The following is a 106388-nucleotide window of genomic DNA, read 5'->3' on the forward strand; positions in this document are numbered from 1 at the left end:
ATTGCACAATATTGCACTTGCTGTTGTACTTAATGCAACAGCATGAATATTTATTTCCCTCATCCAGCACCCATCAGTCTTATCATGAGATTTTGGCGGCAAAAAAACCCCTGCACCATCTTGGTGCAAAGTCCAGGAAAGCGCCTCAGAATTTAAAGCGCCCTTGTCGCCACTTCGACCTTGCAATAAACATTGATATTTGTCTGCAAATGTGATGCCAGTTGGTGCCCCAACATTGCATGGTTGATGTTCAAATAATGCATTTGAGGGTCAATCCATTCCCTCTCCCGCAATGCTAGATCACCCACATTTGGTCAACTGCTGTGACCAATTTTCTAATCTCACACAGTGGAGTGCTCAGAGTAACTGCTAAACACAACGTGCTGGGGGGGTGCTCAGTGGGTCAGGCAGCTTCTGTGGAGAAGGGGTGGAGAATGTGGACAAAAGGCACTGCAAATGCTGGCCGACAACAAAGAAAAGGGCACAAAGTGATGTAGTAACTCAGCGGGTCAGGCAACATCTACAATACAATACAACACAATACCATTCATTTGTCATGTGAGGTTCAAACGAAATTTGGTTTCTGCAGTCATACAAGAAAAGAACCAAGACAGTGAATCTCCTCCTCACTGTGATGGAAGGCAAAGTCTTGTCTCTCCCCTGCTCTCCATTCTTCTCCCGATGTCAAAGTCAAAGCCCCCGGCGGGCGCTAGCAAGTCAGCGGCCTCTCTGGAGCAAAGATCTTATGCTCTGGAGAACATGGATTGGTGATGGTTTTGTCTGAAGAAGAGTCCTGGCGCAAAATGTCATCTATCCATGTTCTGAGAAAGACAAGGTGAGGTGGGAGGGGGACCTGGAAGAAAGGAGGACAGGACAAAAGGCTGGCTATAGATGGAGCAACAAAGAACTGCAGATGCTGGTTTACACCAAAGATAGACACACGGTGTTGGAGTAACTCTGGGTCAGGCAGCATCTCTGGAGAAAAAGGATGGATGACATTGTGTGTTAGGACCTTCAGACTCTGCACAGATGCTGCCTAACCCGCTGAGTTACTCCAGCACCTGGTATTTTTTTCTGTTGAAACAATGGGCAGACTGATCAGTCCACAGAAATGTTCCGACCCAAAACATTGCCTGTCCATTCCCTTCACTGATGATGCCTGACCTGCTGGGTTCCTCCAACAATTGTGTTTTGTTCAAGATTCCAGCATGTACATTTCTTTGGTGCTCAGAGTATGTGTTTAACTGGGCTAGCAACATTGAATTGTGGAGTTTCCACAATATTTGATGGGCCTTTAATTTAAAGATACAGCATGGAAACAGGCCCCTCATCCCACGCTGACCATCTATCACCCTTTCACACTAGTTCTATGCTATCCCACTTTCGTATCCACTCCCTACACACCATGGGCAATTTACAGGTGCCAATTAACATAGAAACATAGAAAATAGGTGCAGGAGTAGGCCATTCAGCCCTTCGAGCCTGCACCGCCATTCAATATTATTATCGCTGATCATCCAACTCAGTATCCTGTACCTGCCTTCTCTCCATACTCCCTGATCCATTTAGCCACAAGAGCCACATCTAACTCTTAAATATAGCCAATGAACTGGCCTCAACTACCTTCTGAAGAAGGGTTTCGGCCAGAAACATTGCCTTTTTCCTTCGCTCCATAGATGCTGCTGCACCCGCTGAGTTTCTCCAGCTTTTTTGTGTACCTTTGGCCTCAACTACCTGAAGCAAACCCACATGGTCACAGGGAGAACTTGCAAACTCTACCAAGACTGTTCCCGAGGTCAGGATCGAACCCGAGCCTCTGGCGCTGTGAGGCGTCGGCTCTACCTCCTGTGCCACCATGTCGACCCTTTGTTATAGAAAGCTAAAATCTGCAGATGCTGTAAATCAGAAGTAAAGACAGAAGCACTCAGTGGGTCAGGTGGCAGTCACGGTGGCGCAGCGGTAGAGTTGCTGCCAAAATGCAGCGCCGGAGAACCGGGTTGGAGACCGGCGTGGGTTTTCATCGAGATCTTCGGTTTCCTCCCACATTCCAAAGACGTATAGGTTTGTAGGTCAATTGGCTTGATAAAAATGTAAAAATTGTCTGGTATAAAATTGTCCAACTTCCAGTATAGTCCCTGGTGGACTCTTCGGAAGGTACAAGGTGGCATCTACACAGAGAGAAATAATGCTTCAGAAAGATGACCTATATTTATAATTGGTTCCTCTGTCCGACACTCCATGGTCTGGTGACTTAAAACCCAAGTGTACACACATTAACAAACACAGCGTTCCTTTTGAACAAACAAGCTTTTCAATGTATATCGGTACACATGACAATATAAACCAATACCATTGCAGGTAGACAAAAAAGCTGGAAAAACTCAGCGGGTGAGGCAGCATCTATGGAGCGAAGGAATAGGCGACGTTTCGGGTCGAGACCCTTACATGTTGACTCCTATTTCCTCAACGCATTAAAGTATTCACTTTTCAGAACCCTCTTGAGCTGCCAGACCTTTACAGCCGGTCCTCCCTAAATCTCTTTCCTCTAAGTTACCCTGTGAAAATTGATAACAAGATATTGATTCTACCCTATTCTATTACGCCCTTTTGTGGCACAATGCCAAATTGTGTGGATAATCTCTTGTAGAGTATTTAAGATTGTTTCCCTATGATAAGAAATACTGTATAAATGTGTAACGTTTAATACATTTGGCCACTTCTTGGAATGATGGAACGGTTTTCACTTTGACAAATCCATTGTATTAATGCTAAAGTATTGAAAAAAAAAATAGAAAATCAAAATCAAATTCATCTCTACAAATGCTTTGTAATAAGTTGCAAAGCTTCTGGGATCCACAGTAAATTTTATCTAATGGTTTAATTTATTGTCAGTTAAAAAACTTTTTGTTGCGTACTATCCAGTCAGTGGAAAGACAATATATCTTCCCACTGACTGTTTAGCACACAAGAAGGTTTTTCACTGTACCTCGTATTATAATCCACAGTGTACAGATACAGGATGAAAGCCAAATGTAGACTTTAATCACTAAACAAATGGGAATTTATTCAAGTAATTGTTGGTAATTAAATACATGAATTCTACTCACTAAGCTTTACATAATTGCATGCTAATCAATCGATAAGTGAACCTTGGAAATTAATTGAGAAACAGTTAATGTTTCAGGTCAACGACCCTTCATCAGAATTGTTCTGCTGAATGCTTCCTGCATAAATTATAAATGAAAGATCTGCAGGTGGTGGAAATTTGAAATATAAACAGAGTGAAAGAAGTAGTCGATAGATCAGGCAACATCTGCGGAGTATATTAACATTTCAGGTAAACGAGGAATGCAGTTTAGTTTAGAGATACAGCATGGAAACAGGCCCTTTGGCCCAACTTGCCCACACCGACCAACATGCTCCGTCGACACTGGTCCCGCCTGCCAACTATTGGTCTATATTCCCTCTAATCCTACCCTATCCTACACCTGTCAAAATGTGTACTAAACGTTTGGATAGTCCCTGCCTCAACCTCCGGCAGCTTGTTCCATACACCCACCACCCTCTTTTAAAACAAAGTCACCCCTCAGTTTCACATTAAATCTTTCCCCCTCACCTTAAACCTATGTCCTCTGGTTAGCAATTCCCCAACTCTGGGCAAAAGACATGGTGCGCTTACCTGATCTATTCCCCTCATGATTTTGTACACCACTATAAGATCACCCCTCATCCCACTGCACTCCAAGGTATACAGCCCTAGCCTACACAACGTAACCCTATAGCTCAGTCCTTCGAATCCTGGCAATATCCTGGTAAATCTCTGAATCCTTTCAAACTTGACAACATCTTTCCAATAACATGGTGACCAAAACTGAACACTATATCGTAATGTAACTTCACTAACGTCTTATGTAACCTGACCTCCCAACTTCTATATTCAATACTCTTACTGATGAAGGCCAATGTGCCAAAAGCCTTCTTGACTGCCCTTTCCACCTGTGACGTCACCTTCAAGGAACTATGTACCTGCAAGTTCTAGATCCCCCTGCTCCACAACACTCACCTGAACCCTACCATTCACTGCGTAAGTCCTGACCATGTTAGACTTCTCAAAATCCAGCACCTCACTTTTCTCTGTGTTAAATTCAAATTAAATATAAACAGAGTATTTTGAAATTTCAGTTTAGATGCATCAATCCCACAACTAATTCAATTACTTTAAGATGACATTACCATTGCCTTTTTTTCAGGAAAAATAAACATGAGGATACCAATCTGAAATGTTGCCTGTTCATTTCCCTCCACAGAGTCAACCTAATCCATTGAGTTCCTCTAGCACTTTATGTTTTGCTCAAGATTCCTGCATCTGCAGTCTCTTGGACTCGTATTTTAGTCGTTTGGTTGTTATGTTCCGATCAATTTGTGCCCTTTTATTGATGGCCATCATTTTTCACTTTTTTAACCCGCAGTGGTAAAATAAATCGAGAAAAATTCAAGCATGCTTGGTTTTTAAGGATTGACAGCTGTATTACTCATGCGTTTGTTAGAAAAATCTCCATGATCTTCTGTACTCTGTATACACACATTTTTGCTGTTCACACTCTGACTCTGTCTTGTTATTTAAGTTTGCAGATGACACATCTGTGGCAGGTCTTATTACCAATAACATCGAAACCGTTTACCGTAGTGAAGTAGAGGAGCTAGTAAGGTGGTGTGAGAACAACCACCTCATACTTAACATCTCAAAAACTAAGGAGCTGGTTGTTGATTTCAGAAAGAAGGCCACCCCCCTCCTCCCTCTCTTCATCAATGGAGAGGTGGTTGAGAGGGTCACCTCCTTTAAGTTCCTCGGGACCACCATACATCAATCTCTATCATGGGAGCTCAACACCAGTCTCATAATCAGTAAGTGCCACCAGCGACTCTACTTCCTGCGGCAGCTCAAAAAATTCAGGGTCAGTCGACCAGCCATGACCCACTTCTATAGGTCTACCATAGAAAGCATACTCACATTCTCCATGCTTGTCTGGTATGGTCACACAACCTCGCAGGATAAGATTCGGCTGGAGAGAATAGTGCGCCGAGCTTCTAAGATCATCGGTTGCAGCAGACTTCCCTCAGTGACATCACTTTACTCAACAAGACTCACCAGAAAGGCCAAAAAAATCATAGCAGACCACTTTCACCCCGCACATTACCTCTTTAATCTCCTCCCATCAGGAAGGAGATATAGAAGCATTAAAAGTAAAACATCTCGCTTCAGAGACAGCACCTACCTCCAAGCCATCAGATATTTGAATTTGCACTAATCACTCTGCACTTTCTTTTGCACTTGTACTTACGCTTAACATGACGCTGCTGGGTACTGTCCTTCCTGTATATATTGTCCTTCGTACGGTATTGTCTGTATTATTTATTGTGGTGTATGTGGTGGTTGTATTGTACTGTATTGTATCTGTCTGAGAGCGAACCAAGACACATTCCTATCAACTTGTTGACATGGCAATAAACTTCTTGAATCTTGAATCTTCAGAGACTAGAGTCTTTCTTTAGACAGACAATAATAAATAAGTCAATGTGGTCATGTCATATAAACTCTGTTGGAAGATACAAATAGTATTATTCTCACCTCGTGTGAATGGATCCAATGTACTCTTTGACAGGGGGGCAGAAACTTAATTGAACAGGTTTGTGCCCAGTACAAATCATCTGCACAAGACAAGAATACAGTTTTGCCATCAGGCATAAATCGGTAAACAGGGCACTTGCAAGCTGGCTAGATAATGTAACTGCACACTTACATGTTGAACTGCAGGGGTCTGCTACAGCTGAAATAAATAATGGAACTCTGGAACAGATGTACATAAGATCGAGTGATATCTTAAATCAGATGCGATTGCCAAATATTAATTCAGTTTTGATAACAATCAGATTGAACACTACTCAGGACTCCCCGATGTTGCAGTGGCCAGACCCCGACAACAGGCCTGATTCGCCTGCCGTGCAACTGGGAACCTTGCCTGAAGTCCGAAACCCGTCTCCTGCTCGTCCCTGAAGACTGAGAAGCGGAGGGTGGAGGCAGTCAATGACGGCGGCGGATGTTGGATAATGGGGCCGGTGAGAAGAACCAGGACCTTACCTTCCACCCCCTCAAGGTCGGCTGGAGGCGGAGCCCCCCCGACCGGGGCACGAGGGCTGAAGGTGACCGGGCGAGGAGAGGGACGACAGTTCTTAGGATTAATCTGATGGAGGCGACAGTTGCAACGGGCCTCTTTCCCTGATGAAGCTACAGCGACAGCGAAACTGGAGAATTGTCGTCCAGTCGGGAAGAGTTCGGCAAGCGGACTCCGCGAGCTGAAGCAAAAAGAACCAAAGACGAAGCGTTAGATACTGAGAGAGCAGCTCTTCTGCAAGTACCACCTGCCCTTGGGCAGTGGTCAACTGGCCAGATAAGGCAGGAGGAGGAATGGGAATTGAGTTGGAAGATGGCGGATTGTGATCATCCGACCATTGACAGGATGAATGATGTCGGTGGGAAAAATGCATCTCTATTTCCCTTCTATTAATATTATGGTAATTTATCTAAGTTTTGCCCCGCCGGATAAAGGCTGCCGAGAACAAGGGGGCATTGACGGGCCCGGCAGCCAAAGAGTACAAAGACCTGTCGGCTGCCGAGAATGAAGACCCAACGGTCAGGAGCGGCGGGGAAGCTCTGAAGACTGGAGAGTCAAGGGGGGCAGCAACAAACACGAGGAGTGGACCGGTCGGAGAGGGACCGGGGTATTATCTCCATTGCCTTCGAGGACGACTGTAGGAGGTGCCTCCCCACCCCGTGAACATAGAGATGGTCGGCAGCAGAGGAGAGACTGGTTGGGTCGGGCTTATCTGGATTGGGGGCGCTCCAGGATTTCAAACACATGGACTGGACTTTGCACTTTGGACTATTTCTGTTTTCTGTTTTCTTTTCGTTTTACGTTAAGTGGAGTCAAAATTGTGGCAACTGCATTTGTTGTTGTGCAAAATAATTTGATTGTGCTGTACATAGGTGATGACAAAGAACCATTGAACCATTTATGGCCAACTGCAGCTGGGACTGTGAACTGGTGCCAAAACCTGGCGTATCTTGCGTATGGTCTCACTGGGCTGTTTCTGTAGATTCTGTACTTAATCTGGGATTGTATAGACAATAGGTGCAGGTATAGGCCCTTCGAGCCAGCACCGCCATACAATATGATCATGGCTGATCATCCACAATCAGTACCCCGTTCCTGCCTTCTCCCCATATCCCTTGACTCCTCTATCTTTAAGAGCTCTGTCTAGTTCTCTCTTGAAAGCATCCAGAGAACCGGCCTCTACCATAAATATGTGTATATGGGTGATTACGTAAATAAGGGTACCTACCTGTGACATGTGTGGCTAAATTTGAAAGTTATTAAATCATAATGAAAGGTAGACAAAAATGCTGGAGAAACTCAGCGGGTGAGGCAGCACCTATGGAGTGAAGGATTAGGTGACGTTTCGTGTTGAGACCCTTCTTCAGACGGTAGCATTTTTGTCTACCTTCAATTTTTCCAGCATCTGCAGTTCTTTCTTCAACAAATCATAATGAAATATCACAGCATTAAAAATGGGCCTATCTATGATCCTTTTATAATAATAATAAATTTATTTATAAAGCGCTTTAAACAACCGCAGTTGCCACAAAGTGCTGTACATGAGAACGTTTGAGCTAATTTGTGATCAAAATTTGACCAAAATTGAATACTTGCAAAATTTGAAAAAAAACAAATATACATAAATGAGAAAGAATTTTATTTTTAAATTTTATTTAACCTTTATTTAACCAGGAGAAGTCTCATTGAGATTAAAAATCTCTTTTACAAGAGAGTCCTGGCCAAGACAGGCAGCAGCACAGTTCCACAGTTAGACAATAATTTAAAAACAACAGAGAACATATAAATAGTCACAGTCAGAACATCATCAAACAAAGCATGTACAGACAGAAGAGCCCGCTTCAACATCATTAAGAAGGGATTTAAATCTGTTTATAGAAACCAGCTCCTTAAGTTTCAGTTTATTCTGCAGCTGGTTCCATGCGAAGGGAGCAGCATAACTAAATGCCCTTTTCCCCAGTTCAGTACGGACTTTAGGTACAGTTAGTAAGAACAAGTCGTAATATCGTAACCTTTCATCGAATTCGATGTTAATTTACCCAAAATGTGCCCGGGAACAAGAGCATCTATGTACACAGGAACATACTTTACACGAGACATGGCGTTACCTGGAACCTGATCATTTTCTTCGATTCACTTCTCTACAGTACACACACATTACAACGACATAGCAACAAGCAATGAAAGTTTCATGGAATCTTATAGCCCTGTCCCACGGTACGAGTTCATTTCAAGAGCTCTCCCGAGTTAAAAAAAAATCAAACTCGTGGTAAGCAGAGAATGAACGTAGCGGGTACGTCGGAGCTCGGGGACGTCCCTTAGCGCTAACGGCAGGTACTCGGGAAGACTCGCTAACAGCAGGTAAGCACAGGAAGACTCGTGAAGATTTTTCAACATGATGAAAAATATCCACGAGGGCCCCAAATACCGACGAGCGGCCATTACCGTAAATCTCAGAGTTCGAATCAGGGCAAACTCGGGAGAGCTCTTGGAATGAACTCGTACCGTGGGACAGGGGTTTAAACAAATTAATAAAAATTATAGTAAACAAGCAACATTCACTAAAAAAGAACTAAAAAGTGCAGAAAAATGTTGGCTTACCAATGAGAACACGCAAGAACAGTGACTACGGCGTTATTCAGAGCATAACGTATCCACAACGTGACCAATTGGACAAAGTCAAAGTCAAATTTATTCCTCACATGCATCCGAAGGTGCAGTGAAATGAATTTGCCAGCAGCGATTCACTTTTTAAAAAAAACCACACAATACACAATAGAATTTAACACAAACATCCACCACAGCATTCTTCACTGTGGTGGAAGGCAACAAGGACACTGTCTCTTATACTGATTTCTAAGCGCCCATACAAAATATCGGCACGTAACCCACCACGAGGCACCTCATGATCATCATTACAATCGCGTTTGGATTTTATTTTTTATTTTTATTTTTTAAAATCGCGACGAGTGCATAAAAATAATTTATAGCATTGACGACGTCAAACAACGGGACTACAGAATGAGACGTCGATAAAATACGTGAGCAAACTAGATTTTTATTTCATGATTTTAAGTTTTATTCATTATTAAGTATTTCAATGGAAAGCTTAAACAAGAAATATAAACAAAAGAAACAATAAATATAAAAACGGTTACTCTGCATTTAAATCACACATTTCACATGTGACCAAAGGGGCGCCGCTATTTACGTAGTGCTGCAAAAACCTGGGGCATCTGAAAACCATCTCATCGGGTGAAAAAAAAAAGAAAAATTCTAAGCATAAGGCAGACAAAAATGCTGGAGAAACTCAGCGGGTGAGGCAACATCTATGGAGCGAAGGAATAGGTGACGATTCGGGTCGAGACCCTTCTTCAGACTGATGTGTGGGGGGGGGGGGGGGGGGCGGGAAGAAGAAAGGAAGACAGTGGGCTGTGGGAGAGCTGAGAAGGGGAGGGGAAGAAGGGAGAAAGCAAGGACTACCTGAAATTGAAGAAGTCAATGTTCATACCTCTGGGGTGTAAACTACCCAAGCAAAATATTAGGTGCTGCTCCTCCAATTTTGCAGTGGGACTCACTCTGGCCATGGAGGAGACCCAGGACAGAAAGGTCGTATACGGAATGGGAGGGGGGAGTTGAAGAGCTGAGACACATGGAGATCTGGTTCGTTAATGCGAACTGAGTGAAGCGATCGCCAAGCCTGCGCTTGTTCTCACCGATGTAGGGCAGTTGACACCTAGAGCAGCGGATGCAATAGATGAGGTTGGAGGAGGTGCTTAAAAAAAAATCATACGCATAATCAGAATTTGGCTTATGTGGAGTTATTTAATTGCAAACTTAATATAATCTTTATGGTATAAATTAGCCTAATCATTTGATGAAATCCTGCTTGGAAAAATGTCACAAAAAAAGGCAAGAAAACACATCTGAGATTTTCCCCATAAAACACACAGGGACACGTCCGATATTTTTCTTTGTAAAAACAGATTTATTTATTTTTGCTTCATCTCATTATTTTGGCTCTACACCATGATCTATACTACTTAAAGTACAGGATATAAAACAATGGGAATATTACATTAAAAAAGAGGAAAATAACCAGGAAGTTTAGATACATTCATTTTCACTGAGTGCTGTATTTATGGGACCACCCATCTGGCAATAATTCTACTGATCTGTATACAAAAAAGGAATTTCACTATACCTTGGTACACAGAATAATAAAGAAACATTGACCAATCTGCTCGTTGACATCTCATCTTTTATCATAAATGTGATTCTTTCACTCATCATACTGCAAGATATGCCACAGAAACTTATGAAATCCTCTCCAATAGTATCTTCTGGTGCAGGGCACTGGGTGCATGCGAACACCACCATCTCCAGATTCCCCTCAGTCACACACTTGGTATGGCACTTTATTTGTCACGTGTACCGAGGTACAGTGAAATACATTTTTGTATACAGTTCAGTTCAAGTATCACTAGACATAAGCACTTGGATACATCTTAGATAAGCATCTCAGCTGCAGTGCAAGTGTACAGCAATAGTACAACGAGACAGTAGACAGCGTCGCCAGTTTGGTGCCATGTTCACACATCATCGTTGGGGCAAAGTCCTGACTATTCCCCACATAACATCACTGAGAGAATTGAAGGCAAGTCATCGTCATCTTATGGGAAATTGTGGAGTGAATGGGAATGGAAAAATATTTTTTTAGAAAGTAGTGCTGGAACATAAAACACACGTTAATAGGACGGGGCCCACCATCAATTTTCCTGCACCTCCTTTAATCCCGACAAATTTACGATAGTGCACTTGAAATCCCCCCCTGGAATTGCCACCGAAAATGTGGCGCCTAAACTGGGTGAGGCAGCCGATCTCATTAGGACTTCTGTGCCGAGCAGTGGATTACATTTGCCCCCTGCGGCCGGGGCTCTGGAACTCTTGTCCCGCTGAGGCCAGCAAATCCGTTCCCATTGCCGACTTTGCGGGCCGGTATCTCGGTTCCTTGGCGGACCGTTCCGGTACCGTTGGATTCCTCTCAGAGGCTGCGACTTCTGTTGGTCGGGCAACACTTATAATCCGGAAAGGCTCTGAAACCAATGGTGTCAAAAAAAATTGATGGTGGACCCGTATGTAACCTGAATTGAAAATTGCATTTAAATTTTTTTTCATTCTAAAAATAAAAATGGAATCAAAGAACACCGAGTGTGACACTGTTGAATGCACTGACACTATGTAGGAGAACAGAGAAGGTTCACCAGACTGATTCCTGGGATGTCAGGACTGTCTTATGACGAAAGACTGGATAGACTTGGTTTATACTCTCTAGAATTTAGGAGATTGAGAGGGGATCTTATAGAAACTTATAAAATTCTTAAGGGGTTGGACAGGCTAGATGCAGGAAGATTGCTCCCGATGTTGGGGAAGTCCAGGACAAGGGGTCACAGCTTAAGGATAAGGGGGAAATCCTTTAAAACCGAGATGAGAAGAACTTTTTTCACACAGAGAGTGGTGAATCTCTGGAACTCTCTGCCACAGAGGGTAGTCGAGGCCAGTTCATTGGCTATGTTTAAGAAGGAGTTAGATGTGGCCCTTGTGGCTAAGGGGATCAGAGGGTATGGAGAGAAGGCAGGTACGGGATACTGAGTTGGATGATCAGCCATGATCATATTGAATGGCGGTGCAGGCTCGAAGGGCCGAATGGCCTACTCCTACACCTAATTTCTATGTTTCTATGTTTCTAGAATGCTTTTTACATGGGTTTTGTTTTGTATATTTATCTATTATGAATACATTTTATTTCTGAAATTAAATAAAACTCGAATTGAAGAACAACATTTTATTTAAAGAGCAAGGAACAGACATGATAGATTAAATAAAAATGCTCTATTGAATACTCTTTTAACGTACACTTGAGATCTACATTGATGGCTTTCCCACAGCTGTGTAATTTAGCTCACTGCAATATTATATCGCCATTTAAATTAAAAAAATGATCAAAGGAATAATAAAAAAGTAAGCATGGATCGAAACGCGCTTGCTCACTCCTTTGTAGCAAATACAATCATGTTCATACTTATGTTACCAGACTGAAACGTATATCTTCTTGAAAGTTTTGTTTTTAAAAGAAAACATCAGAACTCAAGAGAAACCATGATTCCAGCACTTTTATGAACTGATTCTGGAACAATACGGCTTTTTTTTAATGTGTATGCAACATATTCATAAACTGTCTTACCCATTTTGATAGTGCATTCACACACTGGGCTTCATTCCAAGATAAGCTTTCAATTTTGTAACTGTTCATTGTGGCCATCAGCCTTGCAGCAATTTAACAGGACAGACGACCAACAAATGGTCGCAACTTGTCAACACTTCAAGCAATTAAAAGATGAAATAGCATTCTCCACAGTTGCTGCCTTTTACTTCATTCTTAAAAGATAACTGATATTAATTTATAACCGTTATAGTAAAGCACCAAATCCATTTTTAAATGTTGTAATCGTACCAAAAATGTACCTTCATCTGAAGTATCTTCCAAATTTCTTCTCTTACCCAGTAATCTCTTCCAATGACAAAACTCAGGACGTGTTTATTTCAGGAATCTGGCTCTGTGCATGCAAAAAGGCATAGTCTGCCCAACGTAGCTATCTGAGAGTGATTAAGGCCCCACTACTAGGGATGTTGACCCAGGAGATATCACCGATATGGGATTACTTACTCTTCCAATGAATTTGGCAGACTTTGCAGAAACATTGATGTTTTTCCACTGCCTTGAGGATAGGTTGTCCAGATCTCGAAAGCACTTTGGAGGGAGATTACTGCTGCCGAATAGACCACAAATTTGGTATCAAGTCCGAGGTCTTGGTTTTGGTTTTTCCTATTTCTAGTTCTCCATTGATTAGAGGTCACATTGGGCTTTGAAACCAACGATAAATTTCACCATCAATGCAGACACAAGAAACTGCAGATGCTGGAATCTTGTGCAAAGCACTGAAGTGCTGGAGTAACTCGGCAGGTTAGGCAGCATCTGTAGAGGGAATGGACAGACAATGTTTCGAGTCAGGACCCTTCTTCAGAGTATAGTTAGGTGGAGAAAGCTGGAAAATGGAAGACACAGTTGGGAAGGGAGCGGATGGGGAGTTGATCGGCAGATGGGTGAAATGACAAAGGCTAGATGTGAAAAGGTGGCAAAATTGTGTCAGATAAGAAGGTAGGAGTGAAATGTGGAGCTGGAAAAAGGGGATATGGGTGAAAGTGTTCAGTGGGGAGGGGAAAGAGGGGAGAGAAAAGGGAATATAGGTGCAGGCGATGAGCATATGGAGGAGGGGACATGAGCAGGGTGGCTAGGGGGAGGTGGAGGGTACGAGAAATGTACCCACCATCACCCTCCCCCAAGCCGGCCATTTCACTTTCACATTCATCCTCCCTCTGGCTTTATATTTCACTCCCTCCTCTTCTCCTTATCTGAGAAACTTGTCTCCTATTTTGCATCCGTGTCATCATCGAGTCATATGGTTCGAACAGTGTTAAATTTGATTTAAACCACACAGCCAGACTATCTGCCTACTTCCTCTGTCATCAACTAAATCAGCTTCTTAGTTCATGTTACACCCAGACCCGTCACCTCTAAACTGGACGCAACCTCTTACACCGGCCAGGCTTCCATTCAAAACCCGAAACCCATGGCTTGTGTTCACAATTGCACAAATTTCCATTCCTGCTGGGTTTAAAAAAAAAAAAAAAAACTGGCCTAACATTAAATCCCAGAAAATTAAAGTCTTAGTTTAAAACTTTTCATCTTTGCTAATCCTTGCAGGACCTCAACTCCTCCCCATGTCAAATAGCCACTACCTTTACAAAACTGAGGTATTGTACCCTGTACATCTGGCCTCCAGCACGTCGATTTACTCAAAGCCCTTGAATTCACATTGTAAAATCAAAGGTCCCGCTTCTTCTGCAGTTGTATAGGGCTCTGGTGAGACCACATCTGGAGTATTGTGTAGTTTTGGTCTCCTAATTTGAGGAAGGACATCCTTGTGATTGAGGCAGTGCGGCGTAGGTTCACGAGATTGATCCCTGGGATGGCGGGACTGTCATATGAGGAAAGATTGAAAAGACTAGGCTTGTATTCACTGGAGTTTAGAAGGATGAGGGGGTGGATCTTATAGAAACATATAAAATTATAAAAGGACTGGACAAGCTAGATGCAGGAAAAATGTTCCCAATGTTGGGCGAGTCCAGAACCAGGGGCCACAGTCTTAGAATAAAGGGGAGGTCATTTAAGACTGAGGTCAGAAAAAACCTTTTCACCCAGAGAGTTGTGAATTTATGGAATTACCTGCCACAGAGGGCAGTGGAGGCCAAATCACTGGATGGATTTAAGAGAGAGTTAGATAGAGCTCTAGGGGCTAGTGGAGTCAAGGGATATGGGGAGAAGGCAGGCATGGGTTATTGATTTGGACCGATCAGCCATGATCACAATGAATGGCGGTGCTGGCTCGTAGGACCGAATGGCCTCCTCCTGCACCTATTTTCTATGTTTCTATGTCTCATCTTCGAAATGTGTTCCTTTTGCAGCCAAGTACCAAATCTAATGCTCCAAGGAAGTATTTTGGCACGTTAATGCTGCTGCATAAATATGAATGATTAAAATGCATCGATATTTCCTTGCAATTCATTTTTGCATACTGCACTTTCTTTCAAAGGAGAATAGCTAGTTTAATTACGGCTTATTAATTAATTTTAAGTTCAATCAAAATCTGCAACTCTTCCCCTGAAAGTTCATAAATTTGAATTAGAATATTTAAAATAAATTTTTATTTTCGTACATATATTACATGTATTTGTCACATACAATGTAAAATCGCTACAAACATTTGACACATTTTCTTTGCTTTAAATTCAGTTATCAAAAAATAGGAAGACATTAATACATTTTTGGTCATATAAACGAGCAGTGCTCATGCAGTTTGAGATAAAGTCAGAAGCATTTCATCACTGACAAAGTCCTGAACAACACTATTACCTTGCAACCCCAGCATCGGCCTTTACAGTAACAGTGTTTATGATAAAAAGGGAAAGCTTGAATCAAAGTTTATCTATTGTTTGTCAAGCTGGAAGAGTTACATTCATGTTCAAATCACAAGGTGACCATAAACTGCAATGCTCTGTAACAAACTCCCCAGAGTAACAAACTATATTAGGCAAAATGAGGACGGCTTGTGTTTGCCAACCTTATCAAGGCAAATGCTACTCTAATATGACGCCATTGTTCAGTGCACTCCAAAAAAATAATGCTACACAGTCTGACCTCATCAATCTTTTCACACCTACAATAACCCATCTTTAAAGGAATTCATCATTTCAAATGAAGCATAGCTACAAAACAACCAATAGCTTTTAATCCACGTCACTATTTTGTCACTCTACCCATTTTTTTCTATTATACCCGCTACAAATGTTGACAGACCTATTTCCAAAGATTAGTTTTGCAGCAATATTTTACTAGGAAATTGAAAATAATTTTACAGAGTATCTCAAATTGTGCCTTTGATTACTAAAATAATTCTTAAATGTCACCAAAGACTGCAGACGTCAGGGGATATTGTACAATTGACGTACAACAGATCTTTTAGTATTACCTCTCTCTCTCACTTAAGTTTGGGAAGGGCTGGGAGAGGGAGAGAAGTCTCAGTGAATAATGCACATTTTGGCTGAATAATGTGCATGCAAGTGGGAATGTCAAAGATCACAAATTAATAAGCAATCCTTTTAAATACCGAAGTGCAAGGTCATCCCACAAATACCACAACATTTTATTCAAAATACTTAATGGGAGAGCATAAAAGGCATGATGGAAAACATCAGCAGCATTGAATTGTCCAAATTCACTAATACCAACTCACGCTCATATAGCTCGGTCTTTAACAATATATTCAGACTCTGAATTTTTTTTTTTAAATTTGCAGATTTTCTGAAATGTCCAAACAATATCTATCCTTTGGAATTATGGTGCAAAGCGAAATTTCAGTGCTCTCTATCTTTCAGTGCTGTTTATAAGATGATATACCGATTTCCACCGATACTGATGCCACCAGGCAGACCAGTACAATTAGTCACACTTCCTAACAATTGAAAAATCACATTTTAAGTGCATTGGGTAATTACATTGAGATAAGCTGCCATAAACCATGGGATTGAGATGCTTCTTGCTTGAAGCAGCACTGGCATTTATAATTATACAAAAATGAATCCAGCTCAGTTGCAAACAAACACGCCTCAGAGAAAGTGAACAGATTTGAAAGTGACTCAATGTGCAGGATTTTACCATGTCCATCACGTAGTTAAAGGAAACCAGTTTTCTAACCACTATTGGACTATATGAAAAATGGACTCAATTAAATGTATTGCCTCATTACACAGTGGTAATAAAAGCTGGTGATAACATTTTAATCAAGTGGCTTGATTAAATCAAGATTTATCAAGTTTCCATGCCGCATATCAGATGTATATCTGCAAAGTCTTGTCCTATTTTAGTTAAAGTAACACATGAAGGTGTGGAAACATGAAACACTCAATCTGTACTGTAGGAAATGGGGATAGTAGAGAATGTTCATTTGCTTTGTACAAAATCCCAGAGGTATTGGCACAATTATATTGATTTGCATAATGTGAATAGCCATTCACCATTTAAACGCAAAACCTTTTAGCAGTTTTTTTTTTCTCTTTCCCGAACATGGATCGATCACCGAAGGCAGGAGTTCAAACCATAATTAAAATTTTCTAACAGGAGCAATTCTTTCATTAATAATACCGTCTGAGACAATACCTTTGGCAATGCCTGCCGGTGATGCAAACAAGAATTATTCCAATTTTACATCTAAAATAATGTCAACAGGAAACTTTGAACTGAACATCTGGTAGAATTAGTCCACTAAGCAACTCAAAACTCATGTCAAGTCAGTAAAAAAAGTAGTCGGCGTTATGTTGGTTGAATGTTCAGAACTCCTTTGGTAACAAAGAGCAAACCAACTGCACTGGGAGTCTTGCAAGTAACAAATCCTCACTGATGTCGGACATGGATAGATTTTTCAACAGCACCCAGAATTCCAATGTTTTTCACTGGTCGGCACATTCTTAAGTTCAATGTAGTCCCCTTGGCTCTGTGTCAGAGTTCCCAAATTTGACATCAAGCACTTTACCAATAGACTGCAACACCAAATGGAATTTCACGTTATTGTTAAAAGTCACACTCACATCAACATAATAGCATGCAAACTTATGTTTGATTTAGTTTAGAGGTACAGCACAGAAAGAGGCCCTTCGCTCCCCCCACCCCCGAGTCTTCGCCAACCAGTTATCCCAGGACACTAGCACTATTCTACACACACTTGGGATGATTCAGTTTTTACCGAAGCCAATTAATCTACAAACCTGTATGTCTTATGGAATATGGGAGGAAACCCGAGCATCCCGGAGAAATGCCACGTGGTGAAAGGGAGAGCATACAAACACCACACGGACAGCGCCCGTAGTCAGGATTGAACCTCTATAAGATCCCCCATCATCCTCCTGCGCTCCATGTAATAGAGACCCATCCCACTCAACCTCTCCCTATAGCTCACACCCGCTAGTCCTGGCAACATCCTCGTAAATCCTTTCTGAACCCTTTCAAGCATGACAATATCTTTCCTATAACACGGTGCCCAGAACTCTACGCAATATTCTAAATGCGGTCTCACCAACGTCTTATACAACTGCAACATGACCTCCCAACTTCTATACTCAATCCTCTGACTGATGAAGGCCAAAATGCCAAAAGCCTTTTTGACCACCTTATCTACCTGCAACTCGACCTTCAAGGAACCATGCACCTGTACTCCTAGATCCCTCTGCTCTACAACACTACCCAGAGGCCTACCACTCATCAGTTAGAGTGCAGTCCTGACCTCCCATCTACCTCATTGGGGACTTTTGAACTATCTTTAATCGGACTTTAATGTTATTTCTTGCTCTAAATGTTGTACCCATTATCCATTACCTGTACACTGTGGAAGGCTTGATGGGATCCATATATAGTCTTTCTTCGACTGGGATAGCATGCAACCAAAAGCTTTTCACTGTATACGTGACAATAACAAACTAAACTAAATTACCTCATGGCTTGAGCAACATTCTTGTTTTGTTTCACGGAAGTTTCAAACCAACCGACAAAATGGTTCTCTTTACTGAAGATATTTATCTCATTTCTGGTGATGGCCCATTCTGATAGGTCACACTGTTTCGAAGAGGAAACAAAAATAAGTTCCATATACAAATTCCATATAAAATACAAATTCAATATACAATTCCATATAAAATTGCACCCAGAGGAATTACATATAAAATAGGGCGGCACGGTGGTGCAGCGGTAGAGTTGCTGCCTCACAGCGCCAGGAGACCCGGGTTCGATCCCAACTACGGAGTTTGTACATTCTCCCTGTGGACCGCGTGGGTTTCCTCAGAGATCTTCGGTTTCCTCCCACACTAGTAGGTTAATTTGCATGGTGTGAATGTGAAATTGTCCCTAGTGTGTGTAGGATACTGTTAATGTGCGGGGATCGTTGGTTGCTGCGGACTCGGTGGGCCGAAGGGCCTGTTTCCGCGCTGTATCTCTAAACTAAACAAAAACTGCAGTTTTGTGCATTTTTAAACACACATAATGACTATAATTCATGTGTAAAATAACTATCGTCAAAGGGAAAAGTAGTCAAGAACAAAGTGACGGTTTAATTTGCTGATGGTTAAAATACCTATATACAGAGACTGGGAAGGGACAAGTGTAATAAATTCAGTCCCAAAAGTCAAAACCAAAACTCAATTTACCCTGCCTGCAAATCTAAATGCAATTTGACTTTGCTGTATATTTAAAAACCTACCCTGGAAACATTTAAATTGTTGGCAATTTCAGTGCTTATGCTATTTACAATATTAGTCAATGATGAGGAGTTCCTCTCAGTGCAGGTAGCGCCATCTGCTGGTTAATTTTTCACAAACCTTCTGCAAACCATCATTGGATTCTTGCCTAGAACACAAAGTGCTGGAGTAGGGCACCGCAACTGCTGCTGCCTCACAGCGCTGGAGTCCCCAGTTCAATCCTGACCTTGGTTGCTGTCTATGTGAAGTTCGCAGGTTCTCCCTGTAGCCGTGTGGGTTTCCTCTGGGATCTGCTGTTTCCTCCCACATCCCAAATACGCGAGGGTTTGTAGGTTAATTGCCCCCTAGTGTGTAGGGAGTGGATGCGAAAGTGGGATAACATAGAACTAGGGTGGACGGGTGATCAATGGTCAGCATGAATTCTGTGGGCCAATGAGCCAGTTTCCATGCTGTATCGCTAAACCAAACTAACGCAGTGAGTCAGGCAGCATCTCTGATGTACATGAATAGGCGATGTTTTGGGTGGGGACTCTTGTGTTATCATGGCTACTCTCCTTGCGCTGATGTCCACACCATATCTGCCCGTCCAGATAAGGTTGGAGACCTTCTCCCAAACTTCTGAGTGCTGCGCCACTGCTCGGAGGAGCATTACATGAACATAGAAACATAGAAAATAGGTGCAGGAGTAGGCCATTCGGCCCTTCGAGCCTGCACCACCATTCAATATGATCATGGCAGATCAACCATCTCAGTATCCTGTACCAGCCTTCTCTCCATACCCTCTGATCCCTTAGCCACAAGGGCCATATCTAACTCCCTCTTAAATATAGCCAATGAACTGGCCTCAACTACTTTCTGTGGCAGAGAATTCCACAGATTCACCACTCTCTGGGTGACATTTTTTTTTATCATCTCTAAAAGATTTCCCCCTTATCCTTAAACTGTGACCCCTTGTTCTGGACTTCCCCAACATCGGGAACAATCTTCCTGCATCTAGCCTGTCCAACTCCTTAAGAATTTTGTAAGTTTCATTAAGATCCCCCCTCAATCTTCTAGATTCTAGCGAGTACAAGCCGAGTCTATCCAGTCTTTCTTCATATGAAAGTCCTGCCATCCCAGGAATCAGTCTGGTGAACCTTCTGAACAATATATCCCTTTGCCATCTGATAGTTGAGCGAAGAATCCCATTCTCACTTCAACCTAAAACTAACAAGCGATGAACTTGAATTTCATCACTGAGAGCAAAGGGGTCTCCAATACTGTTAGTTAGCAAAGTATACAGGGTGCAACAAAACAGTCTATTAAACCATTTTATTTAGGATGTGAGTGCCTTGTGCGGCAAATGAGCATAAAAACAAGTGCTGGAGTAACTCAGCGGGTCAGACAGCATCTCTGGAGAAAAAGATGGGTGATGTACCAGGTCAGTTCCCTTCTGCAGACAAATTCTAAAAGCAGTTGGTTGATTAGAATAAACCATAAAACTAAATATGGAGCAGAATTAGAGGCAGGACCAAAAGGGACTCACTAAAACATTGTTTAACAAGATAACTCTGATTCCAGCATGTTGCATAAGTTTCCATCTGTTACTCGGTTACTGATAAAGCTTTTAAGAAGGAACTGCAGATGCTGGAAAATCGAAGGTACACAAAAATGCTGGAGAAACTCAGCGGGTGCAGCAGCATCTATGGAGCGAAGGAAATAGGCAACGTTTCGGGCCGAAACGTTGCCTATTTCCTTCATTCCATAGATGCTGCTGCACCCGCTGAGTTTCTCCAGCATTTTTGTCTACCTACTGATAAAGCTTGTTGCTTTGTCAAGTATATCTTTGTTAATTTATTTCAAAAATCCAATCGAAAATTTCTGATGTCTAAATAGCTTCAAGAGCAGTTGACCAGATCAATCACATCAAATAAAACACTCAGCTGAGTGCAGGAATGAATGGAAATGAATGTGCAAGAAAGTGATGAAGGTTAATTAGAAACACAAATCTGTACACATTGGAAAAGGTGCCATTGAAAATGTTTTAATGTTGAACCTGGATGATTGCCAAAAGCAGACTAATGGCTCTTGGGTGAATAATCTCCAATTAAAGGATAAGAAAACCACTCATGATATTATAGTTCAGCATTTAAACAACACTTTCTTTTAACATTATACGGTGGTGCAGTGGTGCAGCAGTTGAGCTGCTGCCATACAGCGCCAGAGAACCGGGTTCAATCCTGACCACGGGTGTTGTCTGTACAGGGTATGTACATTTTCCCTGTGACCGCGTGGATATTCTCAGGGTACGCCGGCTTCCTCTCATACTCCAAAGTCTGACAGGCTTGTAGGCTAATTGGCTTTGATAATATTGTAAATTGTCCCTGATGGTAGTAGTCGACGCGGACTCAGTGAGCCCAAGGGCCTATTTCCACATTGTTTCTCTAAAGTCTAAAGTTGAATGATTGTGGCAGAACATGACACAGATTCTTTAAATTGAAATACACACATTAACAGGTTATTTAATATTTAATTTAAAGTGGTGGTTTCCACACAATCCCATTGGGGGACAGAGGGTGGTTCCAAAGATTCTAGGGGATTCATGAGGATTTAATAAGTAATTTAGTTAGAAAGTAAAAAAAAAAAAGATGAAACACTTTCAACAGTGTTAACTCCCCCAGCCAAAGGGCTGCTGCATAGTTTGCAGAGCATAAATCATCTAAAAAGCTTGCAGAGCACTGTTTTAAAGGCCTGGAGAACAAGCAGAAAGCTCAAGCTTTAATGAACAAGACATCAATGTTCTCTCTGCTCTGACATTTGTGGAATATCCTATTTTAGTTTAGAGATACAGCACGGAAACAGGCCCTTCGGCCCACCAAGTCTGTGCCGATCAATGATCCCCGCACACTAACACCATCCTACACATGCTACGGACAACTTACACTTTGACCGAAGTCAATTAACCTACAAACCTGTACATCTTTGGAGTGTGGGAGGAAACCGGAGCACCCGGAGAAAACCCACTCAGGTTACGGGGAGAACGTACAAACTCCGTACAGACAAGCACCCATAGTCAGGAACAAACCCGGGTCTCTGGCACCCTTGCATCCTATCTGATGGTAGAACTTAAAAATCAACTGTATCTGATTTAGGAGTAGTATGCTCAGATGTAACAAGTGCTCTATAGTGTACGGAAGATGGATTCTACTATTCTACTAAGTATTCTACTATGATTCTACTAAGTATAATAACAGAAATCTGAGAGAAATTTGACTTTTTGTATGCATGATTGTTGAATCTTTGCTACTGTCAGCATGACAGTGCAGATCGGGGAGATATCGAGACAGGACAAATGAAAGGAAGGATGTTATGATTTCATTAATACTCATTGCAAGAAAAACAATTACTGATTGCATTTTAGTCCAAATTGTTTGCAAGCCTCTTTAATGTCAACATAGTTTATATTACTTAATCATAAGATCAGAACATTTGTGTAGCTACACTATTAGGAACAAAATAACTCACAACCACCACCACCACAGATGTTTAGACTGATGAGATATTTTTTATAATTTTACTTTATATTTACAACACGAAGGTTAGAAGAGCACAATGGGGCAGCGGTAGAGTTGCTGCCTTTCAGCACCAGAGATCTGGTTCGATCCTGACTATCGGTGCTGTCTGTATGGAGTTTGCATGTTCTCCCTGTGACCGTGTGTGTTTTCTCCGGGTGCTCCGGTTTCCTCCCACACTCCAAAGACGTGCAGCTTTGTAGGTTAATTGGCTTTGATAACATTGTCCATATTGCGTAGGATAGTGTTAGTGTACGGGGTGATCGCTGGTTGCCCCGGACTCAGTGGGCCAAAGGGCCTGTGTCTACGCTGTATGTCTAAAGTCTAAAGTAAAGTCTAAAGCTAAGCACACTTGGCTACAGGGTTATTATGCATGAGAATGGTCAATATAAATCTTCTAAAGATACAAATGCGGCAGCAAATACTTCAGATCACCTTATTTGCCAAGAGAACACATGGCACTGGGCTTCCGTCCACCAAAGCAATTTTGCTGTCTAAATCGTGCTTCCACTTGAGGCAGCTGTGGAAGGTTGTTATATCCGTCACATCGAACATGATGATGCACGCCCCAGCATCTCTGTAATATAACCTAGTCATCGACGTAAATCGCTCTTGCCCTAAGAACACATTAATTATTTATTCACTGAACAGTTTATTTACAATCGTCTCTACATCTACAAAATTGATGACAGAATTTTACCCGGTGATGATTCAGTTGATAAAAAAAATGCAGGAAATTTATGTACTCATTTTTTTTGCACCAATCCACTTCTAAGAACGTGCTTAGGCACAATTTTATGGTAGGATTAGAGAACCTCTACAACTCATCCATTCTGTTACTAATTGTAATGGATACCAAATTGGAAAAATATTCAGTTGTCAAATATTAAACCTTTATCGACCTAGAGATAAAATGTTCAAGAAGGAACTGCAGATGCTGGAAAATCGAAGGTAGACAAAGATGCTGGAGAAACTCAGCGGGTGCGGCAGAAGGATTTTGGCCCGAAACGTTGCCTATATCTTTCGCTAGATAGATGCTGCTGCACCCGCTGAGTTTCTCCAGCATTTTTGTCTACCTTAGAGGGTGGAGGATACAAGGAATGAACTGCCAGAGGAGGTATTGTTTAAGAAAGATCTGCAGATGCTGGTAAATCGAAGGTAGCCACAAAATGCTAGAGTAATTCAGCGGGGGAGGCAGCATCTATGGAGAGAAGCAATTGCCGATGTTTCGGGTCGAGACTCTTCTTCTGCCAGAGGAGGCAGATGAGGCAGGTACAATAAGCATTTAAAAGACTCTTGCACAGGTACATGGATAGGAGAGGTTTAGAGAGATGTGAGCCAAATGCAGGCAAATGGGACCAGCTTAGATGGGGAAGAATGGTTGGGATTGAGATGTTGGACCAAAGGACCTCTTTCCACATTGTATAACTCTAGACTATTAATCCGTTACCCTATTTCACAGAGAGGCTTTTCAGTCGGGGTAGAATTATTTTTCCTTGCCACAACATTCAGAGTGAAATTCTACAATTCAATTTTTCAATTATGTTATCCATGCTGCAGAGCAGAATTGTTTAATTATTATTTTTTTTAATAGCCCTGCTCGCTCAATAATGCTTAATTAATAGTCTTTCTTCCATCATGACTGATGACTACAAAACATCCAGTTCCATTTGGAATTTCCCAATTAATGAATGTTTCCACGCTGTATCACTCTATGACTCTATAATGGAGGCATGCAGCAAGACCTGGACATCATTTAAGTTGGCTGAAAAATGAAAAGTAAAATTTGCACTATACAAATGTCAAATATTAACCATCTCCAATAACATAATTCACAGCAAGTCTCCTTGGGATTCAGTGGCATAACCATGTAGCTTCAAGGTTTCAGTGGGTCACCTAATAAATGCGGGCTGATTACATACATTAGGGTAAATGAACAGGTCAAAGGCTGACTGTACTGTAGTAACTTGCCTCAACTTCCCAAACCTTTCCATCATGCACATGGCAGAAATTGGGAAAGTTGTGGAATATCATCCAAATTCAGTGCAGTTCATAAGTGATAGGAGCAGAATTTATGCCATATGGCCCATGAAGTTTACTCCGCCATTCAATCATGGCTAAAGGGCCTGTCCCACTATACGAGGTAATTCAAAAGTTCTCCCGAGTTTCCCCTGATTCGAACTCGGAGAATTACGGTAATAGCTGCTCGTAGGTACTCAGGGTTCTCGTGGACATTTTTCAACACGTTGAAAAAACTTCACGAGCTTACCGCGTTTCCCGAGTACTTGCCGTTAGCGTTACGAGCCGCTAAGAGACGTCATGAGCTCCGACGTACCCGCTACGTACATTCTACGTACTTACCACGAGTTTGTTTTTTTTTAAATTCGGGAGAGCTCTTGGGTAAACTCGTATAGTGGGACAGGCTCTTAATCTATCTTCTCCTCTTAACCCCATTCTCCTGCCTTCTCCTCATAACCCCCGACGCCTGTACTAATCAAGAATAAATCTATATCTGCCTTAAAAATACCCAATTACTTGGTCTCCACAGCCTTCTGTGGCAATGAGTCCCACAATTGCAACAATCGAGGTTCTCACCATCAACACCAAAGCAGCTGGCCGAGTGGAACCCCATCGACTATTCTTCATGCATCATGTGATTGGCAGGGATGGTGGAAAGTTCCATTGTAGCATTGGCAAGAAAGTTGATGAGGATTTGAGGGGAAAGAATCCCACTTCTCTGCAGCCACAATTTTTTTCCTGTCAACATCCTCACCAACTTTCTTTCCAATGCTACAATTGAAAATATGGGTCAGATGACTATCCACGTCAAGACCAGCAGGCCTTTTTGAAGTTGGGTCCCGACCTGAAACATCACCTATCTATCTTCTCCAGAGATGTTACCTGACCTGCCTAGCATTTTTGTGTCCTTTGGCCTTTTTGAGAACTCCACTTTATCAATTATTACCCTATGCAGAATCTCAAGTACATCTTTTGCAGAGGCTCCAGCAGTCTCTCATCTTCCCTGCTGAAGAATGATATACAAAATGATATACAGTACCAGACTTGGCTCCATCTCCTTTTGTGGTCTCTGACTAATTCCAATTCCTCCCCTACATCACATTTCCTATTCACGTGCCCACTAAATATTTTTAGATATCCTTTTTGTGCGTGTTACCAGCCTTCTCGCATGATCCCTAGTATTTCCTTCTTTTAACTTCTCAGAACTTCCTGTAATCAGATGTTTTTTTCTGTCTTGTTACGATCCTGTCATGTGAATCTGTCATATATTCTTTCTTCTCTGCTTCATTTTACTTGTTTATTTTTTTTTTAATCCAAGTTGTTCCAGCTTTAATTTCCATAACTTACTCTCTAATGGGAATGCACCCACATTGTAGCTGAATCTTTAAAGATGTCGTTATTCACGTAGAGATTTTATTCCATCCCAATTTACTGAAGCCGGATCATCCGATTGAAATGAGTACTTCTCCAGTTGATTAGTCTTACCTTGGAGTGTTCCTGTTTAAGAAAGAACTGCAGGTGCTGGAATAATCTAAGGTAGACAAAAATACTGGAGAAACTCAGCGGGTGAGGCAGTATGCTACCTTGGAGTGTTCCTTATCCATTTCCACATCTATTTGGAACCTCACGATATGACATAAATCAAGTACAAGGATCATGGGGTGGCACAGAGGCGCAGCGGTAGAGCTACTGCCTTACTGCACCAGAGATCAGAGTTCGATCCTGACTACGGGTGTTGTCTGTACAGAGTTTGTACGCACTCCCTGTGACAGTCTGCGTTTTCTCCGGTTTCCTCCCACACTCCGAAGACGTACAGGTTTCTAGGTTAATTGGCTTCAGTGAAGATAGTAAATTGTCCCCAGTGTGTAGGATAGTGCTAGTGTGCAGATAATGCTGGTCGGCACGGACTCGGTGGGTCGAAAGGTCTGTTTTCATGCTGTATCTCTGAACTGAACACACATTGATAATGCATGCACTTAACTTGGTTCATTTCTCAGAATAGAATTCAGGGATGCCACCATTTCTTTGGGCCACAAATGCTTTAATCAAGTTGTTCTACATGTTCTTCAGAAATCCCTTCCCCTCTTAGTTCCTCATGCATGCTATCCCAGTTTTTATTTGAATCGTTAAAGTAATTTATTTACACTACTCTATGGCTTCATATGTTTTCCATAAGTGAAGAGTTGAGAACAATTGCCCTTCTATAATTAAAATTAATCTAAACTCAGCAATATGGGAGACAGAATAGGTCTGATACAGGACCTCACAATAGAGGTAAAAAATTCCATGACAAAGGTTAACTATACATCTAAAAGGGAATTATTCGTTAATTAAAAGAAACGACTTTAAATGTTTGACGTCAGTGAAAATTGCTTGTAATATTGTATATTTTACACAAATTCCAGGCAGCTGGCCTGCATGGAACTTCCATTAAATAAATACAAACTTCAAAAAAGTACTCCTTTTAAGTTTTATTTGTTTTTTTAACATTAATTTGAAACCAAATATAATTGCCACTGAGAGCAGCTATGCAAGGATACCAGCAGGTGACTTGTTTCACTTGGTATATCTCCTCAAAACAATTTCCAAAATAAATTGTGGGATATTCAATGTGCACGATTTTATAAAGAGCATAACCTATTGACATACTAAAGCGTAACTCAGCGGGACTGCAGAAGTCACAATCAGAAGAAGGGTCTTGAACCTCAACGTCACCCATTCCTTCTCTCCAGAGATGCTGCCTGTCCCACTGAGTTACTCCAGCATTTTGTGTCCATCTTCGGTGTAAACCAGCATCTGAAGTTCCTTCCCACACATTATTGACATAGTAACATTCGATCAGGAAATCATTTCCATATGTAATAATTGAGTAACAACAACCCATTTGAAATATTTCTGGTTCAGAAACTGAAGTTGGCACTTACCTGCTATGTCCCAAAGCTGAAGCCGAACGGCCTCCGTGTCAGACCACTGTAAAGTTTTCAGAGCAAAGTCCACTGAAATCAATGAACAAAGTATAGTTATCAGTGTTTGTGAAGAGAAAACAAAAGATCTTTACAACAACATTCAATGATTTAGCCAGGATAAAATTAGGATTGCATCTGAACATCATTAGTTATTGTCTATTGAACAACAAAACACTCAGCCGAGAGAATTATTGATCCCCAATGAAGATCTTCCTCGAATCAGATATTTGTTGGCAATGCATTTTGCAAAATAATGCAGGATGTTGGAAATCTGAAAGTAAAACAAAGTGCAGGATATCTTCAGGTCAGGCAGCATCTGTGAAGATCGATGACCTATCAACCGACAGCTCCTTGGATAAAGGAAATAATCCACATTTTCCAGGGACTCTGGGTGTATCTTTATTGTCAGAGGGCAGTGCCAAACAATGGCAGTTTGATAGAGACCTTACTTTGCAGAAGTGCACGGTCTACCCTCAAGTCAACAGGCAAATAATGGGCTGAAGCTCAGAATAAATGTAAAGCCTGTTCACACCGGCAGTAGGGCGCTTGGAAATTTTAATCGATTCACTTTTCAGGATGCAGGCACCACTGGCAAGGCAGTATATGTGACCTATATTTAGTTCCCCCCCCCCCCTCCCCTCCCCCTCCCCAAATATCATGGTTTGCTGGATCACTTCAGATGGGTCTGAAGTCACAGAGGCCAGACCAGGCAAGAATTGCAGATGTCCTCTCTCAAAGTAGGTTAGAAAACCAGTCGTGTATTCTGATAACTTTCTAGCCATAGTGTTTAAGAAGGAACTGCAGATGCTGGAAAATCGAAGGTAGACAAAAGTGCTGGAGAAACTCAGCGGGTGCAGCAGCATCTATGGAGCGAAGGAAATAGGCAATGTTTCGGGCCGAAACGTTGCCCATTTCCTTCGCTCCATAGATGCTGCTGCACCCGTTGAGTTTCTCCAGCACTTTTGTCTAACTTTGTAGCCATCACTGCAGACTGTTGAAATTCGAGATTATAAAGCAAATGTAAATTTCATCATCGGATTTAAACTTCGAAAGTTCTCTGTGTTATTCCAGGGTTCTAGATTACTACTGTGGGGCGGCACGGTGGCGCAGCGATAGAGTTGCTGCCTTCTTCTTAGGCCCCCTTCGGTCATGGGCCTCAAGACCCATCTCTTCACCGCTGCCTATCCTTAGCCCCACGTCCCCCTCCCTTTTCATCTGTGCACTAATTGCCTCATATTGTGTTTTGAATTGTATTCTGTCTTTACTTTGTGTACTAGTCATGTCTCTACTATTTATTTCATTCCCCTTACATGTTTTTCGTCTACCTGCTACATTTTTGTAAGGTGTCCTTGAGACTCTTGAAAGGCGCCCATAAATAAAATGTATTATTATTATTATTATTAAATGTATTTCCACACGAGAAATTGCGCATGGGAAATGATGGGGTGGATTTCTCTCTTTAGCAGACAGACAGACAGACAGATGGAGATAAATTGACTGGGTAAAACAAGGGAGATATTAAAGATAGACACAAAATGCTGGAGTAGCTCAGCGGGACAGGCATCATCTCTGGAGAGAAGGAATGGGTGACATTTTGGGTCGAGACACTTCTTCAGACCCGAAACATTACCCATTCCTTCTCTCAGAGGTGCTGCCTGTCCTGCTGAGTTATTCCAGCATTTTGTGTCTATCGTCGGTGTAAACTGGCATCCGCAGTTCCTTCCTACACGAGGGAGATATTGATGCAGGATGCTGATGTACACAACAGGAGCCTGCTTCATTCTTCTCCATTAAAGATACGCTAACCTTACCAAAATGCTTGGCATTGCCCATGCTTTGCTTGGAAAGACAAGATAAAATCTACTAATTTATCTATTAAAAGATGAAAGATTAAATAGAAAGATTCCAATGTAAAGTTTCAGATTCATCATGTACCTCAGAAAATACTATGAATCGCAGAGCATGCAAAAATGTCAGAGTAGAGATATTTTACAGCATTGTTCAGGCAATACCAGTGCAATCTACTGCTGATTTTACCAGGTATTATCATTGATAATTCCAGGGCGGCACAGTAGTAGAGCTGCTATCTCACAGTGCCAGAGATTCGGGTTCGATCTGGACCTCGGGTGCTGTCCATGTGGAGTTTGCATGTTCTCCCTGTAACTGTGTGGGTTTCCTCCCGGTGCTCCGGTTTCATCCCACATCCCCAAAGACGTGCGGGTTTGTAGGTTAATTGGCTCTGTACATCGCCCCTAGGGTGTAAGGAGTGGATGAGAAAGTGGGCCTAGTGTAGAATTAGTGTGAAGACAGACACAAAAAGCTGGAGTAACTCAGTGGGTCAGACAGCATCTCTGGAGAAAAGGAATAGGTGACGTTTCGGGTTGAGACCCATCCGGGTGGCGCCGTACAATGGCAGCCTCGCCAACAGCTTGTCTCGTCCTTTTCTATCTTTGTTGTTTTTAGTATGTTGTTAACTGTATGTTAATTGTATCTTTAGCTTTGTATTATGTAGTGGGAAACTTACTGGTTGTGGGAAACTTCTTTTAAATCTCTTTCCTCGACGGAGATGCGATTTTTTCCCCCCGTGTCGTATCTCCATTCACATTTCAGCCTAACATCGAGGAGCAGGCGGCCTCTTGCTGGATCGACTTTGGCAGCACCAACCGTGGGAGCCCGCGGACTTAACATCGTGGAGCTGGCGGTCCCTTTGTCAGGGATCGACCTCGGGAGCTCCAACTGCGGGAGCTTGTGGACTTAACATCGTGGAGCTCGCGGTCCCTTGGTTAGGGGCCGACTTCGGGAGCTCCAAGCCGCAGGAACATCAGGAGCTCCAAACCGCACGAGCTTCGATCGCCCCGATGCGGGAGCTTTGATCGCCCCGACTACGGATTGTTTGACTGTCCCGTCCGCGGGAGAACAAGGAGGAAAGAAGATAAGACATCATTGCCTTCCATTACAGTGAGGTATATGGGCGAGCTGCTGTGGTGGATGTTTATGTTAACTTTTAGGTAAGTGTGTGTCTTGTTGCTTTTTTTCTGGAATGTCTGTATGGCAAATCTAATTGCACTGTACCTTAAATGGTAAACGCGACAACAAAGGACCATTGAACCATTGATCTTAGTCTGAAGACCAGTATCTGCAGTTCCTTCCTACACAGAATTAGTGTGAGCAGGTGATCAATGGTCGGCATGGACTCAGTGTGTCGAAGGACTCGTGTAATATCACTAAACTTTAAATGCTGTTAAAAGTTTTTCCCTTAAATTAAGGAGCAACAATTAAATTTATTATAGGTCAATTCATTATAGCATTTTCATTATAAGTAACTAATGTGCCCATATTTCACATTTAAAGGAGAGCATAAAGACCCTGAGGTTTTCAGTTTCAAAATGCCTCATGTCACTACAATACATGGTCAATATTTTGGTTCATGAACAATAATTCTAGATTGAGTTTAAATAAAGCAAACTAATTATTCAAGAAGCTCTTATGTGGGGCCCTGATCCTTGTTGAACAAAGGTTTCAGCAGAATAAAATTTAAGTAAGCATACTCATCACACATATAATTCTGCTGTTCATGAGAAACAGTACATTTTTATTTGAAAACATATTAATTCCACCGTGGTGGATTATTAGCTGAAGCAGCTTCTGATTTTGTTACTCACTGGACATCCTTGGCAATGAACCCACTCATTTCAAATCAGTTTTACTGTTTTTTTCAAATGTTAAGGTTTTACCCTTTAATTGTAACCAGTCATTTTTATTAGACTTTACAAATCTCATTGTTGCCTTAACCACATCCTCAATCATTGCAACAACTTGGTGTAGTCCATTTTGCTGCCCCACCCCTACCGTAATTGTTGTTCCATACGCTGATACCTTTTATATGCTTATAACTGAATTACATCTCCTATGACAACAAACATTCCAGACAATTACAGTCTCATGGGGGCTCATTAATATTTCCCTACACTTCCTGCAAACCTTATTCCCATTGGTACTTGGAAAACAATGTACAGCTTAAATTAATATTTGAACATTTCCTTTTGCACAGCTCCTCGCCCACATTTTCACAAGTACGGTCATTAGTGCTTTAATTTCAATCACCAGCTGAAACACATATTGTTTCCTTTTAATACACTAAATTATCACAGAAAATGCACCCAAACTTACCGGCACTGATTCTAGACTATACTGCAATATAAATGGTATCATTTACTCCTCCACTTGCCAAGCAAACGATCTGATAATCCCAAAACTGACACTGCTTTAAATTAATAATGGCAATAATGTTTGATATGCTGATGAGGGTTAAAGTAGTGGAGAAATGTTTAAATGTTTTCCTGCTAATATTATAAGGAGTGCAGTGCACAATGAAATCTCAATTTTCGGCAAAAACTCATACTCATTTGGTTTTCACACACTGCATTGAAACCGGCTATTCAGCCCAACCTGAAAGTAACAACACAAATAGATAGTATGGCAACGGCATATCAGTCGGGGCATTGAGTAAAAATGTCAGGAAGTCATGTTGCAGCATTGTAGAACTTTGGTTCGGCTGCTTTTGGGAGTATTGTGTGCTGTTCTGGTCGCCCAATTACAGAAAGGATGGGGAGAGATTGGAGAGGGTGCAGAAGAGGTTTACCAAAAATGCTGCCTGGATTAGAAGGTATATGAGGGGAGGATGGACAAACTGGGATTGTTTTCTCTGGAATGTCAGATGTTAAGGGCAGATCTGATAGAACTGTAAAAATATTACAATAGGCATAGATATGGCAGACAATCATAACATTTTCCCTGGTTGGAAATGTCAAATACTAGAGAGCACAGCAGGGGCGGCACGGTGGAGCAGCGGCAGAGTTGCTGCCTTACAGCGCTTGTAGCACCAGAGACCCGGGTTCAATCCTGACTCCGGGTGCTGACTGTACGGAGTTTGTACGTTCTCCCCGTGACCGCGTGGGTTTTCTCCGAGATCTTTGGTTTCCTCCCACACTTCAAAGACATACAGGTTTGTAGGTTAATTGGCATGGTGTATGTGCAAATTGTCCCTAGTGTGTTTAGGATAGTGTTAATGTGCTGGTCGGCGCAGACTTGATGGGCCGAAGGGCATGTTTCCGCGCTGTATATCTCAACTAAACTAAAGCAAAGGCTTAAGGTGAGAGGGGCAAAGTTTAAAGGAGATGTGGGACAAATTTTATTAATAAAACAAAGATGCTTGGAATGTGTGGTCAGATATGATATGAGTGTTCAAGAGACTTACATCCGTAAGTGGCGGCGCTGTGAAACGGCTGCGGCTCGCCTGCAGTCTGTCTGTTTTTACTTTTTTGTTGTTGTTTTTTTTGTCTAGTTCAGTTAAACCTTTGGTTATTAGGTGGTGTTATGTGTGTGGGGGGGGCTGAAACAGGGCTTTCTGTCTCTCCCTTCGGGGGAATGCGACTTTTTTGTCGTATCCCCCTTCTCTTCCCCCGCCTGAGCTGAGGCCCAATGGCGGAGCTGGCGGCCTCCAACCTGCGACCGACCACGAGGCTCTGGAGGTAGAGCCAGCCAGGACTTACCAACGCGAGGCTGGCCGTCTTCAAGCTGCGTCAACGTTCGGGCAGCGGCACGACTCGGCGCTCTGGTGAGGGCGGACGGCGCGGGGCTGAGACACTCCTGTGTGGGCGGCCCGGCTACCGGCTGGAAGGCGCTCTCCTGTGGGCAGCCCGGCTCTCGGCTGGAATGCGCTCCCATGTGGGCGGCGCGATGCGGGGCTGAGACACTCCCGTGTGGGCGGCCCGGTGCGGGGCTGAGACGCTCCCGTGTGGGCGGCCCGGTGCGGGGCGGAGACGGTGCTCCGGTGGCTGAGGCGGCGTTATGGCGGCGGCGACCTGAATCCGGGGCTCGGCCGCGGGCCAGTGGACGACATCGTCGGGAGCTCGCGGGTCACAGGCTGGTGCCTGTTTTCCGGAGCTCCCGTGGCAACAGCTGCGTCCGCTGGACTGGAGGGCGGCAGCTTCGACCACCCCCGGGCCGCGGAGCTTGAACCGCGGGACTGACTTACCATCGCCCGGTGGGGTATCGCCTCAGCGCAGAGGGAGAATAGGAGGGAAGAGACAGTAACTCTGAGACATTTGCCTCCATCACAGTGAGGAGGTGCTTGGTGAACTCACTGTGGTGGATGTTAATTTGTGTTTATTGTGTGTTGTTATTATTACATGTATGGCTGCTGGCAACAACATTTCGTTCAGACCAAAAGGTCTGAATGACAAATAAAGGATTCAATTCAATTCAATTCAATTTTAAATAGGCACATGGATATGTTCTATGAATGTGGATATGGAAGGATATGGATCACATGCTGACAGAGGAGATAAATTAACTTGAGATCAAGTACAACATGGACATTGTGGGCTAAAGGGCTTGTTCCTGTGCTGTACCGTTCTATGTTCTAACATCTCCGCCAGTGATCACTCCTCCTCATTAATTCCGGTCTATAGCCCTCTCTGCTGCAGCATTTCAAGTAAGAATTTCATTGTTCTATCTGGGACATGTGACAATAAAACACTCTTGACTACTAATCTGGACAAATACTGTCAGGACCCAGTCTGAACCACTCTCCCAGGCAATGTATTCCAAGTATGTATTACTCTCTGGGCGAAGAAGCTCTCCTTTCAAATCTCTTCCGCCTGACCGTAAACCTCATGTCTTCTAGTTTCATCTGATACAAGGAGAGATATCCTGCAGTCTATCCTATCTATTGCCCTCAATTTTATATACCTCAATCCTGTCACTTAACCTCCTCTGCTCCGAGACAGACCTAGCTCCTCTAGTCTCTCCTTATAATTAAACTACTCTATTCCAGGCAATATCCTGCTGGTGTGCATCTCAGGGTCAAGTTATGAAGTGCAGCACGAGAAGTTTAAACTAAAATGTTTTTTCATTAGTGAAGCACAGGAAATTGTTTCACAAAGCAGAGACTTGTACACAAGATTTATTTGGATGATAAGGGCACAAGACAGCCAATGCTGCTTTAATTGAATTGAATTGAATTGAATACCTTTATTGTCATTCAGACCTTACGGTCTGAACAAAATTTCGTGCCTGCAGTCATACATACAATCATACAATAATAAACAACACTAAACACAAATTAACACCACCACAGTGTATCCTCCAAGCACCTCCTCACTGTGGTGGAGGCAAAAATATTAGGGCTGCAGTCTCTTCCCTCCTCTTCTCCCTCTGCGCTGAGGCGATTCCCCACCGGGCGATGGCACAAACAGTCCCGCGGCTCACCGAACCCCGCAAATGGGCCGGCTCAAACACCGCGGCCCGGGGTGGTCGAAGCTGCCGCCCTCCAGTCCAGCGTACGCAGCCGCTGACCCGCGGCTGAACCCAGGACTCAGGTCATAGCCGCCAGAACGCCGTCCCAGCCACCGGAGCACCGTTCCAGCCCCGAGCCGGATCACCCTCACGTGAGTGCCGTTCCTCCCTCGAGCTGGGCCGCTCCGACGGGAGCGCCATTCCACCTCGAGCTGGGCCGCTCCGACGGGAGCGCCATTCCCCCTCGAGCTGGGCCGCTTCGACGGGAGCGCCATTCCACCCTCGGGCTGGGCCGCTCCGACGGGAGCGCCACAGCCCACACGGGAGAGTCTCAGCCCCTCGCCAGGCCGCCCTCACGGGAGCGTCACAGCCCCTCACGGGGGCGCCGTTCCAGCCCCGAGCTGGACCGCCCTCACGGGAGCGAGCCCAGGGCAAGTCCTGACAGGCTGCCTCCGGAGTCTCGAGGTCGCCAGCTCCGCCATTGGGCCTCAGCGCAGACGGAGGCAGAGAAGGGGGATACGACAAAAAAGTCGCATTCCCCCGAAGGGAGAGACAGCAAGCCCTGTTTCAACCCCCAACCCCCCCCCCCCCCCCCCCATAAACACAACCTAAAAACCAAAAACGTAACTAGACAAAACAACAAAAAAACAACACAAAAAAGTAAAGACAAACAGACTGCAGGCGAGCCGCAGCCGTTCACCAGCGCCGCCACTTCCGGAGCTCCTGTTCTTGTAATTTTTCTAAGATGACTGTGAACTATTCAAGAATAATTATGTTCAACTCTATACTCACAATATACACTCCATACAAAGGATACACAAGGTTAACTAGATAATTGTTAATTTTGCTCCATTCCTACTGACCCAGCAATAACCCGAGGAAAGGTCCAGGACATGAGGATGTAATAGCATCTTAAAACGTTTAAGAAACATTTAGACAGGTACATGTATAGGACAGGTTTAGATGAATATGGGCCAAATGCAGACAGGTGGGACGGGGCATGTTGGACGGTGGGGGCAAGTTGGGCCGAAGGGCCTGTTTCCATGCTGTATGACTGGTTCTATAACTCCTCTTGTCTGTTTCTTTTTGCTATTAATCCACATAAAGCAGTAACTTAGAAGGCACAAGAACGGATCCTTTAGCCCACAATGTCTGTGCAGAACATGATACCAAGACCAACTCTTATCTGCCTCCACATAATCCATATGCATATCCATGTGTCTTTCCAAAGTTTGTTAAATTATACATTCATCTCTACCTCAACTTCGTCCCCCAGCAGCATGTTCCAGGCAGTCACCACCCTCTGTGTAGATGCTGCCATATGTCCATAGATGCTGCCTCACCAGCTGAGTTTCTCCAGCATTTTTGTCAACCTTAGATATTTCCAGCAAATGCTGTTCTTTCTTGAACAACCCTCGGTGTAAAAATAACTTGCCCACCCCCACATCTTTAAGCTTTGCCCCTCTCAGCTTATTGCTCTGCCCCCTAGTATTTGAATTTTCAATGGTGGGGAAAAAGGTTCTGACAATAAGCAATCTACATATCCGCAAATCATTTGGATGCGGGAATAAACTGGAGGGCCCTGAAGAAGCCATGGAGAAAATTGCAGACAGCAATCCACCCAACCTCTGACATTAATTGAGCGAGCGTCCCCCAAGCTGAGAGGCAGCAACACAGGCATTAATTCCAAACAAAAAACACTTTCAACTTTTCCCTCCCTTTTCATACAATTATCAATCCAGCAAGATAAATCTATCTTCACCCCACCTCCCACTGCAGATCTCGATCAGCTCAAAAAGGTTACTTTTAACTCCCACAGCAAACTGGTATCCCCAAAGAGATATTGTTCCTCCATCTATGAGATTAGATCTATATCAACTCAATGAAAGACACTGTACGGATGTGCATGACTTGAGAGTTATACAAGTATACACCTCCACTTACCTCCCACGGTGGACTTGTAATGCTTGCTGAAGCTGTCGTTGGTGTAACGATGCACAAGGGAGGTCTTGCCCACCGCACTGTCACCGATCACAAGCACCTTGAACAGGTAGTCCTTGGCCATGATGGTCTGGGGAGTGAACGACAGAGGCTCAGGCTCAATGAGGGAGGCAGACACTGAGGGGCAGGGAGGAAGAGAGGGAAGGAGGGAGGTTATGTAGGTTGGCTGCCGAGGAGGGAGGCTCAAGGATGGAGGGAGATTGGTGCACAGAGGAGGGTGGGCGACTTGCTGAGGGGGGTGGGGTGAATGGAGGGGCAGAGAAGAGAGGGATGGAGCTTTACCGAGCAAGGGAGGTTCACCGAGGCAGGAAGGACCGAGGGGGAGAGGGGAGAGGGGGATTCACTGAGGAAGGAGGGTCACTCGCTGAGGGAGGGAGGAGGGACAGGTGGAGAGGGTACAGAGAACACCCAGTGAGGGGTGAGGGAGTGAGGGAAGGGAAAGCGAGATACTTGCTGAGGAAAGGATGATGGAGGGAAGACAGAGGAAGACACACTGGGGGTAAAAAGACAGTTGCCGAGGGACGAAGACTCACTGAGGGAGATTGGCCGAGGGAGGGAGGACAGAAGTAGGAGGGGAGACTCGTTGAGGGGTGGAGGGAGATCCGCTGAGGGACGAGGACTGACTGAGGGAAGGAGGGAGACTGGCTGAGGGAGGGGAAAAAGGAGGGAAGGAGGAGGGTGACCCTCGGAGGGAGAAGAACTCACTGAGGGAGGAGAGACGGGCTGAGGGCGACCCTCGGTGTGAGGGAGACTGGCTGAGGTAGGAGGTGTCAGTCTCGGCCCCGTGTTCGCCGCCCTCCCGCCCTCCCGCCGGGTCACATGACGCCCCCCAGCGGCAATGCACCCTGGTAGTTGTAGTCCGTCCGGACCTGCGCGGCCTAACCCCCCCCCGCCACACACACACGTGACCGGTGCACCACGGGAGTTGTAGTCCGTCGCTGCGCGGCCTAACCCCCCCCACACACACACACACGTGACCGGTGCACCACGGGAGTTGTAGTCCGTCGCTGCGCGGCCTAACCCCCCCCCACACACACGCGTGACCGGTGCACCACGGGAGTTGTAGTCCGACCCTGCGCGGCCTAAACCCCCCCCACACACACGTGACCGGTGCACCACGGGAGTTGTAGTCCGACTCTGCGCGGCCTAACCCCCCCCACACACACACACACGTGACCGGTGCACCACGGGAGTTGTAGTCCCGCCCATATCATCCCCGCCCGACCAAAGCGGGACCATTGACTACACCTCCCAGAATGCAGCTCCCTCGCACAGTGCGCCCCCTGCCTCTCATTGCTGAGGTGACCTGTTGTCTTGTCCAACACATTTCATTGTGTACCCTTGACCCTGTGTTAACCTGCAGATGACAAAGAAAACTGAACTGAACTGATGATCTCCAGAGATGCCGCCTTTTCCCGCTGAGTTGCTCCAGCTTTTTGTGTCTGTCTATCTTCGGTTTAGAAACATAGAAACATAGACAATAGGTGCAGGAGTAGAGGCCATTCGGCCCTTCGAGCCTGCACCACCATTCAATATGATCATGGCTGATCATCCAACTCAGTATCCCGTACCTGCCTTCTCTCCATACCCCCTGATCCCTTTAGCCACAAGGGCCACATCTAACTCCCTCTTAAATATAGCCAATGAACTGGCCTCAACTACCTTCTGTGGCAGAGAATTCCAGAGATTCACCACTCTCTGTGTGAAAAATGTTTTCCTCATCTCGGTCCTAAAAGATTTCCCCTTTATCCTTAAACTGTGACCCCTTTTCCTGGACTTCCCCAACATCGGGAACAATCTTCCTGCATCTAGTCTGTCCAACCCCTTAAGAATTTTGTAAGTTTCTATAAGATCCCCCCTCAATCTTCTAAATTCTAGTGAGTACAAGCCAAGTCTATCCAGTCTTTCTTCATATGAAAGTCCTGACATCCCAGGAATCAGTCTGGTGTCTGCCAGCCAGTTCTCTATCCACATCAATACTGAACAATACTGAATACTTGAACAAACATCTGCAGTTCCTTTTTACACTGTTAATGAATTCCACAGATTCACCACCCTTATGTATCTATACACTGTATACAATGGCTCGATTGTAGTCATGTATTGTCTTTATGCTGACTGGCTAGCACGCCACAAAAGCTTTTCACACACTGTACCTCGGTACACGTGACAATAAACCAAACTGAACTCTGACTAAAATTCCTCATCTCCTTCCCAAAGGAACGTCCTTTTATTCTGAGGCTGTGGCCTTTTGTCCTAGACTCTCCCACTTGTGGAAACATCCTCTCCACATCCACTCTATCCACCCTTTCACTATTCGGTAAGTTTCAATTAGGCCCCACCCTCCTCTTGGGAGAGTGAAGGATGACTTGCTATCACCCCTATTGCAATGGGTTCTGCGGTGGTTGATAAGACCAATATGAGAACCACAAGCTGCCGCAGTTGGGGCAGGAGATGGCTGATGGGTGGAATGGGAAGTTGCGTACTTTATGTGGTAGTCTATTACTTAGGTCTGGTTTCTGTGTGCTCCCAATGCCTGCATTCAAGGCTCTCAAAACCATCCCAATGCTCGTTCTCCACTTTGATGACAAGGGCCAGAGATTCCCAGGTGTCTATGAAGGTGGTGCATTTCTTCAAGGCTTTAAGCACACCCTTGAATTTTATCTTTCGTCTGGTTAGCAATCCCTTCTCACGTCTACTCTTGGTTGTGCAACAGGTTGTACAACAAGGTGCGCAGGAGGGAAATGCAGATGCTGGTTATACGCTGAAGAGAGGCACGAAATTCTGGAGTAACTCAGTGGGACAGGTAGCATCTCTGGAGAGGAGGAATAGGTGACGTTTTGTGTCAGTCCCCTCCGTCACCTTGTTGTACAGCAATGGGCTCTGTGTGGAATGAGGGTAGACGAAAGTGCTGGAGAAACTCAGGGGGTGAGTCAGCATCTATGGAGCGAAGGAAATAGGCAACGTTTCGGGCTGAAACCCTTCTTCAATTTCAGACTGAAGAAGGATTTCAGCCCGAAACGTTGCCTATTTCCTTCGCTCCATAGATGCTGCTGCACCCGCTGAGTTTCTCCAACACTTTTGTCTACCTTTGATTTTCCAGCATCAGCAGTTCCTTCTTAAACCCTGTGTGGAATGATTTTCTCCTGGGATATTGCCTCATCCTCTCTTTATATAATTCTACAAATGTTAATCAAACTGTAGTATCACTTCAGGTCAGCTCTTCCCTCTGAAAGAGGAACCAGGCATGTGAACTGGCTAGACCATGGAAACTCCCAAATAGCAGAATAGGAGAATATTTGTGGAAATCCCATTCTGGAGATTGATCCCGGTGAAGTATTATGGGTTGCCAAAAGAGCAGATGTTCCAAAAATTGAAAATTCAGTAGCTCACAGGTTGGTAACAGTATGAAATTATTTTGGTCAATGATTAGATTTTGCCTGAGGCAAATCTAATTGCAACATCATATTTGGCAAGGATACAATGGGCCTGTTTCCCTGTCATACGTCTCCATTTTCACTGGCATTAGAAGAGTAGGTAATAGTTTTTTTCCCCCTGAGCTTGTTCCAGGCTCCACACCAGACGCACTGCATTCTCGCAACCACTCAAAAAGCAAAGGATCGCAGATGCTGGAAATCTGAACAAAAGATACAAATTGCTGGAAATTTGTATTTACTGGCAGGTCACGCTGTGATGAAACATGAAAAACATCAAGCAACTTAAAGATGAAAGTACACAAAAATGCTGGAGAAACTCAGCGGGTGCAGCAGCATCTATGGAGCGAAGGAAATAGGCAACGTTTCGGGCCGAAACGTTGCCTATTTCCTTCCCTCCATAGATGCTGCTGCACCCGCTGAGTTTCTCCAGCACTTTTGTCTACCTTCGATTTTCCAGCATCTGCAGTTCCTTCTTAAAAACTTAAAGATGAACACTGTTCCCCTGGTAGAGCTGCTGCCTCACTGTGCAAGGTCGGCTGCAGTCAAGTCAAGTTTATTTGTCACATACACATACAAGATATGCAGTGAAATGAAAGTGGCAATGCCTGCGGATTGTGCAAAAACAAAACAGAACAGAACCAGTATTTACATTTCAGAAGAAAAAAAAAGACACAACAGTAAATTAGTCCCTGGTACACAAAATTGCTGGGGAAACTCAGCGGGTGCAGCAGCATCTATGGAGCGAAGGAAATAGGCGACGTTTCGGGCCGAAACCCTTCTTCAGACTGATGGGGGGTGGGGGGGGGGAGAACGAAGGAAAAGGGGAGGAGGAGGAGGAGCCCGAGGGCGGGCGGATGGGAGGGTGGGAGGAGACAGCTAGAGGGTTAAGGAAGGGGAGGAGACAGCAAGGGCTAGCAAAATTGGGAGAATTCAATGTTAATGCCATACGGACGCAAGGTCCCCAGACGGAATATGAGGTGCTGTTCCTCCAATTTCCGCTGTTGCTCACTCTGGCAATGGAGGAGACCCAGGACAGAGAGGTCGGATTGGGAATGGGAGGGGGAGTTGAAGTGCTGAGCCACCGGGAGTTCAGGTAGGTTATTGCGGACTGAGCGGAGGTGTTCGGCGAAACGATCGCCCAACCTACGCTTGGTCTCCCCGATGTAAATCAGCTGACATCTAGAGCAGCGGATGCAGTAGATGAGGTTGGAGGAGATACAGGTGAACCTTTGTCGCACCTGGAACGACTGCTTGGGTCCTTGAATGGAGTCGAGGGGGGAGGTGAAGGGACAGGTGTTGCATTTCTTGCGGTTGCAACGGAAAGTGCCCGGAGAGGGGGTGGTGCGGGAGGGAAGGGAAGAATTGACGAGGGAGTTGCGGAGGGAGCGGTCTTTGCGGAAGGCAGACATGGGGGGAGATGGGAAGATGTGGCGAGTGGTGGGGTCACGTTGGAGGTGGCGGAAATGGCGGAGGATTATGTGTTGTATTTGCCGGCTGGTGGGGTGAAAGGTGAGGACCAGAGGGACTCTGCCCTTGTTGCGAGTGCGGGGATGGGGAGAGAGAGCAGTGTTACGGGGTATGGATGAGACCCTGGTGTGAGCCTCATCTATGGTGGCGGAGGGGAATCCCCGTTCCCTGAAGAACGAGGACATTTCCGATGCCCTGGTATGGAATGTCTCATCCTGGGAACAGATGCGGCGTAGGCGGAGGAATTGGGAGTAGGGGATGGAGTCTTTACAGGGGGCAGGGTGGGAAGATGTGTAGTCCAGATAGCCATGTGAGTCAGTGGGTTTGTAATGTATGTCGGTCAGGAGTCTGTCCCCTGTGATGGAGATGGTGAGGTCAAGGAATGGTAGGGAAGTGTCGGAAATCGTCCAGGTGTATTGGAGTGCCGGATGGAAGTTGGTGGTGAAGTGGATGAAGTCAGTCAGTTGTGTGTAGGTGCAGGAGGTGGCCCCAAAGCAGTCGTCAATGTAACGGAGGTAGAGGTCGGGGATGGGGCCCTGGTACGTCTCGAACAAGGATTGTTCAACGTACCCGACAAAGAGGCAGGCGTCGCTGGGGCCCATGCGTGTGCCCATAGCTACGCCTTGTGTTTGGAGGAAATGGGAGGAGAGTGTCAGTGGCCGGGTATAGGTTGCTCCTCTGGTCGAGGAAGAACCGGAGGGCTCCGAGGCCATCCTGGTGGGGGATGGAGGTGTAGAGTAAATTAGTCCCTGGTGTGATAAGAGTTTACGGTCCTAATGGCCTGTGGGAAGAAACTCCGTCTCATCCTCTCTGTTTTGACAGCGTGACAGCGGAGGCGCTTGCCTGACCGTAGCAGCTGGAACAGTCCGTTGCTGGGGTGGTAGGGGTGCTAGGAGGTACCCCAGTGACACCGAGGCAGTTGGGTGGGTGAGGAGAGGGACGTGGGTTGGCTGGCTGAGCCTGTCAAGGGCGATGGAATAGGCCCTGCAGTAGCCTGGGGCTCAGCTGGATTGGGAGCCGCTGCAGTACATTGAGCATGAGGACTGGTCTTTGGACATTTTGTAAACTGGTGCAAGTGTTATTGATGCAAAAATAATTTTACTGTTCAGTGGACACATGACAATAAAGCACCATTGAACCAAAAGACCAGGTTTGAACCTGACCTCCGGTGCTGTCCGTGTGGAGTTTGCATGACTTTGCATGGGTTTTCTCTGGGTGCTCCAGTTTCTTCCCACATCTCAAACGTGGGTGAATTTGTAGGCGAGTTTGTTGGCTTCTGTATGTTGAGACGTGGGTGAGTTTGTACGTTAATTGGCTTCTGTAAATGGCCCTAGTGTGTCGAGAGTAGATGTGAAAGTGATAATAACATAGAACGAGTGTGAATGGGTGATCGATGGTTAGTGCGGACTCGGTGATCCAAAAGGCCAGTTTCCAATCTGTATCTTTAAACTTAAGCTTTCTCCATAGATGCCCCCTGGTCTGCTGAGTACTTCCAGCATTCCTGTCTTTATCTCAGCTGCATGAAGATAGAAGTAACCTTGAAAGACACAAAGTGCTGGAGTAACTCAGCTGGTCAGGCAGCATCTCTGGAGGACATGGATGGGCAGCGTTTTGGGTCAGGACCTTTCTTCAGACATAAAGCATTGCCTACACATATCCTCAAGAGAATTTGCCTGACTCGCTGAGTTACTCCAGCACGTTGTGTCTTTTTTTTTTGTGAAGCAGAATCTTGAGTACGAAGGAACTGCAGATGCTGGTTTAAACCGAAGATAGACATCTGACCCGCTGAGTTACTCCAGGGCTTGTGTCCATCTACATAATATTGAGTGTTGTTTAATTTCTGACCATTTAAAAATGTTTCCTTATTCACTTTTCATATGAACCTTTTTTTTTCACTTCCTCTCTAAGAAGTTGACTCCTTGCCAGGGTACTTTCCGCACACTCTCGTCTGGTTATGCTTCAGATGTTACCCTTGCCTCATGGTATCCACAGCTGTGTTTGTGGGAAGCCGTGTAAGGGATAGATGATCAAAGTCTTATCTTGTCCAAAACAGACACAGCATGCTGGAGTAACTCAGCAGGTCAGGCAGCATCTCTGGAGAACATGCTCTCTGGAGTAACATGCATTCATCTCTGGAATAACAAGCTGAGTTACTCCAGTACTTTTTTTGGTATAGACCCAGCATCTGCAGTTCCTTGTATCTTCTTTTCCTGTCTGTCACGTTTCATAGACCATAGAACAATATTTGTGCCAAACATGATGCCAAGTTAAACTGATCTTATCATCATCTATATCTCTATTCCATGCCCTTCATTTAAAAGCCTTTAAAAGATTGGAAACAGTTAGTTTACAGCATCTTCAAAGTATAGAACGTTCCAGATTTAATTATAAACTTAAATTTTAAACAATTATCAATCAGATGACAGGCAGCCTGAAATAAACCGTCTTGGGAAGAGTTCTCAACACAAGACATCACCTATCCATGTTCTTCAGAGATGCTGCCTGACCCTCTGAGTTATTCCAGCACTTTGAGTCCTTTTTTGAAACAAACCAAGTTGGGGCTACAAAACATATCACAGCGCCAGAAACCCGGGTTCGATCTCGATCACGGTTGCAGTCTGTACGGAGTTTGCATGTTCTCCCTGTGACCTGCGTGGGTTTTCACCGGGTGCTCCGGTTTCCTTCCACACTCCAAAGACGTACAGGTTTGTAGGGTGATTGGCGTGGTATAAAATGTAAATTGTCCCTAGTGTGAGTAGGATAATGTTAGTGTACGGGGATCGCTGGTCGGTGAGCCGAGGGGCCTGTTTCCTCGCTGTAGCTCTAAACTAAAGTTAAACACAGCAATTTCGACGCCAGAAACATTGTACCAAACGGGAAAACGACAAAGAGAAAATAATAGAGGCAAATGAATCAAAGGGAGTTTGTCATTGTATGACATTTTATTTTAGCAAATACAGAGACCCCAGGATGTTCACAACATCTTGGCAATTTAGAATATAAATATTCATTTTAGACATAATGTGCAGGAAATCGGGGGCAGAAAACGGAACAGAACAGGGTGAGTCCGGACAAATAGCCGTTCACAGTACAAGAATGAGGTTAGGATAAAACACGTCTGGCCTTAATACAAATATTGTTATTAGGATGCACTTTTTTTTTTTGCATTTTAGATCACATTCCACAATAAAAAAATTATAATAAGTGCACATTGAAATCCCTACAACTGATCAGTTAAATGCTGATAAACTTGAGTTAATATTAAAACCCACTCCACAATTGCACAGACTTCATTTCAGTCTGGGTGCTTCAACGCTGTTGAGGCAGCAAATTCAACGCAGCCGTCGTGATTTTCTTATCTTCGGCTTGAGAAGCCACGGACAGTAAGAGTGAAGGGCCTGTCCCACTTACGTGATTTTTTTCGGCGGCTTGCCGGCACCCGTCATGGTCGCGGCGGGTCGCCGAAAATTTCCAACATGTTGAAAATCCAGTGGCGACCAGAAAAAAGGTACGGCTCTTTGGGTGACATACAGGTGTCACGTGTCAACATGTCGCGGGGGTGACGCCTGTACGGCCGTGAGTAGTCGCCCAAAGAGTCGTACCTTTTTCTGATCGGCGCTGGATTTTCAACATGTTGAACATTTTCGGCAAACCTGCTGCAACCATGACGGGTGCCGGCAAGTCGCCGAAAACAAAATCGTGTAAGTGGGACAGGCCCTTTCGGCTGGTACCTTGCTCCTCTGATATAGCAGTCACAAAGCCAAGGAGAGCAAAATACCCTAAAATAACTCGTAAAATATATTTCTGGTCTTGCCAAATGAAAATAATTAAAATCCTTCATAAAAATCATTTAATCTAGAATGTGCATTTCCACATAGAGATTCAAATTATTTAATACAAATTCATTAACAGTTATCAAAATATTTATATACGCTACAGGTCGCTCCTTTTAAGTTCGAGCAACTAACAGTGCTCTTTAGGAAGGAGATACTGTAGCCACCATTTTATTTCTATAATTTGTTATTTAGATATGTGAAATGTGCAAATTTCAGTACAATTAATGTGTTCAGAAAATAAGAAAGTGTTACTGTGGTTTAATATATTTGACCATTTAGTATGAACAGTCCAAATCAAATGGGAATTATGTGAAATGTATGAGCATCAAAACATTGGTTGCAATGATCCAAACTATGGCAAGCTAGCTGAAAGAAATTGCCTGGCACATTCCTTCAAATTAAAAAAAGACACAAAGTGCTGGAGTAACCAGCGGTTCAGGCAGTAAATCTGTGGAGAGTGTGGATATGTGACTTTTCGGATCGGGACCTTTCGGGATTGTGATTAAGGGCCCTGACCCGAAACGCCACAGGTCCACATTCTCCTGTGATGCTGCCTGACCTGCTGAGTTACTCCAGCACTTTTAGTGTCTTTCCCTGGTAAACCAACATTTGCAGTTCCTGGTTTCTACAATCTGGTCTTGGCATCTTGTTCACCACAGACATTTCAGGTCGGAATCCTTTTACTGGTTGAGTTACTCCAGCAGTTTGTGCCTTTTTTTTTGTCGTTGTAAACCAGCATCTACAGTTCCACGTTTCCACCCTTCTGGAATATTCCTACCATGAGCTCAAGTAGGGTCTGTATCCAAGCTATGGTCTCAGCAATTGGGCAATGTGTTTATCAGTTCAAGGGGAGTGGATACTCAGTGAGAAATATATCCACACAGAGGACTGAGGACCTGCATTAGAAGCTCATGGATGGGATTGTAAGCTACAAGTCAGGTCAGTAACTCAGCGGGTCAGGCAGCATCTGCGGAAGGAAGGGAAAGACGACGTTTCGGGTTGGGGCCCTTAATCAGAAGGAGGGTCTGAAGAAGTGTGCCCACTTGAAACGTCACCTATCCATTCCCTCCGCAGATGCTGCCTGACCCGCTGTGTTACTCCAGCATGTTGGCTTTTTCACTCAAGATTCCAGCATCTGCAGTTCCTTGCGTCTCTTTCTCTCTCTGCACCTCGCAGCCTGACAAATGTTTCCAGCAGACAAAATGGACAAGAAGGAACTGCAGATGCTGGTTTACACGATGGACACAAAATGCTGGAGTAACTCAGGCAGCGTCTCTGGAGAAAAGAGAAAAGGAATGGGTGACGTTTTGGGTCGCGTCTGAAGAAGGGTTCCGACTCAAAACGTCACCTTGCACCGTATGTTTACAATTTCCTTTGCAATAATCTTTGGGAGCTACAATAAAAAAAGTGCAATATAGAAAGGTGTCCAAAGGGACTCCAGTTGTACTCCCGCTAAATCTATACGTTTCATCAGAGACCGAGATATCGGGATGCATCACAGCTTGGTTTGGGAACGGCTCCGTCCAAGACTGTAAGGAAAGGAACGCAGTTTGCAGCCCAGTGGTATGAATATTGATTTCTCTCACTCGGGTAGCCCCGGCATTCCCTCTCTCTATATCCGTCCCCCGCCCAAGTCGCACCAGCTTCTCATTTTCACCCAACAAACAGCTACCAATGACCAGTTTCCTTTATCATCGTCACTTTTTTGCATATCTTTCATTCATTGGTCTTTATCTCTCCACATCTATATCTCCCCTGATTTCCCTTATCCCTAGCCAGTCTGAAGAAGGGTCTCGACCCGAAACATCACCCATTCCTTCTCTCCGGAGATGCTGCCTGTCCCGCTGAGTTACATCCAGCTTTTTGTGTCTATCTTCCCTTCCATTGACACAATTTATACCTCACGCTGCCTCAGCAAGGCCAGCAGCATAATCAAGGACGAGTCGCACCCTGGCCACTCTCTCTTCTCCCCTCTCCCATCGGGCAAAATGGTACAGAAGTGTGAAACTGCACACCTCCAGACTCAGGGACAGGTTCTTCCCAGCCATTGTCAGGCAACTGAACCATCCTACTGCAACCAGAGAGCGGTCCTGAGCTACTATCTATCTCATCCGGGACCCTCGGACTATCCGTTCCCGAAGATTGTTCCCGATGTTGGGGAAGTCCAGAACAAGGGGTCACAGTTTAAGGATAAGGGGGAAGTCTTTTAGGACCGAGATGAGAAAAACATTTTTCACACAGAGAGTGGTGAATCTGTGGAATTCTCTGCCACAGAAAGTAGTTGAGACCACAGTTCATTGGCTATATTTAAGAGGGAGTTAGATGTGGCCCTTGTGGCTAATGGGATCAGGGGGTATGGAGAGAAGGCAGGTACAGGATACTGAGTTGGATGATCAGCCATGATCATATTGAATGGCGGTGCAGGCTCGAAGGGCCGAACGGCCTACTCCTGCACCTATTTTCTATGTTTCTATTTTTCGTCAGGCATTACTGGCTTTACCTTGCACTAAACGTTATTCCCTTATCATGTATCCGTACACTGTCAATGGCTTGATTGTAATCATGTATGATCTTTCCCCTGGCTGGTTAGCAACTAAAGCTTTTCACTGTACCTCGGTACACATGACATACACTAAACTGCTTTACAATCTTAACCGTCTCTGATGAAGCATACTTTTTGCTAACTCTAGACTCCCATGAAGAAACATCTGCCCTTGCAGGTTCAATGATCAATAGCGTTCAATCTACTATCACTGGCAAAGAATATGGTTAACTAATGGTTTCAGTTCCTTTCGAAAGCGACAGTCAGTTTGTGGTACAATGTTTTGTGATAAACATGCCTGTGTGAAAGAAAGTCTAAGAGCTTAGACAGTTTAAGGAGTTTTCTTAAAAGAAAAAGCAGCACTTCGGTCCTTCCTGGTGACAATGTGTTGCGAAACTCTAAGGGAGAGACACATTGAAACTAAATGCGTAGGAAGGAACTGCAGATGCTGGTTTACACCGAAGATAAGACACAAGATGTTGGAGTAACTCAGCGGGACAGGCAGCATCTCTGGATAGAAGGCTCTGAAGAAGGGTCTTGGCCCAAAATGTCACTCATTCCTTCTATCCAGAGATACTGCCTGTCCCGCTGAGTTCCTCCAGCATTTTGTGTCTGTACACATTGAGACCAGTTTGCTGCTGGGTTGAAATTTCAGAAGATCCACGAACCTTGTACAATAACCATCTCAACCTGGGTTAACAGAAAGGTGTACGACACAAATTGGCACTTATGATAAACAGCTGTCAAGTGAAGCAACAATTATTTTCCATGAGCAACTGGCAGCCACATCTGGCTTCAGACAGATGTTCCTGTGTTACTGGGCACTTTTTGGTTTAATGCCAAAATGTTCAGGATAAAATGTATATAGTCCTAAAATTCTACAATGAGACTAGATTAGAGAGTCTAGCCCAGCCAAAGGCATTAAGTGACTTTAAGAGAAATAAGTCTTTGGCGACTGCATTTACCACCACTGTTTGGAGTTGAATTCGCTTTCCTTCACTCAAAGCCTTGCCCTAATTTACCAGCCCACAGCAGTCGATGGCTTTCTACTCTGACAGAGAGAGAGAGAGAGAGAGAGAGCGAGAGAGAGAGCGCGCGCCAAGGTCCAAAGTGAAGCAGGTGCACAGAAGAATTTTCCATTCACGCTGCTACAAATTCCTACATCAGATATCGATTCCAAACCATGATTCTAGTGTTACCTACGTCAAATTGATCGATTGAAAAATACAGCACGGAAACAGGCCCTTCGGCCCACCCACTGATCGCCCGTTCACACTAGTTCTACGTTATCCCACTTTCGCATCCACTCCCCAACACACTTGGGGGGCAATTTACAGAGGGGCCAATTAACCTACAAACCCGCACGTCTTTGGGACGTGGGAGGAAACGGGAGCACCCGGAGGAAACCCACGCAGCCATGGGGAGAACGCACAAAAACGGGCAGCCCCCGAGGTCAGGATCGAACCCGGGTCTCTGGCGCCGTGAGGCTGCGGCTATACCAGCTTCGCCACCGTGCCGCCCTGTGGGTGCCTGAAACACGCTGGCGGGGGTGGGGGTGGGTGGAGGAAGATACGACAGTGATGGTCAGGAACGAACCCGGGTCTCTGGCGCTGCTAGGCAGCGGGTCTGCCCACTGTGCCGCACCCATCTGGTAGGTTCTCACAAAACAAGAGGCAAGGAAAAAAAAAATTAAGGATATAGGCATTAATCTGTATATCTATATCTAAATCTATAGATATAAATGATACATTAAAGAATCTCACAGTATAGTTGATGCACAATGCTGATCATGCTTCGTGAATTCATTATTGTCCCGTCCATTAAAGAAAAAGCTTCTAACAGACTTTCTACCCCGTTCCCCCTGATCACCCCCCCCATCGATTTTCAACGGAGACACAGTGGGTTCCCTTCGGAAGATTGTTCGGTGCACTCCAGTAAAGAAAAACCCACCGTGTACTTCAAGTCCAAATAACAGGTTACATCTCCTCGCACAATAAAACATATTATCCACCGTTAATTTGAATTAGCAGCTTCCAGTTCTGAAGACAATGTCCAGTTTACCTTGCTGCAGGGTCCAGTTCCAGCGCAGCAGGGAATCCATTGCGATATCTCTTGATCAAGTAGTGTTTGCAGTTTCTTTAGGTATCTCTGGCGGTGGCTGCAATGGGGCTGCAGGTGAAGCAGCCTCCGCTGTGTAAAGTTTCATCAAACGCTATCTTCATTGAATTGCACTTAAAAAAAATTCTAATCCCCCGCCCCCTCCTCTCTACATCTTTTTTTTTAGAGGGGGTAAAATAAGAGGGAGGCCTTCATTTTTTTTCTTCCTTAATCGCCGACGTCAGCATCTCGATCTCCGATCAACCAGAGGACGTGGAAGCTGAGGGCGAGGAATCCTGTCCCCAGCAAGTCTCCCAGTGCAGTCAGGTAAGGAATGGAGAAGTTATCCGGGTCCATGCCTCGTCCCCACATCCAGTGGATCATCCAGTCAGCAACGTACAGCAGGATCAGTACCTGTGTGAGGACAAAAGAATGGAATGCTGTGGCTTTACAAGGCACCGGTCAGACTGCACTTGGGAGTATTGTGAAGATGGACACAAAATGCTGGAGTATACTCAAGTACTGGAGAAACTCAGCAGGTGCAGCAGTATCTATGGAGCGAAGGAAATAGGCAACGTTTCTGGCCGAATCCCTTAGGGGTTCGGCCCGAAACGTTACCTATTTCCTATTTCCTTCGCCCTAGCTTTCGGCCCGAAACGTCGCCTATTTCCTTCGCTCCACAGATGCTGCTGCGCCCGCTGAGTTTCTCCAGCACTTTTGTCTACCTTCGATTTTCCAGCATCTGCAGTTCCTTCTTAAACGCTGAAGTAGACTCAGCGGGTGAGAGGCAGCATCTCAGGAGAAAAGGAATCGGTGACGTTTTGGGTCAAGATCCTTCATCAGATTACGGTCTGGAGAAGGTTCTCGACCCGAAACGTCACCTATTCTGGTTACGGGTGCCAGGGGTTATGGGGAGAGTGGGGTTCAGAGGGAAAGATAGATCGGCCATGATTGAGTGGTGGAGTAGACACGAGGGGCCAAATGGCCTAATTCAGCTCCAATAACAAAGAATAAAATCGCACAACAAAGGACACAGAGTGCCCAAGCGATCACAGGGGGATCGTGCCAACTCCACACAGACAGCACCCGTGGTCAATAGACAATAGGTGCATGAGTAGGCCATTCGGCCCTTCGAGCCATTCAATGTGATCAGGGCCAGTGTGGGTCTCTGGCTCCCTCTGTGCCGCTGTGCTGTCTTACTTGCATTGTGTTCCAAGTAGTCCAGGAACCCAAAGTACAATCAAACTATCATAGAACCGAATTTTAATAACTCACAACCCAACAGTCTACAGTTGGGTTGTTTGAGGTAACATTAACAGTCCAAATCAGACTCTAATTTGAAGGAAGCCCCGAGGCATTTCAAATGTAAATAATGAACGTACTTGCAGTAGAGCAGCCATCATATAGAAGGTTATAAATATTGGCGTGAGTGTAGTGTGTCCCCCTTGCATGGAGTTGATGATGTACAGAAAGACCAGGTGCCCAGGAACGACGAGAAGAAACAAGACTCGCGATGACCTGGAATTCAAATCTGCGAACGAAAGAAAGAAACAAACCCTTACTCTCTCCAGCTGGCAGTGAGCACAATTCACCATGACGCCTTCATAAAACTAATCGCTGATCAGACTGCGGTAGAGAGTGCAGGGGATAAATTATTGGAGAACGATCTACAAGGTTGGACCAGAGTCAGGGGTTCGAATCCCATTTTGTGGGCGGCATGGCAGCGCAGGGGCCTCCCAGCTCCAGATTTGATCCTGACCAGGGGTGCTGTCTGTACGGAGTTTGTACGTTCTCCCTGGGACCGTGTGAGTTTTCTCCGGGTGCTCCGGTTTCCTCCCACACTCCACAAACTCGCAGGTTTGTAGGTTAATTGGCTTCGGTAGAGAATGTAAATTGTCCCTAGTGTGTGTAGGATAGTGTTAGTGTACGGGGATCACTAGTTGGCATGGACTCAGTGGGCCGAAGGGCCTGTTACCTCAGTTTATCTCTAAAGTAAAGGAAGATGAGATGAAAATGCCAAACGGAAAGATGGATACATTGCTACAAAAGCCATCATTCGGGTAGGAATTTTATGGCTAATCTAATGAGAACACTACAGTGTGGAGAAATATAATCTTCACTCTGCATTTTCCCCCTTTGCACGTTCTCCCTGTGACCGCGTTGGTTTCCTCCGGATGCTCCGATTTCCTCCCACAACCCAAAGACGTGCGGGTTTGTAGGTTAATTGGCCCTCTGTAAGTTACCCCCGGCGTGTAGCGAGTGGATACCAAAGAGCTAGAGTTACTGTGGTCAGGATCGAACCTGGGTCTCCGGCGCTGTGAGGCAGCAACTCTGCCAGCGTGCCGCACATTATGAAGGGAGGATTTCTATGGAGGACGCAAAACTATTCACCATTGTCACTTTGTTAAACTAACGGCCATTTTGGGATTTCCCAAAGTTCAACAAGGAAATCCCAAAGTTGCTGTTGCTGCTGCTCCAGTCTGTGATGGGGCCATTACACTGTCACTATTAGTCATGCTTCTCCCCTTGTTCCTCACAGCTCCGAACGGTTCCTCCAGGACCTCTGACCACAGGTCCAGCAACTAACTAACCATTTAAAAATCGTGTATGCATATGTGTACAAAAATATACATTAAAAAAATAAGTGTGCCCCTATCTATAAAAACACACACACACACATGTGCATACACGCATATAAATGCACTGTATATATACAAATATGCGTGTATACACACACACAAATATATATGTGTTATATATACACTTGTATACACAAATGTGTATATACATACACACACATAAATATAAATGCATATAAAATATGTATACACACACATATATACACACACATATATAAATATACATATATTATATATACATATATGTACCCACACACATAAAACAGACAAATAAATAAACAATACGTAGACAAAAATGCTGGAGAAACTCAGCGGGTGAGGCAGCGTCTATGGAGCGAAGGACGTTTCGGGTCGAGACCCTTAAGGGTGAGGCAGCATCTATGGAGCGAAGGAATAGGTGACGTTTCAGGTCGAGACCCTTCCGGGTCTCCAGCATTTTTGTCTACCTTCGATTATTCCAGCATCTGCAGTTCTTTCTTAAATAAATAAACGATAATAGTGTAAACTCAAAAAGAATGTCCTCAGGTCTGGAAGTTTGGAGGTTGTGGTGTTTAATAGCCTGACGGTTGTGGGGAAGAAGGTGGGCGTTACAGCTTTCAGGCCGGTCTACAGTTACGCCGAGGGGTTCTCACCGGGGCTGCAGAAGGTCCGGCAGGGACTGGGGCAGGTCTTGTGCATGTCCCCCGGCGTGGCACCCGGCACGGCAGACAGGTGGAGGTAGGTCGAGATCCTGCTGGCCTGCACTGCCACCAGGTTGCCGCCAACACCTGCGGAGAAACGGCAAGAGAGGCCACACGTCAAACGCAGCACGGCGACACGTTCCCACTCGCCCCGCAACACCTGCTTCATCAAAAGCTTCAGTCATTCAAACACTTCATCAAGCTTTGACACAACTCAAGGAACCTTTAAAAATATAACACACTTTGTAGATAGCGTAGTCTACACAATAGCGCAGTGGTAGAGTTGGGATAATTGGGACACAGCTACCAGCCTTGGAGGGCATCTACCATACACTGCTGGAGAAACTCAGCGGGTGAGGCAGCACCTATGGAGCGAAGGTATAGGTGACGTTTTGGGTCGAGAACCTTCCTCAGGAAGGCCGTCAGCATAATAATAATAATAATGGATGGGATTTATATAGCGCCTTTCTAATACTCAAGGCGCTTTACATCGCATTATTCATTCACTCCTCAGTCACACTCGGTGGTGGTAAGCTACTTCTGTAGCCACAGCTGCCCTGGGGCAGACTGACGGAAGCGTGGCTGCCAATCTGCGCCTACGGCCCCTCCGACCACCACCAATCACTCACACACATTCACACACAGGCAAAGGTGGGTGAAGTGTCTTGCCCAAGGACACAACGACAGTATGCACTCCAAGCGGGATTCGAACCGGCTACCTACCGGTTGCCAGCCGAACACTTAGCCCAATGTGCCATCTGTCGTCCCGTTTAGTAAACCTGCCCTATCCGTATACCCATCCAAACGTTTCGATAGTTCCTGCCTCAATTACCTCCTGCGGCAGCTTGTTCCATACACCCGCCACCCCTTGTGTAAAACGCCATGAGCATCTACAAAGACTCCTCACACCCTTGCAATAGTCTGTTCGAACTCCTACCTTCCGGCAGACGTTACAAGGCCTTCTACGCCCGCACCTCCAGACTTAGGAACAGCTTCATCCCCAGAGCTAAAGCTGCTCTGAACTGGCCCTGCTGAGTGCCCCCCCCCCCCACCCCCACATGAACCGTCTCCCTCGGATGGTCACGTCACACATCGACCCGGCACAGACCTATTTGCACTTTAGGCTGGTTTACTGGGTTTTTTTAATCTTGTTTCCCTGGGTGTATAAATTTTTAGTTAATTAAGTTATTACATCGGACGGAAGCTGCATACCAAATCCCGTTGTACCTCTGTGCAATGACAATAAAATATATTATTATTATTATTGCTGCTTTACAGAGACAGACAGGGTTCAATCCTGACTACCGGCGCTGTCTTTATATTCTCTCCCTGGGAACACGTGGGTTTTCTCCGGGTGCTCCGGTTTCCGACCACATTCCGTTACTGTGCGGATTTGTAGGTTCATTGGCTTCTGTAAATTGTCCCGAGTGTACAGGTGATCCTCTTTGATCTCTAGTTTAGTTTCTATTTAGTGATCCAATGTGAAAATAGCCCTTTGGCTGACCAGCTGGGCCTATTTCTACATCAGATTTCTCGTTTTCACACCTTAGGTAGACACAAAATGATGGAGTGACTCAGCGGATCAGTCAGCATGCCTGGATAGTAGGAAAGGGTGATATTTGGGGTTGAGACCCTTCTTTAGACCGAGTGTCAGGGGAGATAGGAAAGGGTAAGGTGTGAAAATGAGATATCAAAGAGGATAATCAATGGATGGTAGAATGGATGGTACACAAAAATGCTGGAGAAACTCAGCGGGTGCAGCAGCATCTATGGAGCGAAGGAAATAGGCAACGTTTTGGGCCGAAACGTTGCCTATTTCCTTCGCTCCATAGATGCTGCTGCACCCGCTGAGTTTCTCCAGCATTTTTGTGTACCTTCGATTTTCCAGCATCTGCAGTTCCTTCTTAAACACTGTAGAATGGATAATTGTTAGCTGAGGGGAAGCTTTAAGGGACAGGAGCATCAGTGGAAAGGAACATAGAAACATAGTGCAAAAAAATTCAAGCCAGCACCACCATTGAATATCATCACGGCTGATCATCTAAGATCAGTACCCCGTTCTTGCCTTTAGCCGTAAGAGCTAGATCTAACTCTCTCTTGAAAACACCCAGGGAAAGAACAGGTGATGTATCAGGTCGGGACCCTTCTTCCGACGGGAGAAAGGTCCCCGATCCGAAACGTCACCTATCCGTGTCCTCCACAGATGCTGCCAGACCCGCTGATATGCTCAGTAGGAGTAGGAGTAAACGGGTCCTTTTCACAATGGCGGGCAGTGACTAGTGGGGTACCGCAAGGCTCAGTGCTGGGACCCCAGCTATTTACAATATATATTAATGATCTGGATGAGGGAATTGAAGGCAATATCTCCAAGTTTGCAGATGACACTAAGCTGGGGGGCAGTGTTAGCTGTGAGGAGGATGCTAGGAGACTGCAAAGTGACTTGGATAGGCTGGGTGAGTGGGCAAATGTTTGGCAGATGCAGTATAATGTGGATAAATGTGAGGTTATCCATTTTGGTGGCAAAAACAGGAAAGCAGACTATTATCTAAATGGTGGCCGACTAGGAAAAGGGGAGATGCAGCGAGACCTGGTTGTCATGGTACACCAGTCATTGAAAGTAGGCATGCAGGTGCAGCAGGCAGTGAAGAAAACGAATGGTATGTTAGCTTTCATAGCAAAAGGATTTGAGTATAGGAGCAGGGAGGTTCTACTGCAGTTGTACAGGGTCTTGGTGAGACCACACCTGGAGTATTGCGTACAGTTTTGGTCTCCAAATCTGAGGAAGGACATTATTGCCAGAGTGCAGAGAAGGTTCACCAGACTGATTCCTGGGATGTCAGGACTGTCTTATGAAGAAAGACTGGATAGACTTGGTTTATACTCTCTAGAATTTAGGAGATTGAGAGGGGATCTTATAGAAACTTACAAAATTCTTAAGGGGTTGGACAGGCTAGATGCAGGAAGATTGTTCCCGATGTTGGGGAAGTCCAGGGCAAGGGGTCGGGTCACAGCTTAAGGATAAGGGGGAAATCCTTTAAAACCGAGATGAGAAAAACTTTTTTCACACAGAGAGTGGTGAATCTCTGGAACTCTCTGCCACAGAGGGGCCAGTTCATTGGCTATATTTAAGAGGGAGTTAGATGTGGCCCTTGTGGCTAAGGGGATCAGGGGGTATGGAGAGAAGGCAGGGATGGGATACTGAGTTGGATGATCAGCCATGATCATATTGAATGGCAGTGCAGGCTCGAAGGGCCGAATGGCCTACTCCTGCACCTAATTTCTATGTTTCTATGCTCCAGCACTTTGTGTTTTGCTGAATGGGAAAAAGATGTCTAGACTCGATGGCAGCAGTGAGCAGCATTCAGTACTGCTGCCATCTAGTCAATTCAGGTCAGGTTGGGGGGAGATCCCCCCCGCCACGGGTACCATGTAATCCCGTGCTCCTGCTCCATGGTCGGATAGTCGGTGACTAAACCGTCTCCCCCACCTGGTTTGCCAGGTGAGGAGGGGGCTGTGGACCCCCAGCAGGAGCAAAAAAAAAAAAAAAAAGACCTGTCAAAGGGCGGATGAGCTCCTGGTGAGCCAACGGCCATCCACTTCAGTAGAAGTTGCGATCACTGTTGTACACGGCATTGTAAGGAACGATGATAAAGCACACACTGGAGGACAGAGATGTGTGGTGCGTCCGTCACCGTTCCCGTCGGAAACCAGCGCCACTGCGCCGCTGATGTTTTCAACTATGATGAATGAATGCTTCAGACTGATTGTGCATTCGATAGTTTTTAGCACCACCCACCCTAAGCCTCAGAGTGCACGCGTTATAAGATAAATAAATATACTTGCCATTGATAACTGGGGTGAAAACAGCAATCCCTGCAAAGTTTGGATCAGACACCGTTTTGTCCAAGATCAGCCCACCGACGCTGCAAGATAATGACAGTACAGAGTTACAAACACATATAGAAGAAGCCCGCGTGTCGGAAGGATGCTGGTCTACACCGAAGATAGACACATACTGCTGGAGAAGCTCAGCGGCACAGGCAGCATCTCCGATTCAGATTCAAACCTTATTGTCATTGTGCAGTGTACAAGTATAGAGACAACGAAATGCAGTTCGCATCTCACCCAGAAGTGGGAACACAGAATAATGGAACAGTAAAATAGATATGTATATACAGTAGCAGTAATGTAATGTTCAGGGGGGGGGAGATCAGTCACTGGGGGAAGAAGGGGGGGGGGGTGACTGGCAATCACCAAGGTGCAAGTTAAGTAGGGTAACAGCCGCAGGGAAGAAGCTGTTCTTGAACCTGCTGGTCCAGCAACGGAGAGTCCTGTAGCACCTCCCAGATGGGAGGAGGGTAAACAGTCTGTGGTTGGGGTGAGAGCAGTCCTTGACGACGCTCTGGAGAGAAGGAACGGGTGACGTTTCAGGTCGAGAACCTTCTTCAGACTAAACAAGGGTCTTGCCCGAAACGTCATCCGTTCCTTCTCTCCAGCGATGCTGCCTGTCCGGCTGAGTTACTCCAGCATTTTGTGTCTGTCTTCTTTCCATATAAAAGACTAGTATGTTCAGCATCCCTTACGAGACGATGGAACGAGCTGCCAGAAGGAGTGGCGAGGCAGACGTTTGGATGAGTACATGGACAGGTAAACGGGTTTCAAAGGTTACGGGGAGAAGGCAGGAGAGTGGGATTGAGAAGGAAAAAGTAGATCCACCAGCCACCACCTCTGGCAGCACGCTCCAAGCACTCAACACTCTCTGTGCAAAAAAACCCCCAACTTGCCCCACACATCTCCTTGAACGTTTGCCTCTCTCACACTAAAGCTATGCCCTGTGATAATAAATATAGATTTGACAAAGCTACACATGTGACAATATCGACTCCGACTACTTTTGAATGGATATAAAACAGATCTTATTGTATGGTTTTGATGAAAAGCGGGGGAGCTCCCCCTAGTGTCCAACGTAATATTTATTCCTCAATGAAGATCACTGTCAAAATATTTGGTTATTATTGCCTTGCTATGTGCAATTTAGTTGCTGTGATTTCACAACTAACTACACTATAGGTTGTGTTTAAGAAAGAATCGAAGGTAGACAACAATGCTGGAGAAACTCAGCGGGTAGTAACGTGTGGGCGGCAGGGTGGCGCAGTGTGTAGAGTAGCCGCCTCACAGCGCCAGAGACCCACCCAGGTTCAATCCTGACTACGGGTGTTGTCTGCACAGAGTTTGTACGCTCTCCCCAATGACCGTGTGGGTTTTCTCCGGGTGCTCCGGTTTCCTCCCACGCCCCAAAGTTGCACAGGTTTGCAGGTTAATTGACTTCTGTAAAAATTGTAAATTGTCCCGAGTGTGTAGGATAGTGCTAGTGTGCGGGGTGATCGCTGGTCGGCACGGACTCGGTGGGCCGAAGGGCCTGTGTCTGCTGTAAAGTCCAAAGTATAATTTCGAAAAAAAGTGTGGGAGGTCCATTAGTGCCCCGGGCAATATTTATTCCTCACTCAAAATGACTAATCAAAATATTGGGTTATTATCACATTGCTATGTATATATTGGTTGCTGATTCACTATTATAAAAAAATGATTACACCACAGGGCAGTAATTAATTGCCCGCAAAGTGCTCAGTACGTGAGACATCGTGCTTAAGTATAGTATGACTTAATTGGATTGCATGTCTCTATGTACATATCTCTATAAAGTACAGTTGACTGTAGACAGTGGTACAAGCCAGGAGCAAAAAGTGTTTTATGGTCATATCTCCTAAAATGAAGCAATGAAATCCTTACTTGCAGCAGCACAATAGGTATCCACACACAGTACAGGCCCACCACAGATTTTCCACAAACTGGTGGTCTCCTTTGATCTGGACAATATGATGAGAGCACACTTATAATCCCTATCAGTCCCCCTGAAGAAGTGCCGCCTCGGCTGGGCGCGGCAGTCGATCGCGACCTCATCGGGATTTCCACGGCCGATCTGCGGGTGGAATCTGCCCCCCTGCGGCCGGGGCTCTGGAACTCTGGCCCGGCCAGAGCCGGCAGATCCGTTCCCATAGCCGACTTCTGAGGCAGACTTTGCGGGCCGGTGTCTTGGCTACCTGGCGGCCTAGGCGGAACGTTCCGGTACCGTTGGGACTCCTCTCGGAGGCCGTGACCTCTGTTGGCCCGGCAAAGTGGATAATCCAGAAAGGAGTCAGTAGACAATAGACGCAGGAGTAGGCCATTCGGCCCTTCGAGCCAGCACCGCCATTCAATGTGATCATGGCTGATCATCCCCAATCAGTGCCCCGTTCCTGCTTTCTCCCCCATATCCCCTGACTCTGCTATCTTTAAGAGCCCTATCTAGCTCTCTCTTGAAAGCATCCAGTGAACCGGCCTCCACCGCCCTCTGAGGCAGAGAATTCCACAGACTCACCACTCTGTGAGAAAAAATGTTTCCTCGTCTCCGTTCTAAATGGCTTACTCCTTATTCTTAAACTGTGGCCCCTGGTTCTGGACTCCCCCAACATCAGGAACATGTTTCCTGCCTCTAGCGTGTCCAAGCCCTTAACAATCTTATATGTTTCAATGAGATACCCTCTCATCCTTCTAAACTCCAGAAGGAGTCAGAAGGAACTGCAGATGCTGGTTTATATTGAAGATAGACACAAATAGCTGGAGTAACTCAGCAGGTCAGGCAGCACCTCTGGAGAAAAGGAATGGGTGACGTTTCGGGTCGAGACCCTTCTTCAGACTGAAGTATTCCTTTCCTCCAGAGATGCTCCCTGACCCGTTGAGTTACTAGTCCTTTTGTATCTAACTTTGAAAGGCTCTGGAACTAAGGGTGCCGGAGAATCGGTGCGGGACCTGTACTCAGCAGACACCTTAATAAACACCGGAAAGTTCAACAAAGGTTTCAAAATCTACCAGTAGTGTAACTGTGAAGCCAGCAGGGGGCGCAAAGCTGGGCTGGTCATACCTGCTGATGGTCATGGCAATGATGACAGGCTCCCAGCCAGAGTACAAGACCTCTCGTGTAGCCGGGTTCTTCTTGGATATGATGATCCACAGGGGGGCCAGCACCACGAAGAAGGCGCAGACGAGCGGGTTGATGTAGGGGTGAGCCTCTGCAATCACACAAACCATTCAACCGTGTCAAACGCAGGGGGGAACATTCCCGACAGCGGGACAACCAACAACCACATATCCGAGGAAGGGCGAACATAGACACAAAAAGCCGGAGTAACTCAGCGGGACAGGCAGCATCTCTGGAGAGAAGGAATAGGTGGCGTTTCGGGTCGAGACCCTTCTTCAGTGCTGGCGTTGGAGAGGGTCCAGAGGAGGTTTACGAGAATAATTGGGTTATCATATGATGAGCGTTTGAAGGTACTGGGCCTCTACTCTCTGGAGTTTAGAAGGATGAGCAAGGGGGGGGGGGGGGGGGGGAGAGGAAACCTCATTGAACCTTACGGTTCAATGGGCGGTCACGGTGGCGCAGCGGTAGAGTTGCTGGTTTATATTGGAGACCCGGGTTCGATCCTGACTACGGGTGCTGTCTGTACGGAGTTTGTACGTTCTCCCCGCGGATTTTCTCCGAGATCCTCGGTTTCCTCCCACACTCCAAAGACGTGCAGGTTTGTAGGTTGATTGGCTTGGTAAATGTACAAATTGTCCCTAGCATGTGTGGGATAGTGTTAGTGTGCAGGGATCGCTGGTCGGCGCGGACTCGGTGGGCCGAAGGGCCGGTTTCTGCGCTGTATCTCTAAACTAGACTAACCTTACTGAATAGTGAAAGGCCTGGATATAGTGAATTTGAAGAGGATATTTCCACTAGTGGGAGAGGCCAGAATAAAAGAACAAACCTTTAGAAAGGAGATGAGGAGGAATTTCTTTAGTCAGAAGGTGATGCCTCTAAATGTGTCCTATCCATGAACCAGTCTAAATGTTTCTTAAATGTTTAGTTCAGTTCAGTTCTGGTTAGTTTATTGTCTCGTGTACCGAAGTGCAGTGAAAAGCTTTTGTTGCGTGCTATCCAGTCAGCAGAAAGACAATACATGATTACAATCAAGCCATCTACAGTGTATAGATACAAGATAAGGGGATAACGCTTAGTGCAAGGTAAAGCCGGCAAAGACCGATCAAGGATAGTCGGAGGTAGATAAAAATGGTGGAGAAACCCAGCGGGTGAGGTAGCATCTATGTAGCGAAGGAATAGGCGACGTTTCGGGTCGAGATGCTGGAAAAATCAAAGGTAGACAAAAATGACCCGAAACGTCACCTGGAGTAACTCAAGGGTTTGGGCAGCATCGCTGGAGAACACGAACAGGTAACGTTTCGGCATTTGGGGACCCTCCTTCAGACTCTGAGGTAACAGCCAGGTAGATTGCGGCAAAAGTAAACAGCATTGCAGTTTTCCAGTACAACTTACTCAACTGTATGTAGAGACCCCAGCTGATTCCAGCGAGAAGTGCCAGGGTGATGAGATCGCCCAGACTAGCAGCAATGGGGGTGGCAACGTTATCAGGGTTTATGCCAATCTTCCTGGAGCCAATAATGACACCGACCATGATCACCCCTGCAGGAGGAAACCACAACATTCATGTTTGTGAAAAATTAACACAAGCCGGGAAACATGACTTCACTGGGAATTTCTAACCAAATGCCCCTGGACTGAACACTCCGCCACAGCCGCTAATTGTTCACAAGTGATAGGAGCAGAATTACGCCATTCGGCCCATCAGGTCTACTCCGCCATTCAAACATGACTGATCTATCTCACCCCGCCTAACCCCATTCTCCTGCCTTCTCCCCATCACCACTGACACCCGTACTGATCACGAATCTATCTATCTCTGCCTCTTCTAACCCACTATTCTACCTCCAGGTCCCAAAGGTCGGCCGACTTGGGCTACTGACTATCCAGCGGTCTAGGTTTAGACTCAGGGGTGACCGTGCTTTTGCGGTTGCAGCACCTAGACTGTGGAACAGCATCCCCCTTCCCATCAGAACTGCCCCCTCCATCGACTCTTTTAAGTCGAGACTCCAAACCTATTTCTACTCCCTAGCGTTTTTGAGCCCCTCGGAGGGGGCGGTGTAAACAGTTTATGTATGTATTGTTCGGTCTGTCTACCGTTGTATGTAGTACATTAGCACCTGAACTGATGTACAGCACTTTGGTCAACGTGAGTTGTTTTTAAATGTGCTATACAAATAAAATTGATTGATTGATTAAAAATATCCACTGACTTGGCCTCCACAGCCGTCTGTGGCAAAGAATTCCATGGATTCACCACCTCTGACTAAAGACATTTTTGCTACTGAGCAAAGGACACGGTTATCAGGGAGATTTGTTGCCGTTTCACCACTAGCGCTGGGCACATTGGTCCAGTTGCCAATGACCTCGCTACCAGTGGCAGAAACTGTTACGTGTTGACCGGGATAAAAACATTTTACAGTAATTTACTAACTGCCTTCGGACGTGGTATCTCACCGTGATTTACAAACAATGGCTGCAGCCATTCAACCTGTGTAAGTCCCGCGTCACCGTTCGCCGTTCCCAATCTACCCGCCAACCCGTGACGTTCCTGGCCGGCAGGGATGCGCATGAGATGCCGACACACACGCACATCAGTGACCGTTCAGGACGGTTCACATAGTCTCTCTTCAGCAGCTTCAGTAGTCACCACCAAGCGAGCCAAGCATACAAACATAGAAAATAGGTGCAGGAGTAGGCCATTCGGCCCTTCGAGCCTGCACCGCCATTCAATATGATCATGGCTGATCATCCAACTCTGTATCCTGTACCTGCCTTCTCTCCATACCCCCTGATACCTTTAGCCACAAGGGCCACATCTAACTCCCTCTTAAATATAGCCAATGAACTGGCCTCAACTACCTTCTGTGGCAGAGAATTCCACAGATTCACCACTCTCTGTGTGAAAAATGTTTTTTCATCTCGGTCCTAAAAGATTTCCACCTTATCCTTAAACTGTGACCCCTTGTTCTGGACTTCACCAACATCGGGAACAATCTTCCTGCATCTAGCCTGTCCAACCCCTTAAGAATTTTGTACGTTTCTATAAGATCCCCCCTCAATCTTCTAAATTCTAGCGAGTACAAGCCGAGTCTATCCAGTCTTTCTTCATATGAAAGTCCTGACATCCCAGGAATCAGTCTGGTGAACCTTCTCTGTACTCCCTCTATGGCAAGAATGTCTTTCCTCAGATTAGGAGACCAAAACTGTACGCAATACTCCAGATGTGTTTGGGATTCCGGTACAGAACTAGTGATTGTTATTGATGAGGACGTAAAGCAACTGGGCGTCACAGCGCCAGAGACCCGGTTTCAATGCTGACCATGGCTGCAGTCTGTACGGAGTTTGTGCGTTCTCCCTGCGACTGTCTGGATTTTCTCCGGGTGCTCCGGTTTCCACCCACTCACCAAAGACGTACAGGTTTGTAGGTTAATTGGCTTCGGTGAAATTGTAAATTGTCCCTAGTATGTAGGATAATGCCAGTGTATGGGGATCGCTGGTCGGCGCGGACTCAGTGGGTCGAAGGGCCTGTTTCCGTGCTGTATCTTTAAACTAAACTAAACATGAAGCAACAATACTGATAGAAGTTTACAAAGCCATGAGAGGCATTGACAAGGTAGACAGTCAGAGCGGTCAAACCATGGAATTCTTGTGTCAAGTTAATCTTGCCCAGGGTGGTGAATCTGTGGGATTCATTGCCACAGAAGGCAGTGGAGGCCAAGCCAATGGTTATTTTAAAGGCGGCGATTGACAAATTCTTGATTAGTACGGGTGTCAGGGGTTATGGTGGAAAAGGCAGGAGAATGGGGTTGAGAGGGAAAGATAAGTCAGCCATGATTGAATGGTGGAGCAGACTTGATGGGTCGAATGGCCTAATTCTGCTCCTATAACTTATGAACAAAGAATAAAATTGCACAACAAAGGGCACAAAGTGCCCACGTGGTCACAGGGAGATCGTACAAACTCCGTGGTCAAGATCGAACCCTGGTCCCTGCACCCGATGGGCCGAATGGCCTTATTCTGTTCCGAGATCTTATGAGACCAACACGGAGAGTACTGGAAGAAATGCTAGGGTTCAGCTAGGTGCCACCTTACCCAATATGAGGGAAGCTATAAACGCCGTGGCCATGCTGCTGGCACACAGAAGGACAGCGTGCTCCAGTTGGAAATGGCCCTCGGGAATCCAACCAAACACGACAGCAGCCACCGACGCCAGGAATCCAACCACGGTGGCCTGGACCTACAGGAAGAGAGCAAGAACCAGTGAGTTGTTTACTTTGTTATCATGTGTGCCCAGGTACAGTGAAGAGCGTTTGTTCCACGCTAACCAGTCAGCGGAAAGACAATGCACAGTGGTCAAGTCAAGTCAAGTTTATTCGTCACATACACATACGAGATGTGCAGTGAAATGAAAAGTGGCAATGCTCGCGAATTGTGCAAAAAACAAACCAGCAAACTACAAACAGAATATTCACATGTACCCTCGATATTCCAGCATCTGCAGTTCCTTCTTGATTCACATATTACATATTTGTGGGAGGGAGGGAAGAAAAGGAAATAAACAGCAATTTTAAAAAGACACCAGTAAAATGGCACAGTAAAGTTAGCCCCTGGAGAGATAGGAGTTTACAGTCCTAATGGCCTCTGGTAAACACAAGGAACTGCAGATGCTCGTTTACAAAAAGAGACACAAAGTGCTGGAGTAAGACAGCGGGTTAGGCAGCATCTCTGGAAGGAATGGAAAGACTCTTCTTCAGGCAGATTGAAGGTGGGAGAGGGGGGGGTGGGAAAAAGCTGGAAATGAAAGGTGGGAGAAGGAACTGCAGATGTTGGCTTACACCGAAGATACAAAATTGCCGGAGTAACTCAGCGGGTCAGGCAGCATCTCTGGTGAAAAGGAATAGGTGACGTCTCCTGAGACATCACCTACTCCCGCTGAGTTACTCCAGCATTTTGTGGCTGTCTTCTGTGCCACAGAGGAGCTGTGTTTACAGGAAGCTTTACATTCTGGGTTTGCAAACTCACGCCTGCATCAAGACCACGTGGCCAAGCATTTTTGTTTTTGTTCTCGACAGAAGGCCGGAACAGAACGCCCTGATGGTTTTTGGCAACAACAGAGAGAGTACCCGACCACGGAACTGGATTCCAAAAACAAACCTAACAAAATAGCCATTTGCACAACCACATCCTGGCAATTATGGACAGAAACTGATATTTTTCCAACCGTTTGTGTGAAAAATAATTATGGACTCCAAGTCTACCGAAAATACAGATTCTGCACTTGAATTATCTGAACCCGATGATCTTATTGAACATACTCCAGAAACGTAGAGGATTATACTGAATTTCTTCTCCGTAGATTGTCACCTTGTCGTGGTGGAGAAGCTTGGGTGGTCCTGAGATCCTGAGAGCGATGCCGTCTGGAGCTACGCTCCTGGTAGGGCCACCCATGGCGGTAAGGTCGAGGGGGAGGTCTCTGACAAAGAGCAATCCAACCAAGACCTCAACGGTGGAACAGGCGGAGGACGATGGCTGACCTTAGTGGAGCGTCACAACGGCTGGGAAGGCGGATGAAGGCTGCGGCAGAAAAGGGTCTCCGGTCGTCTTGGACTCCATGCCACTGGATCCTGACCCAGATCTGTCAAGGACCGTGGGGTGGCTGTCTGTGCACCAGTCTCCCCACGTTTAGAGATTTAAACTTTAGAGATATAGCACAGAAACAGGCCCTTCGCCCCGTACACTGGCACGATCCGACGCACTAGGGACAGATGATAATTTACAGAAGCCAATTAACTTACAAACCCGCAGGTCTTTGAGATGTGGGAGGAAAGTGGAGCACCCGGAGGAAGCCCACATGGTCGTAGGGAGAACATGCAAACTCCACCCAGACAGCACCTGTAGTCAGGATCGAATCTGGATCTCTGGTGCTGTAAGGTAAAGCACTGGGGCGGCACAGCTGGTAGAGTTGTTGCCTTACAGCACTTACGGCACTTACTACAGGTACTTGTCAGTACGGAATTTGTACTGAGAACTTTGGTTTCCGTCCACACTCCAAAGACGTACAGGTTTGTAGGTTAATTGGCTCGGTGTAAATGCAAAAAAATGTTCCTCGTGTAGGATGGTGTTAATGTGCGGGGATCGCTGGTCAGTGCGGACTCGTTGGGCCGAAAGGCCTGTTTCTGCGCTGTATCTCTAAACTACACTAAAAGCAATGATTCCTTTTTTTGGACGAGTTAAGTGGATCGGCAATACTGCCTCTTCAAGACCTGCATGTTATTGTCCCATGCCGATTATAGAGGAGATGCCTCCAGGGGAGACTCACCTGAATCAGAGCCAGGTTCCCTGTGATCATCGTCCACTGCTCTGCTGCCGAATCCATCTGCCCGATGTTAGCCTGGTAAAGAAACAAGCAAACACAAATATTTAAAGCAAATCAAAAGACAACACAACAGATTTCACACCAGCATAAACCGCCACTGAATTACCCAGAAAACAAATATCACTTTGATATCACTTTTACGTTTGGGGATGGTAGGAGAAAGGGGACTGAAGGATTGTAACGCAACAGGAACTTTGTGTAGATAGACACAAAGTGCTGGTGTAACGGGCCAGGCAACAGCTGTGGAGAACATCGATAGATGATGTTTCGGATCGAGAACCTTCTTCAGACCGAAGGGGGTCCCGACCTGAAACATCACCTATTCATGACCTCCAGAGATGCTGCCTGTCCCACCGAGTTACTCCAGTGCTTTTGTGTCCTTTTGACATTTGGAGAGGTACATGGATTGGAAAGGTTTAGAGGGATTTAGAGGTTTAGTGGGATATGGGCCAAATGTGGGCAGGTGGGACTATTCTACATAGTTGGTCTGCACCCGTTGGTCGGCATGGGAAAGTTGGGCCGAATGGTCTGTTTCCATGCTGTATAAATATATGACGTGGAGACACAACAGGTTTAAACGAAGCAAATGTCCTACAGAATCCACTCTCTCCGCAAGCAATCTGTTCATATCAAAGTATAGAGTCTATGACCATAATGTGTAGGAAGGAACTGCAGATGCGGGTTGACACCAAAAATAGACACAAAATGCTGGAGTAACTCAGCGGGTCAGGCAGCATCTCTGGAGAAAAGGAATAGGTGACGTATATTGGGACAAAGACCCTTCTTCAGACTGGAGTCTACGGAAGGGTCTTGACCCGAAATGTCACCTATTACATTTCTCCAGAGTTGCTGCCCGACCTCTCTGTGGCTGTAATGTTGGTCAAAGCCAAGCTGCTGACGTCACCCAGTATCAGGTCAAGAACACACACACACGCCAAAAACAAAAGGTCAAAATAAACACTAGCCTCTGCTGCAAGAACAACATATTGAGAAAGCAGGGTGAAAGATCAGGGGCGAGGCACGGCTGAAGTGACACAAGTTACTTGTTTAATGAAGGGTAATTTGCGGGATATGGGCGTTGCCAGCAAGACCAGTCATGGAGTTCCTACCCGGGCAGGCCTGGATAACGGAGCTGCAGCAGCCTGGGGCTTACCTGGATCAGGTACTTCCAGCATGGACTTTGGACGGTTTCTTTATTATTTGCAAACGGTGCCAAAATAGGGCGAGTGCGCATTTGTGGGTTGTGCAGGAGAATTTCACTGTGGAAGCTTCAAGGGACTGTTCCACTTTGCGGTTTTTTTCGGCGACTGCGAGCATCAGTGACTGACGCCCATAGTCGCCGTGAAAACCGTCAAGCTGTACGACATACACGCTAACGTATGGTGACCTGCGGGTGATGCCGGGCTAGGGTCAGGGCTAGGGTTAACCGGGCATCACCCGCAGGACCGCATACATCAGCGTGTGACAGGGCGCTATTTAGTTTAGAGATACCTGAGGTGGAAAGTTGCCACGGTTTGCAGAGAGCCCATGTGGGAGAAACTAACGCAGACATCTGTGCTGTAGCAGGTCACACTGACCGCAGAGCTCTCCCACACGTGTACCCTTGTTGTGTACACTCGTTGTGTACACATAGAGATCCTGTGAGACTGCGTGCTGGCATTCAGTGCGCATTCAGATGTGGCGCAGTCATTGTAACTATTCCTCGCGGCGACAAGGCGACACAACAATAAGGCAAATAAGGAATGCTGCATGCAACTATTTGCATAGTTGCTTTGGGTGGCTTTAATGTAAATAGGTTAAAGAAAAAGCATTTGACAGACCTTCCTATTCAACGCAAAAGTGTACTAATATCTTTGATATGCAAACTATTGCCTTAATTTGAATGTTTGGGTCATTTTGACATGAAACAAAATGAGGTACCGGGTGAAAGGCAGCGACATGTCCCTGGCTTTGCTCAGAGTATGCATTAGTTGCTTTGGACAGAAACCTTAAAGCTCTGCCCTCGAGTCTTTAGTTTAGTTTAGTTTAGAGATGCAGCACGGAAACAGGCCCTTCGGCCGACCGGGTCTGCGCCGACCAGCGATCCCCGCACATTAACACCCACTGTGGACAATTTTTGCATTTACCAAGCCAATTAACCTACAAACCTGTACGTTTTGGGGAATGTGGGAGGAAACCGAAGATCTTGGAGAAAACCCACGCAGGTCACGGGGAGAATATACAAACTCCGTTGGGATCGAACCCGGGTCTCCGGCGCTGCATTCGCTGTAAGGCAGCAACTCTACCGCTGCACCACCGTGCCTGCCCGTGAAATTATTTGACATTTCCACCCTGTGGAAAAAGGTTCCGTGTCTACCCTATCCATGCCCCTCATCATTTTATATACTTGTATCATGTCTCCCTCTGGTGATCCAGAGAAAACAATCAAGTTTGACCAGCTCTCCGTATAGCTAAGACCCTCTAATTGTAATCGCAAAGGTAGACACAAATTGCTAAAGTAATTCAGCAGGTCAGGCAGCATCTCTGGAGAAAAGGAATAGATGGTGTTTCAGTTCAGGACCTTTCTTCAGACTGGAGAAGGGTCCTGACCCGAAACGTCACCCATCCTTTTTCCCCCAGAGATACTGCCTGACCTACTGAGTAACCCCACCACCACCACCACCCTTGCATAAATACACTAAGGTGAAGATGAACAAGAAGGTTGCACAGCGGTCGAGTTGCTATCCTGCAGCGCCAGAGACCCGGGTTTGCTCCTGACTACGGGCGCTTGTCTGTACATAGTTTTCAAAAGGGAACTGCAGATGCTGGAATATCGAAGGTACACAAAATTGCTGGAGGAACTCAGCGGGTGCAGCAGCATCTATGGAGCGAAGGAAATAGGCGGCCCGAAACGTCGCCTATTTCCTTCGCTCCATAGATGCTGCTGCACCCGCTGAGTTCCTCCAGCAATTTTGTGTACCTTCTGTACATAGTTTGTTCGTTCTCCCCGTGACCTGCATGGATTTTCTCCAGGATCTCCGGTTTCATTCCCACACCCCAGGTTTGTAGGTTAATTGGCTTCCGGTAAAAAATAGTAAACTGTCCCCTGGTGCGTGTAAGACAGTGATGGTATGCGGGGATCGCTGGTTGGTGCAGACTTGGTGGTCCGAAGGGCCTGTTTCCGTGCTGTATCTCTAAAATAAACTAAAACAAGGTTGCATAAGGTTAGGCTACTCACCGCGGTGGAGAGTCTGGAAGCCAGGGTCATTTCCAAGTTACCCTTGAGGCCGAGCAGAGCTGGGACGAGGATGAAAACCTCAGTCACCTCTTTAAATACACTCCAGTGCTGTAAGGGAAAAGAGAGGGTTGTTTATGCATTGGGTTATAGTTCATTACTGGCACAGAGACATCACGTTAGCCTGATGTACCATTCTACAGTTTTTTTCTCCCTTTTTACTCCCGCCCACAATATTTAATATGTAAAAGAATATGTGATTCTGTTCCATTCTGTTTGTAGTTTGTTTGTTTGTTTTTTGCACAAAGTCCGCGAGCATTGCCACTTTTCATTTCACTGCACATCTCGTACGTGTATGTGACAAATAACCTTGACTTGATGCGATGGGTAATTCCTCAGCATCAACAGTTCTTCAGTTTTAGGATTGTTCAAGAAGGAACTGCAGATGCTGGAAAAATCGAAGGTAGACAAAAATGCTGGAGAAACTCAGCGGGTGAGGCAGCATCTATGGAGCGAAGGAATAGGTGACGTTTCGGGTGACCCGAAACGTCACCTATTCCTTCGCTCCATAGATGCTGCCTCACCCGCTGAGTTTCTCCAGCATTTTTGTCTCCCTTCAGTTTTAGGATGAATTATTATACACTAAACGCAGGTAGCACCTCGCGGTCCATTTAAAGTACGATCCACAAGAGACAGACGGTGCTTTTTAATAACCTTCTGAGAATGGATTCTACTTAGAAACATTGAAACTTAGAACGTAGGTGCAGAAGGATGCCATTTGGCCCTTCGAGCCAGCACCGCCGTTCATCGTGATCGTGGCTGATCGTCCCCAATCAACAACCCAGTGCCTGCCTTCTCCCCATATCCCTTGACTCCACTAGCCCCTAGAGCTCCATCTAACTCTCTCTTAAATCCATCCAGTGATTTGGCCTCCACTGGGCGGGGTGGAAGATTGCGACCTTCGCGTGGTCCGCCCTGTTTCGACTAATGCAATCAACTCGACATGCACAAAAGGAAGATCAAATAGAACAAGTTGTCCAACAACTTTAGGCTGTGCACGCCACACGAAAGATGAAGAAGAAGAAGCCTCCACTGGGCGAAATCTTCACTTGGCATGTGTAGGAAGGAACTGCAGATGCTGGTTCACACCGAAGATAGACACAGAATGCTGGAGTAACTCAGCGGGTCAGGCAGCATCTCTGGAGAGAAGGAATAAGCTACGTTTCGGGTCGAGACCCTTCTTCAGACTGGTGAGGAGATTTTGCAGTGGAACAGATGAATTGTGTGTGAAGGAACAGCATGTACTGATCGGATGTTATCGCAGCAGTGAAGCAGGCCTGCAGCCGCACATGGCTGCCAGCGTTCCCCCGGGTCCCTCTTGGCTCTCTTGTTGGGGTGCAGATACAAAGCTTAGGGTGGCGCAGCGGTAGAGTTACTGCCTCAATTCGCCGGAGACCCAGGTTCCATCCTGACTATGGGTGCTGTCAGTAGGGAGTTTGTATGTTCTCCCTGTGACCGCATGGGTTTCCTCTGGGTGCTCTGGTTTCCTCCCACACTCCAAAGACCTGCAGGTTTGTACGTTAATTGGCTTCTGTAAATTGCCCCGAGTGTGTAGAAGGACAGGGTACAGGTGATCGTCGATCGGCACGGACAACGTTTCCACGCTGTATCTCTAAACTAAACTAAGCTTGTTTCTGTGCAGTGGGAAACATGACTTGCGGGGATAGCCGTCCTATTTAAAGAGTAATAATCTCAAATTCAATTACTCTGACAGCTGTTTAGAAAGATCTACCCAAGTCAGCCTTGTGCATCTTATTTCATTCTGCTGGCAACGAACCAAAGACATCCGAGGAAATCGAGCGCTAGTGTTTGCAGCGGCAGGGTTGTGCGTTAGTAGGGGAGGCTGCAGGGAGCGGTGGATTCAGCCTGTTCCATCACGGGCACAGCCCTCCCCACCATCAAAAGCCTCAAGGAGGTGTCACCTACACTCCAGCGTGGGTTTTCTCCGGGTGCTCCAGTTTCCTCCCACACTCCAAAGACAAACAGGTTGGTAGGCAAATTGGCTTGGTAAAAATAGTAAATTGTCCCTGGGGTGTAGGATCATGTTGGTGTACGGGGATCGCTGGTGGGCGCGGACTCGGTGGGCCGAAGGGCCTGTTTCCGCACCAAATCTCTAAAAACTTATGTTGTTTGTAGTTCCACAGACAACCACTTGGTTGAGTGGTTCCCCAATGCCAATCTCTCACTCAACGTCAACTAACTCAAGGAACTAGTGGTGGACTCCAGGCAGGGAAATACAGGAGACCACGTGCCAGTTTTCATTCAGTAGCAACGAGGAACTGCAGATGCTGGTTTACCAAAGAAAGACACAAAATGCTGGAGTAACTCAGCAGGTCAGGCAGCACCTCTGGAGAACATGGACAGGTGACATTTCAGATCGGATCCTTCTTCCGATAGATTGTAGGGTCCCGACCTGAAATGTCACCCATCTATGTTCTCCAGGGATGCTGCCTGACCTGCTGAGTTACTGCAACATATTGTGCCTTTCCCTCCCGTCCTTTCCCATCCCAGAAGCTGTCCCAATGATTTTTTTTTTGAATTTGTGATTGTATCTTTCTTCACCACCTCCTCACTCCCTGTTGGATTGCAACCTTGTCGTGGTCGGGGAGCTTGTGTGTCTCAGTGACCCCTAGAGCTACACCAGCGGGAGATTCGTCTCCTGTTAGGGTCTCCCATGCTGGACAGGTCGAAGGGTAGAGGCGAGACGAAGAGCGATCCACTGGTCCTCCAGGTTGGGGGTTGAGCACAGGGCTAACAACCCTGTCTCGTAAAACAAATCTGTTACGGAAACAGCAACTGAAGGAATCGACACTACTGGGTGGAGGACCTTCGTTGCTGCCCTACATGCCAGGAGGCAGAATAGGCAGTTACTAAGTAAGTCACCACTTCCTCTAGCAGTTCGAACTAAAGAACCACCAATCTTCGTGTCAAAAATCATAACTGTGACCTCCTTAAACCGTCTTTCCGCGTCACCCGAAACCTGTGCCCTTTGGTTCTTGACCCCATAACTTCTGAAAGTTTGAAAGATTCAGCCCATCGATCCACGCCGACCATCGATCACCCGTTCACACTACTTCTATGTTGTCCCACATTCCCACTCGCAACCCCTTGAGAGCAATTTATAGGCCGATTAATCTCCAAACCCACACGTCTTTGGGATATGGGAGGAAACTGGGCATTAAACAAGAATAAAACAAGATCCTCCAGCATTTTGTGTCTATCTTCGGTATAAAACAAGATGGGATTGTTCTAAGGGCTAGTCGAGGCTCAATGGGTCGAATGGCAATCAAGGAAAGATGAAATATAATATACACTGAGCTTCAGAGTTTCTCCTCTATGTACATATCACGCAAGGACTGCCGCTGACAACATACTCCACTTAACGTCACCTACAATTGATATCGACATAAAGGAACAAAGGGCCACCAGTAACATCTGTTACACAAAGTGAACCGCTTGATGCTGTCACACAACCTGCTATCCGAGATCTCATCTGAGCAAGGGAAGCCCATTCAGCTCAAAGCCCAGTTTCACCAACTCACACCTCAGTGCAGGGAATGGATCTTGGCGGACATGGAGCAGTCCACCCCGCTCACTCCTTCCTCTCCCCGCTCCCACCCGGCAGAAGGTACAGAAGCTTGAAAGCGCACACCACAAAATTCCGGAACAGCTTCTTCCCCTCTGTTATCAGGCTGCTGAACGGTCCTTCCATAAGCCAGGGTGCTGTCCGATTCACCTGGACATTGGGCTTTTGTCTAGGGAACTGTTGCGCTACAATGCTGAGAACTATCACAGCGCCAGAGACCCGGCTACAATCCTAACATCAGGTGCTGTCTGCGCACATTCTCCTTGCGACTGTGTGGATTTCCTCTGGTTGCGTCAGTTTCCTCCGACATCCCTAAGACGTGCAAGTTAAATGGCTCCTGTAAATTGTCCCTAGTGTGTAGAATGGAATTAGTGTGATAATCTGGGTGATAGGTGGTCAGCACGGTCTCGAGGGGCTGAAGGGCCCGTTTCCACACTGTATCTCTACACTAATCTATATTCTGCACTGTATCTTCCCCTTTGCTCTACCTATTGTACTTGAGTTTAGTTTGATTGTTTTTCTACATTAATACTATACATAAATACAAAGAACTGGTTTACAAAACAAAAGGACACAAAGTACTGGAGTAATTCAACGGGTCAGGAAGTGCCTCTGGAGGACATGGAAGGCAATGTTTTGGGTCAGGACCCTTCTTCAGACTGAGTGATAGGTGGATACAGGTGAGGGGGGATTTGATAGGCAGATGTGTGGACAAACAAAAGTGTTCCTAAGCACCTGATACTCTTGTTCGTCCTGGTCAGACCGTTGAATGTTAAGCTCAGGAAGACAAAATCAGATCGAAAGCTGGCTCTGTCACATGATTTTCTTCACCTTTCTTCCATTTAGTTTCGCTTAGAGATGGTGTGGAAACAGGCCCTTCGGCCCACAGAGTCCGTACCAGCCAGCAATCGCCCCAAACACCAGCACTGCCCGACACAATAGGGACAATTTTACATTTATTCCAAGCCAAACCTGTATGTCTTTGGGAGTGTGAGAGGAAACCGGAGCACCCGGGGACAACCCACACGATCATAGGGAGAACGTACAAACTCCGTACAGACAAGCACCCGTAGTCAGGATCAAACCCGGGCCTCTGGTGTTGAGGCCGCTGCGCCACCGTGCCACCCTAAGCATTTCCAAAACAGGAAAAACATATCAATTATGATTCCCATTGGCGGTGCGACTCACCCGTTGCAGCGGCCCCTACAGCCTGTCTGTTTTTAAAAAATTTTTGTCTAGTTAAATGTAGTGTTGGTGTTTTTTTAATACTAGTTTTAAATGTGTATATGTGGGGGGCGGGGGGGGGGGGGGGAAACCGTTTAAAATCTCTTCCGTCCGGAAGACCCGACCTTTTCCCTGTCGGGTCTCCGTTGTCGTTGGGGCCTAGCACCGTGGAGCGGCCTCCAACCTGAACGACCCGGGGGCTCAGGAGGCTGCGGAGCTGCGGACTACTCACCATCGTGGGGCTGGCCGGCCTCGGAGCGCGGGGAGCGGTGGTGGCTCGCTGCTGCGATTCGACTCCTGGGGCTCGGAGGCTCCAGCAACGCAGCCGCAGGTCCGGTGGACCGGGACATCGGGAGCTCGCGGGTCCGGGGGGAGAGAGAGACCGCTTCCTGGAGCTCCCGCAACGCGACTTCTCCAGCCCGTGTCGCGGGGTTGGAACGACCTGGAGCGGGGTCGTACATCGCCCAGCACGGCTTCATGGCCGTGGGACATTCCAGCGCCCGCCGGGGGCTCCAACTTTGTGACATTTAGACCGGGAGCGGGGCCCTGAATCGCCCGGCATGGCCTAAAATGGCCGTGGGACTTATCATCGCCCGCCTGGGGCTTGGACATCGGGAGAGACATGGAGAACAGGGGAGAGAAAAGACTTTGCCTTCCATCACAGTGGGTCCACTGTGATGGATGTTTGTGTGAATTAAATTGTGTGTATGTCTAGGAAATTGTCTTTGTTTGTATGGCTGTGGAAACAGAATTTCATTTGAGCCTGACTGAGGCTCAAATGACAATAAATTGTATTGTATTGTTGTTGTTGTATTGTGCACCAGGTATGTATGTGCCACACGATACAGCACACCCAGCCACGTTGGGCAATGCCCGAGCAAAGCAACCATTAGATGCCAGGGAGGAAACGCAGAGACCAGCATTCCTATAGCGTCCTTCATAACTCTTCCATTATGTCTGGGTTGGGCAGGCTTAGACTTTATTCCGAGCGCAGGAGGATGAGGGGTGATCTTATAGAGGTGTTTAAGATAACAAGGGGAACAGATATGGTAGATGCACAGAATCATTTACCCATAATAAGGAAATCAAGAACCAGAGGGTTAAACCATTGGTTTAAGGTGAGAGGGGAAAGATTTAATAGGAACCCAAGGGACATTTTTTTTTCTCCCACTCAGAGTGTGGTGAGTGTATGGAACAAGCTGCCAGAGGAGGTAGTTGAGGCAGGTACTATAACAACATTTAAAAGACATTTGGATAGGAAAGTACCCAAAGATCCTTCTGTACATCAATGCAGTGTTGCTACTATCAGGGAGTTATGGACTTGGTCCACAAGATTTCTCTGTACATCAATGCTGTTGAGGGTCTTGCCATTAGTCATAGTCCAATCAATTGAGCTCACATATTTTGGGCACTGCCATGCTCCTGAGAATTAGAGGACAGCACAGCACCGCAGCAGTAGAGTTGATGCCTTGCAGGGCCAGAGACCCGGGCTCGACCCTGACTATAGGTGCTGCATGTTTGTACGTTCTCCATGTGGCCACGTGGCTTTTCCCTGGGTGCTCCGGTTTCCTCCCACACTCCAAAGACATACAGGTTTCTTACCCGTACCCTTTTATAAAGTTATTAAGGGTCTTACCCTCAATAACTTTTCGTTTTGACTCCTCCCATTTCCTCCAAATACAAGGCGTAGCTATGGGCACGTGCATGGGCCCTAGCTATGCTTGCCTCTTTGCAGGGTACGTCGAACAATCCTTGTTCGAGGCGAACCGTGGCCCTATCGCCAAACTCTACCTCCGCTACATCGACGACTGCATTGGTGCTGCCACCTGCACCCACACACAACTCACTGACTTCATCCATTTAACCACTAACTCCCATCCGGCACTCAAATGTCCAGCATTTTTGTCCACCTTCGATTTTCCAGCATCTGCAGTTCCTTCTTAAACATACAGGTTTGTAGGTTATTGGCTCCATTCAGACTGCCACTGTAGTTGGGATCGAACCCGGGTCACTGGTGCTGTCAAGCACCACTGTAAAGCACCTCTAATTACTATTAGAAGACACAAAATGCTGGAGTAATCAGTGGGACAGGCAGCATTTCTGGAGGAAATAGGCAACGTTTCAGGCCGAAACCCTTCGGGTTTCAGCCCAAAACGTTGCCTATTTCCTTCGCTCCATAGATGCTGCTGCACCCGCAGAGTTTCTCCAGCATTTTTGTGTATCTTCGATTTTCCAGCATCTTCAGTTCCTTCTTAAACAGCATTTCTGGAGAGAAGGAATGGGTGACGTTGAGGTTCGAGACCCTTCTTCTGACTGAGACTGCTGCAGTCCCGCTGAGTTACTCTTTAGTGTGTCAACAGGTTTTGCTTTTTATAAAATTGTGCACATTGAATATCCCACAATTTATTTTGGAAATAGTTCGAGGCCTTTCAGATTCTGGTCCCGCTGAGTTACTCCAGCATTTTGTGTCCATCTTCGATTTAAACCAGCATGCGCAGTTCCTTCCGGCACATTTTGTCTATTTATTATTATGCGTTTATAGCCTGCAAGGCTGCAGCAAGAAAAACTTTTGTTCTGTTGCTGGTGTATATGACAACTATACATGCTCAAGACTAGTTCTATTTTACGTGCTGCACTTTACTCTGCTACAGTACCTTTCTAGGGGGGGATGACATTCTACTTTTCCCACCCTCACCCTCACGGCTTGGATCACCGCGACTAACGCGGGTGGTTCCCACTGCAACTGTCCACACTCAGCTGTTGGAACAGGAGTCAGTCCTGGGCAGACTTCCCCTGCCAACGGTGCGGCACATTCGGAGAGATTTGGCAGACCGCCACCAGACTTACCGCATGCTGCGGACTGCGAGCCAGAAATGAAAGGTTCGAAAAGAAACAACACAAAAACACGAACAAGAACAACAAAAAACGCAGATGCTGCAAAGCCGAAATAAAACCCAGAGGGAAGTGGACAGAGGAGGTTTCCGAAGGTAGACAAAAATGCTGGAGAAACTCAGCGGGTGCAGCAGCATCTATGGAGCGAAGGAAATGGGCAACGTTTCGGGACGAAACGTTGCCTATTTCCTTCACTCCATAGATGCTGCTGCACCCGCTGAGTTTCTCCAGCATTTTTGTGTACCTTCGATTTTCCAGCATCTGCAGTTTCTTCTTAAACAGAGGAGGTTTCCGGTTGGGACCCTTCTTCAGACCGATGGAATAGAGCAGAGAACAGTTGATGAGAGTTAAAGTGGCAGAAACAGTGGGGCAACAACCAGCAAGTGATCGGTGCACACACGTGGGACTGCAGGGAAAAAAAAGACATTGCTGATGTAACTCAGTGGGTCATGCAGCATCTCTGGAGAACATAAGTGGATAAAACCAAGAGAGGAATAGATCGGGTAGAGACTCTTGCTCAGAGTAGGTGAATCGAGGACCAGAAGATATACGTTTAAGGTGAAGGGGAAAAGATTTAATAGGAATTTGAGGGGTAACTTTTTCACACAAAGGGTGGTGGGTGTATGGAACAAGCTGCCAGAGGAGGTAGTTGAGGCTGGGACTATCCTATCGTTTAAGAAACAGTTAGACAAGTACATGGATAGGACAGGTTTGGAGGGATATGGGCCAAATGCAAGCAGGTGGGACTAGTGTAGCTGGGACATGTTGGCCAATGTGGGCAAGTTGTGCCGAAGGGTCCCCAGTGTGTAGGATAGTGTTAGTGTGCAGGGATCGCTGGGCGCCTCGGACTTAGTGGGCCGCAGGGCCCGTTTCCACGCTGTATCTCTAAACTAAACTTTCTACGAGCCTTCTCCCCTTTACTGCATTAGTCTTTAGAATGGTCCCGACCCGAAATGTCGCCTGTCCATTTCTTCCTACAGATGGCCCTTCAGCCCTCCAAGTCCGCGCCGACCGGAGACCCCCGCACATTAACACTATCCTACGCGCTGGCGAGAATATACATTTCTACCAATCCAATTAACCTACAAACCTGTACATCTTTGGAGTGTGGGAAGAAACGGAAGATCTCAGAGAAAACCCAGGCATGTCACAGGGAGAACGTACAATCTCCGTACAGACAGCACCCTTAGGCGGGATCAAACCCGGGTCACTGGCGCTGTAGGGGCGCAACGCTACCGCTGCGCCACTGTGATTGCCGTGCCCTCATGGAGTTTGTTTGTTTGCTCAAGGCAATTTGCATCGAGGTTCGGGCCGAAATGTTGCCTATTTCCTTCGCTCCATAGATGCTGCTGCACCCGCTGAGTATCTCCAGCACTTTTGTCTACCTCCGGCATCGATAGGCCTCGTGTTTCCCTTGTCCAACATACAGTTTGCACGGGGTGGATCCTTTTCTCCAACTCTTGGATAATTTTCCATGATACATTGTTAAAACAACAACTGCTGTGCTGCCCAGCAGCACGTAACTGAACTGGGCGGAGGAGCAAAGGGAGCGGGAACAGAGGGCGGAGATTAAATAGCCTTAATCACACAGTGGAACTGTGCAGATGGTCAGGAAATTAAATTTGCTATTATGGCATTTTACACCACTGATAATCAACGTACAATATCCCGGGAGATTTAAAAATTAAAGCTTGGAGAAGTCTGGGAAACTTCATGCTTTCAATGGGGATTTAGTCCGCAGATTTAGACTTTAGACCTTACCAGCGATGACCCTGTACACTAGCACTATCCGACACGCACCAGGGACAATTTACAATTTTTATCGAAGCCAATTAACCTGTAAACCTGTACGTCTTTGGAGTGTGGGAGGAAACCGGAGTATCTGGAGAAAACCCACTGGAAGAACGTACAAACTCCGTACGGACAGCACCCGTGGTCAGAATCGAACCCGGGTCTCTGGCGCTGTAAGGCAGCAGCTCTACCGCTGCGCTACTGTGACGACGTGACTCAAAGATGGATTTCCAACAGAAAGATTAACGCTGCTCATGGCTGACTGGTTTACAGTCTCGTGAAAGTACATCTGCCAGTACGGTTTCTTCCCACACTCCAAAGTATATCAGGCTGTTTCTGGTACTTTGACTTACGTCATCAGCTCCTACAGTTCCATCAGGTTGAATTTAATAATCTCTGTCTCACCACATCCATGGTCCCTCAAGTACGATCCATTTGGCAACAAGGCCTTAGGCAGGTCAGAGACAGCAAAAGAAGGCAGACCTTCGAGAGTCAAGTGTAGGAAGGAACTGCAGATGCTGCTTTACACCGAAGATTGACACAAAATGCTGGAGTCACTCAGTGGGACATGCAGCATCTCTGGAGATGGAATGGGTGACGTTCCAGGTCGAGACCCTTCTTCAGACGGGTGTTAAGATATGTCTTTACACCCGTGATGCAGAGAAAATGTTCCTAATATTGGGGGAGTCCAGACCAGGGGTCACAGGTTAAGAATAAGGGGTAGGCCTTTTAGGACTGAGATGAGGAAAACGTTTTCACCCAGAGAGTTGTGAATCTGTGGAATTCTCTGCCTCAGAAGGTAGTGGAGGCCAATTCACTGGATGTATTCAAGAAAGTTGGATATAGCTCTTAGGCCTAACGGAATCAAGAGATATGGGGAGAAAGCAGGAACAGAGTACTAATTCTGGATGATCGGCCATGATCATATTGAATGGCTGTGCTGGCTTGAAGGCCGAATGGCCTACTCCTGCACCTATTTTCTATGTTTCTGTCTCGACCCAAGACGTCACCTATTCCTTCTCTCCAGAGATGCTGCCTGTCCCACTGAGTTACTCCAGCATTTTGTGTCTATCTTTTAGAGTCAAATATGTGATTAACATATGTATTGGGAACAGAACAATAGTATGTATTTGCTGCAGTTTTACAGGGACATTAACAGAACAACATCGGCACGGTGGCACAGCGGCAGACCTGCTTCCTCACAGCGCCAGAGACCCGGGATCAATCCCGACTACGGGTGCTGTCTGAACGGAGTTTGTACATTCCCTCTGTGACCGCGTGGGTTTTCACTGGGTGCTCTGGTTTCCATCCACATTCCAAAGCTGTGCAGTTTTGTAGGTTAATTGGCTTCTGTAAATTATCCCTAGTATGTAGGATTGTGCTAGTGTACGGGGATTGATGGCCGGTGTGAACTCGGTGGGACAAAGGGCCTGTTTCCACACTATCTCTAAACTAGTCAGGGTTCACTACACGTTTAGGCTGAGAGACATCAGGGTTGTACCTAGACAGTCATGTATTTTTGGAGTTACCAATTTTAGCAAGAATGAAAGCAAATATTGTATGCTCAGATAGGTTTTAAAAATTCCAGTTATTCATTGAACATGGAGTTCTTTCTGATCAAGGTTCATTCTTTGTTAAAGCAGTAACACAAAAAGCGATGTTGTATCCAACTGGCTTCCCCAGGGATTTTCCAATTGAAACTTCTAAAGGCAGTCTGAAGAAGGGTTGCGACCCAAAACATCACCTGTTCCTTTTCTTCAGAGATGCTGCCTGACCCGCTGAGTTACTCCAACTTTTTGTGGGTTTTTTTTCAATTGATCTGATGGATTTGCTTATATAAATGCACTTAATAACGAATTAATTAATTCTGAACGCAGTGAGATATGTTCAGAATGTAACAACAGCGTGCATGTCCAAATTCCTTCCTTCTTGACACTCTCACGGCACAGGAACAGGCCCTTCAGCCCGCGTTGTCGATGCCAAACATGATGGCAAGAGCATCTCCTATCTGACTGCACATAGTCTATATTCCTTCATTCCCTGCATGTCCATGTGCCTATCTAAAAGCCTCTTATTATATCTGCCTCCACCACCACCCTTGGCAGGGCGTTCCAGGCACCCGCCACACTCTGTGTAAAAAAAAAACCTTCCCCGCACATCTCCTTTAAACTTTGCCCCTCTCACCTTAAAGCGACGCCCTCTAATGTTTGATTCTTCGTTCCTGTGGAGAAGGTTCTGACTGTCTACCCTATCGATGCCTCACCCACAACCTCTGGCAGTTCAGAGAAAACAATCCAAGTCAGTCCAACCTCTCCCTGTACGTAATACACTCTATTCCAGGCAGCATTCTAAAGATTCAATGGTTCTTTATTAGTCACATACACCAATTGGTGTAGTGAAATGTGTATTGCTAATGCAGCACATATAGAAAAGAAAACAACCTAACAATAATAAAGAAATTTAACATAATAAAAACTTCCCCCCACAATGCTTCCCACAGGTGAACACAATTGACATGTAATTGAGCCCCCATTGTCAATTACAAAAGCATAATTGGAACTACAAAGATTGTGGAAAGACAAGTTTAAGGTTATGAATGGGTGGGACAAAGAAAAGAGCAGTTTTAATTATTGCTTTAAGAAAGATGAGCAACAAATATCAGCTTGTGTGCAATGCTCATGTCTTACCTATAAATAAATGGATTCCACAAAAATAAAATTAAGAGAGAAGGCAATAGGTGCAGGAGTAGGCCATTCGGCCCTTCGAGCCAGCCATTCAATGTGATCATGGCTGATCATCCATAATCAGTAGCATGTTCCTGCCTTCTCCCTATATCCCCTAACTCCGCTATCTTCAAGAGCTCTCTCTTGAAAGTATCCAGAGAACCGGCCTCCACCGCCCTCTGAGGCAGAGAATTCCACAGACTCACAACTCTGTGTGAAAAAGTGTTTCCTCGTCTCCGTTCTAAATGGCTTGCCCCTTATTCTTAAACTGTGTGGCCCCAGTTCTGGACTTTCCCAACATCCGGGAGCACGTTTCCTGCCTCTAGCGTGTCCAAACCCTTAATAATCCTATATGTTTCAATAAGGTACCCTCTCATCCTTCTCCACTCCAGAGTGTTTACTCATGTTCATGTGGTGCTGATGCAGCAGGGTCCACGTGCACTGGTAGATAAGATGGCTAAAGGTTGCTCCAGTTGAAGGGAAATAGAGAAACACGGAACTGCAGATGCTGGATTACAAAACAAGTCAAAGTGCTCATTGAAGGTCAACATCACCATGAACAACATACTAAATAGATTGCCTCCATTTTGTAACTTCATCCCTACACTACTCGCCAAGGGGGTTTATAGCCACTGGGACAGCAAACTATGGAATATGGTTTTTTTTTTAAGCTTTAGACACAAATTGAAGAGAGATAATTATGTTTTACTTTAATATTCAGTCCATCTTGTTTGACAAGCTTTTCCTGTAAAGCTAGTTGAAATTGTAGCTGGAGGTGCAAATAGTTTGGATCCTGTTCAAAGGGTCTATCTGAAGTACATAGCTTTCACGTGGTTGCTTGCAATTCATGATGAGAGAGCAGGAATTTGTTTCCCCCATAATCTCCTTTTCCTCCCCCCACTGATCTGTGTAAGGAAGGGTAGGGAAGAACTGCAGAAGCTGCTTTACACCGAATATAGACACAAGAGGCTGGAGTAACAGCAGGACAGGCAGCATCTCTAGAGAGAAGGAATGGGTGATGTTTCGGGTCGAGACCCTTATTCAGACTGAGAGTCAGGGGCTCTCTGACTCTCAGTTTGAAGAAATGGTCTCGACCCGAAACATTATCTATTCCTTTTCTCCAGAGATGCTGCCTGAGTTACTCCAGCATTTTGTGTGCAAGAAATTTGTGGGTTCAAATCTCAGCCTGGTGACCAAGCAGATTTTCTATTAGCATTTTTTAGATTAGAGATACAGTCTGGAAACAGGCCCAGCTCAATTCTCCCCCCCCCCCGGAGGCCTTTATCGAGGCGCCGCTGTCTCAATGCCTCCCGGATCACCGCGCAGAAGCTTGGACAGAAGAGCCGGGCCTCGCGGATCGGAGTCCTGGTCGGCTGAGCGGCCGACTGAGCCCACTGCTGGGGCCCGGGTCGGGACCACAGCGGCGCGAATGGGACAGCGATGAGATCTCGGCGGCGGCAGTGGTGAAGCCTCGCGGGTCGACGAGAGCGTGGAAGACCAACAAGCGGGGAAGAACAATGGAGGGGAAGCGGGTAAGAACAATGGAGGACCCGGAATGGGGTGCCCCCCGTGAAGGAAGTGGGAGGAGAACAATGGACAATTGGGGAGGGTGGGAGAACAAAGGACAATGGTGACCCAGTGTGGGCGAACCGCTGGGGGGGGGGGGGGGGGGGGGGGGGGAAGAACAAAAGGAGGAGCCGGCGTGCTTTGTAACTTTGTTAGCGCCGCAGGTAGCTGCTATTTGTATACATTGGGTATGCAAACAAAGAATGCCACTGTACCTAGACACAAAGTATTGCATTCCATTCCACTGATGCTGCCTGACTCGCTTTGTGCTTTCCTGAGTGCCGTGGTAAACTCTACATATCCTTAAACACACAATTCTAGGCTTTAAAACCCACACGTGGCGTTGCAACAGTGGACTAACCCACGCACAGTTGTTCCGTTCCTCAGCTGCCTGGGAGCAAAGTGCATATGAGGAATGTAAGGGAAATCAGGGAGCCATATATATATATATATTTCCCCACTGTCTTCTATATATACACACTATACGCTACCCACCCCAAATGCAAATTGGAGGAGCAGCACTTCATATTTTGCTTGGGCAGCTTACAACCCAGCTGTATGAATATTGATTTCTCTAACTTCAAGTAACCCTTGCATCCCTTCAATCCACTTAACAGCATTGAGTTAAGTGCTGGAGTAACTCAGCGGGTCAGGTAACATCGTTGGAGAACATGGATAGAGGATGTTTTGGGTCGAGACTCTTCTTCAGACTGATTGTAATGGGATTGAGAAAAAAAAAGCTGGAAAGGGGGAGATGCTTTCAAGAGAGAGTTAGATGGAGCTCTTAAAGATAGCGGAGTTAAGGGATATGGGGAGAAGGCAGGAATGGGGTACTGATTGCGGATGATCAGCCATGTTCACAGTGAACGGCGGTGCTGGCTCAAAGGGCCGAATGGCCTCCTCCTGCACATATTGTCTATTGAAGCAGGAAAAAGCGTGGCAGGTGAGGAGCGGGGCGTTGATAGGCAGAAGGGTGGAACAAAGGCCAGAGATGAGAACAGATGTTGTGAGACAGGTTTGAAGAGTTGCGGATTGTGAAGCCAGGTGGAGGAGGAAGAAGGGTCTCAACCCAAAACGCCACCTATTCCCTTTCTCCAGAGATGCTGCCTGACCCGCTGAGTTACTCCAGCTTTGTGTGTGTGTGTCTGTCTTTTGGAGGGAACTACAGTTGCATTCCTGCATGCTGCAATGACTTTGCCCAAAGAATAACAAACCCTGATGAAAGCAGGTTTTATTGGAACTTTGTAGGAGTCCCATGGAACACATTAATACACAATGCCCCATTTACAATCATGAGGCAGCTTATAACAGCAAAACATGTTATCCCTGCAAGGGCTGCCTGGTTTAAACCCGCTAATGTAAGAGCATGGTTCCTGTCCTACATATAATGCCAGCCACGTGGAAGACAGGAATCGGATAAAGATGCAAATGGAAAAAATATATAGCACAAAGGTGAGGGGCAGGACATTTCTATTGAATGGAAAACCTTGGTGAGAGCTTGCACAGTGAGTGAGATGGGGCGCTTCAGCACTGCTAATTCCAAATGGAAATAATTCACTGCCTAAAGGGCAACACAGCGGGTCAGGCAGCATCTCTGGAGAAAAGGAATTAGAGACATAGTGTGGAAACTGAGTCATAGTGTGGAAACAGTCCCTTCGGTTCAACTTGCCCAACATGTCCCATCTACACTAGTCCCACTTGCCTGCGTTTGGCCCATATCCCTCCAAACATGTCCTGTCTAATTGCTTCTTAATTGCGATAGTTCCTGCCTCAACTACATCCTCCAGCAGCCCATTCTATACACTCGCCACCCTATGTGTGAAAATGTTACCCCTCAGATTCCTATAAAATCTTTTCCCCCTCACCGTAAACCTATGTCCTCTGGTCCTCGATTCCCCTACTCTGGGCAAGACCCGATCTATTCCTCTCATGATTTTGTACACCGCTATAAGATCACCCCTCATCCACCTGCGCTCCAAGGAATAGAGTCCCAGCCTGCTCAACCTCTCCCTATAACTCAGCCCCTCGGATCCTGGCAACATCCTTGTGAATCTTCCGCAGAGATGGAATTGGTGACATTTCAGGTCAGAATCCATCTTCAGACTGAAAGGCAAAGTAGGGCCCATCTCTATCTTTCAGTCTGAGGAAGGATTTAGTTTAGTTTAGAGATACAGCGCGGAAACTGGCCCTTCGGTCCAGAGTTTGCGCCGACCAGCGATCCCTGTACATTAACACTATCCTACACACAAACTTACATTTATACTAAGCCAATTAACTTACAAACCTGCACACATTTGGAGTGTGGGAAGAAACCGAAGATCTCGGAGAAAACCCACGCGGTCACGGGGAGAACATACAAACTCCGTATAGATAGCACCCGTAGTCAGGATCGAGCCCGGGTCTCTGGTGCTGTAAGGCAGTAGCTCTCACCGCTATGCCACTGTGCCGCCCTAAACATCAGCTGTTCCTATTCTCCAGAGATGCTGCCTGACCCACTGAGTTACTCCAGCACTTGTCTATCTTCGATATAAACCAGCATCTGCAGTTCCTTCCTACCTATTTCCATGCCGTTCCACTTTTTCCTCATTGTGTAAAATGTAGACACAAAATCTGCACTAAGATTTTGTATTAATCCAACAGGAAAGTTACAAAACAGAGCTTTCGCTCTTTTCAAATGCGATTATATATAATGAACATAAATCTGGAGCCATTTTTATGCATGCCATATGCTTCTGGCTAATTTCCATTTTAGTTAGATTGAGTTCGAAGCTTAACCAACAACCTGTCATGGACCGACCACATCCAGGAAGTCACACCGACACCTCGACTCCCTGCAGAAACGCAGCACAGAACCAGTGACTCTTACAAACTTCTACAGACATACCATGGTAAGCATAACGCTGGGCTGCGTCACAGCTTGGTTTGGGAACAACTCTGCCCATGACCGCAAGAAATTGCAGAGAGTTGTGGATGTAGCCCAGTCCATCACACAGACCAGACTCCTCACCATTGACTCCATCTACACTTCACTCTACCTCGGGAAAGCACCCGGTCATTCCTTCTTCCCCCGGTTCCTGCCTGACAGAAGGTACAGAAGCTTGAAAGCGCGCACCACCAGCGTCATGAACACCTCTGTTATCAGGCATCAGAACGGCCCTTCCATAACCTAGGGTGCTGACTGATTCACCTCTACCCCATTGCGGACATTGGACTTTGTCTCTGGAACTGATGCGCTACAATGCGGAGGACTACATTCTGCGTAAGAAAGAACTGCAGATGCTGGTTTAAATTGAAGGTAGACACAAAATGCTGGAGTAACTCAGCGGGTGAGGCAGCATCTCCAGAGAGAAGGAATAGGCAACGTTTCTGGGCTCGACCAGAAACGTCAGCCATTCCTTCACTCCAGAGGACCATATTCTGCACTCTGTATCTTCCCCTTTGCTCTATCTATTGTGCTTGAGATTGACTTGATTGTATTTAATTCTAGTGTTATCCAATTTGTTTGGACAGCATGCAAAACAAAGCTTATCCTTGTACCTCGGTACATGTGACAATAATAAATCTTAACATCCCTCATAAAACAGGAACAATCACAGGATCTTCCTGAGGGCATAAAAATCAGCTGCTGTGATGCTCTGAATGCACAATGCTGGGGCGTGTGTATCAGCTGCCAAAACATCAGACAATGCCAAGGCCTCTGGAAGTTCGTAGTGGCGGATGTTACACAGAGTAGTGGGGAGAACCCTGAGGGAGTACTTCCATGTCCTACCCACAACTTTTGGCTTTGGGGGTGCCAAACGCTTAGGTCGATGACTCTCAGCAATGGCCCAAGAAAGCACACCAACGCCTCGTCTTCCTTTGAAGGCTGAGGCAGTTCAGCATGTCCCCAACATCTCTCACCAACTTCCACAGATGCAGCGTAAAAATAATTTTATCGGGATGCATCACAGCACGGTTTGGGAACAGCTCCATCCAAGACCGCAAGAAATTGCAGAGAATTGTGGACACAGCCCAGACCATCACGCAAACCAACCTTCCTTCCATTGACTCCATCTACACTTCACGCTGCCTCAGTAAGATCACCAGCATAATCAAGGACGAGTCTCACACCAGACACTTCCCCTCTCACATCAAGTACAGAACCGTGAAACACACACCTCCAGATTTAGGGACAGTTTCTTTTCCCAACTGTTATCAGGCAACTGAACCGTCCTATCACCAACTAGAGCGCAGTCCTGACCTCCCATCCACCTCATTGGAGACCCTCGGACTATCTTTAATCAGACGTTATCTTGCACTAAATGCAATTCCCTTTATCCTGTATCTGTATTCTGTGGATGGCTCAATTGTAATCATGTTCGGCTGTTTGGATAGCACGCAACAAAAAAAGCTTTTCACTGTACCTCGGTACACGTGACAATAAACTGAACTCTCTTACCTGCACTATATCACGAACTAGAGAGCGGTCCTGACCTACTCTCTACCTCATTGGAGACCCTCGGACTATCTTTAATGGCACTTCATTGGATTTTATCTTATACTAATCATACTTCCCTCTATCCTGCGTCTGTACACTACTGACAGCTTAAATGTAATCATATATAGTTTTTCCGCTGACTGGATAGCACGCAACAACAAAAAACCTTTCACTGCACACATGACAATAAACTGAACACCCTTACCTGCACTATATCCAAGACCATGCCAGCAGCCACTGTTCCAAAGCCTGCCAGCAGGAATGGGAAGACAACCTGTAGTCCTATGGAGAAAGAGGTCTCTTTGAGGGAATCTGCAGCACGACTGGGGTTGCTGCTAATGTCATCACTGTCGATACTTTGACTGGCGTTCTCCAGAAGGGCGTCTTCTTCCCTCAAACCCTTGGCGTTGGCCCGGGAGTCCCTCACCACAACCTCCGTCCTCTCAAGCTGCCCCCTCTCCTCCATTAGATAGTCCGAACCTTCTCTCTCCACCAGCTCCTTGGATGAGCTTGGGGTTATGGAGACGGTAAAGTCATCAGAGTTTGCATCAATGGGATAGGCATTTCCATTGACCTGGTAGACCGAGCCGACCTCTTTCTGTTCTGTGGAAGTAGACATGATGTTTTCACAATCTTCGGGACATCATAATGTTTAATTTCCTCAAGTCTGTTATCTGTTTCAACAAAAAAGCCTCCCTCACCCCCTTCCCAAAATTTCGGTCTCAGTAGTTTCACGGCTGGCAAATTGAACTAGAAGACGTTGTGTGTGTGATAAAGATCCTTTCCAGCCTCTTGCCCTGCAGATGTGGTCGGTAGAGCTGCAGTCCCGCTAGATTTCAACGTCATTCCCCGAGTCCCGTCCCATCAAGGAAGTGTGCCATATCTTCAACACGTGGCAGGGGGAAGAAAAAAAGTTCCAAATTAATAATAGCGAGGGCAAACAGTCGGACGTCGACAAGTTGACGCTGCGAATGGAATAGAGAGGCACGTTAAACAATCGGTTACAAGTAATAAACTTTCAAGCAAACGCGAGGGAGAGCTTTTTATTTATGACTCTCTACCTCCCACGCGTCCAAGACCTGCATGTTTACCCAATGTCTAATTTAAAAAAAACTGCATTACTGAATGAAGAAGGGTCTCGACCCGAAATATTCACCTATTCCTTCTTGCCCGAGATGCTGCTGCCTGTCCCGTTGAGTTACTCCATTTTTTTTTACTGAAGGCGGATTTAACAAACACACAGGAGATAGACACAAAAAGCTGGAGCAACTCAGCGGGACGGGCAACATCTCTGGAGAGAAGGAATGGGCGACGTTTCAGGTCGAGACGCATCTTCAGACACAATCTCTCCCGGAAAGAAATACCCCCAGCCTCAAACGTCGCCTGTGCTGTCAGATTCAAGCTTGTGCAGTAATAAACTCCTTGGATCAAATTTCACAACTCACACACAATTAATTCTTAAATACTTTCACACTAAATATTTCCTATTACAACTGCCATGTTCTAAAATCAATCAGATTCCCAATAATTTTGTTTTGCAGCCAATCTCTGCCAAAACTTTTCATTTTTCTGCTTTTGCATAATTCCTCAAATCTGTGTTCAAAACAATTCTGACTCTCAAATATTCCTCTAAAAGCTATCTATCCCACGCAAACCCTGCATTTAAACCCTCAAACTAGCCCAGGAATCCCTTAACCATTTTCTTTAAAGACCACCCTGTAAATTATAGCAGATTTCTGATGCAGTCGCCCAGATATTGTGTAGAATGTCTCCAATATTTTGCACTCAGACAGTAAGTCTCCTCACAAAATATTGCACATAATGCATCATTGCACATAGATAGATTCTTTTATATTATATTAGACAGATATATTATTGCATATAGATGTATTATTTCACCACCACTTCTCTGAAAACTCCTCTGGGCAACTTGGACTTAGTGTCCAAGCCATGCCACACACATCTCTGGCACTTTACCCTGTCAGTGACTGGAGCTTCCGTCCTCTCTGCACTTCTGGCCGGGAGTCTCGCTGCTCCAGCCGGGTTTTACCCTCGCTTGCCCCCTCCCCTGTACCCTCCCCCCTCCCTCTGTCTCCCCTCCCTTCCTCTCCGTCATCCCTTCTCCTGTGTGCACCACTCCCTCCCTTCCTCTCCCGTCGAGCCCTCGTCAATGTGCAGTCTTCCCCTCCTCCTCCCCTCTTAGATGTCACCCCTCTCCTGCCCCTCCCGTCTCCCTCCCCCTACTCTCCCCTCACTCCCCCCCTCCACTCCCTTGTCTCCCCCTCCCCTCCTCTCACTCCCCTCCCCTCACTCCCCCCCTCCTCTCCCATCACTCCCCCCACTCTCCCCTCACTTCCTCCCCCCCTCCACTCCCTTGTCTCCCCTCCCCTCCCCCCCTCCTCTCCCCTCCCCCCCACTCTCCCCTCACTCCTGTCTCCCCTCCCCTCACTCCCCCTCCACTCCCTTGTCTCCCCCCCCTCCTCTCCCCTCACTCCCCCCCTCCGCTCACTCCCCTCCTCCCCCCTCCTCTCCCCTCATTCACTCCCCCCCTCCTCTCCCCTCACTCCCTCCCTCCCTCTCACTCCCCCCCTCCTCTCCCTTGTCTCCCCCTCACTCCCCCCCCCCCCTCCCCCCCCCCCTCCTCCACTCCGTTCTCCATTTCCCCCCCGGGTACCATGCCTGTCCCTCCTTCCCTCTGCTTCCCCTCCCTGTCCTTGTCCCCCTCAGCTCTGAGAGAGTGAGTCGGCCCGCCTGGGCCCCGGGCTAGGGTGATGCCCGCAGGCCGGCGGCGGTGCCCGGGCCCCGGGGTGGGGTATTACCTGAGGCCGGCAGCGCGACGCGTCCCCCATTAACCGAGTGGCGGCTCCGGCTTCGAGCGGCCGCCGCGATGTCCCGCCCCCTCGCCGCCTCGGCCAATGGGAGAGCGCCGGCTGCCGGGACCCGCCGTTGACTGACGGGCACTCGGACCAATCAGAGGTCGCCGCGGTCCGGGGGAGCGGGGGGGGCGGGACGGAGAGGGAGACGCCGCGTCTACGTCATTGACAGACGGGCATGTGGACCAATCACAGCCGGGAACGGTGGGAGGGAGGGGCGGGAGCAGGAAACGTCACCGCCCACATGCGCGTGACGAACATGCCGACTGACCAACCAGAGCCCGGGGTCCACCCTCTCCCCTCCCCCTCCCTCTCACCCCCCCATCCCTCTCACCCCCTCATCCCTCTCACCCCCCCCCATCCCTCTCATCCCACTCATCCCTCTCACCCCCCTCATCCCTCTCACCCCCCCCCCCCCCATCCCTCTCACCCTCTGACTAAAGAAATTCCTCCTCAACTCCTTCCTAAAGGAACGTCCTTTAATTCTGAGGCTGTGCCCTCTGGTCCTGGACTCTCACACCAGTGGAAACATCCTCTCCACATCCACTCTAACCAAGCCTTTCACTATTCGGTAAGTTTCAGTGAGATCCCCTCCTTATCCTTCTAATCTCCAGTAAGTACAAGCCCTTATGCCAACCCACTCATTCCTGGGATTAATCTTGTAAAACTCCTCTGGACCCTCTCCAGAGCCAGCACATCCTACCTCAGATACGGGGCCATATGTTTCTGGTTGAGACCCTTCCTCAGACTGGAATTCGTAAATTCAGAGGGTTGTGGTGAGGAGTAAGGACACCAGCCCCACCTGTCAATGACCCCTTCTTACCTGGGCCCACCTATCATTTGTGTAGGAAGGAACTGCAGATGACCGAGGATACACACAAAATGCTGGAGTAAGTCTGCGGAACAGGCAGCATCTCTGGAGAGAAGTAATGGGTGACGTTTTGGGTCGAGACCCTACTTCAGACCAGAAGGGCTTTCACTGATCAGCTCCAGCCCCACCCCTTCCCCTCGGCTCTTTCTACCATCTATCTCCCCTCTACTCCATCAGTCTGAAGAACTCGAAACATTATTTGTCCATTTCCCTCCAGAGATGCTGCTTGACCCACTGAGTTCCCCCAGCAGTCATACAGCATAGAAACAGACCCTTCGGCCCAACTTGCCCACATAGACCTACATGTCCCATCTACACTATTCCCACTTGCCTGCATTTGGCCCAGATCCCTCTAAACCTGCCTTATCCATGTACCTGCCTAATTGCTTCTTAAGTGTTGCGATAGTCCCTGCCTCAGGTACTTCCCTCCTCCGGCAGCTCATTCCATACACCCACTACCCTTTATATGAAAAAGTTACCCCTCACATTCCTATAAATACATCCGTCAAAGTTCTGTCAATTCAATCTTTACCATGTCCAGCAATGTGGTAATAGGCTTGATTGACAGGAGAATCATTGGCTGATTTAAGAGTATATGTTGCTTTTATAAAATGAGCTTTGTAAAGTTAGAAACATCGAAAAATAGGTACAGGAGTAGGCCATTCGGCCCTTCGAGCCAGCACCACCATTTAATATGATTATGACTGATCATCTAAAATCAGTATCCCATTCCTGCTTTTTCCCCATATCCCTTGATTCCTTTAGCCCTAAGAGCTAAATGTAACTCTGTCTTGAAAACATCCAGTGAATTGGCCTCCACTGCCTTCTGTGGCAGAGAATTCCACAGATTCACAACTCTGGGTGAAAACATTTTCCATCATCTCAGTCCTAAATGGCCTACCCATTATTCTTAAACTGGTTCAGGACTCCCCCAACCTCGGGAACATTTTTCCTGCATCTAGCCTGTCTAAAAATGTTTATATGTTTTATTAGATCCCTTCTCATCCTTGTAAATTCCAGTCAATTTTAACCAGGTCGCCTTCCGAGTTATTTAAGGCCATGACACCTTAATCGCAGTCCCTTGACTTGTTTGGGCAATCCCAAATGTATCACCATGGTTTCTCTTTCCCTCGCTATCAAGTAGCCCTGGCTTTAAATACATCCAGATATTAGATCAGGGTGTTCCCCAGTACTGTTTCCTGCAGTGAAATGGGATTACCCTGTCTATCCAAATACAAGCAAAGCCAGGCACTTGGGGAGGGACAAACTTAAAACAATCTAGCTTTTAGTTTTAGAGATACAATGTAGAAATAGTTTGGTTTAGTTTATTGCCACGTTTACCGAGGTACAGTGAAAAGCTTTTTGTTGCGCGGCTAAGCTGTCAGCGGAAAGACAATACATGATTATAATCGAGCCATTTACGGCGTACAGATACACGATAAGGGAATAACGTTTAGTGCAAGATAAAGCCAGTAAAATCCGATCAAATATAGTCCGAGATTCACCGACAGGCCCACCAACAATCACCCGTACACTGGTTCTATCCTACACACTTGGGACAATTTACAGAAGCTAATCAACCGACAAACTTGCACGTCTTTGGGGTGTGGGAGGAAACCAGAGCACCCAGAGAAAACCCATGCGGTCACAGGGAGAACATACCAACTCCTTATAGACAGCACCCGTAGTCAGGATTGAACCCGTGTCCCTGGCGCTGTCAGGCAACAACTCTACCGATGCACCACTGTGCCGCCAACAGAAAATTAACATACTAAGCATATAGAAGCAGAGTTTCTATGATCTGATGGCCTGTATCACAAAAGGACACAAAGTGCTGGAGTAACTCAGCGGGTCAGGCAGCATCTGTGGAGAACATGGATAGGTGACGTTTCGGGTCGAACTCTGAACATTAATAACCCATTATTTGTTATTTGCACTTTATCAGTTTATTTATTCATGTGTTTTGTAGTCAATGCCTATTATGTTCTGTGTGCTGAAGCAAAGCAAGAATTTCATTGTCCTGTCAGGGACACATGACAATAAACTTGAACTTGAACGTGATGTTGCCAGACCTGCTGAGTTACTTCAGCACTTTGTGTCCTTTTGTGTATTAATCAGCAACTGCAGTTCCTGGTTTCTACATTTGGCCGGTATCCTAAACTCTGACGGAAGTGGCTCTGGTTGTAGTGTACGAATTGATTGTAGTCTAATGAGACTTCTTATAAAGTTCAATAAACCACAAGTATGTCTGCAGAAGTAGTGGTAAACGCGGCGTACAATTGGATTATTTAAGCCTGTTAGGCCAGATACATGGATAGGAAAGGTTTGGAGGGATAGAGTGGATGTGGGGTGGATGTTTCCACTGGTGGGAGAGTCTAGGACCAGAGGCCATAGCCTCAGCGTAAAATGACGTAGAAAGGAGATGAGGAGGAATTTCTATAACCAGAAGGTGGTGAATCTGTGGAATTCATTGCCAAAGAAGGCTGTGGAGGCCGAGTTAATGGATATTTTTAAGGCAGAGATGGATAGATTCTTGATTAGTACGGGTGTCAGGGGTTATGGGGAGAAGGCAGGAGAATGGGGTTGAGAGGGAGAGTTAGATCAACTATCGAATTTCACTGTACATGTGACAATATACTGACCTTGAACCTTGATTGATGGATCAAGTAGATGGGCCGAATGGCCTAATTCTGCTCCTATCACTTATGAGCTTCTCAAAGAGTTGTGACAAACAAATTGATTATTCGTAAGACCATGTTGATTCTTCTTGCTTGTCTTATGATTTTTTAATCATTCGACTATCCCCTCCTTAACTATGGTTTCCAGCATCTTTTCATAACAAATGTCTATCCAGGCCGTTCACTATTCAGTAAGATTCAATGAGGCATCCCCTCATCCTTCTAAACTCCAGCAAGTACAAGCCAAGTGCCGTCAAACGCTCATCATAGGTCAACCCACACATTCCTGGGATCGTTCTCGTAGACCTCCTCTGGACCCTCTCCAGTGCCAGACCTCCACCTATCCTTCCTCAGAAACGGGGCCCAAAATTGCTCACAACTGCGGTCTGACCAGCGCTTTGTAAAGCCTCAGCATTATAAAGCCTCAGGAAAGGTAATAATCAGGATAGGTTATGGGCCAGAGGAGGTAGTTGTGGCAGGAACTATAAAAAATAGTTGGACAGGTACAGGGATAGGAACGGTTTAGAGGGTTTGGGCCAAATGCAGGCAAATTGGACTTCCTTTGATGGGGAAATTGGTTGGCATGGAAGAGTTGGGCCGAAGGGCCTGTTTCCATGCTGTTTGACTATACGTGAATCCCAAAAGGGGTCTGGAATGGGGTTAATACAGTATATTACCATGGACAGGAGAGTGGTTGGCTAGCAGAAAACTGGCTTGATTGTACACATGCTTTTTATTTATTTTTGGCTAGCAGAAAACAATAACATTCCACGTATCTTGGTACACGAGACAATTATAGATCATTACTAAAACCAAATAGATTTGGTATAAAATGGGACATTTTTGGAATGTTGGTGATATTCTCAGCAGGTCTCAGGGTGTCAACTAACACGACCTCCCTGGTAAAGAAGGCTCAACAACGGCTTAACTTCCCAAGATCACTAAGGAAAGTCAACTTGCCGCAACATTCTACCGTTGCTCCATAGAGAGTGCCCTGACACATGGCATCCTGGTGTGGCACGGCAACCGTTCTGCGGCTGACAAGAAGGCTCTGCGGAGAGTCATCAACGCAGCCCAGGAGTTCACCAACACACATTCACCTGCCCTGGAAGAGATCTATGGCTCTCGTTGCCTGCGGAAGGCATCACGCATCCTAAAGGACTCATCTCATCCCACACATCACTTGTTTGCCCTTCTGCCCTCAGGAAAGGGCTACAGGTCCATCAAATCACACACCACAAGATTAACAAACAATTTCTACCCCAAGGCCTTCAATACTCTTAACTCTGCACTGAACGCACACCCGCCATAGCCAATATTTTGTACTGCCACAACACTATACTGAGAAACATGGCACATTATGACTCAACAAGATTTTTCTTGCTGTTTTTGCTGTTTTCATTGTAGTTATTTATTTATCTGATACGTTGGAGCTCCGCTTGGGCAGTGCGCCTGAAATTTCAATGTATGTATTTACAATGACAATAGATCATATTATTATCATTATCATTTACCAGGGTGCCTCACTGGTCAGTATTGGGCCCGTAACGGTTCACAATCTGTTTAGTTTAGTTTATTATTGATACGTGTACCAAGGTACAGTGAAAAGCTTTTGTTACGTGCTACCCACTCAAGGAAAAGACTATAGTTTAGTTTAGTTTAGAGATACAGCGTGGAAACAGTGCCTTCAGCCCACCGAGTCCGCGCCGACCAACAGTCACCTGTACGCTAGTTCTATCCAACACACTAGGGACAATTTAAGGAAGGTTGAGCTAATCTTGGAAGCAATGCAAAGAAGGTTCACTGGATTGGGATGAAGTGGCTGAAGTGAGGAGAGAGGTTCAGTGTTCAAAAGGGAACTGCAGATGCTGGAGTATCGAAGGTACACAAAATTGCTGGGGAAACTCAGCGGGTGCAGCAGCATCTATGGAGCGAAGGAAATAGGCGACGTTTCGGGCCAAAACCCTTCTTCAGACCAAAGATCCTATAGCGGAACAAGATAGACCACTCCCTAGGTTCAGTAGTTGGCTCGATGCTCACTGGAGTTCAGAAGAAAGAGTGGTTATTTTAATGAAACGTATCAAGCAGGGCGGCACAGTGGCGCAGCTGGTAGAGCCACTGCCTCACAGCACAGCGCCTGAGACCCGGATTTCATCCACACCTCGGGTGCTGTCTGTGTGGAGTTTGCACGTTCTCCTTTTGACCGTGTGATTTTTCTCCAGGTGCTCTGGTTTCCTCCCAGTTTACAAAGACATGCAGGTTTGTAGGTTGATTGACCTCTGCAAAAAAATTGCCCTTGTAAAGTTGCCCCTAGTGTGTAGTGAGTGGCAGAGCAAGTGGTATAACATAGAACTAGTGAGGATGGTCGGCATGGACTCAGTGGGCCGAAGGGCTTGTTTCTTTAAATCTTTAAACTAAACTAAACTGAATTAAACTAAACAAAGACTCTGAAGGATGGATGCTGAGAGGATATTTGCATGATTCTTCAAACCTCGACCTCTTCATCCCAAGCAAGTGAACCATCTTGGCCACAGTTTCGGCATAAAGGACACTCATTTCAGATGGAGCTAAAGAGGAATTTCTTGTTCAGAAGGTCACAAGTCTTTGGAATTAGCTTCTCCGAAGTACAGTGGAGGCAGAGTCATATTGAGGGTGCAGATTGACAAACAAGAATAGATTGGACATTGTGGAACGTGTGTTGAAGCCAAAACTGGATCTGATGGAATAGTTGAAGTGGGTCCACGCCTGATTGTCTTTGAAATATTCTTAGTTCAGCCATAGTGCAAAAAGAAGCATTGAAACAAATTAATTTTAATTTAAAGATATATATTCTACACCCTGTCATATTCCCAATTAACCCAATTCATCATAAATTTAACTTTTCTCATCTCATTTAGCTTTTGAGTTTGCACGCTCTGACTGTGACCACATGGGTTTTCTCCGGGTGCTCCGGTTTCCTCCCACATTCCAAAGACGTGCGGGTCTATAGGTTAATTGGCCCACTGTAAATTTCCCTGAGTGGACGAGAAAGTGGGAGAACGGATGGGCAAGGTGGATTGGTGCAAGAATGATTCTTTTTTTTGTTGCTAAAACTGAGGCAATAATGGAAAGTTCTATTCTGGCCATCAGACAGGAAGCACGCCTGGTTAAGCAGGGACCTCCATTTTGTAACCATCTAAACATGACTAACCACAAATTGCCACTGCCTGGGTTCACATGGGTTCAGCATTCATTCCCAAAGGATAGTACATAATCAGAGCAGGACATTCCAGCTGGACTTTGCTTCCAGATTGTTGCCCACCAACCAACCAAAACACATATTAACGCTGCTTCCTTGGTAATGTTTTAACAATACGGTAACCTCTTTGTAAAATATTATTTGAACATCACCAGGGCATCAGATTAGACTTACAAAATTCTTAAGGGGTTGGACAGGCTAGGTGCAGGAAGATTGTTCCCGATGTTGGGGAAGTCCAGAACAAGGGGTCACAGTTTAAGGATAAGGGGGAAATCTTTTAGGACCGAGATGAGGAAAACATTTTTTACACAGAGAGTGGTGAATCTCAGATTCAGATTCAGATTCAGATTCAATTTTAATTGTCATTGTCAGTGTACAGTACAGAGACAACGAAATGCATTTAGCATCTCCCTGGAAGAGCGACATAGCAAAATCTGTGGAATTCTCTGCTACAGAAGGTAGTTGAGGCCAGTTCATTGGCTATATTTAAGAGGGAGTTAGATGTGGCCCTTGTGGCTAAAGGGATCAGGGGATATGGAGAGAAGGCAGGTACAGGATACTGAGTTGGATGATCAGCCATGATCATATTGAATGGCGGTGCAGGCTCGAAGGGCCGAATGGCCTACTCCTGCACCTATTGTCTATGTTTCTATGAATGTACCCCACAGTTTTCTGTTTGGTTTCAGGTTGGTTTAATTAAGTACAAAGATACACCAAGTGCTGGAAGGCAAGAAGAACTTGTTCCAAAGGAATTCTGCTCACCTGGTTTGATTTAGGCTTGTTAGTTTTCATCTGATGCCTTCTGATTCTTAAATAACCGATGAGTTAAATAACATTAGTTACGCTTCCAACCTCATCGTTCCCCAGCCCCGCACGGCCCGTTTTTACCTTCTCCCCAAAATCCACAAACCCGGCTCTCCCGGCAGACCCATTGTCTCTGCTTGTTCGTGCCCCACCGAACTCATCTCCACATACCTTGACTCCATACTATCCCCCTTGGTCAAATCCCTTCCCACCTATGTTCTAGACACCTCAGACACTCTCTGCCGCCTCCACGCATTCCACTCTCTAGGCCCTCACCCCCTCATCTTCACCATGGATGTCCGGTCACTCTACACCTCCATCCCCCACCAGGATGGCCTCAAAGCCCTCCGGTTCTTCCTCGACCAGAGGAGCAACCTATACCCAGACACTGCCACCCTCCACCGCTTAGCGGAGTTGGTCCTCACCCTCAACAACTTTACGTTTGACTCCTCCCATTTCCTCCAAACACAAGGCGTAGCTATGGGCACACGCATGGGCCCCAGCTACGCCTGCCTCTTTGTCGGGTACGTTGAACAATCCTTGTTCAACACGTACCAGGGCCCCATCCCCGACCTCTACCTCCGTTACATTGACGACTGCTTTGGGGCCACCTCCTGCACCCACACACAACTGACTGACTTCATCCACTTCACCACTAACTTCCATCCGGCACTCCAATACACCTGGACCATTTCCGACACTTCCCTACCATTCCTTGACCTCACCATCTCCATCGCAGGGGACAGACTCCTGACCGACATACACTACAAACCAACTGACTCACATGGCTATCTGGACTACACGTCTTCCCACCCTGCCCCCTGTAAAGACTCCATCCCCTACTCCCAATTCCTCCGCCTACGCCGCATCTGCTCCCAGGATGAGACGTTCCACACCAGGGCATCGGAAATGTCCTCGTTCTTCAGGGAACGGGGATTCCCCTCCACCATCATAGATGAGGCTCGCACCAGGGTCTCATCCATACCCCGCAACACTGCTCTCTCTCCCCATCCCCGCACTCGCAACAAGGGCAGAGTCCCCCTAGTCCTCACCTTTCACCCCACCAGCCGGCAAATACAACAAATAATCCTCCGCCATTTCCGCCACCTCCAACGTGACCCCACCACTCGCCACATCTTCCCATCTCCCCCTATGTCTGCCTTCCACAAAGACCGCTCCCTCCGCAACTCCCTTGTGAATTCTTCCCTTCCCTCCCATACCACCCCCTCCCCGGGCACTTTCCGTTGCAACCGCAAGAAATGCAACACCTGTCCCTTCACCTCCCCCCTCGACTCCATTCAAGGACCCAAGCAGTCGTTCCAGGTGCGACAAAGGTTCACCTGTATCTCCTCCAACCTCATCTACTGCATCCGCTGCTCTAGATGTCAGCTGATTTACATCGGGGAGACTAAGCGGAGGTTGGGCGATCGTTTCGTCGAACACCTCCGCTCAGTCCGCAATAACCTACCTGAACTCCCGGTGGCTCAGCACTTCAACTCCCCCTCCCATTCCCAATCCGACCTCTCTGTTCTGGGTCTCCTCCATTGCCAGAGTGAGCAACACCGGAAATTGGAGGAACAGCACCTCATATTCCGCCTGGGTTGCTTGCGTCCGGTTGGCATGAACGTTGAATTCTCCCAGTTTTGCTAGCCCTTGCTGTCTCCTCCCCTTCCTTAACCCTCGAGCTGTCTCCTCCCATCCCCCCGCCCTCGGGCTCCTCCTCCTCCCTTTTTCCTTCCTTCTCCCCCCCACCCACCATCAGTCTGAAGAAGGGTTTCGGCCCGAAACGTCGCCTATTTCCTTCGCTCCATAGATGCTGCTGCACCCGCTGAGTTTCTCCAGCATTTTTGTGTACCTTAGTTACCCATATTGACTCTCTGCATTCCAGAGGTCACATGCTTTCTCAGTCTTCATTTAGATTTGGAAGGCAGACATTTTGAATTGAGACAAGGGACAATTTCTTTACTCAGGCTATTGTTCATAAGTTCATCGGTTTAGTTTATAGTCACGTGTACCAAGGTACAGTGAAAAGCTTTAGTTGCGTGCTCTCCAGTCAGCAGAAAGACAATACAGGATTACAATCGAGCCGCTACAGTGTATAGATACATGATAAGGGAATAACGTTTAGTGCAAGGTTAAGCCAGCAAAGTCTGATCAAGGATAATCCGAGGGTCGCCAATGAGGTAGATGGTAGTTCGGCACTTTTATATATTAAAGGAGCAGAATTCGGCCCATCAAGTCGTTCAATCATGGCTGACCTAGCTTTCTCTCTCAACCCCATTCTCCTGCCTTCTCCCCATAATTCCTGACACCCCACGAACCAAGAATCTGTCAATCTCTGCCATAGAAATATCTATTGACTTGGCCTCCACAGCCGTGTGTGGCTATGAATTCCACAGATTCACCACCCTCTGGCGAAATAAATTCATCGTGAGCTGCAGATGGAGGTTAATGGAAGGGAGGTTGGTTTGTGTGATGATCTGGGCTCCTCTAGAGAATGGAGGTCTCCAGAGATGCTGCCTGATCCGCTGAGTTACTCCAGCATTCTGTGTTTTTCTAAGAAGATCTTTTAGACATTAACTCTTTTTCAATCTTCCTACCTATTGATGAAGCGGCAAAATTGTAATTTGCAAAATCGAGAAGTGTCACAAAATCAAATTTTCCTACGATGCTTTTGTTATTCTTTATTTTTGATCTGGGTTTTGTTGGCAAAGTTAATGCTCATTGTTCCTCACTGGAGTTTGTATCGCATTCAAATACACTGTGAACCTTTTCATCATGAACATTGTCTCCAATTCAACAACTCCTCCCCCACCTCCAAGTTCTCAAATGGGATAAAGTATGAGAAATATAAACAATGGATTCGGGAAATCTCCCTCTATTCACGCAGGTGCCGGGGATAACACAGAACCAGTGTGAACGGGTGATAGACAATAGACAACAGGTGCAGGAGTAGGCCATTCGGCCCTTCAAGCAAGCACCGCCATTCACTGTGATCATGGCTGATCATCCACAATCAGTACCCGTTCCTGCTTCCTCCCCTGACTATCTGTAAGAGCTCTATCTAACTCTCTCTTGAAAGCATCCAGAGAATTGGCCTCCACTGCCTGCTGAGGCAGCGAATTCCACAGATTCACGACTCTCTGGGTGAAAAAGTGTTTCCTCATCTCCGTTCTAAATGGCCTACCCCTTAATCTCAAACTGTGGCCCCTGGTTCTGGACTCCCCCAACATCGGGAACATGTTTCCTGCCTCAACGGTGGTTTATTATCATGTGCAGGTTCTATCCCAAGACGGGTGCATGGAAACAAGACAGGTTTAGAGGGATATGGGCCAAAGGCCAGCTGGTGGGACGAGTGTAGATAGGGTATATTGGTCGGTGTGGGCAAGTTGGGCCGAATGGGCCTGTTTTCACACTGTATGACTCCATGACTTAGTGTACCAAGGTTTAGTGAAATTCCTTTTTTCTTGTCGTTCAGTAAAATAATTGCTATATTTAAATACAATGCTAGATTAAGTACGGAATATATAGAAACAGCCCGCTGAGTCCACATTCAAGAGTCGCCAGGATTTGGCGCCATGGAAACATAGAAAATAGGTGCAGGAGTAGGCCATTTGGCCCATCCAGCCAGTACAGCCATTCAATATGATTATGGCTGATCATCCAAAATCAGTACCCCGTTCCTTCTTGCTCCCCTATATCCCTTGATTCCATTAGCTCTATCTAACTCGCTCTTGAAAACATCCAGTGAATTGGCCTCCACCACCTTCTGTGGCAGAGAATTCCACAGATTCACAACTCTCTGGGTGAAAAAGTTTTTCCTCATCTCAGTCCTAAATCCTTAAACTGCGACACCTGGTTCTGGACTCCCCCAACATTGGAGACATGTTTGCCTGTCCAATCCCGTAAGAATTTTAGGGATATTTTAGGCCATTTTCACATTCCCAGCTGCAGTTAGCCATAAAGGGCCGTTGCAGCCATCGCCTCCGTCCGGATCATCCCGTGACACCGTCGCCCCTCTCCTTGCCCAGCCACCTTCATCCTTTGTGCCCCGGGGGATGATCTATACCATCCCTGAGGGCGCGGATGGACTTGGTGGGCTGAAGGCCTGTTTCCACGCTGTAACTTTCGATCTCTCATTGAAAGCTTTGAAACTCAGCCTCAAGTCCAAAGCAATCACATAGCTAAAAAGTTTAAAAAAAATACAGCCATGGTTTGGTTTTGTTTCTGAATTTTAAAATAGTATTTAAATGGTTCAATTATGTTTTTATTATCAAATGTGCGAAGTAGATCTATGTCTCCGAATAAAGATTTGAAAATTTCTCTTTTAAGGGGCCTTCTCTCCTATTTCTACTTTCCACTTTTTCTTTTTTTTATATACACACTTCACGTTTTTCTATTCTCTGCCATCAATTTTTCCTCTTTTTCCCCTTTCTATTGTTTTCTTTTTCTTGTCTTGCTTACTTCCTTCTCAAAACATAAAACTAGAGGTTGTACATAGAATGGATTACGGTATGACATAGTTGGCACCTACAATTAGGTTCCACTGTACTGTTTTGTACTGTATTAACTTCTAATAAAATAAACAACAAAAAAACACACACAAAAATAAATAAATAAAATGTGCGAAGTGTAAACACATTGTCTTACAAATAGTCCATTAGAGAATCGCCATACCCCCGATCCCTGATTAGTAAGTGTACAGTAATAGTTTACCGTTCCCGCATGCATGAGGAGCCATGTTTTGGTGCCGTTTTCAAATTCCACGCTCCGGTGGAGCAGTGGTAGAGTTGCTGCCTCACAGCACTAGAGACCTGGGTTCGATCCTGACTACGGGTGCTGTCTGTACGGAGTTTGTACGTTCTCCCCGTGACCTGCGTGGGTTTGCTCCAAGATCTTCGGTTTCCTCCCACAATCCAAAGACGTAGATTTGTAGGTTAATTGGCTTGGTGTCAATGTAAAATTGTCCCTAGTGTGTGTAGGGTAGTGTTAATGTGCGGGGATCGCTGGTCGGTGTGGACTCGGTGGGGAATTAGGGCCTGTTTCCGGCTGGATCTGTAGACTAAACTGAACTGAAAGTTCTTCTGAGCGGTGCCCGTTCCAGGCAAGTCCCAGGATGCTGCTGGGCCTCCAGCCGTCGCCTTCCTTGGACACCACCACGTCCCTCTCCTCACCCGTCCACCTTTGTTCCCCGGGGGGGGGGGGGGACTCCCGCAGCCGCCCTCGAGGGCAAGGTGGGCCAGACCCTGGTTCTGTTACAGAAGAACATTGAAGCAGACAAAATGTGTAGGAAGGAACTGCAGATGCTGGTTTAAACCGAAGATAGACACAAAAAGCTCAGCGGGACAGGCAGCATAGAGTCATAGAGTGATACAGTGTGGAAACAGGCCCTTCGGCCTAACTTGCCCACACCGACCAACATGTCCCACCTGCCTGCGTTTGGTCCATATCCCTCCAAACCTGTCCTATCCATGTACCTGTCTAACTGTTTCTTAAACTGTTTCTTAAACAGCCTCAACTACCTCCTCTGGCAGCTTGTTCCATACACCCACCACTCTTTGTGTGAAAAAGTTATCTCTCAGATTCCTATTAAATCTTTTCCCCTTCACCTTGAACCTATGTCCTCTGGTCCACGATTCCCCCACTCTGGGCAAGAGATTCTGTGCATCTCTGGAGAAAAGGAATAGGTGACGTTTTGAGTCGAGACCCTTCTTCAGATTGGAAGGTACGAATGCACTGGTCTACACTGTTTGAACTTGCCAGAATTTCTATTCGAATGGCGGGTGGCTTGCCCCATTAGTTACCTATACCTTTTCCCCAGAGATGCTGTCTGACCCGCTGAGTTACTCCAGCTTTTTGTGTCCAACATCGAAGCAGTTTTGTTAGCCAGCTCGTATTGGATACTTGGACTGTAAACTGCATTCGATGTTACAGTTATTGTGCAAAGCTGTTATCTCCGAAGGTTATTTGTAACAAAATAACACTTCCTCTTAAGCCTGCATTGATAACTTTAAGGCTTGGGAACATGCATTGTGTAGATGTCAGGTGCTGACAGAATCAGGCTTAGCTGTGACACAAAATGCTGGAGTAACTCAGTGGGACAGGCAGCATCTCTGGAGAGAAGGAATGGTTGACGTTTCGGGTCGAGACCCTTCTTCAGACTTGTGTTTAGTTTAGTTATAGTCTACCTTCGGTTTAAACCAGCATCTGCAGTTCCTTCCTACAAACCATTCCTTCTAGGAAACTAGAGTCTACACACACTAGGGACAATTTACAAGTATACCTAGCCAATTAGCCTACAAACCAGTGGAGGAAACTGGAGCATCCAGAGAAAACCCACGCAAAAGTCACAGGGAGAACGTGCAAACTCCACACAGACAGCACCCGTGGTCACAATCGCAGGAGCTATCAGCTGCGCAACTGTGCCGCCCTTAAAGCATTTCATGGTGGACATATCATGAAATGTCCAGCAACAACAAACGTCTGCATTTGTGTAGCCTCCTAAGTACAGAACGACGGCCCAAGTCACGAAGATCTCCGCAAAAAGGCAGCCTCCCAGAGAACATTGACTAACTTATTCTGGTGGGGCAATGGGCTGTGACTCATTGACACTGCGAGCATTCGCAATCTCTGTGGAGGTGTCACGCACTCTGCTCACAAACACAATTAGCAGCCTTCTCAGAAATGGCCAATAGATAACCCGAGCCAACCGCATGTCGCTCTTATTAAGTAAAGATCAGGATTACAAAATGTGTTGAAAGGAAAGTTTAAGCCAAAAATAGACACACAAAAACGCTGGAGTAACTCAGCGGGTCAGGCAGCATCTCTGGAGAAAAAGCAATAGGTGACGTTTCGGGTCGAGACCCTTCGTCACACTGAGAGTCTAGGGAAAGGGAAACGAGAGATAGAGACAGTGATATGGAGGGATTTGTTCTATAACTCCACATCACCGTCCACATCTCTGGTTTCCCTTTCCCCTGACTCTCAGTCGAAAGAAGGGTCTCAACTCAAAACGTCACCTGTTCTTTTTCTACATTAAATGAACAAAGTTAGACACAAAGTTGGACACTGGAGTAACTCAGTGGGGCAAGCAGTGTTTCATGGAAATATAGTATAGGTGACATTGAGGAGATTGGACTTTGTTTATGGAACCGATGCGCTACAATAGACAATAGATAGATAGATAGATAGATATAATTTATTGCCACACAACCAGGGTCGGTGGAAATTTGGGTTGTCAGCAGCAATAGACAATAGGTGCAGAAGTAGGCCATTCGGCCCTTCGAGCCATTCAATGTGATCATGGCTGATCATCCCCAATCAGTACCCCGTTCCTGCCTAACCATCATATCACCTGACACCGCTA

The 106388-nt window shown here is 46.2% G+C and overlaps 2 protein-coding genes across 6 annotated transcripts; both read right to left on the bottom strand.

The window, feature by feature from the left end:
* Positions 1 to 15075: 15075 nt before the first annotated feature.
* rab29 (RAB29, member RAS oncogene family) lies at positions 15076 to 37769 on the bottom strand. Of its 2 annotated transcripts, none has more exons than XM_033042910.1 (6): positions 37639 to 37769; positions 36877 to 37003; positions 27592 to 27663; positions 23084 to 23265; positions 18338 to 18459; positions 15076 to 17390 (listed from the first exon to the last, which is right to left on the bottom strand). In XM_033042910.1, exons 2-6 carry the CDS (start codon positions 36995 to 36997, stop codon positions 17273 to 17275), a joined length of 615 nt encoding a protein of 204 aa, XP_032898801.1. In that variant the 5' UTR covers positions 36998 to 37003; positions 37639 to 37769; the 3' UTR covers positions 15076 to 17272. The 2 variants fall into 2 exon arrangements, with proteins under 2 accessions (XP_032898801.1, XP_032898802.1); XM_033042911.1 differs by lacking the exon at positions 37639 to 37769 and adding an exon at positions 37558 to 37567.
* Positions 37770 to 50537: 12768 nt separating this feature from the next.
* On the bottom strand, positions 50538 to 91455 carry slc41a1 (solute carrier family 41 member 1). 4 transcript variants are annotated; one of them, XM_033042912.1, is made up of 11 exons: positions 91378 to 91455; positions 88764 to 89523; positions 70243 to 70350; positions 66969 to 67040; positions 64742 to 64886; positions 62042 to 62188; positions 60593 to 60740; positions 57475 to 57554; positions 53584 to 53718; positions 51695 to 51843; positions 50538 to 50726 (listed from the first exon to the last, which is right to left on the bottom strand). In XM_033042912.1, the coding sequence occupies exons 2-11, from the start codon at positions 89175 to 89177 to the stop codon at positions 50541 to 50543; spliced, it is 1584 nt and encodes a 527-aa protein (XP_032898803.1). In that variant the 5' UTR covers positions 89178 to 89523; positions 91378 to 91455; the 3' UTR covers positions 50538 to 50540. The 4 variants fall into 4 exon arrangements, with proteins under 4 accessions (XP_032898803.1, XP_032898806.1, XP_032898804.1 ...); XM_033042915.1 differs by having other exon boundaries at positions 88764 to 89441; positions 91378 to 91448; XM_033042913.1 differs by lacking the exon at positions 91378 to 91455 and adding an exon at positions 90520 to 90587.
* Between the last annotated feature and the right edge of the window lie 14933 nt (positions 91456 to 106388).

Source organism: Amblyraja radiata, chromosome 24 (genome assembly GCF_010909765.2).
Source record: "Amblyraja radiata isolate CabotCenter1 chromosome 24, sAmbRad1.1.pri, whole genome shotgun sequence".
NCBI lineage: Eukaryota > Metazoa > Chordata > Chondrichthyes > Rajiformes > Rajidae > Amblyraja > Amblyraja radiata.

Excerpts from the sequence above, each read along its gene's own strand:
- slc41a1 (XM_033042912.1), bottom strand. The coding sequence starts at position 89,177 with ATGTCTACTTCCACAGAACAGAAAGAGGTCGGCTCGGTCTACCAGGTC. Across the intron at positions 64,887-66,968 it reads GGAACCTGGCTCTGATTCAG|GTCCAGGCCACCGTGGTTGG; the intron begins GTGAGTCTCCCC and ends CTCTTCCTGTAG. Across the intron at positions 57,555-60,592 it reads ATTGCCATGACCATCAGCAG|CGTCGGTGGGCTGATCTTGG; the intron begins GTATGACCAGCC and ends ATTATCTTGCAG.
- rab29 (XM_033042910.1), bottom strand. The coding sequence starts at position 36,997 with ATGGCCAAGGACTACCTGTTCAAGGTGCTTGTGATCGGTGACAGTGCG. Across the intron at positions 18,460-23,083 it reads GTGTTCTCTTGGCAAATAAG|TGTGACCTATCAGAATGGGC; the intron begins GTGATCTGAAGT and ends TCTTCGAAACAG. Across the intron at positions 17,391-18,337 it reads AATGTTGCTCAAGCCATGAG|TCTATTGGTAAAGTGCTTGA; the intron begins GTAATTTAGTTT and ends TTGGTGTTGCAG.